Genomic DNA, 144,179 nt, shown 5'->3' with positions numbered 1-144,179 from the left:
TCATTTTTTCCACCATTCATCCTCAGGTAACTTTACTTTTAGCATTATTCTATAAATTCATCTGCCTCTGTGTATTTAGCAAAATTGGACTTGGTGACAAACAGATGTTTCACCTCATGTTCTAGGAAAAAACGATTTTCAAAAGTATCATACAATACTTTTCCAGTGGGCAGGGCTTTGATAACTGAAGTTCTTCCTTGTTCCTTGGCTAACTTCCTTAGTCTTTCAGTCTAGTCCAATGGGGTCATGAGTTTATCATGGATGACCATAGGAGCTGGAAGGCCTTTGTCCCTCAAAATTTGAAATTTGGCCATAAACCTGTCAATGGCCACCTACATGTTGTGGCACTTTTCATCTAAGTTGACCATGAGGTTTCTTTTGGAAAGAACCTTTTTGACTTCTAAGATGGCTTCAGTCCTATCCTCTATACCAAGCTCATTTAGATCATGTCTGTTCTTGTTGTTTAGGAAGTGGATGAGTCAATTGGCATCCTCAGGCATATCACCCAACTCTCCCTTTACTTTCTGGATAGCTCCAGTAGCTACCTTGACTAGTTCTGTTTGCTCAAAAATAACTTGAATTGATGGCCAAATATCATTGACAGAGTCAACAATATTGGCCCAGAGCATCTCTTTGGTCTACCCTAGTGGCTTCTGTAGTGTTAAATCTTTTTCTAGGACCTTGATCTTCTCACCCATCCTTAGGGATTTCTGTGTTTCTTCTCTTTGCTAAATTTGGGCGAGCTTATAGTCAATTTCTAAGCTTGCCATTTTCTCCTCTAGCCTTTTGAGCTCTGTTTCCTGGATTGACATCTCCTCCATGGATTTCACTAGATCTATTGTTTTCTCTGTTGAAGTACCTGCTATTGTAGATTTAGTGGTGATTGGCAGTGTTGTGGCAGGTGGAGCTATAGGTGCCAATGATGCTGCCAATGTTGAAGGAACTACAATAGAAACAGTGGGAATGGAAGTCCTAGAAGTGGTGGCCAAGTCACTTTGTTTGGACTGAATCAATGTGTCTAACTCCTTCTCTATTTCCTTTAGTTGGTCATTTAGCTTTAGGACCGAGTCCATGAGCTCTTCTTGTCCCTTTTGTGTCTCCAGGACTTCTAATGTTTGTGGGTGATGCAACTATGGAATCTTGAGCCGCTTTGAAAGCAACTATGTCATCATTCTTCTTCTTTATTAATTTCTCAGTGGCCTTTACATCTTTGGGATCATGTCCCAACTCAATGACTAAGTCCTCTAAGGACTTGATTTTGGTGTCTTTGGCCTGTGAAGAGGCCTTCTCCAATTGGAACTGTGCTGATATGTTATTTAGAGAGTTTTGCAATTGGTGGGAAGAGATGGCTTTCCCTGTCAAGGTGGAGTAAATCATCTCCCCTGTCTACTTGTGCAACTCAATCTAGTCAATAGGATGTATGTCCTTTGCCAGCACTTCGAAGTCTATCTTTTTGAAGTCTGCTGTTGTTCTTGGTTGCTGAGTAGTGGGCTTCATAAATGTCATCTACATTTTGCCTTCTTTCACATCATAGGCTAACATAAGCCTTGTCTAATTGGTAGGGGCCATCTTTAAGTACTGTGCATAAGTTTGGGCTTTTAGCCTCTCATTTCTAGCTTTTATGTCATTGTATCTTTCTCTGATGTATTGGTCTCTATCAGCTGACATCCTGAATGATGACACTTCAACACTTCATTGGCTTTCCAACATCTGAGTGTGTGATGTGGAAGGTTCTAGTGTGCCCCCAGAGGGAGTGGCATGCCTGCATGCTTCTCTTTCTGTGATGGTGTCTCCAACTATTTCTTCTGTGAATTCCTATTCAGAGACAGGATTTATTGTTATGAAACCAGCTCAAGAAAAGATAGAAAATATAGATCAACGCCTTAGAATTCAGCCTCTTCCAGGGGGCAACCTCCTTTACAATACATAAATGAACAATTCTTGGATGATACAAATGAAAAGACCTCCTTTCTATATATAGGAGTCTAAGGGGTCATAACATAATGAGAGCCGACATAACAATAATAATGTAAGGGCACAATAATAACAATAGCGGGCTTCTATGGGGAAAAATAGTAACAATATGGGCACTACATGGCTACATCAATATAATAAGTGGGTTGCACTAATAACAATAAGGGGTTACACTGGTAGTATAGGGGCCTAACATGCCCCTCTCCTTCAAAAAGTGTTGTCCTCAACGCTTGAGTAGTTCTTGATGCTTCTGTATAAAATTCTTGTCCTCCCATGTGGAATCTTCAGTGGGTAAGTTCTTCCACTTGATGAGATACTATGAAATTGATTGATTTCATAGCTGTCGTGTTCTTGTTTCTGCGACTGCTCCAGGTTCCAATATGATTTTTCCTTCCTTTTCAATTTTTGGCAATATTGTTTGAATTGGGATCTTTTGCAACTTTTGAATAAGTGGCCATAATTCTTCGTCCTTCTTCCATTCATCCCTTGCTTCGTTTATCCAATCTGGTTGGATAATAGAAATAGCACAAAGCAATGCTTCCACATCCTCATCCTTGAAGAGTCTTCCCATTCGGTAAGGTCGCCATTTTTTAAGTGCATGTAGTATTGCCAACATTTCCTTCTCATAAATAGCTTGCTTGAGATGTAGTAGTAAAAATACCCAATCACCTATGTCAAAACATTTTTCACTATGATGTTGATCTACCTGTTGCTTCATTTGATTTTGCACTCAAGTGGCGTTATCCTTTAAAAGTTGGAGAACTTTTTGTTGATGCTCGATGTGATCTTTCACTGCTTGAACCTTTTTCTTCTTGATATGTCCTTCTATCTCTAGAGTTTGAGGAGTGGCAATTTATTCCAATCCTTTACAAGATATGGTTGGATTCATTTCTTGATGCTCGATGTGATCTTTCACTTCTTGAACATTTTTCCTCTCGATATGTCCTTCTACCTTGATAGTTTGAGGAGTGGTAATTTCGACCAATGAATTACAAGATATGCTTGGATTCATTTCTTCTTTCTTGATGTGATCTTTCACTTTTTGCACCTTTTTCTTCTTGATATGTCCTTCTATCTTGAGAGTTTGAGGAGTGGTAATTCTTGCCAATGCTTTACAAGATATGGTCTGATTCATTTCTTCTTTCCCGAGTGTGGGGTCCTGGCGTATATCCTCTTCTTTTGTTAGGCCCCTACACTAGTAGTATAGGGGCCTAACATTTATCCTTTGCCTTTTGACCAAGATGGTCTCTACATAAGGCTGTGATGTTGCTTTGCCTGAAGTAGTGGCCTCTTCCCTATTTCTTTTGAGGTTTTTCTCCTCATTTAGGGGAGTTTGCAAAACTGGGGGAGTCCTCATGATGGGTTCTTGTATACCTGTTTGAGTTAGCTCCTCTGATATGTATGGCTGTTCTAACTCTTCTTGTACTTGGGATTCTTCTTCTACATGTGATTCACTTTGTGCCTGTGATTCTTCTTGGGCTTGAGATTCTCCTTGGGCATGAGATTCTCCTGGCACCTGTAGGAAGGAACCTTCATCAAGTTGTTTCTTTATATCAATTATATTATTTTCAACAACAACTTCAGTGCTATCCCTGTCCACTAAATTATTCTCCACCCATTCTAATTGATTTGCATATTTTTCTATTTCAGGGATTTGGTGGTGAATGTAGGGATCCATCTTGTTTTTCTATCTTCTGTTGCAGATGAAGTCCAAGGGATTATATCTCCACATGAAGCTCTATTTTAGATTAAGTCTCTGAAGGATTTGATCTACTTCCTTTCCAACTTCTAGGATATTACACACAAAGGGGCCTAGTTGATCTTTGATTCTGAGATCAGCCTCCTTTTTGGCTTTGACAAAATGTACCTCATCTGAATTGATTATTTGCCTATAGTACTCCAGAGAAAATAACCTCATTGGGAGGTATTTGGGCAGTTTATATGGGGTCAACTCACAGCCATAAATCCTAATTTCAGTGTGATTTTGGTACAAGTACCAATCTCCCACTTTGTGTTGTTTTAATGTTGTAGGATCCTCCTGATATTTGAACTAATTCATAGAGGAGGGCTGCTTATTAGCATTGTTACTATAGGATGTACAAAATGATCTATGAAGTCTGTGTACAGATATGGTGAGTCATACTTATGGATCAAAGGAGTCCAGAAAATCATTGACCTAGGGTGACCTTTAGTATTAAACTTTTGGAGATTAAAGTGGAACTTGTCATCTTGGTAATATAGGAAAATATGGTACAAAATTGAAGAATACTTGGATACTCTCTCATTGCTCATCCTAAGAAATTGGTCATGCATCCTATCAGTGATGAACTTAGAATAATCATAAGTGATAGCAGGAGGTTGTCCTGGAGTGAAAATGGACATGAAGGCTAGGATGATTTCATCTATATACTCACTAGTGGTGTAACCTAAGACACTGGAAATCATTGCTACAATGTCCTGACTAAATGGGGAAAATATGGTAGCCACATATGGAGGAGGATCTTTTGGGATATGCTTTTCCTCCTTAATGAAGATTTCAAACATCTCAGCAAGCTTTGCAGTGGTTAGATTGGGGAATCGGTCTAATAGGTCTCCAATAGAAATTGGGGTTAAGTTTTGCCATGGTTGTAGTTGCAGCATTTCATTGATTGACTTGGCAGTGATGGTGAAAAGTATGGTTTGGTCAGGGGACATCACTGCTCTTTGATTGGGAATGTAGTTTGCTTGGCAATAATGGACAATTTCTGGAAAGATGTGCACCTCAAGAAATTGATACTTGGGCAAATAAGACTCCCAAAGACCTATTTTATCAACATGGTTTAGGTATTGGTCTATGTATCAACAGTATAATTTGAGAGGGGATTCATGGACAGAGGTGTCCTTGATTTGGAAATATTTATCAACCAGGGGGAGGTAGTCTAGGTCTAGGTGAGGAGTGGAAATGGGTCTAACATCCATGGCAATTGTAGCTGCCATTCTCAGTTCTTGTGGATTTGAGAATGGGGGAGGTAAATTGTTAGTCTTTTAGGGCAAAGTTGATTCAATTCGAGGTAGGTTTAAGTTACTAGAGTTTCTCTTTAATTTTAATTAAGAAAACTTAGTGACTGTTTCACGAAACTAACAAGGTTTTCAATGGATTCTGGCTTAAATACCTAGAATTGAAGAAAACTAGGTCTGAACTGGGTGACTGACAATTGCTAACAGTAAAAAAAGCTTCAAGCAAGCTGGAAGGAAATCTGGGAGCTTTATGGCATCTTCAAGGTGCAATTGTACGTGGGTTGACAACTTTCGATGTTCGCAGGTGTGTGCATGAAAGTTTTCAGTTAAAAAATGATAAAAACAATAATTTGGGGCTTTTTTCGCTTTATGCATGAAACTCAATTTTCTAGGTATGGGTGAACAGTGGTCATCTGTCACGTAGCAGGGTGAACAATTGTTGTTTTGGTGTGTAGCGGGCTGGCGGTAAGTGGTTTTCTTTGCACAACTTTTGGGAACTTTGTGGAATTGGGGGGAGGCCGCTCGATTCCATTCATTGAGCGCCACATCACCTTGGGGGCCCAGTGGAAAACAACCCTTTTCGAGTGTGTAACATTTGGATTTTGTGCCCTTCCAAAATCAACATGGGCCGTCAGATGGGGAAGGGAGAGTTCGTGTGGCAGTCGGCGATGGAGTTGCACGGAAGGTAATGGGGGGGCCCGGTGGGCATTTAAGCATTGCCATTTTGGTTTAATGCGAGATTAAGGTTGGGGTTAAGGTATCAAGCAGGATTTAATTGGGTTTTTAACTAACTTAATCAAGGATCAATTAGTTAGTGGGCCTGGGGTAGAAAACCTTAGTTTATATAATTAAACTAGGGAGGGATTAATTAATATTGATGGAGTTAATATATATATACGGGAAACGTGTTTTATTTGGGATTTAATAAATAAATTAGTAACTTAGTCAAATGAGCGAAAGGGGCACGATACCCTAAGCATGTGATTTTCATGTTTTTACTACTTTTCCATAAAACATAGGATATAGTGTTTTTTGTTGGTTTTTTATATGAAAATGAGTTATGTGGGGGACCAAATACTTTTCCTAGGTAAAAGTGATTTAACCTTAGGAAAAGAGTATTTTTAGGGAACATGAATGATTTGAAGGGGGGAATGGGGATTCAGTACTTTTTGCCTATAAGTCATTGAGCCGAGGGTCTGGGCCCTCCAAAAGTCAAAGAAATTCTCTAAGCCTCTTTGATTTAGGGTTTTTAAGTACTTTGATCTTTATTGTGGGGAATTAGTTAAGTAAAAGGTGAAATGAATGAGAAATTAATTAATTGACTTTGATATTCATTTGCATGCTTGAGTGCCCATTCACATTTGGAACTTTTATGATGAAAAAAATGATGCACCTACTTTTGTCTAATCAATCATCAAAATTCTGCAACCTTTCTAATACTAACCCATCTACTCATCCTACCATTTTTACTTCTATTTATTAGCATGCATTTGAGCTAGCAAACCCTTATCAAACATAATAAACAATTAAATATAACCTTATTACATCCAAGGGCTCAGATTAAATAGTTGAGCTCCTTTTATTTACTCTACTTATCTAATTATCTGCCAAGATTAAATAGTTTGGCTAGATTTTATTCTCTATCTATAGACATGAAACTGAAACATGAAATAGCCAAGTTTAAACATTTTGACTATTAGGGATCGTGGCAAAGATTACAAGCTGCACACAATCATTTATTTTGACTCAAAGTAAATAGCAGTGGCATTTTGACTTGCTCACTTTCATGGTATTTTTCTTTTCTGGCGGTTCATATTTTTCATCCTTTTTGACCTTTTTGTTCTTTTTTTCCTTTGATTATTCTTTTAGGACATGCCCTCTTTAAATTTTTTAATTTTTTGAATATGGAAAACATTTGCAAAAAGAAAAGGTATGTACATATTACAGGGTTAATCTTATCCATTCAAAAATTATGACTCTTATTGGTATAGGAACCTAACAGTGGCTCCACTTTTGGATGGAATTTCCTGGTGAAATGTTAAGAACTTGTGGATCAATGACCTTTTGAATTGTTGTGATGTCACTTTGCAACTTTTCCCTTTCCACTTTTCTGCGTTATTACTATTTATGACAATAAAACTTTTGAAGCTTATGGATTTCTCTTCGGGCTTCAACTTCAAACATTACCATCCAATCCACTCTAGGAAAAATAGAATATGTACAAATGATTAGTGAAATCAGTAACTAGGTTCAATGTAGTGTTTAAGCATTCGACCATTAACTGGTCCTCCTTCTACTTTTGTGCCATCCATTTCTCTGAGGAAGAAAGCATTATTACCTCTGAAAGCATAGATGATATATGGGTCTTTCCATAGGAAATCAAATTTCCCATGTTTACCTTTATCCTCTCTTCTTGAATCTCATTCCAAAACTTTGTCCCCTAGGTAGAAATCTTCTGCCTTAGTCATTTTATCAAAATCCTTCTTCATCCTTTCCTGCACAACTTGATATCTAATGTACACTTCTTCCTTGGTCTGCTGTAAATGAATTGTTTGGTTGATTCTTCTTTGGATGTCATTTGGTTCAACCAGAAATTCTTGGAGTAGCTTCATCACTAGTTGATCCGAATTGGATCCATAGAAAGACTTTTGAGAACCATGACCGAATCAGGTCGAACAAATCTCCAAAGAAATCAAAAACAATATCAAAAAGACGTTGAACCAGTGGCCATGGAAGCTGACGTGGAACGATGAGGACCTTGGTCAAAGTGCATTGACCGAGGCCCATGGAGACCGTTCAGGAGGCAAAAGTAGCCCCTGGGAGCCCCGGATCATGAAACAGAGGTGGATTTTGATGCGTGATTAACGCCATCGCTGGGCGAACAAGGCTAAAATGGAGGAAGCCTGAGCACTCAGTCACATCGGGAGCCAGGAGGCCGTGGGCGGAAAAGGTAAAAGCGCTAAAGTACAAAGGTGGGACCCATGCTCTAGAAACTAGCGGTATTGATTGAGGCGCCCTTGAACCGCAAGAGGTTTTGGACGAGAGAAGAGAAATTCCATACATCAATCGACATGTGGCAAGCGGAGGTGAGAGAAAACTGTCGTTGATCACGTTATCGGTTGAGTAAGTCAACCATGTGAAATGTGCGTATGACGTCGGATCCGGAGGGCTCAGATCCGACGGCTGAGATCGCGCCCGACGAAGGAAGTGGAATCGACGAGGAATTAAGTCGCGTTCTAGAAGGGATTTGGAATCTGTTTGACCACCATGGTGGAGGAAAGATTCATCCATGGCGTAACTGAAGAAACGAACCGACGAAGCATGCTGGTGCCATTTAGAGGAGGACAAGTGGCCACTCCCTGAGTGTTCAGGATGACGCCGAATGTAGGGAACTCCAAGCGTAGCTGCAGACAGCGAATTGACATAGGCAGAAGAGGAACCAAACAGGCATAGGGATTGAATGGCTAAAGCCATGAACAGAGACAATCAAATGAGTCAGAGTTGATTTGGAGTCAGAAATTGAGAGGAGTCCAAGCAACCAAGAGAGACAATGAACAGTGAACCCTGAGAGGAGGACTGAACACAGAGAACAATAAAGCCAAGAAGAAGAGATAGAGGGCCGAGCTGACCACAGGTAGCATTGAGCACCAGAGAGCTTGAAGATTCAAGCCTTCCCATAGAGTAATATTTCCGGACTGAGCATCACATTTGGATCTTTCCACTATAGACCAAGGGTCACAAAGCTGGAAGGAAGAAGAAGAGTCTGTGTACTTTGAGTGGCTTGGGAAATCCAAGAACCATCCTGCCAAGTGAAAATATGCTTCAGGAGAACTCATATTGAGTCCCTGTATTGTAATTCCTATCCTCGGAAGACACAATAAAACAAGGCCACCACTGAATCTGGACTAGAGATGTAGCCCTGGAGAATAGGGTGAACTCCTTATTAAAAATTTTTGTGTCCTTGTGTTGCTTACTGTATTTCTCTGTTGTCTCTCCATTTTATTTGTTTTTGTATGGGAAATTTGATCGATCCGTTGTTCTAATAACACAGAACACACACTAGCACATGAGTTTGTAATACCTTAGTTTAATAAATCCTTAATTGATGGCACTCATAGGGTGAATATCAGATCAAGTAGTATCAGAGCTTAAGGTTGTAAGGTTAGACAAGCTTGTGTTGGTATAGCTATGAATGCTCACAAGATCAAAGCTCAAGTTAGGAGAAGGAGAGTTGTTGGAAAATAACCTTGAAATTGGAAGAGTCTATCCTCGAAATACCATGTCAGAAGAAGGATCTATGGAGCCAGACCCTCAATTCATAGAGAGTTTCCTAGCTATAAAGTCTATGGTTGAAGAAATGTACAAAGACTTTAGAAAGCAAAAGATGGAAGATGCATCAAGCTCTAAGCAAGAGAAAGAAGATGATGAGTCTCACTTCCATGACAACTCCAAAGGAAAGGGGAAAGAGGAAAAATTTCTCACACCTCCTAATAGACCTATACATAATAAGAAAGCATCTTTGATTAAGTTAGATGTTAAATTTGATTGCCTATCTATGATGGAGAGCTAAATGCTGAAAAATTGGACAATTGGATTAGACAAATTGATGTGTATTGTAGGGTACAGAACATAAACTCAGACAAGAGTAAGATTGAGCTAGCAAGCCTACACCTAGGAGGCACTGCCTTGGTTTGGTAGGAAGGTAGAACCCAAGCTGATATGGAAAGCCATGGTAAGACAATCTTTGTCTAGAGTGACTTCGTTTCTGCAATCAAAAATTAGTTCTATCCATTGGCCTACATGTAGCAGGCCATGATGAGTTGGCAAACTCTTCGGAATTTGAAGGGGATATACAAGGGTATACTCAAGAGTTTAGAAAGAGAGCATTGATGTTGGGTATTTCACTAGACTCACCAAAGACTCTTTTGAAGTACATTGTTGGTCTACACAACTACATGAGGCATACCATCCTCATGTTTAATCCCACTAGTATAGATGAGGTATATGTACAAGCTACTCATCTAGAGGCTATAGGAAAGAATGGAAATCCAAAAGTTGGGGGACCATCCCAATCCACTGTGAGCAAGAGCAAGGAGAAAAGAAAATATAAATGGAAGGCAAGGAAGGCTAAGAATGCACAGAAAGCCAAAGCTTCATGCACTCACTGTAAAAATAAGGGGCATGATAATGAGCATTGTTGGATTCTGCATCCAGAGCTGAGACCTATGAAATCTGAGGGAAAGAAGAAGAAGAGAGCTACAACTATTCAGAGAGGTTTGGGGTCAGACTCAGGAGATGAAACAACTATAGCAGCCATAGGTATAAGAGGTAAGAATTCTGAAGCATCTACTAGTAATTCTGCTCAATCTGTTATTGATGAAGAAAATGAGAGAAAAAGACATGAGATTTTCCATATTCGAGTTATTTCCAAAAATCGAAATATTGATACTTTGTTTGATAATTGCTCTCAAGTAAATTTGATTTCTGAAGGAATTGTAAAGAAATTGGGATTAGAAACTACACCTCACAAGAAATCATACCCATTAGAATGGTTGAATGATAAAGCACAACTACAAGTGACTAGACAGTTCAAACTCAAGTTTTCTTTTGGGTCATCATTTGTATATGAGGTTGAGTTAGACTTAATTCCTTTGGATATATGTGGAATTGTTTTAGGAAGTCCTTATGTGTATGATAGAAAGGCTATTTTCGATAGAGCTGAGAACAAGTATCTATTGGTTAAAGATGGAATCGAATAATTTGTAAGAGCTCATAAGCTCAAGAATAATTATACTCTCATAAATTGCGGACAGATGAAAAGAATGATTAATTCATGCAAACAATTCTTACTGATGGTTGTAAAGGAAAAGAAACCTAATAAAACCAATGTATTTGAGGGTTGTAATGATAAACAGTAGGCTGATATAGAAAAGGTTGTTTCAGAGTATGATGTCTTGTTTCAAGAACCTAAAGGTCTGCCACCCAAAAAGGGAATAGTACATGATATTATTTTGCAGCAAGATATTTCGTTTCCTAACTTTGGGATGTACAGGTTGTCTGCTTTAGAGAATGCTGAAATCAAGAAGCAGGTGCAGGAGTTGCTTGAGAAGGGCTTCATCAGGCCTAACACATCACCATGCAAGTCACCAATGATTTTGGTGAAGAAGAAAGATGGCTCGTGGAGAATGTGCATTGATTACCGAGCAATGAATAAGATAACAATAAAAAATCATTATCCCCTTCCTCGCATAGATGATCTCTTAGATCAATTGAAAGAAGTTGTTTATTTCACCAAGCTAGATTTGCATAGTGGATACCATCAGGTCAGAGTTGCAGAGCAAGATGCATGGAAGATTTCTTTCAAAACAAAGGAGGGATTGTATGAATGGCTGGTTATGCCTTTTGGCTTAACTAATGCTCCTGCTACTTTCATGAGATTAATGAATGATGTGCTCAAACCTTTTCTTGATGATTTTGTTATTATGTATCTAGACGACATTCTGATTTTTAGTAAAATGTGGGAAGAACATTTAAAGCATGTTAAGCAGACATTAGATGTTTTGAAAAGAGAAAAACTTTATGTTAAACTCTTAAAATGTTAATTTGGCAAAACATCTCTAAACTACTTGGGTCATATAGTAGGGGGAGGTGAATTGAAAATAGATCCCTCTAAAGTGGCAGTCATTGTGAACTAGCCTAAACCCAGGTCCGCTATAGAAGTGAGAAACTTCTTAGGAGTAGCAAAATATTGGAGGAAGTTCATCTCTAACTTCTCCTTGATTGCAGCTCCCCTACATGCTTTAGCAGGGTCAAATAAGGTGTTTCGGTGGGGAGGTAAATATCAGAAAGCTTTCGACACCTTGAAAGAAAAAATAAGTATAGCACCTGTACTAGCACTGCCAGATTTACAATGACCATTTGAGATCCAAACTGATGCCAGTGACTATGCCATGGGAGCAGTGTTGACACAGCACGGCAAACCCATATGTTATCATTCTGAGACTTTTAATCCTAAAGTAGTTAACTATCCTACATATGATAAAGAATTGTATGCATTAGTTTAGAGTGTGAAAAAGTGGAAACATTATTTAATGGGCAAAGAGACAGTAATACATACTGATCATCAACCACTTAAATATCTACACTCCCAAACAAAGTTGCAACAGTCAAGACACTACAGATGGATGGGTTTTCTACAATAGTTTCACTTTTTCATCAAATATAAAAAGGGCATACATAACAAGGTTGCAGACATGTTGTCTAGACCCATTATAAATGCATCTGCCATACTTAAGCATAATTCTGTACTACATGAAAGCTACATAGAACAATATGCTCAAGATATGGATTTTAAATATGTATATGCAACTTTGAGTCAAGGCAAAAGAGTAGAAGAATTGGACTATCATATAAGGGACCAACTCTTATACCATTGTGGGAAACTCTGCATTCCACAAACTGAGAGGATAAAGATAATTAGGGAAGCACACACTTCTCTGATATCAGGTCACTTTGGGGTAAGAAAAACAGTTGCACAACTGCAAATATTCTGCTATTTGCTGAAAATGAATGAGACAGTTTCTAGATATGTAAGAGGGTGTGCCATGTGTGCTAAAAGCAAGCCCAACAATAGAAAACTAGGCTTGTACAATCCATTTCCAGTTCCTTCTCACCCTTAGGAAAGTGTTTCCATGGATTTTGTTGGAGGACTGCCTAAATCTAGGAAAGGTCATGATTATCTATATGTTGTTGTGGATAGGTTCAACAAAATGTGTATTTTGATACCTTGTAGTAAACAGATCAAAGCTGAATAGACTGCAAAATTGTTCTTTGAACATGTATAGGTTCATTTTGGATTGCCCACTTCCATTGTATCCGATCGAGACACCCAATTTGTGGGAAGTTTTGGTCTAGTCTGTAGGAACTGATGGACACCAAATTAAAGAAAAGCATAGCCTTTCATCCATAAACAAATGGCCAGACAAAAGTAGCAAATAGGATTGTGATCTAGTTACTGAGAGGTTATTGCAGTAAACATCCAAGGCTCTGGGATGAACACTTGTGTTATGTGTAGCATGCTTACAATAGAGCCAAACACTCTTCTACACAGAGATCTCCTTTTGAGACCTACTTTGGTTTCACACCAAGGTCTCCTTTGGATTTTGTCTTTGGTAAAGCTACCATGGTTGATGGATGCAGTAATGTGGACAAGGCAACCAGTTTCATTGAACAGATCCAAGAGATCCATCAGGCAGTACAGGAACAGCTAGAAAAGAGCGAAGCCAAGTATAAGGCTAGGCATGATAAGCATTGGATGGAGCATAGTTTTCCAGTTGGAGACCAAGTCTGGCCGTATATCAGTAAGGACAGGATGCAAGGTGAAGGTAAAAATCTAAAGCCTATCAGGTATGGACCTTTTAGGATACTTGAGAAAATTGGTGAAATTTTTTTCTCCTTGATCTACCAGCTTACATGCACATCTACTCAGTCGTAAATGCATATTGTTTGAGATTGTTTGAACCTTCAATGGTTGAGGACCCTGAAGAGTAGAGTCAATTGCCTTCTATTGATGATCTTCTACCTAAATACCTCAATGAGTTCTAGGAAGACACCGTGTTGGATAGGAAGGTGAGGACAATGCGCAGGGGAGAAGTCGAGTACCTCAGGATTGGGCTCAAAGGTTCAAAGCCGAGCAGCATAAAGTGGATTGAGATTGGACAAGTGAAGAAATAGTATCCTCACTTAGTCGATGCTTGAAAACCAACTTTTGGTGGTCCAAAATCTTTTTCAGTAGGGAGGCCGTGATCCGAATTGGATCCATAGAAAGACTGTCGAGAACCATGACTGAATCAAGTCGAACAAATCTCCAAAGAAATCCAAAATAGTATCAAAAACACCCTGAACCAGTGGCCATGGTAGCTGATGTGGAATGACAAGGACCTCGGTCAAAGCGCATTGAACGAGGCCCATGGAGACCATGCAGGAGGCTAAAGTAACCCTTGGGAGCCCCAGATCAGGAAACGGAGGTGGATTTTGATGCGCGATTAGTGCCATCGCTAGGAAAATAGGGCTAAAATGGAGGAAGCCAGAGCACTCAGTCACATCGGGAGCCAGGAGACCATGGGCGGAAAAGGTAAAAGTGCTAAAGTACAAAGGTGGGACCCGCACTCTGGAAACTGGTGGCATTGATCGGGGTGCCCTTGAATGGTGAGAGGTTTTGGATGAGAGAGGAGCGATTCCATACATTGAATTACGCATTGCAAGCAAAGGTGAGAGAAAACCATTGTTGATCATGTGCTATCGATCAAGTAAGTCAACTGCGTGAAATGTGCATATGACGTCGGATCTGGAGGGCTCAGATCAGACGGCTGAGATCACACACGATGGAGGAAGCAGAATCAACAAGGAATTAAGCCACGTTCTAGAAGGGATTTGGAACCCATTTGACTACTATGGTGGATGAAAGATTCATCCACGGCGTAACTGAAGAAACGAACCGACGAAGCATGTTGGCGCCATCCAGAGGAGGACAAGTGGCCACTCCCTGAGCATTCAGGATGATGCTGAACACAAGGAACTCCAAGGGCAACTGTAGAAAGAGAATCGACAGGGCAGAAGAGGAACCAAACATGCATAGGGATTGAATGGCTAAAGCCATGAACAGAGATAGTCGAATGAGTCAGAGTTGATTTGGAGTCAGAAATTTAGAGGAGTCCAAGCGACCAAGAGAGAGAGTGAACAATGAACCGTGAGAGGAGCACTGAACATAGAGAATAGTAAAGCCAAGCAAAAGAGATAGAGGGCCGAGCTAACCACAAGCAGCGTTAAGCACTAGAGAGCTTGAAGATTCAAGCCTTCCCATAGAGGATTCTATCCGAACTGAGCATCACATTTGGATCTTTCCACTATAGACCAAGGGTCACAAAGCTGGTAGGAAGAAGAAGAGTCTGTGTACTTCGCGTGGCTTGGAAAATCCAAGAACCACCCCACCAAGCAAAAATATGCTTCAAGAGAACTCATATTTAGTCCCTGTATTGTAATTCCTATCCTCAAAAGACACAATAAAACAAGGCCACCACTGAAGCTGGACCGATGACGTAGCCCTGGAGAATAGGGTGAACTCCTTATTAAAATTGTTTATGTCCTTGTGTTGCTTACTATATTTCTCTACTGTCTCTCCATTTTATTGTCTTTGTATGGGCAATCTGATCGATCCATTGTTCCAATAACACAGAACACACACCAGCACATGAGTCTGTAATATCTTAGTTTAATAAATCTTTCACTGATGGCACTCATAGGGTGAATATCAGATCACTGGTGTTCCCAAGGAAGATGGGAAAACAACTTCCATTCCATAAACTAATTGATAAGGACTAGTACCAATGGACTTCTTTGTGGTTAGCCTGTCTACCCATAAGGCATTTACTAGCTTTTATCCTCCAATAATTTTTTGATGATATCTACCAGACTTTTGTTTGAGGACTTTGCTAGTCCATTTCCTTGGCGGTAATAAGTTATGGAATGGCCAAAAATTATGTCATACTTGTTATAGACATTTTTGTGCCTTACAGCTCTAAGCATGAAATGTCCATAAACCAAGGGCTCCTAAGTCCCTAAAAGTGTTGTTCTAACCCCTAAAGGAACAAGGTCAACAAATTACAGCTTCTCCCAGAAGTTCTCCACCAGAAACTGCTCAGAATAAGTCAAATCAGGATCATTTCAGCTGCTCCACTAGCTAAGTGCGTTGCATAGCACCTAAATCCACTAGCTAGGTGCGTTGCAACGCACCTAAATGCACTACCAGGGTGCGTTGAGCGGGAAATGACAAATGTCAGTGTCATTCCATGAGGTGGAGAGACAATGGAAGCTTCCAGAATCTTCTCCTATGACACTTGCCTCACTGAATTCGACCAAGGATGAGTAAGAGGCCTTTAGTGTCCAAGTGGAAGCAAGAACTGACAGAGAGGAGCCACTAATCAAATCATAAGCTGACTCATCCTCCTTGCATACATCTATACATGGATCCCTCATCCCAGAGATCCAGAGGCTGGAATTTTGCACATTGTAAGGAATTGCTGTTGGTTTTGAGACACATATCAGAGAATTGGGTGATCTATGCTTTTTTGGAGGTGAAGAGGGGCTTCTTTGCTGGGAGGTTGATGCTGGGTCAGGAATCATCGGTTGTAACTCCTCCTGGATCTTCTTGTATATCAATAAAAACTATTTGAGTTTCTTCTCCATGCTTTTGTATCATTGATGCTTGTTACATTTGTATGGTTAACTTAAATATGATCCTAAGTTATTTATGAATATAAATCCATGTCTTTGTATAGTTTTCTTCTTCTGTGATCTTACAGGTACTTGGTGAAGCTGGGCAAGTAAGGGATCAGGTAGCTGGAAGCTGTCAAAGAGGAGAGAGATTGGATCAAAGGACTAGCGCAAGACACAGGTTGGTTCTTTCTATTCCTCTTTATTTATAGTTCATAAAGGAGATACAAAAGTAGTTTTCTCTGTTTGATTCTAAGGCAGCTGTCACACCTTAGTGGGATAGAGCAGTTCTAAATAGACACTTTTCTCGGTAACAAAATGGCGACTCCACTGGGGATCGAGTCTAATTAGTTTGTTTGTGTATCTCTTGTTGTTTATTTCATAAACTTATAAGTAGCAATCAAACTGCATTTGCCATAACAAATGCAAAGTAGACATCTGCTGCTTCGGTCCATTCACTGGATCTGTTTATGATTTGAATAGCTGATTCATAGACTATCTGATTGCCCTTGTGATAGCTCTTAGACCCTCCTTAGATCTACCCCTGATTGTGCATTACTGATTGCTTTTACTCGGCCAAAAACCAAAGATTAAACTGCAAACTGTAACCCAGAACCCGGATAGAATTCTCGTTTCTGCCCCAGCGTAGGCACTGCGAAGAGGTTCTGCATTTCAACGCACTTCCCGAAAGGGAAACCTGCGCTGCAATGCATTTTCTCTGTGTAACAGGTGCGCTGATCAGCCTAGCCCTGTGCAGCTGAGGTTCTTTGCTTCATTCTTTCCAGTTTTGTCTCTGATTTTTGCAGCCTGTGATCAGTATATGACTGTTTCAAACCCCTTTTCCTTACTGATATTCCGCCTCATTTGTACAAAAGAACTGTAGATGTTTTTGTGTGTTTGTTGAGTCGTTTACAGTTTTCCATTGCAAAAGTATAATAGTCGTACTATCATCCTTTGATTTAGATCTGTCGCAAGTGTCGATTTCGATCATAAGAGAAAGTTTTATTGCTGTTGATGGTCGATTATGCTTTTACTATTGCCTTTGGTTTGAATTTGTGATTTTCTAGTGTCAAAACGAGTATTTATTTCAAAATCATAAAGTGTCGTAATCATCTCTACCTTTTGATTTCGAAAAAAAGCTTGTTTGTGTTTGTCGCTTGAAAGCAAATTCAAATTTGTACATCAACTTTATTTTTAGCATCAATACTAAGAAAGTGAAAAACAAACACATGCATGTGCATTTGCATATAGACAGTCTGTTTGGCTTGATTTAGGAAAGTGCATTTACAGTGTGCTCTTTGCTCTTTGAGAAAAGATTGTGTCTTTCTTTTCCCCTAGTAGCTAGGATTTTCATTGCTGAAAAGAGATAAAAGTTTGTTTATCATCTTTAGATTGCATTTTAGGAATTACATCTACATCTTGTGGTGAACCCAAAAGGCAAACTTCATAAGAAAGATCAACTTAAAATAAATTTAATGAATCTAACAATGCTTTGGAACTTAACGAACAACATTTAGAGGTCTAGGCTAGAGACGTATTCCGGCGTCGTAAAGTCTGGTAACTGTTGTCCTCACTGATGGTTGGGTGATTCCTCCACTTTGAGACGATAAGTGCCAGTATGAACTTGTGCTCCCACGTACCGTCGAGTATATATTGGGAGACCCCTATAGGCTTAAATCCTTTATCCATAGGAAGCCGTGTCGGCCGCCCTACTGATCGCAATGCACTGAACACAGCATTTGGGAAGATTGACTGCCGTACCTTAAAAAGTATTCCGCAGTTTTGCGATTGGTTTGGTACTCCCTCTACCTAGACCTCCAGAGCAGTCCCTTTCATTCCTTTTCAGACTCTTTAATGGAAAAGGTCCATCTGAGCACTTGTCACTTCAGGCTCATTAAAAATCGAAGGAGACTAGAGTCATCTTTTGTTTTTTCTCGACTCTTAAAAACTGAAAAAACAAGTTGTGTCAAAGCGTGTTAAAATTTATTTTAAACGGAATATTCATCCCCCTTTCCTACGTTGATCTTGGGTTGAGAAAATGGAGTCTACCAACCAAGGAGTTCCCCTTGGTGGAAATCCTAGTCCCTTCTCCTCTTGGGGAGATGTTGGTGCACCCCATATGGCCACATTGTCGCTTCCAGGGCTGACAATTGGTTTGCCGGTATGGCTCTTCTCAACCTCTGTCGTTCAAAACACCACTATTCCTGAACAATCGAATCAGCAATTAGACGAGTCTAGAGTTGCCCACCAACCTTCTACTTCCTCTAATTCTTCCTCTCCTCCTTCCTCTTCGCTTGATGGGGCTGGTAAAGCCAAAAGTCAAGTTCCTAAGGAGAAGAAGGAAAAGAAGAAGAAAGAGAAAAAGAAGAAGGAGCCAAAGGCGAGTGGGGGAAAACGAGTGTCGTCTAACGAAAATCCACACACTGCACCGACCAGGCCTAAATCGCCATGTGTCATTTGCAAAGGAGACCACTTTCACAAAGATTGTCCTTGCATCCCTCGGATACTAAGGGACTGGTCTCCTCGCTTGCACAACCCGGTGTCGTCAACCTCTGATAATCATGTTGAAAGCACACCGTCAACTAGTGAAAGTGAAGCCCCAGGACAAAAAGGGAAATGTAGATTTCCTTGTAAACTGTGCGAAGGCGATCATGCCGTCCACCGTTGTCCCTTCTTAGACGAAGCTAAAAGAGTTTTGGATGATCATCCGGTTTCACCGTTACGACTTCCTCCTTGATATAAAAAACTCTTGCCGAGTCCGTCATTAGTTGAAAATCCGGCTAGCCCACTTAGGTGGTCGGCTGAAGCACCTGTCATTGAAGATAAACCATCTGGATCCATACCAGACAAAAGTCAAAAGGTCGAGGCGACAGTTGACCCGGTCTTGCCTTCAGAGGTTTCATCTTCAGATGATACAGTCACTGAAGAGAACAAGGATGACACCATCCAAATTCTCTTCATAAACACAGACTCCGACGAACATGGGGGCAATTTACCCATTCCTTTACCGCAGGAAGGAAGTTCGTCGGAGCCATACCCAGCCGTCTATTCGGTCCCACCTCCAAGCAACCTAGTTGTCTCCTTCAACTGGAATCAACTAGGTAGACCCCGTTTACCAGCAAGCATACCATTCCGAATTATCGTTCAAATATATAGAATGGTTATGGCTGGTACCATCATAGATGAGGGGGCTTCTGTGAGTATCCTTTCCTCAACTGCTTGGAAAGTGCTTGGTTCGCCATCGCTTTTTCCTGAGATGAGAAATCTGACAGGCTTTGATAAAGGAACCAGTCGACCTTTAGGGATCCTTCCCGATGTTCCAATAACATTGAGAAGGAAAACAGTTCGCATGAATGTAATGGTAGTTCAAGGACCCTTGGATTATAACCTACTCCTTGGACGAGACTATATTTATTGCATGGGAGCAATTGTCTCCTCACTCTTTAGAGTAATGTGTTTTCCGCACGAAGGAAGAGTGGTCAAGCTCGTAGACCAACTTTCACTTCCCGGATCACGCATAGCAAATAGTCATATACCATCCCTAAATGGTCTTTTCACGCAAGAAATGTCTCGATCTCCAGTCCGTCCTCCCGATGAGCGCGAGTAATTCGGGGGGATATGACTGAAACCCAGGGGGCATGCATCCTGGTCTGCTTCGGCAGGAAAACTTCGGGTATAGGGTAGGTTTTCACGAGAGAATATGACTAGTTTGTACCCCGTCCGTGTTTGGAAGAGGGGTTATTCTAGAACAAGATTCTTTTGTCAAAGTTATGTGAGTTGGCGGGCATCGTCGCTCACCTTTGTTTGTTTCGATATACATCGCCGAAGAAGTGTTTTTTTGCAGTGTGAATAGAACAATCTTTGGGTAACCTGTAAGAGGTAGGCCTCTCTCGGTAAAACAAATGTTTTGGCGGAAGAAAGTAGAGGTAACATTGAAACTCTGTTTTATACCTGGGGGCATGCAAACCTTTTGGAGTGTAAGCAAAGAGCGATTATTTATCTGTTTTTTGGATTAGTCGTTTCCTAACTTGCATGAAGAAAGGATGTGGGGCAAAACTCTAAAAATTGCCGTTTTATATGAGACATTCTTATCATATGACTAGATTAATTGAGCAGTGTTACCGCGAGGTTCAAGCTCGTTAAAAAATAAACCCGGACCGAGCAAATGTTTCCACCCGCGTTTAAGCTCATTAAAAAATGAACTATTTCCTGGTAAATAACCACCGTGAATGTAGTAATTCAGCCATTAAAGCCTTGGTTGTGTTTGCACCGTCACCTCCACTTTTTCATTGGCCGATCATTCACCTCCATTTGATTGTTTACCCATTTTGAGGAACAGCTGCGAAGAGTGATTTCACTAGCCATCCTTGTGACACTGCCGTGATTGGAAAATTCCAAACCTTACCTGGAATCAGCTGCTACCCATTTTATCACTCGTTCCTCAAAAGACGAGTCTTCTTTAAGCTCTTTTCAAATGACTCGTAAAATATGAAAATATTGCTGAGCCATTGGCCTCTCCAGCTCGTTAAAGGGACAGGAAGTGCTATCCCTCCTCTAGATTTTAATCTTTTTGGACCTGAGGGATTATTACACAAAAAGATCGAGCGCTTGTTTTGTTCGGCTTGTTAAAGCTATCGAAAATTCATCCCTTCTGTATTGTTTTATACTTTTTCAGACTTAAGGGATTAGATGACGGAAAAGGAATTTTGGAGTTACCTTTACGTACCTTTTCAGACTCTCTAAAAATGAAAAGGACCGAGTTATCTTTGTCGTTAAACTCGTTAAAAAGATTAATAGCGACAAACTTGTCTTTAGACGAGAACGAGTTTCACTATCGCTAGGCTCGTTAGAACATAGCAATGGGTTTTCCCGAAGGGCAAATTATAGAACAAGCATATGTTATCCTCCTCAAGCTTGATAAAAATAAAGAGGTACTGGTCAGCAATGACTGGGGAAAAATTGGGAAGAAAACTCAAAGAATCTTTATTGGTAGCAAGTCGCTCTTGAACATGACACTTCCACTCCGTGCCCAAGTCAGGTTGGGTTGTTTCATTCACCGGTCACATCGCCATGGTCACATCATACCATCCACATTTGGGGTTAATGCTACCAATCCATCACATCAAGTGTCGCCGATATGTTCAAGAGAAGTCATCCAAAAAGGCCACCTGTGTCCCACCCACTACCATACATTATACTCCATTCTTTCATGACCGCCACCCTGAACCATATATCATTAGATCGTTTTCACCTCCATCAAAATCATTTACTCCGTTCCATGTCATTGATGTGGGATTCATTAAGGCCCTCCTATGATGGATCACTTCTTGTCGACATCAGCTCATTATCCAAGAAGTTGGTCTAGGGACACCCCATTCAGTACTTTGAAGCTTACATGCCTCAATGGCAAGTTTCTCACTTCCGGCGACAGGTTTACATCAATGACCTTCGACCGAAATATTTTGTGTGGTGTTCGACGCCAAGTCCTTTATTCACACCACGTGAATTGTACTGCAGTACCTTGAGGATCATTATCATTATCGGTGATTCCTCTCGCACTTGTTAACAGTTTACATCATTGACTGGTAATCAAGCAATGTCTTTCCATGTTCGACTTCAAAACATTTCTCACATGGATTGACTTGTACTTCAAGTGAAGATCGGATGAGATTGAAGACCCCGGATCTAGTTTCATCCATCTGGGTTGCGATATATATTTAGGGAAATAAAGACATTAAAATGTACAGCATTGCAGCACAGATAATCATCCTACCAAAAGGATGATGGCTCTATCAGAATCATCAGTCTACCATCAGACGATTGTCTGTCCTATGTACATGAAAATGAATTTATAAAGCTGAGCATGGGAATGCCCGCCTCAGCTAGATCATGAAAACAGTATGAAGATAATGTATTTTATTGTATCTTATTACAGGTCACCTCCCAGCATTGAAAGAACTTCGGATCCTCATAATAAAGCATTTCACCCGATAAACGACCTCATACTTTAGGGGGCAACTGTTATAGACATTTTTGTGCCTTACAGCTCTAAGCATGAAATGTCCATAAACCAAGGGCTCCTAAGTCCCTAAAAGTGTTGTTTTAACCCCTAAAGGAACAAGGTCAACAAATTACAGCTTCTCCCAGAAGTTCTCCACCAAAAACTGCTCAGAATAAGTCAAATCAGGATCATTTCAGCTACTCCACTAGCTAAGTGCGTTGCATAGCACCTAAATCCACTAGCTAGGTGCGTTGCAACGCACCTAAATGCACTACCAAGGTGCGTTGAGCGGGAAATGACAAATGGCAGTGTCATTCCGCGAGGTGGAGAGACAATGGAAGCTTCCAGAATCTTCTCCTATGACACTTGCCTCACTGAATTCGACCAAGGATGAGTAAGAGGCCTTCAGTCTCCAAGTGGAAGCAAGAACTGACAGAGAGGAGCCACTAATCAAATCATAAGCTGACTCATCCTCCTTGCATACATCTATATATGGATCCCTCATCCCAGAGATCCAGAGGCTGGAATTTTGCACATTGTAAGGAATTGCTATTGGTTTTGAGACACATATCAGAGAATTGGGTGATCTATGCTTTGTTGGAGGTGAAGAGGGGCTTCTTTGCTAGGAGGTTGATGCTAGGTCAGGAATCATCGGTTGTAACTCCTCCTGGATCTTCTTGTATATCAATAAAAACTATTTGAGTTTCTTCTCCATGCTTTTGTATCATTGATGCTTGTTACATTTGTATGGTTAACTTAAATCTGATCCTAAGTTATTTATGAATATAAATCCATGTCTTTGTATAGTTTTCTTCTTCTGTGATCTTACAGGTACTTGGTGAAGCTGGGCAAGTAAGGGAGCAGGTAGCTGGAAGCTGTCAAAGAGGAGAGAGATTGGATCAAAGGACTAGCGCAAGACACAGGTTGGTTCTTTCTATTCCTCTTTATTTATAGTTCATAAAGGAGATACAAAAGTAGTTTTCTCTGTTTGTTTCTAAGGCAGCTGTCACACCTTAGTGGGATAGAGCAGTTCTAAATAGAAACTTTTCCCGGTAACAATACTTATTACAAAAATGAATCATTCTCCTAGATTTGAAGGTTGTTGCATTATCATTGATGATCTTGGTTGGGCACCAAAATCTAGATAGGATGTTGGATTCAAGGAAGGTTATTATAATAGTGTTAGTGGCTTGCCTTGATGGTATGTCTTCTATCCATTTGGTAAAATAATTTGTAGCAGTGAGGTTCCATTTGTGTTTGGTAGAGGAAGGTGGGTGTGTTAGATCCTAGATTTGCCTCAGGCTGAAAAGACAAGGTTCTAGGTCCACATCAAACCACGCTCGGCCTCGTAGCTAGCCCTACAAGGACAGGAGAGGGCTCTCTCCAGGTCAATCTCAGCAAAAGATAATCAATGGGGCTTGAGATGACTGATTTAACAACTGATCTTAGGCTAGGTATGAAGTGTAAAGTTTTGATTGGAGTTTTTGGGGGATTTGTTGGAAAAAAGGGACAGGCAAATTTTGGGTCCAGGGATGAGGCCAAATTTTTGCAGAGTTCAGGTAGGGGAAAGATAGGCAGTAGTTTTTATGCTTTGGATTGAATGAATGGGTGGATCAGACTAGTGAGGAGCCAAGGAGGGAAAGAAGGTCTCAAGATTCCTCCTCAAACAGATGAAAACATGAATAAATAAACAAAATATCAAGGCAGAGCATAGCAGTCCAATGAATTCTACCTTAATCACTCATTTGTTTAATTGCAGAAGACAAGAGAAGGGAAAATGATACACATAAACATCAGTGAACTTACAAATACATAGAGAAACACACCATCAAAACATAGAGCCACATGGATCCCAACAAGTGATGCAAAACCCTGGTCTTTTCCTTGCCAAAATTGCAGAAATGAAATGTACAATAGAGTGCCAAGCAATCCCAAGTGTCCAACCCTGAAAATGACTGAGAAATTACATGATATAGACAAGCCTAACTCTTTTACATGCCTCTAGGGGTCGACCTCATCATTCTAGGAGCTGTTTGAACCAATTCTAAACAAGGAACTAAAATCTAGGTAGTCAAACAACTTACCCTATATGCTAGGAAACTGATTCATTCACTTAATTTTCACTTTTTAGTGAATGAATCCTCTAGAACAAGTAAACATGTGCCAATATTACATCATGGTTATCAAATTACATCATGAAAGATCAAGAGTAACATCAAAAAGCAAAACTAGTCAAAACTAGGCAAATTTCTGAGCTGAACAGTGAAAAATAGGCAAAAATCCTCTATGCGCTGCGCCTGATTCTCTATGCATCGCGCCACTTTGGAGCTGAATTTGAGGCACTTCTCGAAGTCACAATTGAGCCCAAGATATCTTGTTGGAAATCCCTACCTGTCTATTTTCCAACCCAAGTGGAATTTCTAAATTTGGATGTCATTTGCCCCTCCAAAACATCAATCTCCCAAGACTGCTTCCTGTGTACCAAAATAGGGGCAGTGAGGTCATTTTTTGAGTGTTTTTGGCCTCTTGAGGACTCAAAACCTGCCCAAATTTCTTGGCCATGCACCAGCAACCATAATTTATCATCAAAAATCTAGAAATGCAAAGTTTTTTTAATTTGGAGCCCTCTAGCAAAAGCGAGCGCCACGTGGCGCGGAGCATAGGGAAGCAAAACCTGTTTTTTAGTGCAAAAATTTTCAAAATGCCAAAAATTGCTCCAAATTTCTTGAAATTTGGGCTGGACATTGTCTATCAAGTGTCATGCTGGGCTGAAGAGGCTTCGGCCAATATACGAAGACGATCATGCTCCTTTTGCCTCTTTTGCTTCATTATTGCCTTCTTTAATTTTTCCTTTAGATTCCTTATTCGTGCCTTGCAAACCTTATTCCACGCCATGTAGTGGAAAGCCATGTGTCTCAGCAATGGTTTGTCTCTGTTAGCCTTGTCCAGTAGTCCCTCTAAGTGGATGTTGACTCTTTCAAGCCAAGACTCCTGATCATCATTAATCTCTTCCTCCAATGAAGAGAGTTCAATCCTCCTCCTTTAAGCAGCTTGACTATTCTCCCTGATGTTTTGTAATTCCATAATTGTCTGCTAATCTTCAAGCTGCTTATTCCTTTGCTCCAAGTATTTAATATTCCACTTAGCCCTCTCCAAGTCAAGGCATAAGGCTTTGATCTCTATCTGTTGCTCCTGGATGATATCACTAAGTTTGGCACTTTCCGGGCTCATATCTGTATCATCATCATGAATGAGAATGAAGTCAGTCTCTCGTTCACCTGAAGGCCCCTCATCCTGCATTGACCTCTTAACTTTGTCTTGTACCTATGGTGCTAATGTCAGAAGTGAGGCCCCTTCCACACTGTGTGGAGATAACACTCGCTTCGCTGCTGCAAACAAATGTCCAGTGCCCCTCTGATATCTTATGAATACCAGCACACTAACAGTCTCAAGGTGCTCATACTGATGAGAAGGTCCACCTGTCTCATGCCCAACCTCTGAAAGCCCCTATGAAGCTCTGAAGAAATCACGGGAGATGAAATCATCCCAAGTGATGCCCTGTAATCCAAGCCGATGAACCACCAAAATCTTGATGAGAGAAAAATGATAAACATTGTTAAGTTGCTGCTGAGGGGTTTTGTGCTGCACAAGGGTGGTCATCCTCTCTATGTTCTGGAATATGAAATAAGGAATGTTCATCATCCGTACCCAGGTGAAATGCATGAGCAACCTGATGTGATAAACATATAAATGAGAGAACCGTCCCTCACAGCTGAAATACTTCATGATTAATTTCATTAGTGGAGCATATTCATCTTTAAGATATCTTAATGGAAACACTCTCTTGAGCTGCCTCAAGAAATTGGTTTTAATATATGGCTCATAATGCTGTCGGTCAATCTTCTTCCTCTTGTTCCATGGTTCTTCAATGTTTGGTATGCCGGTTGCCAGTGAAATGGTTTCTGCTGTAAGTGTGAAGGTGACACCAGCCAAAGTAACCTCATCTCCATGTAAATGCAGCACAAATAGACGAGCCAACTCATGATGAAATTGAACATTAGCCACCTTCTCACAAAACTCATAACATGACTGATGCTGAAAACAGAAGATGGCTAGAGGGTAGGCCTGTAATTCAGTGAGGGTGATTGGTTCTTCTCTGATATGTCTGCCGCCTCTATGAGGCCTCCGAGGTGCATGTTCCTCCATGGGTGAATCACTTTGGGTTTCCACTTCATAGTCAGATGAATGCTCAGATGCCATGACTGTTGTACCAAATTCCTTGGAGAAATAGATGCTGGTGTATGAAAATTGTGTTGGGCTACTCTTTAGTAATGTGCCTAACCTCTGCCACCAAGGGGAAAATAGTGAAACAGGGACTGTTAGGAGAGAAGAAAATAGTGAGGGATTAGGGGTTATTGGGATAATTTTTTTAGGGAAATATGGGAGAGGGTTTGGGATTTTAAGTATGGGAGGTTTAGGGTTTTATATTTAGAAATTTGGGAAAGGGAATGTGGGATAGGGGTTTAGTGATTTTAGGGGATAGGGAACAATGAAATCAGGAGAAAATGGAACAAGGGAGAAAAGAAAATGATGGAAAATGAAAAAAATTGGTGGAAAATAGTTGTCAAACCCTAGGCAGCAACTTTTATTTGAGCAATTTAAGATGATAGGGTTTGATCATTTGTTTAGACACTCAACACATCAACCATCATAGCATAACTACCAAACTTTGATGAACAGGAGAATTGGGGCTCAACCTACTTGAAACAAAGGAAATTTGTACGTTTTTGGAATTTTGGAGGCCGTTCTGGAACTTTTCGGGCCGCTCAGCTATATGTGCTGCGCAACTTACCCAATGCGCCGCTCCTTCCCAATGCGTCACGCCCGTTCAAAAATGCACTAGGCGATTTCTCCCAGTGCGCCGTGCCTTTTGCCTAGTGTGCCGCGCCGGCAAGTTGCAGCGATTTTTTGCCCAATTTCTCACTCGTTCACCAAAATGACTTTGAGTTGCCTCCTCTTTGTTCTTGGCATGCAAATGAATTTTCAAAACTTGGAGACATGCTTTATACATTGGCTTTTCAAATTAATTTTGTCAAAAACCCATTTTTGTAATGTTTTGCAGATGACCTTTATTTCAACCTCTGTTTTGGACTTTTTCACTGCTTTTTCACTTTGTAATGAGCGAAATGACCTGAGCTTGGCTTGTTTTTGCAAGTTAGGGAGCTTCTTAGGCTAAGGAAAAGAACCAGGGTGCAGGTGAAGAAATTTACAATGAAGAGAACAAAATTTACATGATTTTGTACAAATAAAGCTGAATACTTTGTTTTTTCCTCAAAACAGAGTTTTGAGGAAAAACACATTTCGAACAATTTTTAACAAAATTTATTGGCGATAGAACATCCTCATGGCCTGCTGGTGATTATCAGACACTCTGAAGCATTTATTGACAAAACCATAATGAAACCCTAGACCTACTTGACACTAAAATCCTAAAGGCAACTTTTGCAACTTTGATGAAAAGACTATCAAAAGAAGAGCCAACAGGTAGATAACATGAGGGGAATGAGTGACAAGGCCCTTCCGTTAGATTATGGCATGCTCCTAGTGGAATGCAGATGATCGATCTGAATGAGACACCTAAAAATGAAATGCAATAAGAGAATTGATCTCTGACAGAGGGATGACCAGACCGACTCTAACATTGCCTCCAATGGGGATGGTAGCTCCTTGGAGGTGCCAAGAACTGCAGATCTTTGGGAAAGCAGACAGTGCCTTCGTCCATTGAGCTATGGAGTCATTATTTCAGCAAACAACATAAGACTTTGACTCATTTATTGACTGAAACCTAACTTAAACTGACTCAATTGTGAAACTGAAATGACTGAAAAACTGACTCGACAAACTGAACTCAAAATTGAAATCTTTCTTTAAAATCATAGCCTTCAGTTCGAGCCCCAGACTGAAACAAAGAACACAGCACACACTTGCAATGATACTGAAACAAAATGTATTTATAGTGACGATGTAAACAACAGAGATAACTTAGAAATGATTCCACTTGAGTAGCTGACCATTGACCGGCCCTCCTAGACAATCTTCCCCATTCATCTCCTTCAGAAGAAAGGCATTCTGACCCTGATATGCAGCAATTTTGAAGGGACCTTTCTAGAGATTCTCGAACTTATCACACTTAACCTTTTCCTCATTCCTTTCATCCCACTTCAGCACCACATCATCCAACGTAAATTTGTCCACCTTTGCTTTTCTGTCATAAATCTTCTTAATTCTCTCCTGCAACTTGAATGTGTTTTGCAAAACTTCTTCTCGTGTCTGCTGCAAATGGATCATTTGAATTAGTCTTCTCTGCATTGGATCATCTTCACTACCAGCCTCCTGAAGAAGTTTGACTACCGAAGCTGCGAGAGAGGTAGGAAACACTATATCAACTCCATAAACTAACTCAAAGGGGGACATACCAATGGATTTCTTCTTACTCACTCAATCTGCCCAAAGTGCATGGACCAGCTTCTTATGCCAACTCTTCTTGTTTATTTCTAGCAACTTTTTAATGATGTTAACCAAAGATTTGTTAGAAGACTCTGCCAATCCATTGCCTTGTGGATGATAAGCGGTTGAGTGCCCTAAAGTAATGTGATATTTATTACAAAACTCAACCATCCTTTTTGATTTGAAAGCTACTGCGTTATCAATGATTAGCTTATTCGGGCAACCAAAATGGAACAAAATATTATTCTCAAGGAATGAAATTATTACCGCATCCGTAGCTTGCCTAGTGGGAATTGCTTTGATACACTTTTGAAATAATCTATCGCCGTGAGGATCCATCTATGCTGACCTGAAGAAGCAGGATGAATTTCACCAATAAAATTCAACCCCCACTGCTGAAAAGGAGCACTCACCTCAATGGGCTTAAGCCGCAAAGGCTGTAATTTCTGCTTTCCTTCAAAAAACTGACAGTTATGATAGCTCTTGACAACCTTTCATACATCAGCAAACAATGTCGGCCAATAGTATCTGGCTCTCAGAATTTTATTTTTCATTTTTTCCAAAAAAGGTGACTGCCACAATCTCCTTTATGGAAATCTTCCATGACCTACTTCGCTTCTTCTTCACCAAACAATTCAACAAATTCCACCGAGATCTTTCCAATAAAGTACAGAATTCAAAATACAAAACTTAGCAGCCTTTAACTTAAGAGTTTTGGCTTTGTTTCTAGCCATACCAGGTGGCAAGGACAAATGTTGAAGCACATATATAATATCTGAATACCATGGAGAAGGAACAAATATTTCAGCTACTTGAATTGACAGACCTTCCTCATTTTCATCGGACATAGCAGCAATCAGATTTATGTCTAAGACGTGCAGATTTGATTCAGCCAGTAACTTTGCCAATCCTTATCCTTTAACAAGCTTTGTGGGCTTTATCTCCACATCATACTCCAGCAAAGCTGCAATCCACTTGCCTCGTCTTCCTTCTAGATTTGTTTGTACCAAAATAACTTTGACAGCAACATTAGGAACATAAGCCAAAATATGGGAATGCAGAATATATACACGAAAATATTTCAATGCTTTTACAAGTGCCAGGGCTTGCTTCTCAATAATGTTGTACTTCAAGGTTGCATCTCTTATAGTCCGGCTGAAGAAAGCAATGGGTCTTTCATGCTCATCTTTTTCTACATTAATACAGCTGCCATAGTATGCTCCAAAGCAAACGAAAACAATATAAAATTCTGAGTGTAATCTGGGCTGATTAGGATAGGAGCTGAAGAAAGAGCCAATTTTACTAGATTGAAAGATTTTATAGCCTCTTCGGTCCATTTCACTTGGTTGTCCTTCTTGAGCATGCTTGTAATCTCTCTTAGGTGTTTAGCAAGATTAGGTACAAAGCAGCATAAAAAATTCATCTTACCATTAAAAGATTGAATCTCCTTCTTGTTCCGGGGAAGGTCAATTTGTTGAATCGCTTCTACACATGCTGGATCAATACGAATGCCATCTTTTGATATGATGTGTCCAAGTAGTTTACCTTCATCCATGGCGAACAAGCTCTTCTTCAGATTTAGCGACACACCATATTTTCTACACTTTTGAAAGACAGTTTTCAAATGATACATATGTTCTTCATCTGAATTAGAAAACATCGTCAAATCATCAAGGTACAAAACCAAAAAGACATCCTTCTCATTTGCGAAAGCCATATCCATTTCTCACTGAAATGTGGCACCTGCGTTCTTCAAACCGAAAGGCATTTTAGCGTAATGAAAAGTCCCCCACGGAGTGGTGAACGCTGTTTTCTCTCGGTCATCTTCATGGACCAAAATTGGGTTATATCCAGAATAACCATCGAGTAGTGACATATGAGATGCTCCAACTACTCGCTGAAGTATGTGATCCATTTTTGGCAGCGGATAATTATCCTTCAATGAAACTTTATTGAGATTCCTAAAATCAATGCACAAACGAATCTCACCTGTCTTCTTTTGTATGGGAACCAAATTAGATATCCAATCAGAAAATCTGATGGGAACGATGATTCCTAATTATTAGAACCTGTTTACCTCCTTCTCAATTGATGGCAGCAATTTTGGATTAAGCCTTCTTAACTTCTATCTGAAAGGTTTTTTATTAGGCTTAATAGGAATTGTGTGCTGAATTATATTGGTATCATATGTCTTCAAGTCGGAATAGTCCCAAGCAAGCACATCAGCAAAGGATGACAACAAACTGATATATTTGGCCTTAACCTTTTGTGGCAATGTTTTGGACAGCTTTACCATCTTTTGATGTTCATTTGTTCCAATATTCACCTCTTCAACTCCCTTCTCTGTTGGCTGCAATGTTGGTTTGCGGGCTACATCATCATGATCAAAGAGTTCTTCTAAAGGTATCACGCCTTTAGGAATAAAATTATCCTTGAGCTGCAACACTTCCATTTGATTGATCTGCACATCATCTTTACCATCATCATGTTCTACATCAATTGAGGTATCTTTGAACTTGCCTTTGTTTTGCAGAAAATCATCAATTTCCTCATCATCTTGGAAAACCTGCCAATATCTCTAATTGTCCGGGACAGTCAGACGATGTTTCACATGGATTTCAAATTTATTACTTGATTTCATAGGAATCTTCAAGTTACTCACTACCTTAGCTAGTGCATCTGCAATACTATTTTGAATACGAGGCACACACGTCAAGGTATAATCTGAAAACAGCTTCAAGATGTCTAGAACAACATTCTGGTATGCCTGCATCCAAGGATGCTTTTCTTGACATTCACCTTTAACTCACTTAATCACCAATTTGGAGTCGCCATATATGGAAATCTTCTTAGCATTCAGCTTTCTTAGGATTTTTAGGCCAGCAATCAAAGCTTCATACTTAGCCTCATTGTTTGAGCAATCAAAAGCAAGCTTGTAAGAACATACCTACACATTACTAGGCACTTTGTTCGGAGCAGAAAAAGGACTGTGTACCCAAATACCAATTCCAGCACCATCATTTCCCACTGCTCCATCGAAATCCATGGTCCACAGACCATCTTCCTCTTCTTCTAAGTGCTGAAACTCTGTTTGCTGTATTTTTTCTGCTTGTTGTCCATTATCTTTTCCTGATCGTTGAATGGTATTGTCCTGTTCTTGACTTTCTTTCTTCAAAACTTCTCTGAAATTCTCTGCTATTTCTGAAATATCATCTGTTGCAACTAACTGACTATCAATCTCATTGAAGCTATCTGAATACAAAACAAAAGACTCTAAATCTGTATGTACATAATTAATCGGATGATTAATTGGTTTCTCCTTGCTTGTAATCATGTATTTCATTTTTTGCTCCTGATAAAGTTTTCTCATTTGGCCAAACACAGGAATCAATGCATAGGAGAAATCAAGTTGCATTGTTCCTTTAATCTTTGCTCCCCAATATCTGGAAAGAAGCATGCCAAATCTAGGAGGTATATCCGCCACCACCACATCCATCAAAACATTTTTAGCCGAAATCTGATCCAAACTTACCACTAAGTCTTTAATGAGCCCAATACATCTCACCTTGCTAGAATCAAATGAATAAAGATCATGGTATTTCCTAGTGATGTCCAAACCCAACTTCTCCATGATAGCCTTCGGTATAAGATTTTGGGAGGTGCCAGAATCAAACATAGCATTATGCAACACAAACTCATGCACTCTCAAACTGATATAAAAAGGAGGCACATCACTGTCTGGAGACTCACCATTTAATGCTGGTCCAAAAATCAGTTCAGGTTGATCATCTTCCACACTCACCATATCAGACATTGGATCAAAATTCAAAATTTTAGAGACCTGACCTCTATAACTGTTGTTCCTCATCAATTCAGTCAAAGGAATGGATACCTTCAATTTAGAAATTTCATTTTCTAAACTAAAAGCAGAAGTCTTTTCTACCTCTTTGGCTGGAACATCCTTCCTTTCAGCTTTATCTTTTGATACAATTGGCTGATTTACTATTTCATTTGCTGGTGGAGACTTACTAGGAGTAGGATTAGCAATTTCTTTTCCTTTATTTGGTACAATAGGTGGCTCATTCTTAGATTCTAGAACTTCCTTTCTCTTCTGAATTAGATTGATGGGGACATTTCTGTTTCTAAGTGAATACTGACGCTGCTGGGTAGACAAAGCATGCATATAACCTCTCTGATACTCATCCGACTCCTCTTCAAGAGCTGTGTCATTTGCCAAGATATAATCTGCATCCTTCTGTACAGCTAAACTTTCTGCATACTCATCATCTTTCGTGATAAAGGTGGGCATATCATCAGGAGTGAAGAAGTGATTTTCTTCCCCTATTACATTGCTTCATCATCAAATTCAGGACCAACAAAATTCTGCTGAAGAGGTGTCTTTACTTGCTGTCGTTGTGATGTCATTTCTTGTGCTCGCTGGTCATGCTGTTTGATCCTGAATTGAGGTTGCCGCTGGACATGGAAATTAGGAGTATGAATCTGCGGTTTAGGCTTATCAAGTGTTAACCTTTCAATCTTCTTCTCTACCTTACGGAGCACTTGATCTGACGTAGAAGCTTCTTCCTTTATTGAGACTCTCTTCTCAGCTTTCAATCTAGCTCTCTTGTCATTCAAATTTGCCTCAAAACTAATGGCAATTTTCTGCATTTTTTCTAAGGTAGCTAGATATCTCTCTCTTAATTGATAAGCCATGTCCGGATCAAAACCATCCGGGAACTTAAGTGAAGCTGACTTTCTAGATGGCCTTAAATCATCAAGAATTTCATTATAAACCGCATTGAATTTAATACAATAGTCTTGCACGGACTCACCAACATTCTGCTTGATCTTGGTATATTCAGAAGTGATTTGAAGAGGATCTTTCTTTACTTCCCAGCGATCCAAGAACTATCTTTGAAGCTCTTCTAATGTGGGAATACTTCTAGCTGTCAAAGCTCTGAACCATTTTCTTACCTCACCTGCGAAAGTCTGCACGAATAATATCATGGTCACGTTTTCTGCATCAATCTCATGAAGCTCGAAGAAATCTGTCATTTTGTCCACATGTTGCTGAGCCATGGGACCATGAGGAGTGCCATCAAAAAAAGGAATTTTACTCTAATAATCTGCGGGCATGTCACCCAAAACTTGAGGCAACGCGAGAGGTGCAAACCGAGTAGCCATTGCTCTTGGTGGATTTGCAATCGGTCTTGGTGAAGTTGGGGGAGTGGGTGTAGCTGATGGGTGAGGTGTTTGAGGAGGTGTATGCGGAGGTGAAGAAATTTTGGGTGTTTTAGGAGTAGAAGGAGTAGACGGAGGAGATATGACTGCAGATTTTTGATCAGAAATAGTAAGATGTGGGGGAAGGGTGGGAATGAAGTGAGGTTCGATGGGAATTCTTGAACTAGACGCAACTGCGGATGACCCAAGGGTTGCAAAAGCAATCTCTAAGAAATCAGCAATATTAGAAGCCATAATTGAAGTCTGGAGCTATTTCAAAATGTAATCATCAATGGATTTATTAGCCCTTTTAGTTTCAAGATTTCGAACAAACTCAGGATTTAAGGCAATGGAAGCGACAACACTTTCAGATTTGGTTTCAAATAGAGACAACTCAAACTGCTCATAAAACTCTTGATCCTCAAGATACTCAAAATTGATAGGACACAACTGAGCTTTGAACATGGGAATGATAGAACTTCCTTGGTGAACAATTCTTGGAATCAGATTGGTGTTTTCGTAGACAGGAGGGGGATCAGGTTCTAGATTTGCTCTGGTATGTCTTATGGAAGCCAGTGTGTTATTATTTCAAGAAATAAAAGGGACATAAACAACTTGTTCAGCCTTTCAAATTCTAAACTTATCATCCAAAAGCTTAGAATTCTCAGATGTACTGAGGTGATTTACAAGTCAAGTGTCACGATTACAAGCTAGACCGGAGATTGACTGAAGCAGTGTTTATCTACTTGCGCTAATGCAAAGCAAAAGCGTTTCGAAGACTACCTGGCATAACTTCAGGCTCCCTCTGTAGCTTATAAACCAAATGACATCAACAAGAAAACCATTTTCTTCCCCAGTATGGTTGCCACTATGTTAGAGCCTAGATTTGCCTCAGGCTGAAAAGACAAGGTTCTAGGTCCACATCAAACCACGCTCAGCCTTGTAGCTAGCCCTACGAGGACAGGAGAGGGCTCTCTCTAGGTAAATCTCAGCGAAAGATAATCGATGGGGCTTGAGATGAATGATTTAACAACTGATCTTAGGCTAGGTATGAAGTGTAAAGTTTTGATTTGAGTTTTTGGGGGTTTTGTTGGAAAAAAGGGACAAGCAAATTTTGGGTCTGGGAATGAGGCCATATTTTTGCAGAGTTCAGGTAGGGGCAAGATAGGTAGTAGTTTTGATGCTTTGGATTGAATGAATGGGTGGATCAGACTGGTGAGGAGCCAAGGAGGGCAAGAAGGTCTCAAGAGTCCTCCTCAAACAGATGAAAACATGAAGAATTAAACAAAATATCAAAGTAGAGCATAGCAATCCAATGAATTCTAACTTAATCACTCATTTGTTTAATTGTAGAAGACAAGAGAAGGGAAAATGATACACATAAACATCAGCGAACTTACAAATACATAGAGAAACACACCATCAAAACATAGAGCCACATGGATCCCAACAAGTGTTGCAAAACCCTGGTCTTTCCTTTGCCAAAATTGTAGAAATGAAATGTACAATAGAGTGCCAAGCAATCCCAAGTGTCCAACCCTAAAAATCACTGAGAAATTACATGATATAGACAAGCCTAACTCCTTTCCATGCCTCTAGGGGTCGAGATCATCATTCTAGGAGCTGTTTGAACCAATTCTAAACAAGGAACTAAAATCTAGGTAGTCAAACAACTTACCCCTATATGTTAGGAAACTGATTCATTCATTTAATTTTCACTTTTTAGTGAATGAATCCTCTAGAACAAGTAAAAATGTGCCAATATTACATCATGGTTATCAAATTACATTATGAAAGATCAAGAGTAACATCAAAAAGCAAAACTTATCAAAACTAGGCGAATTTCTGAGCTGAACAGTGAAAAATAGGCAAAAATCCTCTATGCGCCGCGCCTGATTCTCTATGCATCGTGCCACTTTGGAGTTGAATTTGAGGCACTTCCCAGAGTCCAAATTGAGCCCAAGATAGCTCGTTGGAAACCCATGCCTATATAATTTCCAACCTAAGTAGAATTTTTGAATTTAGATGTCATTTACCCCTCCAACACTTCAATCTCCCAAGACTACTTCCTGTGTGTCAAAATAGGGGCAGTGAGGTCATTTTTTGAGTGTTTTTGGCCTCTTGAGGACTCAAAACTTGCCCAAATTTCTTGGAAATGCACCAGTAACCATAATTTATCACGAAAAATCCAAAAATTCAAAGCTTTTTGGATTTGGAGCCCTCTAGCAAAAGCGAGCACCACGTGGCGTGGCGCATAGGGAAGCAAAACCTGTTTTTTAGTGCAAAAAATTTCAAAATGCCAAAAATTGCTCCAAATTTCTTGAAATTTGCACTGGACCTTCTCTATCAAGTGTCATGTTGGGCTAAAGAGGCTTCAAACAATATCCGAAGATGAACATGCTCTTTTTGCCTCTTTTGCTTCCTTATTGCCTTCTTTAATTTTTCCTTTAGATTCCTTATTCGTGCCTTGCAAACCTTATTCCGCGCCATGTAGTTGAAAGCCATGTCTCTCAGAAATGCTTTGTCTCTATTGGCCTTATCCAACAGTCCCTCTAAGTGGATGTTGACTCTTTCAAGCCAAGACTCCCGATCATCATTAATCTCTTGCTCCAATGAAGAGAGTTCAATCCTCCTCCTTTGAGCAGCTTGACGATTCTCCCTGATGTTTTGTAATTCCATAATCGCCTGCTGATCTTCAAGCTGCTTATTCCTTTGCTCCAAGTATTTAATATTCCACTTAGCCCTCTCCAAGTCGAGGGATAAGGCTTTGATCTCTGTCTGCTGCTCCTGGATGATATCTCTAAGTTTGGCACTTTCTGGGCCCATATCTGTATCATCATCATGAATGAGAATGAAGTCGGTCTCTCGTTCACCTGAAGGACCCTCATCCTACACTGGCCTCTTGCCTTTGTGCTATACCTGTGGTGCTGATGTCAGAAGTGAGGTCCCTTCCACACCGGGTGGAGATAACACTCGCTTCGCTGCTGCAAACAAATGTCTAGTGCCCCTCTGATATGTGATGAATACCGGCCCACTAACGGTCTCATGGTGCTCATACTGATGAGAAGGCCAACCTGTCTCATGCCCAACCTCTGAAAGCCCCTTTGAAGCTCTAAAGAAATCACGGGAGATGAAATAATCCCAAGTGATGCCTTGTAATCCAAGCTGATGAACCACCAAAATGTTGATGAGAGAAAAATGATAAACACTGTTAAGTTGCTGCTGAGGGGTTTTGTGCTACACAAGGGTGGTCATCCTCTCTATATTTCGGCACATGAAATAAGGAATGTTCATCATCCATACCCGGGTGAAATGCATGAGCAACCTGATGTGATAAGCATATAAACGAGAGAACCATCCCTCACAACTGAAATACTTCATGATTAATTTCATTAGTGGAGCATATTCATCTTTAAGATATCTGAATGGAAACACTCTCTTGAGCTGCCTCAAGAAATTGGTTTTAATATATGGCTCATAATGCTGCCGATCAATCTTCTTCCTCTTGTTCCATGGTTCTCCAATGTTTGGTATGCCAGTTTCCAGTGAAATGGTTTCTGCTGTAAGTGTGAAGGTGACACCAGCCAAAGTAACCTGATCTCCATGTAAATGCAGCACAAATAGACGAGCCAACTCATGATGAAATTGAACATTAGCCACCTTCTCACAAAACTCATAACATGACTGATGCTGAAAACAGAAGATGGCTAGAGGGCAGGCCTATAATTCAGTGAGGGTGATTGGTTCTTCTCTGATATGTTTTCCGCCTCTATGAGGCCTCCGAGATGCATGCTCCTTCATGGGTGACTCACTTTGGGTTTCCACTTCATAGTCAAATGAATGCTCAGATGCCATGACTGCTGTACAAAGTGCCTTGGAGAAATAGATGCTGGTGTATGAAAACTATGTTGGGTTGCTCTTTAGTAATGTGCCTAACCTCTACCACCAAGGGGAAAAGAGTGAAGCAGGGACTGTTAGGGGAGAAGAAAATAGTGAGGGATTAGGGGTTATTGGGATAAATATTTTAGGGAAATATGGGAGAGGATTTGGGACTTTAAGTATGGGAGGTTTAGGGTTTATATTTAGAAATTTGGGAAAGGGAATGTGGGATAGGGGTTTAGTGATTTTAGGGGATAGGGAACAATGAAATCAGGAGAAACTGGAATAAGGGAGAAAAGAAAATGATGGAAAAAGAATAAACTTGGTGGCAAATAGTTGTCAAACCCTAGGCAGCAACTTTTATTTGAGGAATTTAATATGATAGGGTTTGATCATTTGTTTAGACACTCAACACATCAACCATCATAACATAACTACCAAACTTTGATGAACAGGAGAATTGGAGCTCAACCTACTTGAAACAAAGGAAATTTGTACATTTTTGGCGTTTTGGAGGCCGTTCTAGAACTTTTCGGGTCGCTCAGCTATATGCACCGCACAGCTTGCCCAATGCACCACACCTTCCTAGTGCACCGTGCATGTTCAAAAATGCACTACGCGATTTCTCCCATTGCATCACGCCTCCCCGGTGCGCCGCGCCTTCTGCGCAGTGCGCCGCACCGGCAAGTTGCAACGATTTTCTGCCCAATTTCTCACTCATTCTCCAAAATGACTTTAAGTTGCCTCCTCTTTGTTCTTGGCATGCAAATGAATTTTCAAAACTCGGAGACATGCTTTATACATTGGCTTTTCGAATTAATTTTGTCAAAAACCCATTTTTGTAATGTTTTGCAGATGACCTTTATTTCAACCTCTGTTTTGGACTTTTTCACTACTTTTTCACTTTGTAATGAGTGAAATGACCTGAGCTTGGCTTGTTTTTGCAAGTTAGGGAGCTTCTTAGGCTAAGGAAAAGAACTAGGGTGCAGGTGAAGAAATTTACAATGAAGAGAACAAAATTTACATGATTTTGTACAAATAAAGCTGAATACTTTGTTTTTTCCTCAAAACAGATTTTTGAGGAAAAACACATTTCGAACACTTTTTAACAAAATTTATTGGCGATAGAACATCCTCATGGCCTGCTGGTGATTATCGGACACTCTGAAGCATTTATTGACAAAACCCTAATGAAACCCTAGACCTACTTGACACTAAAACCCTAAAGACAACTTTTGCAACTTTGATGAAGAGACTATTAAATGAAGAGCCAGCAGGCAGATAACATGAGGGGAATGAGTGAAAAGGCCCTTCCGTTAGATTATGGCATGCTCCTAGTGGAATGCAGATGATGAGCTAAATGAGACACCTAAAAATGAAATGCAATAAGAGAACCGATCTCTGACAGAGGGATGACCAGACCGACTCTAATGTTGGCTCCAATGGGGATGGTAGCTCCTTGGAAGTGCCAAGAACTGCAGATATTTGGGAAAGTAGACAGTGCCTTCATCCATTGAGCTATGGAGTCATTATTTCAACAAACAACATAAGACTTTGACTCATTTATTGAATGAAACCTGACTTAAACTGACTCAATTGTGAAACTAAAATGACTGAAAAACTTACTCAACAAACTGAACTCAAAACTGAAATCTTTCTTCAGAATTATAGCCTTCACTTTGGGCCCCAGATTGAAGAAAAGATCACAGCACACTCTTGCAATGATACTGAAATAAAATGGTATTTACAGTGATCATGTAAACAGTAGAAATATCTTTGAAATGATACCGCTTGAGCAGCTGACCATTGACCGGCCCTCCTGGACAATCTTCCCCGTTCATCTCCTTCAGAAGAAAGGCATTTTGACCCCGATATGCAGCAATTTTGAAGGGACCTTTCTAGAGATTCTCGAACTTACCATGCTTACCCTTTTCCTCATTCCTTGCATCCCACTTCAGCACCACGTCATCCAACTGAAATTTGTCCGCCTTTGCTTTTCTGTCATAAATCTTCTTAATTCTCTCCTGCAACTTGAACGTGTTTTGAAAAACTTCTTCTCGTGTTTGCTGCAAATGGATTATTTGATTTAGTCTTCTCTGCATTTGATCATCTTCACTACCAACCTCCTAAAGAAGTTTGACTACCGGAGCTGCGAGAGAGGTAGGAAACACTGTATCAACTCCATAAACTAACTCAAAGGGGGACATACCAATGGATTTCTTCTTACTCACTCGATCTGCCCAAAGTGCATGGACCAACTTCTTATGCCAACTCTTCTTGCTTATTTCCAGCAACTTTTTAATGATGTTAACTAAAGATTTGTTAGAAGACTCCACCAATCCATTGCCTTGTGGATGATAAGCGGTTGAGTGCCCTAAAGTGACGTGATATTTATTACAAAACTCAACCATCCTTTTTGATTTGAAAGTTGTTGCGTTATCAGTGATTAGCTTATTCGGGCAACCAAAACAAGACAAAATATTATTCTCAAGGAATGAAATTATTACCGCATCCGTAGCTTGCCTAGTGGGAATTGCTTCGACCCACTTCGTGAAATAATCTGTCCCCATGACAATCCATCTATGTTGACCTAAAGAAGCAGGATGAATTTCACCAATGAAATCCAACCCCCACTACTGAAAAGGAGCACTCACCTCAATGGGCTTAAGCGGAAAAGGTTGTAATTTTTGTTTTCCTTCAAAAATCTGATAGTTATGACAGCTCTTGACAGCCTTACATACATCAGCAAACAATGTCAGCCAATAGTATCCGGCTCTTAGAATTTTATTTGTCGTTGTTTTCCAAAAAAGGTGATCGCCATAATCTCCTTTATTGAAATATTCCATGACCTGCTTCGCTTCTTCTTCCACCAAACAATTCAACAAAACGCCACCGGGATCTTTCCAATAAAGTGCAGAATTCAAAATACAAAACTTAGTAGCCTTTAACTTAAGAGTTCTGGCTTTGTTTCTAGCCATACCAGGTGGCGAGGACAAATGCTGAAGCACATATATAATATCTAAATACCACGGAAAAAGAACAAAGATTTCAGCTACTTGAATTGATGGACCTTCCTCATTTTCATCGTACATAGCAGCAATCAGATTTATGTCTAAGATGTGCAGATTTGATTCAGCCATTAACTTTGCCAATCCCTGTCCTTTAACAAGCTTTGTGGGCTTTATCTCCACATCATACTCCAGCAAATCTGCAATCCACTTGCCTCGTCTTCCTTCTGGATCTGTTTGTACCAAAATATCTTTGACAGCAGTGTTAGGAACATAAGCCAAAATATGGGAATCCAAAATATATATGCAAAAATCTTTCAATGCTTTTACAAGTGCCAGGGCTTACTTCTCAATAATGTTGTACTTCAAGGCTGCACCTCTTATAGTTCAGCTGAAGAAAGCAATGGGTCTTTCATTCTCATCTTTTTTCTGCATAAATACAGCTACCATAGTATGCTCTGAAGAAAACAAAAACAATATAAAATCCTGAGTGTAATCTGGGCTGATTAGGACCGGAGCTGAAGAAAGAGCCAATTTTACTAGATTGAAAGATTTTATAGCCTCTTTGGTCCATTTCACTTGGGTGTCCTTCTTGAGCATGTTTGTAATCTCTCTTATGTGTTCAGCAAGATTAGGTATAAAGCGGCGTAAAAAATTCATCTTACCATTAAAAGATTGAATCTCCTTCTTGTTCTGGCATAGGTCAATTTTCTGAATCGCTTCTATGCATGCTGGATCAATACGAATGCCATCTTTTGATACGATGTGTCCAAGTAGTTTACCTTCATCCATGGCGAACAAGCTCTTCTTTGGATTCAGCGACACACCATATTTTCTGCACTTTTGAAAGACAGTTTTCAAATGATACATATGTTCTTCATCTGAATTAGAAAACACCGTCAAATCATCAAGGTACACCACCAAAAAGACATCCTTCTCATTTGCAAAAGCCATATCCATTGCCCGCTGAAATGTGGCACCTGCGTTTATCAAACCGAAAGGCATTTTTGCGTAATGAAAAGTCCCCCATGGAGTGGTGAACGTTGTTTTGTCTCGGTCATCTTCATGGACCGAAATTTGGTTATATCCATAATAACCATCGAGTAGTGACATTCGAGATGCTCCAACTACTCGTTGAAGCATGTGATCCATTTTTGGCAGCGGATAATTATCCTTCAATGAAACTTTATTGAGATTCCTAAAATCAATGCACAAACGAATCTCACCTGTCTTCTTTCGTATGGGCACCAAATTAGATATCCAATCAGAAAATCTGATGGGAACAATGATTCCTGATTTGTACAACCTATTTACCTCCTTCTCAATTGATGGCAACAATTTTGGATTAAGCCTTCTTAACTTCTATCTGAAAGGTTTCTGATTAGGCTTAATGGGAATTGTGTGCTGAATTATATTGGTATCATATGCCTTCAAGTTGGAATAATACCAAGCAAACACATCAGCAAAGGATGACAACAAACTGATATATTTGGCCTTAACCTTTTGTGGCAATGTTTTGGACAACTTTACCATCTTCGGATGTTCAGTTGTTCCAATATTCACCTCTTCAACTCCCTTCTCTGTTGTCTGCAATGTTGGTTTGCGGGCTACATCATCATGATCAAAGAGTTCTTCTAAAGGTATCACGCCTTTAGGAATAGCATTATCCTTGAGCTGCAACACTTCCATTTGATTGATCTGCACATCATCTTTACCATCATCATGTTCTACATCAATTGAGGTATCTTTGAACTTACCTTTGTTTTGCAGAAAATCATCAATTTCCTCATCATCTTGGAAAACCTGCCAATATATCTGATTGTCTGGGATAGTCAAATGATGTTTCACATGGATTTCAAATTTATTACTTGAGTTCATAGGAATCTTCAAATTACTCACTGCCTTAGCAAGTGCATCTGCAATACTATTTTGAATACGAGGCACACACGTCAAGCTATAATCTGAAAACAGCTTCAAGATGTCTAGAACAGCATTCCAGTATGCCCGCATCCGAGGATGCTTTGCTTGATATTCGCCTTTAACTTGATTAATCACCAATTCAAAGTCACCATATGTAGCAATCTTATTAGCATTAAACTTTCTTAAGATTTTTATGCCAGCAATCAAAGCTTCGTACTCAGCCTCATTGTTTGAGCAATCAAAAGCAAGCTTGTAAGAACATACACACACATTACTAGGCACTTTGTTCGGAGTAGAAAAAGGACTGCGTACCCAAATACCAATTCCAGCACCATCATTTCCCACTGATCCATCGAAATCCATGGTCCACAGACCATCTTCCTCTTCTTCTAGTGCTGAAACTCTGTTTGCTATATTTTTTCTGCTTGTTGTCCATTATCTTTTCCTGATCGTTGAATGGTAATGTCCTGTTCTTGACTTTCTTTCTTCAAAACATCTCTGAAATTCTCTACTATTTCTAGAATATCATCTGCTGCAACTAACTGACTATCAATCTCATTGAAACTATCTGAATACAAAACAAAAGACTCTAAATCTATATGTACATAATTAATCGGATGATTAATTGGTTTCTCCTTGCTTGTAATCATGTATTTCATTTTTTTCTCCCGATAAAGTTTTCTCATTTGCCCAAACACAGGAATCGTTGAATAGGAGAAATCAAGTTGCATTGTTCCTTTAATCTTTGCTCCCCAAAATCTTGAAAGAAGCATGCCAAATCTAGGAGGTATATCCGCCACCACCACATCCATCAAAACATTTTTAGCCAGAATCTGATCCAAACTGACCACTAAGTCTTTAATGAGCCCAATACATCTCACCCTGCTAGAATCAAATGAATAAAGATCATGGTATTGACTAGTGATGTCCAAACCCAACTTCTCCATGATAGCCTTCAGCATAAGATTGTGGGAGGCGCCGGAATCAAACATAGCATTATGCAACACAAACTCAAGGACTCTCAAAATGGTATAAAAAGGAGGCACATCACTATATGGAGACTCACCATTTAATGTTGGTCCAAAAATCATTTCAGGTTGATCATCTTCCACACTCACCATATCAGACATTGGATCAAAATTCAAAATTTTAGAGACCTGACCTCTATAACTACTGTTTCTCATCGGTTCAGTCAAAGTAATGAATACCTTCAATTTAGAAATTTAATTTTCTAAACTAAAAGCAAAAGTATTTTCTACCTCTTTGGCTGGAACATCCTTCCTTTCAGGTTTATCTTTTGATACAATTGGCTAATTTACTCTTTCATTTGCTAGTGGAGACTTACTAGGAGTAGGATCAGCAATTTCTTTTCCTTTATTTGGTACAATAGGTGGCTCATTCTTAGATGCTGGAACTTCCTTTCTCTTTTGAATTGGATTGATGGGGACATTTCTGTTTCTAAGTGAAACTGACGCTGCTGGGTAGACAAAGCATGCATATAACCTCTCTGATACTCATCCAACTCCTCTTCAAGAGCTATATCATTTGCCAAGATATAATCTACATCCTTCTGTAAAGCTAAACTTTCTGGATACTCATCATCTTCCGTGATAAAGGTGGGCATATCATCAGGAGTGAAGAAGTGATTTTCTTCCCCTATTACATTGTCTTCATCATCAGATTCGGGACCAACAAAATTCTGCTGAAGAGGTGTCTTTACTTGCTGCTTTTGTGATGCCGTCTCTTGTGCTCGCTGCTGACACTGTTTGATCCTAAATTGAGTTTGTCGCTAGCCATGGAAATTAGGATTCCAAATCTATGGTTCATGCTTATCAAGTGTTAACCTTTCAATCATCTTCTCTACCTTGTGGAGCACTTGATCTGATGCAGAAGCTTCTTCCTTTATTGAGACTCTCTTCTCAGCTTTCAATCTAGCTCTCTTGTCATTCAAATTTGCCTCAACACTAACGACAATTTTCTGCATTTCTTCTAAGGTAGCTAGATCTCTCTCTCTTAATTGATAAGCCATGTCCGGATCAAAACCATCCAGTAACTTAAGTAAAGCTGACTTTCTAGATGGCCTTAAATCATCAGGAATTGCATTATAAACCGCATTGAATCTAATACAATAGTCTTGCATGGACTCACCAGCATTCCGCTTGATCTTGGTATATTTAGAAGTTATTTGAAGAGGATCTTTCTTTACTTCCCAATGATCCAAGAACTATCTTTGAAGCTCTTCTAATGTGGGAATACTTCTAGTTGTCAAAGCTCTGAACCATTTTCTTACCTCACATGCGAAAGTCTGCACAAATAATCTCATGGTCACGTTTTCTGCATCAATGTCATGAAGCTCAAAGAAATCTGTCATTTTGTCCACATGTTGCTGCGCCGTGGTACCATGAGGAGTGCCATCAAAAAAAGAAATTTTACTCTGATAATCTTCGGGGATGTCACCCAAAACTTGAGGCAGCGTGAGAGGTGCAAACCGAGCAGCCATTTCTCTTGGTGGATTTGCAATCGGTCTTGGTGAAGTTGGGGGAGTGGGTGCAGCTGATGGGTGAGGTGTTTGAGGAGGTGTATGCGGAGGTGAAGCAATTTTGGGTATTTTAGAAGTATAAGGAGTAGACGGAGGTGATATGACTGCAGATTTTTGATAAAAAATAGTAGGATGTGGGGGAAGGGTGGGAATGAAGGGAGGTTCGGTGGGAATTCTTGAACTAGACTGAATTGCAGATGACCCAGGGGTTGCAGAAGCAGTCTCTAAGAAATCAGCAATATTAGAAGCCATAATTGAAGTCTGGAGTTGTTTCAAAATGTAATCATCAATGGATTTATTAGCCCTTTCATTTTCAATATTTCGAACAAACTCGGGATTTAAGGCAGTGGAAGCGACAACACTTTCAGATTTGGTTTCAAACAGAGACAACTCAAACTGCTCAACAAACTCTTGATCCTCAAGATACTCAAAATTAAAAGGACACAACTAAGCTTTGAACACGGGAATGATAGAACTTCCTTGGCGAACAATTCTTGGAATCATATTGGGATTTTCATAGAAAGGGGGGGGATCAGGATCCGGATTTGGTCTGGTATGTCTTCTAGAAGCTAGTGTGTTATTATTTCAAGAAATCAAAGGGACATAAACAACTTGTTCAGCCTTTCAAATTCTAAACTTATCATCCAAAAGCTTAGAATTCTCAGATGTACTGGGGTGATTTACAAGTCAAGTGTCATGATTACAAGCTAGACTGGAGATTGACTGAAGCAGTGTTTATCTACTTGTGCTAATGCAAAGCAAAAGCGTTTCGAGGGCTACCTGGCATAACTTCAAGCTTCGTCTATATCTTATAAACCAAATGACATCAATAAGCAAACCATTTTCTTCCCCAGTACGGTTGCCACTATGTTAGAGCCTAGGTTTGCCTCAGGCTTAAAAGACAAGGTTCTAGGTCCACATCAAACCATGCTTAGCCTTGTAGCTAGCCCTACGAGGAAAGGAGAGGGCTCTCTCCCGGTCAATCTCAGCGAAAGATAATCGATGGGGCTTGAGATGACTGATTTAACAACTGATATTAGGCTAGGTATGAAGTGCAAAGTTTTGATTTGCGTTTTTGGTGGTTTTGTTGGAAAAAAGGGACAGGCAAATTTTGGGTCCGGGGATGAGGCCAGATTTTTGCAGAGTTCAAGTAGGGGCAAGATAGGCAGTAGTTTTGATGCTTTGGATTGAATGAATGGGTCGATTAGATTGGTGAGGAGCCAAGGAGGGCAAGAAGGTCTCAAGAGTCCTCCTCAAACAGATGAAAACATGAAGAATTAAACAAAATATCAAGGCAGAGCATAGTAGTCCAATGAATTCTACCTTAATCACTCATTTGTTTAATTGTAGAAGACAAGAGAAGGGAAAATGATATAAATAAACATCAGTGAACTTAAAAATACATAGAGAAACACACCATCAAAACATAGAGCCACATGGATCCCAACAAGTGCTGCAAAACCCTGGTCTTTCCTTTGCCAAAATTGCAGAAATGAAATGTACAATAGAGTGCCAAGCAATCCCAAGTGTCCAACCCTGAAAATGACTGAGAAATTACATGATATAGACAAGCCTAACTCCTTTCCATGCCTCTAGGGGTTGAGCTCATCATTCTAGGAGTTGTTTGAACCAATTCTAAACAAGGAACTAAAATCTAGGTAGTCAAACAACTTACCCCTATATGCTAGGAAACTGATTCATTCATTTAATTTTCACTTTTTAGTGAATGAATCCTCTAGAACAAGTAAAAATGTGCCAATATTACATCATGGTTATCAAATTACATCATGAAAGATCAAGAGTAACATCAAAAAGAAAAACTGGTGAAAACTAGGCGAATTTCTGAGCTGAACAGTGAAAAATAAGCAAAAATCCTCTATGCTTCGCGCCTGATTCTCTATGCATCGCGCCACTTTGCAGCTGAATTTGAGGCACTACTCGGAGTCCAAATTGAGCTCAAGATAGCCTGTTGGAAATCACTACCCATCTACTTTCTAACCCAAGTGGAATTTCTGAATTTGGATGTAATTTGCCCCTCCATAACTTCAATATCCCGAGACTACTTCCTGTGTGTCAAAATAGGGGCAGTGAGATCATTTTTTGAGTGTTTTTGGCCTCTTGAGGACTCAAAACCTGCCAAAATTTCTTGGCCATGCACCAGCAACCATAATTTATCATGAAAAATCCAGAAATGCAATTTTTTTTTTGATTTGGAGCCCTCTAGCAAAAGCGAGCGCCACGTGGCACGGCGCATAGGGAAGCAAAACCTGTTTTTTAGTGCAAAAAATTTCAAAATGCAAAAAATTGGTCCAAATTTCTTGAAATTTGGGCTGTGTCAACCGGATGAGTCATTCTTGCTGACACGACTGACCTCCCTAGTATCTAATGATGTCTAGCGACAAACAGACCAATCAACTTCTATCTTTCTCTAAATATGCAGTTTATAAATAAAGGAAAACAAGTGTTTTAGGCCTACCTTGGGTCGAATGCAAGTTTGTGGAAGCCTCGCTCCATTGATCCAAATGAGCTCCCTTGTAGAGAATCTGCAAACAAAACAAGCACACAAATTACATAGCACCTGAAAATCCAATATAATAAAGCATACTTATCATGATGATCAAGGAATTCATGAAACAAATCACATAAGGAAATTTTTTGAGAAAAATTAATCTGATTGTATTAACTTAAATCAAGAAGAACTTTACAACCTTATGCCTTGATGCTGTACAAGCTCCTCCCAGGGTCCATCAAGAAGTTTCCTCTACTTTGACAAGTTTCACTCTCTTCCCAATGAAGCCAAAAGGTATGTGATCTCTCCTCTCAAGCTTAACTAGGAAGTCTCAATTCCAACAACATTTACCCTAAAAAAAGTTCTGCTTTTAACCTCCCTAGCAACCAGCCCAATGCCTTAATTTATAGTGCAATGGAGGGAAGTTGCTAGGTCCTCCTGTTAGCACTCGAATCTGCCTCAGGCTGAAGGAAGGCGAGGTTCAAGGCAACATCAAACCAAGCTCAGCCTCGTAGCTAGCCCTACGAGGACAGGAGAGGGATCTCTCGAAGTCTATCTCGATAAAATGATCAATAGAGTCTGAGATTACTTAAAATGGGAAATGATTTTAGGCTAGTAAATGAATTTGAATGAGGGATATTTGATTTAATGACTAAGTTGTTGGGCTATATGGGAGAAGGACAGCATGAGTAGAGATTTAACCAAAGGCACATGATATTTCATAAGGTGAGATAAGCATGAGATTTGAGCAATCGAATTGAAATTAAATGGGGTGAAAAGACTGTTTAAGAAGGCTGAAAAGGGCATTAATGTATGAATCCTTTCCAGGCAGAAGAAAACACATAAAGACTGAACACTTCCTCAAGGTAGAGCAATGACTGAATTCTACCTTTCTCACTTAAAACTATTTAGCTGGAAACGATCATGAATGAACAACAAATCATCACAGGATACATATGAAACAGAAAGGAAAAAAAAAACACATGCCAAAACTCATACCACAAGAATCTTATAAATCAGAGCTGCACCATTTAATTATTTCTCTGTCAAAATTGTACAGTGATAGTGATGGGTTTCCTCTTCCCACACTTTTTCTTAGAACTCATAACCCTTTACACATAACTTTCATACAATAAATAGACTCAGGAATGGGACAACAGATCGATTTGAGAATAGGGGCCATTTCACCTAAAATCATGAGAATAGGAAAGATCTGCTCTAGAAAGGAGCAGCGTTACATTTGTTTGTTGATGGCCAATTAAAAGACAGAATCTGGAGTGCAAACCCTTATAATTGCAACTACAGTTTAAAATATACCATCAGTTCCTATCTTTCTGCTGCGGTGACTATTCACCTTACGCTGGCCCTTTGAATCAAAAACTAATTTTCAATAAATGGTTTTCCACTAAAATTTTGCCTTTAATGAACGCACCCAGCTGCAATTTGCTAAGCTCAACACGTGTCTCCATTTTGCAGAAATTACTTTTATCACTGATCTGAGAGAGCTGGTCTAATGAAAGCATAACAATGACCACCCAGCACACCTCCACTGTGAACCAAAACACTATGAAGAGTATATAAATCGCGCACACTTCTATCAGCATCTGGAGAGAGATATTTTCCATTGTCTCTGTCTGAGTCAAGTGAAGTAGAAATTCATTTCGATCATTTATCTTGACCATTGTGTCTCGCATGAAATCATATTCAACGCTTCACTGAAGTTGTGGTATGGGGAAAACCGAGGAAAAGAACACCTTTTCTTGCCCTATGAAGTCCATATTGCTCTACACGATATTTGTTATCACCATCAAGTTTTTTCAACTTCAACATACTTATCAAATGAAGCATAGACATCTCAGCAGCCTTTAACATCAAGCTGTAGATCATATAATGATTCCTTCCTTGTAGATTTATAATCCACATTTATGCACTCGATGTAGTTCAAATGATGTCTTTCAAATAGATGCTTTATTGTATCCTCACCAGCTATGCCCTTCATTTATCTTCTAACTTCTCGCAAAGTACTTGGTTTAGCTCCTGTAAATCCTCTGTTGTAGCGTTCTCCACTTCCATGCTACAGAGAGGCGTAGAGAAATCTATATCATGCTTCTTTAGAAAAGCTCAAAGCCCACGAGTGGATCTTGTGAGATATGCAACACATGTATTCTCCAATTTCGCATTTAAACTACCTCCCACAAACATGACTATAAACTGTTGAGTGCAAAAATAAACTATATCGCATGTCTTTTTCCTAAACATGTAATATATGGAATGAAATGAATCTTCCCAGGCTGATTGTCATTTTAACAGGAACTCATTCTCTGCAACATAGTATTATTCAACATCCGGCACCAGTTTAAGTGAAGAGGAAGAAATTAGGCACATATTAACTTTCAAGCTCAAATCTGAAGGTACTCTATCTCCAGCCATTGGCAAATCATGTCCAAAACTGTTAGCATGCAAGGATGATCCTAAATTTCCCAATAAACCTTTAGAGTCATGAGGTTGAGCGACAATAGTTGAGGCCTTATTATTTTCCAATCCCTTAGATGCCTTTGTCATATCAACAGTCGTTCTTGAAGACCAAGCAGGAGAACTCGAAGAGTGCTCAGCAACATTACGAAAGTTGTTATATTCTTTGACACTCAACCTTTAATTCAATGTTCTTGTTTGCATATGCACTATTTATGGAGATATCTGGATTACCGGATGAAGCGTGATTTCCGTTCGTTCTCCAAATAAATTTTGATGAAAGCTTCACATCAGACGGTGTGGGACATCGGTTGGTCTCTTTTATCTATTTCTTTGCCACGGTAGATGTCTTTGTGGCGTTTCGGGCTTTGACTTATCACCTTCCCCGTTTGAATCAAAACCAAATTTTTATAATCAGCATCCAGATGTCTAGTTTTGCAAGCATATCTCCCAACGTGTCCTAAGAGAATTTCATAGCTACTATATGCTCTATATTATTTCCATTTTTTCTGCTGTGGAAATGCTGTAGCTTCTCCAAATTCCTCTGGAAATTCAACACATCTGTCATTGTCCGACAGCTGTAGTCTTCTCAAATTAGGAAATTTTTTTTCAGTCCTTTATAAACATTGGCCATGGAGTCATCATATTGTAACTCCAGGTCCATGAGGTTCTGAAGTCCAAATATCCATTTGGGTACCATGCATTTAGTCAGACTGACCATTTCAAGGCTCCATGACTTCCAAGCAGAAGGATTCTTCCAAACCTAGGTGCAGTACTATTACTGGTGGCATTGAGGAATACTGTAAGCTTCTGGGTCTCCCAATGTGAAACTGTAAATGATGTGGGTGCAATAGAAATAGAAACACCAAATGGTGCATTCCAAAGAGCCTTGTAACTCTCATTTATTTCTATATTCAAAAAGCTCCTCTCAATGGTACGAGAATTGATCAAACTAGCTACTATGATTGAAGGAACGTTGAGGTCAGAACTAATTCCAACGTTTGAACTACATACAACACTGGTGTAATTGAGAACAAGTGGTGCAGATCCATTTATGGTAATTGAGTCTGGGATCCAAGGCAGCAATTGGATTCACAAATCCACTTCCCATGTCAAAAGGTGTGGCTGGAATTGCATCGGCATCTGGATTGTTGTAGGCATGCTATGCCATAATTGGTAACCCTTGATTGTCATTGAGTGATGCAATGGTGGATAGTACAGAAGCAATGGTTGCTGGGTTAAATTTGTGGTATTTTTATTTCACTAGAGCTGCCACTCCCGCTATATGAGGTGCTGCCATGCTTGTTCCCGATAACATTCCAAAATTCTCGCCTTCAAATTCAGCTGAATCTGTGCCAACAGAGTTTCAAGTAGCCCAGATGAGATTACCAGGAGCTATTATATTTGGTTTCAGTATATCTGCTGCATCTAAAAGATTGTCCTACAGATTGGGCCCCCTTGAAGAATAATACACGACTTTGGGTGCTTTCTCGCTGTAATATGCTTTCAATCCTCCAAGGACTCTAGCAACTCCTCCAAACTTAATAATGTTGTTAGATTCATCTCTAGTTATGGAGTCACTGTAGTATTTCAGAAAATTCTTAGAATCATTTGAAGAGGAAATGATCAATCCTGGCATCGTCAAAGGGACTCGATTGAACGGAAACCCAACCACAAAAGGGTCTGTGTAGAAGATGATGTCCACTGCACTCAAATTGTTAGCAGTCATAACTGCTTGTCTCACAGAAGACAGACCAAGGACAAACCTTATTGTGTAGCTACGATCAAGATGTTTCCTTCAACTAGATGTTGTTCCAGCTCACTGGGATCTTGGCATTCATTGGCATACATATCATCAGTTCCATTCTTCTGGGCATGAGTTGCAACAACTAGACTGTACATATCATCATCATCTGTTCCAGGAGCAAGTCCAACTCCTGAGATTGTGAGATTGTTGCCAAGAACTATAGAATTATTATAACTATGATCATCGGCAGTAGCTCCCGCTGTGAATATCCATGGGCTGAAGGACCAAATACTCTTTGGAGAAGGTCCAGCGTTTCCTGCAGCTTGAACGACAAATATTCCAACTTTCACAGCGGACAACAAAGCCATGTCTATTGGGTTAAAGAAAGTCACAATCCCAGAAGGTGGCCTATTAGGTATGATTGACAGAGACAGTATATCAACCCCATCTTGAGCTGCCTGGAATAAACATGTGCAAAAACTCGCCAATTCATACTGTTGTCTGTCAAGAAGACGTCTACTGATCTATAGCTGCCACAATATCTGCATTCTAATTTTGGCTTTCGGTCCTTTCACCATTTAAACTCCAATGTTTTCACTTCTAAACACATCATACATGAATAAAATCACTAAACAGGCCCTATCGACTTATTTGGAGAAGAATTGAGCTGAAACAAATTGAATTTTTGATGAATCGATGATGAATTCTGGCCTTAGGGCTATGTATGCACTTCCAGTGCACCGCGCTTGGTGAGTGGGTCGTGCCAATGTTAATTTTACACTGCGGAGGAGCACCGCATGCATCACGCCACCCATGTGTGCCGCACCTTCTTCCTATGCGCCGCGCAGCTCCGTTTCAACACAATTTCGACCTCCAACATTGAATTTGCTTTCTCCATGTTTTCCCTTCAGTTCTCTGATGTTATTTGGCGTGCAAATGAGATGTTAGAACATAGAAATGTCTCTTATGATAGGGATTTGACTTTCGATTTGTGCACACCAACTGAACTTCGACACTTTTCAATTTTAATACAAACTCTGTTCTGCAAGTTTTCCTTTTCGATTTTATGAAATTGAAGGATAGCCTCTTGGTTGATTCGTGCAGGGACGATGACCTTTGGACTTCGTCAAAGGATCAGTAGAGGCTAGGTGAATTTGATTCTGATATAGGACTGAAAAGATTGAGTCTAAGACCTCCTTCAAAGGGATAAATCCCTCCTTCAAAGGGATAAGCTCCTCTCATCAAGGGATTAGCTCCTTCACTTTTGGGATGCATGAACCACCTATGAGCAAACCATCCACATCAAGATTCCTTCTAGAATCATCTAGAATTAACCCAAAGTGAGTTTTTCAGAATAAACTTGCGCCTTTTTGACTTTCACAGGGGTCCGCACCCACTCCTTTAGAGACAGAGCGGGTAGGTCCGCAAGTAACATGTACAGGGCGTGCGGGACCACAGGCAACAATGAGAGAAAGTGCGGAACCAGAGCTTTATTGATTTTTAAGGTCTTTCTCTCATTTTCAAAGCTTGACATGAAGAGCTGAGGTTTGAGGTTTGCTTAGGAGGACAGTATGAATGATGATAGACCCATACTGACTGCAAATAGTCATGGTGACAATATTTTGTGTAACAGATTCCCCCCTAAAGTATGAAGTCTGTAGTAGATGAGGATTTCATTTATCATATAAGAAGAGTGAATTACTTTATCATTTCGAGGATCATCTTGTGGAGAGCCCGGTTGGAACCTGTAAAAAAATTCAATGCAAAATATATATATGAGATCATATCATCGTTGAGGTAGGCATTCCCATACTCAGATCAAAACTGACTAGAAAACTAACTACTGCTCTGATATAGGAATGATCTTGTAATACATCACAAGTATAGACACATGTAGACACAGTATGGATGCAACCATCTGTTTATGAATAGTCCACTGTATAATGAATACAAAATTCCTCGCAGCCTGGATGGTGGAAACTAGATCCAGGGTCTTGATTTCTACTTCCTGAAATAGTACGATTCTATCCATGTGAATGAATGTGTCGAAGTCGAACATGGTAGAAACCACTTGATTACCAGTCAATGATGTAAACTGTTAACAAGTGTGAGAGAAACCACCAGTAATGTCAATGGCTCTCAAAGTACTCAGTACAATCCATGAGATATGAATAGATGTGCTGATGTCGAACATGTCACAGAAACCTTTGATCGAAAGTCAATGATGCAACCTATCGTCAAAGGCGAGAAACCTGCCACTGAGGCATGCAGATCCCAAGGTACTGTCGATTTCTAGATCATCTTTCTAGATAATGAGCTGAAGTCGATAGAAAGTGATCCGTCGTAGGTAAGCCCACAACACGAAATCATAGATCAAGTTTGAAGAAATTTAGTTACAATGACTGACTCAGGGATGGTCAAAATGGATGACAGATATTTTGCAGATGAATGGCTTATTTGCACTAACCTCTTGAACACATAACGACACAACAGATGGTTTGGTGACAATTGACCCAAAGTTAATACCCAGGAACCGATTGAAGACTTTCAATATGGTTTGATCAACTGTTAGGCAAAGGATTTCCCAACCCAGGTGAATAAAAGTGTCGTGTTCAAGAGTGGTTAAAAGGTATGACAAACAGGCTCATCTTTCTCTCTTTTCCCCCACCATTTCTGGCAAGTACCTCTTTATTTTTGACAAGCTTGAGGAGGATAACATTTGCTTGATTATAAGCTCATCCTTCGGATGAGTCCAACTTAGTTTAAATTCGAACCCTAAGAAGGAGTGGTCTGTTCCTGTTTGTAATTGAACAGGTCCTTTACTGTTAAATTTTAACGAGTCCAGTATAGGAGAAACTCAGCGTTTTTCAATTTTAGAGAGTCTGAAAAGACTTAAGAAGACTCCATGGTTGTCATTTTTCGTAAATTTGTGTCTCCCAAGCCCGAAAAAGTATAAAATAATACTTGAGAGAACTGCTTGATCATTATGACCAAGGAGTACTTTTCATAATTAGTGCCTCTGATCCGAAAAAGTAAAAAAGCGATCAATGACACGTCATTTTATAACCAATATCGAATTTGAAGCGACAAAAATCTGGCAATCTTTTCATGTTTTTACGATCAAAAAAGGGTTGTAAGTGGACCGTCTTTTTAGTTCCATTTTAACGAGTTTAAAAAGAAAAACTCGGCGATCTTTTCATGTTTTAGGAGTCAGAAAAGAGCTTAAAGGTCACTCTAATGTTTTTTGTCGAAAATGACCAATTTTGCCTAAAAAATCTGTTATCCTGCACAAAAACTCAAACATTACTCATACCTGTTTAAAATAGATAAAAATGCTTCAAAAGTTACCTCTTTAAAGTGAAACATAAACAAATTAAAAATTCATTTATTCAAAAAACTTATAAAAGGGCTTTTGTAAATTCATTTTTATCGTTTGACTTCAGAGTGAGAAAAGAGAGCTTTTGGTCAGAAACTTCCCATGAAGATTGCGAAAAATCCATCCGTTGGAATCGAACGCCGTCTCCTCCAGGTAATCTACATCATCCTACTCTTTAATTTCATCCGTTTCAAATTTGTTTTTAGGCTTTGATTTCATTTTTTAAGGGATTTTTAGGTTAGAAACCTGCGCGCGGGGGTCCGCAGGCATAGCACAGGTAACCTGCAGACCACGACTTTTTCGTAAAAGGAAAAAGTCAGGGGTCCGCAGGCATAGCACAGGTAACCTGCGGACCACGACTTTTTCGTAAAATGAAAAAGTCAGGGGTCCATACCTGTCGTGAAGGCAAAGTGCGGACCCACGCATTGTCTCTAATAGAGAGGGTGCGGTCCCTGCAGCAAGGGTTTTTAAACCTTAATTTCTCAAATTTCACCCAAAAATTTTGCTTTTAGATATTCTAATTTGCCTTTTTATTGAATGTAGGGTATACATCATGCTTTATTGGCGAGAATGGGAGCACGAGGATGTATATCTCACCACGATAAATCATCAACCTTTGATTGATGCATTGAAGGCATGCAGCTTATACAAATTCTGGGCCATACCTGGCATGAGGGCCAGGTGGAGCATACAGGACCAGTGCTTCTTTATTGGTGGTCACCAGCTCGAAATGGAGCCGGAAGACATTTACTTCTTGACTTGTTTGCCTAAGAGAGGTGAACACTTGACTCTATTCGGGACTAGGCAAAGTCGCCAGTCTGTCGATAGCCTTAGAATAGAGTTTTGGAATGACCAGACTAGAGACAAAGGGATAGATATCAAAACCATAACCTTTCCTGAGCTCAAATTGATTGCGTTTACTATTACCAGGCTCTGTGGAAGCGCAGCACTACATATAGCCACTAGATCCCAAATGCGAATGGCAATAAACTGCTTTCGAGGCACCATCTTCAACTGGTGCAATGTTGTGTTGGCTAATATAAAAGGCCAACTGACTAGAGCAAAGAATGGACAACTGAAGACCTTTGGATATGGTGCTTTAGTCGTGAGCTTTGGTCTGGAGAGGGTCCCAATGTTGGTCCCACAACATCTCACTGTCGGAGCTGGACTTCCTCAAGAGCCCAAACTGATGTGCTGGGTTGCAGTTATGGCCCATCATCCTGAGGGGACAGAGGTTGTTTGATTCACTCCTCAGTATTTTCATTGGTTGGAGAACCAAATTTTTGCTATTCAGGACTTTCCTTACACTGGGGTAGATTATCGTGGTGACCTAGACATGGCTCTTCCACCAGGAGAGTAATGGGATGACTCAGGTAAAATCATTTTCAACATTTTCTAATTTAATTTTTTTTTTGTTTTTTATCTCATCCCAAAATTGATAGTAAAAGTTTTAAATGCAGATGTAGGTCCACGGCGACCAGCCACTCTCCGACCCTATGAGAGGAAACAACCAGCTGCAGCAGCACCAGCCCCACAAGACGAATCCACAGAGACTTTGGCCGAATTGGAGAGTCATCTAGAGCGTTTGACAGTAGACATTCCGGAGACCAGCATAGATGACATTCCTCTTAGGTTACAGCGCTATGTGATTGGGGTCCCAGGACCTTTCAGGAGGTTCCTTTGTAAGGTGGCCCATACAGTGGTTTCTTATCGTGATCATCACCAATGATAGGATGATCGCCTATTGTAGACACATATGACATTTTTTTCTTTTTGTACTATCATTTTTGTCGATCATAAGGTGTTTTTCAACCTATGATCGAAGACGATGTATATTTGACACACTTCTATGCTATACTATATCACTATTACCGGCTAATCTTGTAAAACATGTTATGGAATGTTTTTAAATTTACTTGTATGATTATTGCAAATGTCTACTTAACATTCGAGAAGCAATTGCATCTGCTAATGTATTTAAATATCTTGGAATATGCTGATATTCAATATAGTCAAATTCACGTTCCAAGAGACGAACTCTCAAAAATAGTCTCAATAACACTAGATTTCTAATGGGATATACTCTATTAAGCTGTAATACAACGAGTTCAGAATCTAACCTCACTATCAAACTCCGAATCCCAAATGAAATAGATTCAGATAATAACTCAATCACTGCACTATACTCGGCAATGTTGTTCGTTGTTTGACCGAGGCTTACCCCACGCATAGGTACCAACTCATTAGATGGCGAATAGATAACCCAAGCTACGGAAGAAATGTTCCATGTATTACGACAAGCACCATCAGCAAAACCAATGTATGTTTGGAGAGGCGTCGACATCTACAATATCAAGAGTAAAACCAAGATAAGCAGGAATAATGACAAAAAACACTCTCTAAGCTAAGCACACTTTTTTAAACTAAAACACACCAGCTAGAAAGAAAACTAACCTAACTAAAAATCTCCACACCCAGATTTAAGCATAATACCTCTTCAGGTAAAGACCATTTTTGGGTTTACCTAAAGAGACCCCGTCAAAGTCTACCAATTCATAGGCCCCTTTTGCTAGCTTTCGCTTAACAACATAAGGACCATGCCAAATGGGTACAAATTTCCCAGCGCCTAATTTATTATTTGCTTGATTGTACAATAAGACTAGGTCTCCTTCCGAAAAATTTCGAGGGGTAACATTTCGATCATACTGAGCTTTAATATGTTTGGCACGAGTTTCGATCGCTAATGCAGCATCACGTCGATTCTCATCTATCTGAGCCAGTTATAACAAATTTTTTTCCTCCTCGGAAGTGGCTGGAAGTAATTCGATAGCCATTTGCAATGACGAGATTTCGCATTCAATAAGTAACACAGCTTCCAGACTATAAACTAGTTGGAAAGGAGTGAACCCGATTGACATTTTTACTGAGGTTTGATATGCCCAAAGCACTGAAAATAGCATGTTATGCCAATTCGACCTATGAATCCCAATGATTCAACGGATCATGATGACTAGAACTTTGTTGATGGCTTCAACCAGACCGTTAGCCTGTGGATAATATGGAGTTGAACTGTCATGATGCAAGCCAAGTTGGTCTGTAAGTTTAGTCATCATAATGTTTCGAAAATGACGCCCATGATCAGTAATCGCTTGTGGAATACCAAACCTAGCAATTATATGATTGAACACGAAAATCGCAGCAGTTTTGCCATCTGCCTCAAATGTAGGCATCACCTCGGCCCACTTGGTAAAATAATCTACCGCAAGGATGATATACGCATGCCCCCCGACCGAGTGAGGGTTACATGTAATAAAATCGATACCCCATTTCACAAAAGGACCAACGACAATTATAGGGTGGATAGGAGCAGGTGGAGCGCACATCTTTCGATAAAAAATTTGGCAGTTGTGGCATTTTCGGACTGCGTTAATACAATCTTTAAACAAAGACGACCAGAAATAGCCAGCGCGCAATATTTTTTGGGTTGTGGCAAACCCAGACATATGACCGCCACACGCTCCATAGTGACAGTCATTTAGAACCCTTTCAGCTTCCTCATGAGTTAAACAACGTTGAAAAACAGAGTCTGCGCCACAACGATAAACTGTATCTCCAATAATTTTGAATTGTTGGGACTGGAATCGTATTTTTCGACGTTTTGACCTTGAAATTTCTGGCCGAAAGGATTGGGTCTGGAGATAAAATATGATATCCCCATACCATGGATCTAAAGTGCTAATTAGAAACAAGGATTCGTTCACAATGGGCTCCTCTGCCACAGTTTCCGTGTCAGCATGCGGGAAATCACACATCAACTCCGTAAAAACTAAAGATTTCTTCGACTTAGATTTTTCAAATTCCAAGTCGAACTCCTGCAGGATTACAATCCATTTGGAGTACTTGCCCCTAGCAATTGTTTGGTCAAAATATAGATCATAGGGTTGCAACCAGAAATTACTGTAGTTTTTCATAGTAAAATGTAATGACGAAAACGTTGGACAGCTTGAACAGTTTCCAATGCCAATTTCTCCACATGTGAGTATTTTAGCTCAGTGGGATTTAAAGTTTGACTAAGGTAATATATTATATGTTCAGTACCAAATTCATCTTCCTGGCCTAACACCATTCCGATGGTGGAATGGGAGGTGGCGAGATACAAGAAGTAGTCCTGGTTGTAGTTGGGAGGATGCAGTAACGGTGCATGGGTCAACGCGTGTTTTAGTGCATCAAAAGATTTGTCAGCTATCTCATCCCAAAAGAATGGAGTATTCTGTTTCAACAACCAGGTAAAACCCTTTGTGATCTCAGCATAGTTAGGAATGAATCGACGTAAAAAGTTTGCTTTCCCTTGCAAACTTTGGAGTTGGTGAAGACTTGAAGGAGGAGGAAATTTGACAATAGCTTCAACCTTCGAGGGATCGACACGGATGCTGGCTTTCGAAACAACAAACCCCAGTAACCGACCCGTTTCTATATAGAAAACACACTTGTGTGGATTCAACCTAATTCGATAATGCCTACACCTCATAAAGATTGCTCGTAAGTGGATGAGATGATCAGCTCGATGTAATGAATGAGCAGGTAAATCATCGAGATAGGGTTGCACAATGTGCTTGATGTCATGAAATGCATAAGACATGGCTCTTTGAAAAGTTGCCCCGGTGTTCTTGAGCCCAAAAGGTAATTTTCAATAAGTAAATGTCCCCCATGGACAAATGAAAGTCGTTTTTGGTTGATCAGCAGGTAGAATATTTATTTGATTGTATCCGGAAAAACCATCCATGAAGGAGAATATTTCACTGCCGGCACAATCATCAATGATTTGATCGATATAGGGAGTTGGGTAACCGATGTTTGCTCCATGTACATTGGGATCTTCCCTCCACCGTCACCTTAGGAAAGAATCCTATAGAATATGGTCACTATGGTTACCAACAGAAACAAATATACTTGGGGGAACAGTCTACGATCCGATACGCACGCAAGGGCAGAGTAACAAGCTCAATCCCCTTAAAGGTTCCTTGACATAATCCAAGGTTTACCAACAAGTGACCCCAGGCTCCTTGACAATGGTTAATCCGAGGTTTACTATTTTTAATACATGAATATCTTCTATTGTTCCCAATGAGGAAGGATTGATTCCCACACTGGTTCAGATATGATCTCGTGCTTCTCCTTTAAGAGGAGCTTTCCCAGAGCATAGATGTAACAATTGGATTTTATCTCCTACCGCAAGATACAATGACTTGTTTTTTTTGGCTATCTTGGAGAGTTAATTACTCCCTACTCCAAGATACTAGCCTAAGCTATGTTGGTGATATAGAGCCCTAGAAATAAAAAGATTACTAGATAGATTTTACTTTAAGCGTTATTTTTATTGGTTTTTCGTTAAGTCAAAAGGTGCGGAGATGAAACTTATGGTATGAAGACTCGACTCCAAATCACTAAAAAATGCACTTAAGATGATAAGCAATCTTTTCCATTCAATGAATTTCTAGCTAGGAAAGAGTTGAGAATGCAAATGCTTGTAAAAACAAATATTTTCTTAACAAACAAATCAAAAGAAGAGCTTTTTGTCTTTTCCAATACACTTAAAAACGAGACAACTAGTTATGCTCATGAAAATTTCCCTTTTCTTTCAAACACTCAAATACTACAAAAACAAACTTTTTCAAAAGAGATTTTTTATTATTTTTTATAAAACACTCAAAACTATGGAAAAATATAATCTTGAGATCTATAAATTCTAAAAACTATTTGAAGTAAAAGCTTACAACATTTCTTTTCAAGGATGTTTTACTTAGCTATATGCAAACTAAGAATTAATTTGTCCAGAATCACAAATCAGTCAAAAAACAACCAATTTTTGTTTTCTTTTCTAAAAATGAAATCCAAAACTTTTAATCACAAGTCCTTTCGAAGTTTCGCAAAGAGAAAAAACAAGATGGATTCCTCAACAAAGACAGATTTTGCAAACGGTCAGACTCATAAGAAGGCCAGTAAAAACCAAGGTGATCTAAGGCCTCTAAGGCTTCTAAGCTCTGAGCTACTACAAGATTGAAATGAAAATCAAGCCCGGAAACCAAAACTTCTAGGAATTTCACCTAAAACCCTAATGCCAATGGAATTAACCTAAGAAAAGTTCCTGACAAGTCACGTGCAGATCTGGGCAGAGGATAAAACACCTAAACAAATCCTAAGCTGACTAAAAGAGAAAATATTAAGTTTTTCAAAATTTGACAGTGTCCGCAGGCCCGCAGTTCACACAGGTGTAGGACCGCTCTGTGTGTAAAGAAAAAGTGCGGATAGGTCCGCACTATGTTACAAGCAGAGGGTGCGGTCCTCTCCCAAAAGTATGAAAAACAAAAAATAATTCAAGATCTACTAAACCTACCCAATTCCACACACAACAAACCAAAAATAGAAACAAAAACATAGTTTCTCAAGTCAAAGTAAAAGCAAATCAAAAAATAAAGTCCCCAGCGAAGTCGCCATTTTGTCAACCGGATGAGTCGTTCTTGCGGACAAGACCGACCTCCCTAGTATGTAATGATATCTAGCGACAAACAGACCAATCAACTTCTATCTTTCTCTAAATATGCAGTTTATAAATAAAGGCAAACAAGTGTTTTAGGCCTACCTTGGGTCCAATGCAAGTTTGTGGAAGCCTCGCTCTGTTGATCCAAATGAGCTCCCTTGTAGAGAATCTTCAAACACAAACAAGCACACAAATTAAATAGCACCTGAAAAGCCAATATAATAAAGCATACTTATCATGATGATCAAGGAATTCATGAAACAAATCACATAAGACAATTTGTTGAGAAAAATGAATTTGATTGTATGAACTTAAATCAAGAATAACTTTACAACCTTATGCCTTGATGCTATATAAGCTCCTCCCAGGGTCCATCAAGAAGTCTCCTCTACTTTGACAAGTTTCACTCTCTTCCCAATGAAGCCAAAAGGTATGTGATCTCTCCTCTCAAGCTTAACTAGGAATTCTCAATTCCAAGAGCATTTACCCTCAAAAATGTTCAGCTTTTAACCTCCCTAGCAACTAGCCCAATGCCTTAATTATAGTGCAATGGAGGGAAGTTACTAGGTCCTCCTTCAAAGGGATAAAGCCCTCCTTCAAAGGGATAAGCTCCTCTCATCAAGGGATTAGCTTCTTCACTTTTGGGATGCATGAACCACCTAGGAGCGAACCATCCATGTCAAGATTCCTTCTAGAATCATCTTGAATTAACCCAAAGTGAGTTTTTAATAATAAAATTGCACCTTTTTGACTTTCACAGGGGTCTGCACCCACTCCTTTAGAGACAGAGCGGGCAGGTCCACAGGTAACATGTACAGGGGGGTGCGGGACCGCAGGCAATAGTGAGAGAAAGTGTGGAACTAGAGTTTTTTTTATTTTTAAGGTCTTTCTCTCATTTTCAAAGCTTGACGTGAAGAGCTGAGGTTTGAGACTTGCTTAGCAGGACAATATGAATGATGATAGACCCATACTGACTGCAAATAGTAATGGTGACAATATTTTTTGTAACAGGCTGGACCTTCTCTATCAAGTTTCATGCTGGGCTAAAGAGGCTTCAGCGAATATCTGAAGACGATCATGCTCCTTTCGCCTCTTTTGCTTCCTTATTGCCTTCTTTAATTTTTCCTTTAGATTCCTTATTCGTGCCTTGCAAACCTTATTCCATGCCATGTAGTGGAAAGCCATGTGTCTCAGCAATGCTTTGTCTCTGTTGGCCTTGTCCAGTAGTCCCTCTAAGTGGATGTTGACTCTTTCGAGCCAAGACTCCCGATCATCATTAATCTCTTGCTCCAATGAAGAGAGTTCAATCCTCCTCCTTTGAGCAGCTTGATGATTCTCCCTGATGTTTTGTAATTCCATAATCACCTGCTGATCTTCAAGATGCTTATTCCTTTGCTCCAAGTATTTAATATTCCACTTAGCCCTCTCCAAGTCGAGGGATAAGGCTTTGATCTCTGTCTACTGCTCCTGGATGATATCTCTAAGTTTGGCACTTTCTGGGCCCATATCTGTATCATCATCATGAATGAGAATGAAGTCAGTCTCTCGTTCACCTGAAGGCCCCTCATCCTGCATTGGCCTCTTGCCTTTTTCCTGTATCTGCGGCGCTGATGTCGGAAGCGAGACCCCTTCCACACCCGGTGGAGAGAGCACTCGCTTCGCTGCTACAAACAAATGTCTAGTGCCCCTCTGATATGTGATGAATAGGGCACACTAACAGTCTCATGGCGCTCATACTGATGAGAAGGTCCACCTGTCTCATGCCCAACCTCTGAAAGCCCCTGTGAAGATCTGAAGAAATCACGGGAGATGAAATCATCCCAAGTGATGCCCTGTAATCCAAGCTGATGAACCACCAAAATCTTGATGAGAGCAAAATGATAAACATTGTTAAGTTGCTGCTGAGGGGTTTTGTGCTGCACAAGTGTGGTCATCCTCTCTATGTTTCGGCATATGAAATAAGGAATGTTAATCATCCATACTGGGTGGAATGCATGAGCAACTTGATGTGATAAGCATATAAACGAGAGAACCGTCCCTCACAGCTGAAATACTTCATGATTAATTTCATTAGTGGAGCATATTCATCTTTAAGATATCTGAATGGAAACACTCTCTTGAGCTGCCTCAAGAAATCGGTTTTAATATATGGCTCATAATGCTGCCGGTCAATCTTCTTCCTCTTGTTCCATGGTTCTCCAATGTTTGGCATGCCGGTTGCCAGTGAAATGGTTTCTGCTGTAAGTGTGAAGGTGACACCAGCCAAAGTAACCTAATCTCTATGTAAATGCAACACAAATAGACGAGCCAACTCATGATGAAATTGAACATTAGCCACCTTCTCACAAAACTCATAACATGACTGATGCTGAAAACAGAAGATGGCTAGAGGGTAGGCCTATAATTCAGTGAGGGTGATTGGTTCTTCTCTGATATGTTTGCCACCTCTATGAGGCCTCCGGGATGCATGTTCCTCCATGGGTGAATCACTTTGGGTTTCCACTTCATAGTCAGATGAATGCTCAGATGCCATGACTGTTGTACAAAATGCCTTGGAGAAATAGATGCTGGTGTATGAAAATTGTGTTGGGTTGCTCTTTAGTAATGTGCCTAACCTCTGCCACCAAGGGGAAAAGAGTGAAACAGGGACTGTTAGGAGAAAGGAAAATAGTGAGGGATTAGGGGTTATTGGGATAAATTTTTTAGGGAAATATGGGAGAGGGTTTGGGATTTTAAGTATGGGAGGTTTAGGGTTTTATATTTCGAAATTTGGGAAAGGGAATGTGGGATAGCGGTTTAGTGATTTTAGGGGATAGGGAACAATGAAATCAAGAGAAAACGGAATAAGGGAGAAAAGAAAATGATGGCAAAAGAATAAACTTGGTGGCAAATAGTTGTCAAACCCTAGGTAGTAACTTTTATTTGAGGAATTTAAGATGATATGGTTTGATCATTTGTTTAGACACTCAACACATCAACCATCATAGCATAACTACTAAACTTTGATGAACAGGAGAATTGGAGCTCAACCTACTTGAAACAAAGGAAATTTGTACGTTTTTGGCTTTTTGGTGGCCGTTCTGGAACTTTTCGGGCCACTCAGTTGTATGTGCCGTGCAGTTTTCCCAATGTGCCATGCCTTCCCAGTGTGCCGCGCCCGTTCAAAAATGAACTGCGCAATTGCTCCCAGTGTGCCGCGCCTCCCCAATGCACCGCACCTTCTGCCCAGTGCGCCGCGCTGACAAGTTGCAGCGATTTTTTGCCCAATTTCTCACTCGTTCTCCAAAATGACTTTGAGTTGCCTCCTCTTTGTTCTTGGCATGCAAATGAATTTTAAAAACTTAGAGACATTCTTTATACATTGGCTTTTCAAATTAATTTTTTCAAAAACCCATTTTTGTAATGTTTTGCAGATGACCTTTATTTCACCCTCTGTTTTGGACTTCTTCACTGCATTTTCACTTTGTAATGAGCAAAATGACCCGAGCTTGGCTTGTTTTTACAGGTTAGGGAGCTTCTTAGGCTAAGGAAAAGAACCAGGGTGCAGGTGAAGAAATTTACAATGAAGAGAACAAAATTTACATGATTTTGTACAAATAAAGCTAAATACTTTGTTTTTTCCTCAAAACTCTGTTTTGAGGAAAAACACATTTCGAACATTTCCTCATGGCCTGCTGGTGATTATCGAACACTCTGAAGCATTTATTGACAAAACCCTAATGAAACCCTAGACCTACTTGACACTGAAACCCTAAAGACAACTTTTGTAACTTTGATGAAAAGACTTATGGCATGCTCCTAGTGGAACGCAGATGATCGAGCTGAATGAGACACCTAAAAATGAAATGCAATAAGAGAACTGATCTCTCACGGAGGGATGACTAGACCGACTCTAACAGGGTGGATTTCACCAATGAAGTTAAGACCCCATTTTTGAAAAGGTGCTTCGATAGACATTGGTTTTAGGGGCAGGGGTAAAAGCCTTTTCTTTCCTTCAAAATCTAACATTTATGACATGAGGTTAAAAATTTCTTTACATCAGAAAACAAAGTGGGCCAATAGAAACCAGCTCTAAGAATCTTGTCAACTATGGTTTCCCAGTAAAGATGTCCTCCACAGTCACCTGCATGAAACTATTGTAACAATTTGTTAGATTCTTATTTCAATAAACAGTTAAGAAAGATACCTTCGTGATTCTTCCAAAACAAAGCAATGTTGATTATGAAAAATTTTAAAGAATTTATTTTTAAAAATTTTCTTTTGGTCTTGGATAATTCAGGAGGGGCTTGTAGATTTTGTAAAACATATATGATGTTAGCATACCATGGTGATTCAATAAAGGCATGGCTGATTGGTGGAGTCGCCATCTCCTCTCCATTATCCATTTCTGCAATAAAATTTATATCTAAGGCCTGACAGTTCGATTCAGCCACGAGCTTGGATAAACTTTGGCATTTGATTAACTTTGTTAGCTTTATTTCTAGGTCATATTCTAATATAATATCAATCCATTCCCCTCTCTTTCCATCTAGACCATCCTGATTTAGGATATCCTTGACTATTGAATTGGGGACATAGGCTATTACATGAGAACATAAAATGTAAACTCTAAAATCTTTGATAGCTTTGACCAAAGCAAAGGCTTGCTTTTCCATTATATTGTACTTTAAAGGGGCATCCCTCAGGGCTTTGCTAAAAAAGGCAATAGGTTGTTCATAACCCTGATCATTCTTCTGCAATAGGATTGTAGCAATTGTATGTTTTGAGGCAAAGGAAAATATAATGAAATCCCTATCAAACTTTGGACTGACCAAAACTGGTGTTTTGTTAAGGCTAGCTTAATATCTTCAAAGGATCTCTTAGCCTCAATGGTCCATTTTATGGTCAAATCTTTCTTCAGCATGTTATTCAATGATATAATTAATTCTACTAAGTTGGAAATAAATCTCCTAAGAAAGTTGATTTTTCATAAAAAGGCTTTTAATTCTCTGATGCTCCTAGGATGTTGTATTTGTAAGATGGCCTCAATTCTCACAGGATCTATTCAGATACCATCTTTTGAGATTATATGGCCTAGTAACTTTCCCTCTTCTAACCCAAATAAATATATCTTGGGATTCAAAGAAATTCCATACTTCCTGCATTTAATGAAGACCTATCTTAGATGATCCAAGTGTTGTTTATCAAATTTTGAGAATACAGTGATTTCATCTAACTATATTACTAGGAAGTCATGAATTTACTTAGAAAAAGCTATGTCCATGGCTCTTTGGAAAGTAGCCCTTGCATTCTTTTCCAAAAGGCATTTTTAGATATATGAATGTGCCCCAAGGAATAGTGAACGTTGTTTTAGCCTGGTCATCTAGGTGAACTAAAATTTGATTGTAACCAAAAAACTCATCCAATAATGAGATTTTGGTGGACCCTACTACCCTTTGTAAGATGTGATTCATTTTAGGAAGGGGGTAATTGTCTTTGAGTGAAGCTTTATTGAGATTCCTGAGATCAACACACGGTCTGATATCACCAGTTTTCTTCCTTGTTGGCACCAAATTTGAAACCCAATCAGAGAATCTAATTGGTACTATTATCTTGGCCTCATACATCCTTCGAATATCCTTTTCAATAGAAGGAAATAGGAGGGGATTGATCCTCCTGAGCTTCTATCTAAAAGGTTTCTAGTTTTCTTTTATGGGGATGGTTGTATTATGTTGGTGTCATAGGACTTGAGGTCCTCATAACTCCAAGCAAAGACATCTGGGAATTCCTTTAGTAATTCAAGGTATTTCACTTTTTCAGTAGGAGGTAAGGACTTCAAAAGTTTTATCAATTTTGGATTTTCCTTAGTGCCTATATTACGCTCCTCTATATCAGATTTTAAGGGTTCCAATTTTGGTTTCCTAGGGACATCATTTGAATCAAACAAGTCTTCCAAAGGAGTTAACCCTTTGGGAAAAAAGTTGTCTTTGAGATTAATGATTTCAAAATCTTGGTCAATTATCTCTTTGATTTCAACTTGATTTAGGTTTTGTACATATGGTTTTGTAAATTTAGTGGGATGGAATCTATCTATCTGTCTCTTCTTCTTCTATTTTGTTAATTTCTATTTTATCTTTAAAATCAAGATCTAATGTTATGTCAGTATCTATATGACTATTGACAAATTCCTCCTCTAAGGTTAAAAAATTGTTTATTTGTTGGTCATTAGTGAATACTTGCCATTTTTTCATGTTATCTAGGATAACAGGTTTGTGCCTAACCTCAGTAGTGTACTCATGGTTAGGTTGAAATGGTAACTTACAGGTGTTGGCAAACATTTCCAAACTATGAGCCTGCATATTATGTTTCCTTGGCATGACTGCACACTTAGTTTCTAGAAAAGTGTTCAATATTTCTACAACTATTCCTCTTTAAAAACTTAACCTAGGATCTATGGTCATATATATGGCATTAATTTGTATTATAACCAACTCAAAATCTCCCATAATAGAAACTTTTATAACTCCTAACTTTCTAACTAATTTAAGACCTAAAACAAGTGCTTCATACTCAGCCATGTTGTTAGTGCATTTGAAATTCAGTCTGTAAGCATGGTCCTCTAAGTGATCATTCTCCAAATTGTAAATTCACACTCCTGCTCCTGCTCCTAATTTATTCACCGACCCATCAAATTGAACATGCCATAGTATTTCATGTTCATAATTCTTACTGTCTAGGGGGACAAAATTTTCATTGATTAAGGTGTCTTGATAATCCTTTTTATCTGAAAGCTCTCTAGTTTGGATAGTTTCATTTTGAGCTGTAACTGCAATTTCTTTTGGTTTTGAAATAATGTTATTTGAAGTGAATTCTTGTGTTTGTTCAGCATTGTACAGAATAAAAGAATCAATGTCAGAATGCATGGAATAGATAGGAATGTTTTGAGGCCTATCCTTGCTACTCACTACATATTTCATTAGGGTATCTCTGTACAATTTTTTAGGGCGTCCAAATACTGAAATTGTGGCATATGACATGTCAAGTTGCAAAGATCCTTGGAGTTTAGCCCCCCATGATCTAGACAATAGCATGCCATATTTAGGTGGTATATCAACAACAACTATGTCCATGAGAATGGTCTTAGCAGAATATTGTACTAAGGAAACACAAAGGTCTTTAATTAACCCTAGACACTTTACTTGACTTGAGTCAAATGAAAATAGGTCCTTGTGAGGCCTAATGTCGAAGTGTAATTTTTCCATAACATATTTAAGCATTAAATTGTGTGAAGCCCCAGAATCTAGCATTGCATTGTGTAATATTTTATCATGAATGTTAAGGCTAATATAGAAGGGTGGTATCCCTCCTTCTAATGGTTTCCCATTAACATCAAGACTGAATATAATCTCAGGATGATCATCAAACAATTTGACAGAGTCTTCATTCTCAACGAAATTTAAGGTTTTTCTTATTTGAGATTTATAGGTTTCATTTTTAATCAGCTCTATTAAGGGAACTGAGATTTTCAGTTTAGCCACCTTTGCTCCTAAATTGAAAGGCAAAGGGACTTTCTCTGTTTGAGGGCTTAGAATTTTCATGGTAGGAGTTTGAGTAGATTGATCTTCTTTTTCTGCACTTGAAGTATCTTTCTGTGGATTTTCTAATATGGTGTTTGGAGATTTCTCCACTATCTCCTGGGTTTGAAGTGGAGGGTTGATCATTAGGGGGTTAGTCATGGGTTATATCTACAATGGTTGGACCAAAAGGGTTCTGATTTGGTCTAGGGAGGGTTTGGAGAGTTTTAGTAACTCGAGCTGTTTTGATTTTCTTAGGTTGATTTGGTACTGCTTTCTTGTTTTGGTCAGGGGTATCAATTTTCTTTTTACTCTTCAAGTTATACTATTTATGCACTTCGAAGATAGAAGAATCATACCCTTGCTTATAATTGAATGATTCTCCAGATTGGGACTGCAATTGCTGAAGCATATGTAATTCATGATCATCTTGAGTCAAGAAGACAGTTTCCTCTTCATCTAATCCCATTAAGTTAATTTGTGTGTCTTGTTCGAGGTCTTCTGAATGGGATGTTTCAACATAGTTTTCTTGAAAAGGAGGCCTAATATTCTGATCAGGTCCATTTTTTCCAATATTTTGATTTTGATTCTTTCTCAAGTTTGGATTTCTCACTAGAGGTGCTTGTTGATTATCCCATTGAGGCTTCCTTTCAATGTTATCTATCCTATCCATCAATTTTTCCATTCCTTTGGTTAGGACATCTATTTTAAGGTCAGAGGGTGAGACTTCATCTTTCACAAGTCCTCTCCTTTCATTCCTAACCCTGGCTCTCTTTGCTAGCAAGTTAGCTTCTACACTAACTACTACACTCTGCATGTCTTCTAAAGTTGGAGGATTTCTCTCTCTAAATTGGAATGCCATATCAGTATCAAACCCATCAAGAAACTTTATCAGAGCTAAGTGAGGTGGGGGTCTAAGATTGACTGGTATTGCATTGTATATATTTGTTAAATCTGGTACAGTAATCCATACTATTTCATTTGGTCCTCTTCTGATGCTCTCATACTCTGAAAGAAACTGTAGAGGGTTCTTTTTCTTTTCCCATCTATTTAGAAATTGTTGATAAAATACTTCTAAACTATCTATACTATTAGCAGGTAAAGCTCTAAACCATTTTCTCACATCACCAGCTAGAGTCTGAGCAAAAAGCCTCATTTGAACATCTCCAATATCAATTTCATGTAATTCAAAGAAATCTATCATTTTGTTTGTATGTTGTGTTGTATAAGTTCCCATGCCATCGAATTGGACAATTTTGTTCTGGTAATCTTGTGGCATGGCACCACGTGGAGCAGGTAACATAAGAGGAGCATATCTATTTGCCATGGCTCTAAGTTGGATAGGACTAAGAAGTGGGGTTGGGGTACCAAGAGATGATACAGTAGTTGATGGAGAACTAGGAGGAATAGGTGATTGTGTAATGATAGGTTGGTAGGGAAGTGAAGGTATAAATGGGGGTGAGGAATGAAATTCGGAGGTGGAGGGGAATAATGGTGAACTGAGGGTAATTGACATTGGTTCAAAAAGCTCAATGATCTTAGCAATAGTAAGGGATGACTGAGGGGAATTTAGAATATATTGATCAATTGATAGGTTTGCCTTTTGGACTTCAAGATCTGAAATAAACTCTGGATCTAGAACATGTCATCCAGTGTACTTTCAGACCTAGTTCTAAATAGGGAAAGGTCAAATGACTCATCAAAGGGGAGGTCTTCTAAAAACAACCAGTCATCAAGGAATGAATCTGCTTTGATTGAAGGTGTTGGAATGACTGAACTTTCATGTCTTCTGGATCTTCTTGAAATCAGGTTGGGATTATCAAATACTAGGGCAGGGTTTGGATCAGGATTGGCCCTAGTATAGTGAGTTCTCCTTGAATCCAGAGTTTCGAAATTTTCTAATTACTTTCTTTTTGTAAAATTTTGTAAATAACTTCTAATAACCCCTTCAAGAGGCTTAAAATAAAGATTTTAAATTTTCTCAAAGCTTTATTAACACTAAGGATTTGAGTCCCCAGTATGGTCGCCACTATGTTATCACTTAGAAGTTTTCTGTAGAAGTTATCAAAAGAAGGAATAATCCAAGGTAACCAAAAACCAATCTTCAAACTTAGGTTCTAGCCAACCTTGTCCAGAGACGGCTCTCTCTTTATAACTTAACTTTGTTTGCATGGGATTTTAGGCTAGTTATTAGTGTTTATAAGGTTTTGATTTTGGTTGGGTGGTGGAATTCTAGGAATAGATGGATAGAGCTAATTTCTTGAAGCTATTGGGCTATGGAGTCAACAGAAGGATAGCATAACTGGATCATATCATTAAAGGGAATGTTCATAGGGCAGGATAGCAAAGAAAAAGGTAAATCTTCAAGGGCTGATGGATGGAATGATTCTAATGAGGGTGAAGGGCACTTAAGAATCCTTAGACAAGGATCAGAACGAGGAACAGAGGGTGATCATCAACAAAGGGCAATCAAGAATCCTTTGCTACAAAGAACAAAAGGGAAACTACAAAAGCTAAGAAGCAGCTAAGAATTCCTTAGCTACGATAGTTTAGCAAAAAACATTAAGAATTTAAACAATCAAGACAGAATGCATTTAAGCAAGTTCTGAAATATCATTCCTAGTTTAACATTCAGATTTCATAGAAACACATGATTATTAAGAAACATAAGGAAAAACAATAATACACATGAGAGAATACTTATTTGATTTTCGCTTTACACAAGAATCCTGAAAATTATATGAGCTTTATTCCATGATCCGGCAAGCCAATCCAATTTTTTGATACAATAGGACTTTGATTTTAGAGAAAAGTCTATAGAAATGTCTTTGAATCCACCCTAAATACTTTAAAATATGAAGTATTTATACAAAAAATATTTACAAAATATCTCATAACAATATGAGATTTAATCTAGGGAATCGAAATATCTTCAAGCATGAAGGTAGGGACAGATGGAAAACTACATCATATTATCCCTTTTATTGTGGTAGTGCTGGATGTTGCAGTTGATTTTGAGCCCTTTAAGCTAGATGATATTAGTACGTTTGAATCATATTTATTTTTAAACTTTCACTGATACTTTTGACCTGCTACTCTTTGATCCTGTTGATTTGTCTTTACCTGTTTCATATGGCTACCTTCAGATTTACTATGGTAACTTATAGTAAATCTGTCATCTTTTCCCACCATTCATCCTTAGGTAAATTTACTTTTAGCATTCTTCTGTAAATTTCATTTTCCTCTGTGTATTTATCAAAATTGGGTTTGGTGACAAACGGATGTTTCACCTCATGTTCTAGGAAAAATAGATTTTCAAAAGTATCAAACAATACTTTTCCAATTGGTAGGGCTTTGATACCTAAAGTGCTTTCTTGTTCCTTGGCGAACTTCCTTAGTCAATCGGTGTATTCCAATTGGGTCATGAGTTTATCATGGATGACCATAGGACTGGGAAGGCCTTTGTCTGTCAAAATTTGAAATTTGGCCATGAACATGTCAATGGCCACCTGCATGTTGTGGCATTTTTCTTCTAAGTTGACTGCGAGGTTTCTTTTGGAAAGAACCTTTTTGACTTCCAAGATGGCTTCAGTCCTATCCTCTATACCGAAATCATTTAGCTCATGTCTGTTCTTGTTGTTCAGGAAGTGGATGAGTCGATTGGCATCCTCAGGCATATCACCCAACTCTCCCTTTACTTTCTAGATAGCTCCAGTAGCTACCTTGACTAGGTTTGTTTTCTCAAATATAACTTGAATTGATGGCCAAATATCATTGACAGAGTCAATGATATTGGCCCATAACATCTCTTTGGTCTACCCTAGTGGCTTCTGCAGTGTTAAATCTTTTTCTAGGACCTTGATCTTCTCACCCATCCTTAGGGCTTTTTGTGTTTCTTCTCTTTGCTGAATTTGGGCAAGTTTACAGTTAGTTTCTAAGATTGCCACTTTCTCCTTTAGCCTTTTGAGCTCTATTGCCTGGATTGAAATATCCTCCATGGCTTTCACTACCTTTGTTGTATTCTCTATTGAAGTACCTGCTGCTATAGATTCAGTGGTGATTGGTAGTGCTGTGGCAGGTGGAGCTGTAGGTGCCAATGATGCTACCAATGTTGAAGGAACTACAGTAGAAATAGTGGGAATGGCAATCCTAGAAGTGGTGGCCAAGTCACTTTGATTGGACTGAATCAATGTGTCTAACTCCTTCTCTGTTTCTTTCAGTTGGTCATTTAACTTTAGGACCAAGTCCATGAGCTCTTCTTGTCCCTTTTGTGTCTCTTCGACTTCTGCTGTTTGTGGATGATGCAACTGTGGAATCTTGAGCTTCTTCTTCAAAGTAGTTATGTCATCATTCTTCTTCTCTATTAATTTCCCAGTGGCCTTTACATCTTTGGGATCATGTCCCAACTCAATGATTAAGTCCTCTAAGGACTTGATTCTGGTGTCTTTGGCCTGTGAAGAGGCCTTCTCCAATTGGAACTATGCTGACATGTTATTCAGGGAGTTTTGCAATTGGTGGGCAAAGATGGCTTTCCCTGTCAAGGTGGAGTAAATCATCTCCCCTTTATGCTTGTGCAGCTCAATCTGGTCAATAGGATGTATGTCCTTTGCCAGCACTTCAAAGTCTATCTTTTTGAAGTCTGCTGCTGTTTTTGGTTGCTGAGTAGTGGGCTTTATAAATGTCATCTGCATTTTACCTTCTTTCACATCATAGGCTGACATAAGCCTTGTCTGATTGGTAGGGGCCATCTTTAAGTACTGTGCATAAGTTTGAGATTTTAGCCTCTCATTTCTGGCTTTTATGTCCTTGTATCTTTCTCTAATGTCTTGGTCTTTGTCAGCTGGCATCCTGAATGAGGACACTTCAACACTCTGCTACCTTTCCAACATCTAAGTGTGTGACGTGGAAGGTTATGGTGTGCCCCCAGAGGGAGTGGCATACCTACTTGCTTCTCTTTCTATGCTGGTGGCCCCAACTATTTCTTTTGTGAATTCCTGTTTAAAGACAAGATTTATCATTTGCCCCTTGACCAGGCTAATCTCTGCATAGGCTTGTGATGTTGCTTTTCCTAAAGTAGTGGCCTCTTCCCTATTTCTTTTGAGTTTTTTCTCCTCATTTAGAGGAGTTTGCAAGACTGGGGTTGTACTCATGATGGGCCTTGGTATACCTGTTTGAGTTAGCTCCTCTGATATGTCTGGTTGTTCTGACTCTTCTTCTACTGTGATTCACTTTGTGCCTATGATTCTTCTTGGGCTTGAGATTCTCCTCGCTTGAGATTCTCCTGGAACCTGCAAGAAAGAACCTTCATTAAGCTATTTCTCTAGATCAATTAAAGTATTTTCAATAGCAACTTCAGTACTATCCCTGTCCACTAAAGTATTCTCCATCCATTCCAATTGATTTGCTTATTTTTCTATTTCAGGGATTTGGTGGTGAATGTAGGGAGCCATCTTGTTTTTATGTCTTCTGTTGTAGATGAAGTCCAAGGGATCATATCTCCACATGAATCTCTGTTTTAGATTAAGTCTCTGAAGGATTTGATCTGCTTCCTTTCCAACTTCTTGGCTATTACACACAAAGGTGCCTAGTTGATCTTTGATTATGAGTTGGGCCTTCTTTTTGGCTTTGACAAAATGTACCTCATCTGAATTGATTATCTGCCTGTAGTACTCTAGATAAAATAACCTTATTGGGAGGTATCGGGGCAGTTTATATGGGGCCAACTCACAGCCATAAATCCTAATTTTAGTGTGATTTTGGTACAAGTACCAATCTCCCACTTTGTGTTGTTTTGAAAGCTGCAGGATCCTCATTATATCTGAAATGATTCTTGGAGGAGGGCTGCCTATCAGCATTGTTACTGTAGGAGGTACAAAAGATCTATGAAGTCTATGTATGGATATGGTGAATCATACTTATGGATCAAAGGAGTCCAGAAAATCACTGAACTAGGGTGACCTTTAGTATCAAGCTTTTGGAGAGTAAAGGGGAACTTGTCAGCTTGGTAATATAGGAAACGGTGGTACAAAACTGAGGAATACTTGAATACTCCCTCATTACTCATCCTAAGAAATTGGTCATGCATCATATCAGCTATGAATTTTTCATAATCATAAGTGACAGCAGGAGGTTGTCCTGGATTGAAAATGGACTTGAAGGTCAAGATGATTTCATCTATATACTCACTAGTGGTGTAACCTAAGACACCAGAAATCATTGCTACAATGTCCTAACCAAATGGGGAAAATATGGTAGCCACATATGGAGGAGGATATTTTGGGATATGATTTTCCTCCCTAATGAAGGTTTGGAACATCTCAGCAAGCTTTGCAGTGGTTAGCTTGGAGAATCGGTCTAATAGGTCTCCAATAGAAATTGGGGTTAAGTTTTGCCCTAGTTGTAGTTGCAGCATTTCATTGATTGACTCAACAATGATGGTGAAAAGTATGGTTTGGTCAGTGGACATCACTACTCTTTGATTGGGAATGTAGTTTTCATGGAAATAATGGACAATTTATGGAAAGATGTGCACCTCAGAAAATTGATACTTGGGCAAATTAGTCACCCAAAGACCTATTTTATCAGCATGGTTTAGGTATTGATCTATGTATCAACAATATAATTTGAGAGGGGATTCATAGACAAAGGTGTCCTTGATTTGGAAATATTTATCAGTCAGGGGAAGATAGTCTAGTTCCTGGTGAGGAGTGGAAATGGGTTTGACATCCATGGTAATTGGGGATGTCATTCTCAGTTCTTGTGGATTTGAGAATGGGGGAGGTAAATTGTCAGTCTTTAAGGGCAAAGGTGATTCAATTCCAGGTAGGTTTAAGTTACTAGAGTTTCTCTTTAATTTCAATTAAGAAAACTTAGTGACTGTTTCAGGAAACTGACAAGGTTTTCAATGGATTCTAGCTTAAATACCTGGAATTGAGGAAAATTGGGTCTGAACCGGGTGACTAGAAATTGCTAGCGGTCGAAAAAGCTTCAAGCAAGTTGGAAGGAAATCTGGGAGCTTTATGGCATCTTCAAGGTGCAATTGTACTTGGGTCAACAGCTTTCAACATTCATAGGTGCGTGAATGGAAGTTTTCAGTTAAAAAATGAGAAAAACAATAATTTGGGGCTTTTTTGGCTTTATGCGCAAATGTAAATTTGGCGAGTATGGGTGAAAAATGGTCGTTTGTCACATAGCGGGGTGAATAGTGGTTGTTTTGGCATGTAGCAGGCTGGCAGTAAGTGGTTTTCTTCGCACAGTTTTTGGGCGCTTGGCGGTATTGGGGGAGGCCGCCTGATTCTATTCATTGAGTGCCACGTCACCTCGGGGACCCAGTAGAAAACAACCTTTTTCAGGCAGGTGACATTCAGATTTCGGGCCCTTCCAAAATCAACATAGGCCATCAGATGGGGAAGGGAGAGATCATGTGGTGGTTGGCGATGGAGTTGTATGGAAGGTAATGGGGGGGCTTGATAGGTGTTTAAGCATGGCAGTTTTGGTTTAATGTGAGATTAAGGCACGGGTTAAGGTATTGGGCAGGATTTAATTGGGTTTTTAACTAACTTAATCGAGGGTCGATTAGTTAGTGGGCCTGGGGTAGAAAACCTTTGTTTATATAATTAAAATAGGGTGGGATTAATTAGTATTGCGGGAGTTAATATATATATGGGAAACGTGTTTTATTTGGGATTTAATAAATAAATTAGTAACTTAGTCAAATGAGCAGAAGGGACACCATACCCTAAGCATATGATTTTCATGTTTTTAACACTTTTCCATAAAACGTAGGATATAATGTTTTTTGTGGGTTTTTGACATGAAAATGAGTTATGTGGGGGAACAAATACTTTTCCTATGTAAAAGTGATTTAACCTTAGGAAAAGAGTATTTTTAGGGAAAATGAATGATTTGAACGGGGGGAATAAATGCTTATGAGGGGATTCGGTACTTATTTCCTATAAGTCATTGAGCCAAGGGTCTGGTCCCTCCAAAAGTTAGAGAAATGCTCTGAGCCTCTTTGACTTAGGGTTTTTAAGTACTTTGATCTTTATTGTGGGGAATTAGTTAAGTAAAAGGTGAAATGAATGAGGGAAATCAATTAATTGACTTTGATATCCATCTGCATGCTTGAGTGCCCATTCACATTTGGAACTTTTATGATTAAACAAATGATGCATTTGCTTTTGTCTAATCAATCATCGAAATTCTGCAACCTTTCTACTACTTACCCATCTACTCATTCTACCATTTTTACTTCTCATTATTAGGGTGCATTTGATCTAGCAAACCCTTATCAAACATTTTTCTTTTTCTTTAAAATAGTAAACAACTAAATCTAACCTCATTACATCCAAGGGCTCAGATTAAACAATTGAGCTCCTTTTATTTACTCTACCTATCTAATTATCTACCAAGATTAAACAGTTTGGCTAGATTTTATTCTCTATCTATAGACTTGAAATTGAAACATGAAATAGCCAAGTTTAAACATTTTGACTATCATGTATTGTGGCAAAGATTACAAGCTGCACACAATCATTTATTTTGCATCAAAGTAAATAGTAGTGGCATTTTGACTTGCTCACTTTCATGGTCTTTTCCTTTTCTTGGGGTTCATATTTTTCATCTTTTTTTACCTTTTTTTCATTTTTGTCCTTTGATTATTCTTTTATGGCATACCCTCTTTACATTTTTTAATTTTTTGAATATGGAAAACATTTTCGAAAAGAAAAGGTATGTACATATTACAGGTTTAATCTCAGCCATTCAAAAATTATGACTCCTATTTGTATAGGAACCTAACAAATGATACATAGTACATAGACTTACCCAGTGATGGAACCTTCACAGGTCCAAACACATCATTATGCACAAGCTCTAATATCTATTTTGCCCTCTTACCACCAGAGGGGAAGCTCACCTGATTCTACTTCCCATATACACAATTTTCACAAAAATCAAAATCCAGAGAGCTATTACTCATACCTTCTACCATACCTTTACCATGAAGTATACGAAGGCCCTTCTCTCCATTATGTCCAAGCCTTTGATGCCACTGCATGGTCATTTCTCTAGAGACCACTATATTTTTTTCTCCATTTTCAGGAACCATCTAACTATTGCACCCATCAATAACAGTTCTACCTTGCAACTTGTACAGAGTTCCAATCCCAACTCCCTGCATCAATACCAATGCTCCCCAAACCATATTGTAGCTATGCTTCTCGAACACTATTTTTACACCTACATCATCCATCTTGCTTACATAAATCAGATTTCTGGCCAATGCAGGAATATGCAGAACACTCGGAAGTGTTCTAACCCTTCCACCTTGCAAATTCAACTTTACTTTTCTGCGACCAATGATTCCAACCTTCTTGTCATTCCCCAAGAAGACATCACCACCATCATATTTCTCATACTTGAAGAACCACTCTCTATGGGGAGTGAAGTGAAAGGATGCACCTGCGTCAATCAACCATGCCTCATGATCTACATGTGTACTTGAAGAAGCCAAGTACACATCTCCACCTTCATCTAAGGTGGTTTTCGCCTCTACAGAAGGAGCATCATCGGATCCCTTTCCTTTGTCAAGAGCTTTAGATTTACAGTTCCTTTTGTAGTACCCTTCCTTTCCGCATTTCCAACAAACCACCTTTACATGTTTTCCTGGAGATTTAGTTCTCCCTCTAGATTTAGATCTCCCACTCAATGAATTATTTTTATTTCTGTTATGGGACCATCCTCGTACAGACAAGGCATCACCATTCTAGCTCTCCATATTTTTCCATCTCATCTCCTCCGTGAGTAAAGATGAGACTATTTCATCAAACTACAAAGCAATTGCATTGCTACCTATTGCAATAACCAGACTATCCCATGAATCTGGTAGAGAACACAACAAACTGATGCACTTATCTTCATCTAAAATTTTAATATCAACAGATAATAACTAACTTACCACAGTATTAAATGAGTTCAGATGTTCTGCAGTCTCCATCTTTCATCCTCAGGTTATACAACTTTTTCTGTAGGAACAGTTTATTCACCAGAGACTTAGATTGGTACAAAGTACCTAACTTGTCCCACAAAGCCTTCGCCATAGCTTCCCCTGATACATTCAGCAATACTGAATCTGAGACACACAATTGTATTATGCTCTTAGTCTTTCGATGCAACTTCTTCCATTCTTCATTGGACACTCCTGTTGGTTTAGTACTTGGATCTACCACGACCCACTGATCTTTATCCACCAACAATACTCCATCCTAAGTTTCCATAATTCAAAACTTTTACCATTAAATTTCTCGATCTCTATCTTTCCACTGCTCACCATCTTTTTTCACCACCAGAATCAATCCCACAGATCTCCCACTGAACAGGGTCTACCACAGGCCTGAGGAAAACCCCTCAGCAACAAAGGCATCCCCTTGAAGCCAAAACCTTTTTGATACCAAATGTAGGTTTTAACCTCATACAAAAATCACCTACATACGAATTCTAAAACACAGAAAAGAAACAATGCGAGAGCATAACACATAAAACACATATACACAGAGATTTTCCCGTGGATTCAAAAACAGGGACTACTGACTTGAGTTTTCATTATGCTCCTTTCAATGTTACAATACATATCTATACACGACGAAGCATCCAATACCATGGACCGAAAACCATCATGTCCAATACCATGGACAGAAAACCATTGTGTCCAAAACTATGTGCAAAAAATCATGCACAAAACCATAGGTAGGTCCACCCAACCTAATATAGGGTCCAAACAAAAAAATTTCCAGGGTGCCACCCCAGACCCCATAGAGTGGGGTTACCTGCACCCCTCAAACCCCTATGACTCCCCCCGCTATGCAATCAGCGCAACGAAGGGGGGGCTCAGCCCCCCTTCTAACCCCCCAGTTAACTACATGGGCTAGTCATGGAAAGAATATAACACAACCCAACATAACTCCCTTTTGTCATGACTAAGACAAATAAGTTGTGGGATGAAAAGGAGTAGTTGGAGAAGTAGGGTATAGATTTAGGAGATTGAATTCAAAAAATGTGGCCCACAATTGTTGAATTTTTTCCGGCACCTCCAGATTATTTTTCTGTGTGTTCCCTTATTGAATGTGGCAACTATGTTGAGACTGTTTGTATGAACCTCATTGCAGTGAACCAAAAGTTATGAAGACTTGTCACCCAACTTCGCTAAGCATTACTACATCCTTATACTAAATATCAGGCTTAGATTAGCAATGAAATTGCTTAGGCTTCATAAGTATGAGAATCTCTCAAGTAGTTCGTGGACGATTCCCAAGAATTTTTTTGTCGAGTTTCATATTAGAGTGGAGTGCTCGTAAAGAAGAATTAGATGTTGTACCAACTTCGAGACTCTATGAAGAAGCTCTTTGATAAATATATGAAGGCTCTTGATTTGGATTAGTAGAAAAATATCCACAAACAATCAGATTCCTTAAATGCACAAATCTACTAGCCAGAAGAAGCATCTCATGCTATAAAGAGAGTCTTATGGGACATTCAACCTATTGCACAGAACCATTTTGTCACACTACATACTTTGCATTATATGGATGATGTATGGTTACAAGAAGTTCTTCAGTCTCAACCTATTGAGAGTATTGAACAATTTTTTGGTAAGGTCATTGTTGTTTTAAGTACTTGGAAAGTAGTTGTCAATAATTATACTACTTCCAGAGATGTTATGTTGTACGATGTACCAGAGTTGGGTCCTTCATTTGTAGGAAAACAAAATACATAGAGATGAAGCAAATGGTGAATATATAAAACCACAGATAGAACCAGATGAATCAACAAAAAATTGACTCGAGGGTGATTCAATAGATTATGGTTGGGGCCTATTGGGTCCTTCAGGTTTTGAAGGAAATTTTAGAAAATATGGCTGGAAAATAGTTGTAGAGAAGGAATGGCTAAACTTGTCGGAAGAAACCACCGAAACTAGGAAGCAATAGAAAACAAAAATTAAGTTATATTGGGACTTGTAGAAGATGTGAAAGAAGGAAGCGCATGGCATATTTTGAAAGAATCAAAGATGATAAGGATAAAATCACTAGAACTTGTCAAAGTGGACCTGATCAAGATAGGGATCAAGGAATATACAAGTTTATTAGATTGGACCAGATCAAGTGAGAGCGATCTATAAAAGGGAAAAAGAAGAATGAATTATGAGTTGTTGAAGGCTGAAAGGTTGAAGAACTGAAGGTGCAGAGGTTAGAAAGTTGATGGTTTTAGGATAGAGAGTCTTGGTGGTTTAGTGTTGAGTTTCCTTTCTGAATCTTGTTATGCTTATGTGTTGTAATGTGGTCCAAAGTTGAAGAGATCTTGCAAGCATGAATGTGCTTCTGATGTAATGTTTCTGGTTAATATAAGAAGAATCTGTTGTAGGGAATATTTTGTATTGTGATGGTTAAATAATGGTTAAGTGTGTCCCCTCTAAATTTTAATTTTCATTGCATAGCTCTTTTACTTTTTCAATTATGAATATTTGATTTGCATGTTGGTTTTGTTGCACTGATTAATAATTTCGAAGTGAATGTATTGCATAATGATTAATATTTATTCACCATTATGCTAGATCCCTTATATCTCTTTCTGTCTTGGTATGCCTCGGGTGAGATGCTCCTTTCCTCAAGGGAGTGAAAATGTTAGCGTTATGCTCGACTATGGTGGTCTCTTTGCTAGCAACCTAAGGTTGAACCCTAGGACTTTGAAATTTAAATTTTACACCAACACAACCCAATAAGAATTTAGAGTAAGGGTTTTGACTTCATCAACCCTCAATTAGTGCTAAGGTTTTGGACCTTTTAGCATCTTCTTGAAAGTCTACACATGGTTAGCCTCACATATGTGAGTAATATAGGCTAACATGACATCCACCCATACCCTAGTGGTAAACAAAGTAAGTCAAATTGTGGGAGGTGTAACTTATATAAGAGATTTAACTGAGGTGATTTTTGTACCATTAGAAAGGTCCTGGATTATAAAACAACTTCCATGGGTGCAGCCGAAATAACAAATTTTTATCCAAAAAATTACCATTTTATGCCTCAAAATGGATTTTGATGGTTTTGAACCCCAATTTTCCAATTAGTACCTAGTACTAAAATTGGCATTACACGCCAATTCTTCCAATTCTTCCAATTTTTCTACCTAGAAAGTAACAAACATATATTAAAAATTGTATGATGATCCAATATATATCAGTTGTAGATGGAATTACAACTTGTAACTTACCAAGAGTAGGCTAAGGGAGAGAAGTATGTGAGCCTAAAAAGTGTGAGCTAAGGAAGGCAAGGTTGTAAGCATAAGAAGAGAGATGGAAGGTTGAAGAGGATCATATAGGATGGCTTAATATGGACCCATACCCATTATCCATATATTTTTCTACACATTTTGTGCTCAAGGGACAAGATGTGACTCTACTAAGTTGATATTAAAGGTAGATAGTTGGTTGGACTCCTCCTACACACTTGAGAGAGCACTAGTCAGAAGAATATTCTAGAGGAACTGCTAAGTAGAGAAGGAAAATATTTTTTTTGTTGTTTTCTAGGTAATGGAGGGGGTACCATGTTTAGGTTGGTTGCAGTGCTTCCTAGAGAGTTCTAAGGAAAATAGTTTGGCTGATCTTGACAAAAATTGAGTTGGGTGGGTGACGTGATTGTGTTGGACCAATTATCTTTGCCGTAGTGTTCTCACATTCTAGTTTGGATGTGTCATCAATAGAGGATTGCTATAGTTGGATGGAAAATTTCTTACCAATAATTTCCTTGAACCAAGTTACTCGAAATATAAGTTTTCCCTTTCTGTTTTTAATTCTTGTTTATAATTATATTGCTAAGCTATGATTTGATTATGAAGAAATTGGTATGGAATTTAAGGATGTTTGATGTGTTGCATGTTTATGTAAATTTCAATATTTACATCCATGCCTTTATAGGAATTGATTTTCCTTAAAGTTTATTGGCTTAATTCATGTTATGCATTTGAAACGGTGGGCTGCATTGTAATTTAATGTATGAATGTTCTCAACATTTGTAGGTTATATACCTATGCACCTCGAATTGCTTTAGTAAATTTATGTTATTCCCTTTAGCACTATGTGATGTATTGGAAGCTAGATGGTGTGCATTATATCCACTCATTTAACTATTTCTGCATATTGCCATGATGGTAATCCAGACACGAGTATGAATTAGAGCCTTAGGCTTCAAAACCTTATGAGTTTGAATGCCATTCCGAGCTTATAACATTTTTGTTTGAGTATAGGGCCTTTGAAATTGTTCAAAGTATTTCTTCAATTGGGATGGAAATACCTTTTCAATGTAAATTTGAAGTACTAACTTCGAATAAGGCCAATGGCCTTTTCCTCATCATTCCAAAGTATCATGGTATCTCTCAATGAGGCTAGATGGCCTGTTAAGGCATTTCCAAATATTGTCTTTTGGAATGCACTTGATGGCCTATTAGAGCCTTTGAAATCCGTCTTTTTCAAATATCCAAGTTGTGTATCAAATAATTTTGAAAGTAGTCTTTTTGAATCACCTAATGGCCTATTGAGGCATTCCAAAACTTGTTTTTTGAAATTAGTATATGACCTATTAGAGAAGCTTAAATTTTCTAAATTTCATATTGAGACATTTTGGAAGTTGTCCTTTTGAAACACCTTAATGGCTTATTGAGGCATTTTAGAAATAGTATTTTCAAATTTTCACAATGGTCTATTGGGGCATTTTGAAACTTGTCTTTTCATAATCACTTGATGGCATATTGGGGAAATTCAAAAATTAGTGTTTAAATTTGATTAGATGGCCTATAAAACATAATATTTAAATGTGCTTGATGACATGAATGTTTGGGCATTTAAATGGTTGTATTCTTAAATTATGTTCTAGGAATTATGTTTAAATGAGAGGGATGAAGGTTTGTCCACTTGTATTGAAATGTAGTAAAGTAAGGTCACTTGAAGGGTGAAATAGGATAATGAACCCCAAAAGGAGTTAATCCTATAAGATAGGAAAGAAAAAATGGATATACATTCTCCTTGAATGTTGATGGAGTGAAATAAGTATATTACAAAAATATGAATGTATCATTAAATTTTCTAATATTTTTGTAAATCTTTCATTTCCCTATTCTAATAACTTTGAATTTTAAATTGAATATTTATGATATTGTCATGATATCATATACTAAATTTTGTTTTTTTTTTTTAATTCAAAATATATTTTGTACTGCCAAGAGAATGATAAATGCACAATATATATTGTACAACAAAGAGAATGAGATGATAGAAAGCAATATTGTTATTCCAAATTCGTACCTTCTTTCATATTATTTTAAAGTCATAAGATTCATGTGAGAATAAGATGAAGATTTTTTACAACGTCCAATGATTTGCATAAACTAGTTTCCATTATAAAAAGTGCAAAGATACCAATACATTTGTTGAATTTCCTTTTTCTTTGTTTGGGAAAAAATATGTCACCATACAATTTCTCAAAAATGAATATACAAATGATAGACATGTTATAAAGACATGTAGTATGATGAGAAAAATAAGACAATATTGAGGAAAAAACAAATTATATAAATACGATTGATTTGACTTTGGTGTTTGGAGATATGCCTATTCCTTGGAATCCATGTGTAAACCAATGCTTTGATTTAAGCAGTATGCATGGACAAGAATTTAGAACCATATTTTATATAAATAGTAAAGACAAGACAATGAGATAAGCAATAGGTATTTGTGTAGTCATTTTCAAATCTCTATCTTATCTATTATCTATTTTAAATTTGATAGAGATTAACAAAAAGTTATTTTAATAAATAATAAATAAATAAATCATATCTCGTCCCATTCCAACTATTAAGATAAAAGGCCCATCACTATTATAGTTCGGGGCTATCACTGATCGAAGAGAGCTTCCCTTTTAAAGCCCTCTAAATTGTGAGCTTTCATTTTCACATCATCAATACTTTACATAATTTATAATTAAGCTGAGATTTCTCTTGGATTTATAATTAAGTTGAGATTTCACTTTCATACACGTCAATACTTTACATAATGCACAATTAGGTTGAATATAACCACCGTATTTGTGAACATAAATATGGTTACACTATATAATAATACACTAGATAACACTTCATCTTCATAGGCACATTAAGCAGATATTATTACATTTATTACATTTTTTCATTAAATTCTATACAATAATTCACAACATGATATGGTAGAACATATAGATATAATTCAAGACCTTGCCCACTTCAACTATTTAAAATATGTTCGTAAGTCTCCTTTTTGCTCAAACTCCTCTCCATCGGCTTATGTTGGTTTAAAATATTTTAATATTTATTTTTCTTAATAGATGTAAGCATTTATATATAAATAGATAAAGAATATGTGACTCGTTGTTTTGTTTTGACTTATCAAAGAGAAATAGTGCAGAAGGGACATTGTAAGTGTTTAATTTGAGTTGCAATTGGTAATGGAATGATAGGTATGTCAAGTAAATATGGCTAAGGATGTATGATGAGTTCATACAATTTGGTAGTTTGGGTGACTGACTCATTGTGATTTGTGAGATGGTTAGGATAGTGTACTAAATCATAGGTTAGGAGGACTAAGGATGCTTGTTTAGTAAGAGTGGACATCTGATGGGGCACTACTTGGAAATCGTTGACGGAAGATGACTCGAATTTCTAATGTGATTGATTATATATGTTAGCCATAACAAGTCAATTAAGTTGATTCATACATTGAAGAAGCATGAATTTTTGGTGAACTAGATGCACGATTCGAGGAATGTCATGTGTGTTATGGCATCATTTGACACAATCATGTCTAGAATAGTCAAATGACCATTTTAGAGAATGTTTAAAAGTCATTTTTTGCGCTTTTTGACATTCCCATGCTCTTTTCCTTCATAGAAGAAGTATGTACATGCCCTTCCCCGTCATAAAAGCTGCGCATAGCTTGAAAAGGGGGAAAAATGGTTGAAAATAATGCATTCTTGAAGCATGCCCTAAGGGTTTCTGTCCCCACCAATTGGTAATACCACATGCCCTAGAATGAGGTGGTGATCCTATGTGCGTTACTAGTTCAATGTGCATAGGAGGTGTTGGTTTCAGTATTTGTACACTTGTAACTACCTAAAACTCATGACAACTACCTCAACCAACTCATAAGACTATATATGTTTAATGTTCGAGGAGAGGCTAACTAGCAATAACTCGCATAGCTATGACATTGGTACCTTCACGTTGGAGCAATTATAAGTGATTGTTATTATGAGTTTTTATTACCTTCTTGCCCTATAAAACCCTTTTGTTATGGGTTATATCTTTTTTTCATTGGATTCAAGGCCTAAAACTCCCTAGTTCTTTTACTCAATCACTTTGTTGTAGGATAGTCAAATTCCAAAAGTTTCCTTAAGTGGCCCAAGATAGGAGGAATGCAAGTGACGATTATGAAAGGCGTTGATAGAAATATATCAAGCATATTTGTATTTTTTAATTAGCATTAATAAAAAGAATATTTCTATTCTCTTCCTCCCCCCTCCCCCCACCCCCATACGTATTTATTTGCAATTATCTTATTTAACCGTTGACTACAGTTGGCATGTGGATGTGTAACTAGATTGCATGATTAGCTAGTTAAGGTTAGTTACTTTCATATTTTCTTCATTACAACCGATCACATTGAGAAATATTATTGTCCCTTTGCATGTAGAAAGTAACTGAAATTTGCTACTACTAATGAATTCAAACTGAAAACAAGAGATTACAAATTTCCTCTACAATTCTGGGGAATGGAAATCCAAATTTATAAACACATGCAATGACGTGCGACCATCAAAACCATAAGAAGACAATGATTTACATGGAAACCAAACTGGGAAAATCCCTTTCGTTGATCTTCATTAATCAGATGAGAATGAAAAACTATAACAATATCTTGCTTCAACTCTAAAGCACACCCTTCACTTTAAACCTATTCTCCTACTGATTGTCTTTCTCTATCCAAAACTTAGCCAATTCAAGCCTCCAACTTGATCCTATTTCCTTATGCAATTCCCAAGAAATTGATCACTTACTTAATAGCTAAGCCTATACACTCAACTAGTATACAATTGATGATTACAATGTGCCTTTTCCTCCACTCTAGCCAGGCAATTCAAATTCCATGCATGTCTGAGCTATTTTTAGCTAATTGACTAGTTTATCTAAGAGATCACTGAGTTGAAAACAATTCTAGTACTCAACTGACCTTCAACTGACTTAATTAATTACTTGAGCTCAGTTAACTAAGTTCAACTGAAAATAATTGAACTAGATTGCTAATTTTTGGCAATCACTACATGCACAACTCTACTTCAATCCTATAAGTCAAATTTACTGACTTAACTAGTAGACAAGGCCATGTCACTCTAGTTAACTACAATCTAAGTCATCATACTGATGTGGAAAATTTAATTACTCAATTTCACTAAGGAACAAGTAAAATTGAGCCTTTCTTGCTACAATTTTTAACACTCCCTCTTAGCAAGAAAGGGATTTTGCACCACCCCTATCTTGCACCTTTGGAATTTGAGTTTACCTCTTGACAATGACTTTGTCAAGATATCTGCATCTGAATGCTCAATTGGAATGTACTGTAGCATCATGATTCTCCTTTTCGCATAATCCCACAAGTGATGGTACCTAATATCAATGTGCTTGGACCTGTCATGAAAACTGGATTCTCAGAAAGTTTGATACAACTATCATTATCACAATAAATCACTATCATATCCATCTCCTAACTGAAAATACCCACATGTATTTTCCTCATCCATATGCACTCACATGTTACTTGAATTGTATCCATGTATTCAACCTCTAATAAGCTAAGTGCCATAGACCTTTGCTTCCTATTATACTAGGAAATAGTTGTAGACCCAACACTAAGGATAGCACCTGCAATAATTTTCCTGTATGATGGACTTCCTTCACAATCTACATTAGTGAAGCCTTGGAGCTTCACTCTCTCCGTTCTCTTGTACCATAACCCATACTTGGTTATGCCTTTGAGGTATCTTAACACATGCTTTGTTGCCTTCCAACACAGCTTGGTAGGCTTCATCATGGATTTACTCAACCAATTAACTACATAGCATATGCCAGGCCTTGTGTTCACCAGATACATCAAGGATCCCACAAGTTGTCTATAGATGGTAGCATCTACTACCTATCTTGAAGGACCATGCTCCTTCCTCTAGTTTGTATATAGAGGTGTATCCACAGCCTTACAATTATCCATGTGAAATCTATGAAGTATTTTAGAGGAATACTTCTCTTGACTCACAAACAACTAACCATCACCCTACCATACTTCTAGACCAAGGAAGTAATGCATCAAGCCCATGTCTTTCATCTCGAATTCTCTTACAAGGTACTCCTTGCAAGAGTGGATCAACTGCTCATACCCTATAAGTATCAAGTCATCAACATACAATACCAAGATAAAAACCTTACCATCAACCATAATGTGATAAATATTGGCATCTGCTTCACTTTTGTTGAAGCCCAATCCATTGAGATATGTGTCAATCCAAGTGTACCATCCTTGGGGTGCCTTCTTGAGACCATACAAGGCTTTGTTGAGTTCACACACATGTGTCTCCCTATCATATGTCTCAAATCCCTATGGCTACTCTATGTAAATTTATTCCTCAACAACACCATTGAGGAGGGAGGTTTTCACATCCATCTGGTGCATCTTCCACCCCATTTATGAATTTAATGCTAGAATGGTTCTGATTAAGGAATATATAATTCCACAGGGGAAAACGTTTCCTCACAGTAAACTCCCTCTACCTATGAGAAACCTTTTGCCACAAATTTTTCCTTGTACTTATTTATGCTCCCATCAGCTTCATGATTCACTTTGTAGATCCATTTGGAACCAAACACTGACTTTTTCTCTAGTCTCAGCACCACCTACCATACATTGTTCAGCATAATGAAGTCGTACTCTTCCACCATGGCATCAACGCACACTGGTTGAGAAATTTCTTATTTAAATGACAAAGGCTCAAACTCAATGAGTTCTGTCATGAGAACCATATATCTTTTGTATCTATATAGTGACCTCCTCTGCATACGCAAAGATGTAGGATCTCCCACATTCTCCCTAGTATCTTTATCCAATATGTCATCTTCTCTGGCTCTCTTCCCTCCTCTTTGGAAGATTCTAGTTAAGTGGGTACCGCTACTTGTCCTCTTGTCTACTCCTCCACTTGTGGTTGATCCATAACATCCTGAAGCTCTGCATGAGGCTCCTCCTTAGGAATTAGAATCTCCTCCTCCATTGGGATACGCAGCTCTCTCTAGAGAGAATCTCATAGTACTCTCCTCATCAAATTTGACATCTCTCCTCACCATTGTCACCTTGAGTGAGGGAAAGCACACACTATAGTTATGTGGAGGCTCCCTATATCCTACAAAGACCCCCATATTAGTTGTAGGGTCCAATTTCTTCATGTTATCCTTAGACACATGACAATACATAGTAGCTCTAAAAATTAAAAAATGGGATACAATTTACTTCCTCCTAGAGAAAGATTCTTTGAGTGCGATCATGCCAAGTATTGTGTGAGGGATATTGTTATAGGTATTAACTCACAGGTGTTTGGTGATGTACAAACCCTTAAGGATCTTCCCAGGATCCTTGGTAGATAGTTAGATTAGTTGCAACTATCACAAAGATGCATGCATATCTATGCTTAACAAATGAATATCGAAGCAAGGAATTATTACCTCAAGTCTTAGTGTCGTGTTGTTGGAGAGTGCAATGTAGCTAGGCGGAAGAACCCTCAGCCAAATCCAGATCAAAACCTGCACATAGGAAAGACAAGCGTAATATCGCAGCATAAAACCTGGATAAACAATGCATGAACATATAAAGATATCTAGTTGCATATATCTAAGCCACTCAAGCTAACAATGTTCCATAAACATATAAACAAGTTATACTACCAACATCTCGGAGTGGACAACACAATTGCAGTTCTATATTGATGTATAAAGAGTGATTACAACCATTGGTTGTATCAGCCTTGCCTTACCCCTCTAGCTCCTCTCTCTCTCCCCCTTCTTAACCTTTTCTGATGCCTTAGTTTGAGACTATGCTCGACAGTCAAATAGGAAATACTTTCAAATGGTTCGGCCCCTTTCACAATGGCCCTAGCCTTGTATCTATAGCATGTGACGATAGGGTTTCCAAGTCCTTCATGAGTTCCATTAGGCAAAAGCTAGAGTTCTCCAACATCTCAATTCTGCACATTTGTTTCCTTGCTACTTAGTGCAATGAAAGCTTCCACCTCAATTTTGTAGAGATTTGTCACTCTAACTCCAATATGTTTCACTTTCTCGATAGCTACATGTCTCAGAAAGGTTTTCCCCTTACTGAAAACAACACCATAACCTCTATCCTCCAATACAGCTATAGAGATCAAATTCTTCTTCAACCCAGGTACATACATAACATTTTTCACATGAAGATGGGAGCCTAACTCCATTCTAAAGGTTACAGTTCCAGTTCCTTTGGTATTGTACCTCCCATCATCCCCAAGTTCTATGTGCATTTGATGATCCTCCTCCTCTAGGCTACTGAAGAATTATTTTCATCCTGTCATATGGAACGAGGCACCAAAATCTAAGTACCACACACTACCCATTATAGTGATCACCATGCATGCAATTAGGGTGAAGTCTAATGAAATTTTTGAGGAAAGTGCTTCATCTCCTACTCCTTTTGAAGGCTTCTTGTTCGAATACTTGTGCAGACACTTTGTTTCATAGTGCCCATATTCATGGTCATGAATTTTTTTTACCTTTCTTAGGTCCTTATTCTTGCCATTATTCTAGCTAGACTCTAACTTTCTTTAGGCCTTCTTTCCCTTAGATTTATTTCCCTTCCCAACCAAGGAAAAATTTTCTTCCTTCTTAGCTCTGGATATTACTCCATTTCTAGTGTTCCTTCAAATTTCTTCTTGCACCAAATTAGACCAAAGTGTCTCCCAATTTATCAATTTGTCCCCTCCATTTATAGATTTCTGGTAATTTTTCTAGGATTTAGGAAGACCTAGGAGAGTTAGGGTCACTAGCTCCAAGGATGGTATATTTTCTCCAACTCCTCCATGCTCATCTTTACACTGAGTGAACCTAGAGAGGTAATGTGGAATGGTATCATTTTTCTGCAATCAGATGTTTCTAATTCCCTCCCCCCCCATACCAATTTCCTACCATCACTATTATTTTCAAATATCTTAGTGAGGGCATTCCACATATTAAATGGAGTTTCTTTTCCATGTAAATTTGAGACTATCTGGCCCCTCACACTCTCCAAGATGATCCTCTTAGATTTTTTGGTATCCTTCTTCCACTTGGCTAATTGTTGTGCATCTAATACTGGTGGTTTTTCAATGTTAGTTTTGGTGTACTCCATCACTCCATTTCCATAGAGAACAAATTCAATCATGTCCTTCCAAGCTACGAAATTTGAGGTTCCCTCTAGGGCATACTCCAAACTCAATTTATTGAAAGAAATTTTCCCACATGGAAGAAAACTTGTTTCACTGAATCAACAAATCAAAATTTTTGAAGGAGAAGATCTATTAACTAGTTTTGTATTGTGATTTCAAACTCTGATACTATGTAGAAATTAACAAAAATTTTCTACTACTAATGAATTCAAACTGAAAACAAGAGATTACAAACTTTCTCTACAATTTTGTAGAATGGAAATCATAATTTAGAAACACATGCAACCATCAAAACCATAATAACACAATGATTTACAGGGGAACCCAACAAGGAAAAACCCCTCTGTTGCTCTTCATTAGTCAGATGAGAATGATAAACTATTGCAATTCCTTGCTTCAACTCTAAAGCATGCCCTGCATTGTAAACATGTTTTCATGTTGACTATCTTTCTCTGGCCAACACTTAGCCAATTCAAACCTTCAACTCCCTCCTATTTCCTTACACAATTCAGGAGAAAATGAGCTCCTAAATAATAGGGGAATTTCCTATTTCCTTGCATAATTCAAAGGAATTGATCAATTTCTTAATAGCCAAGCCTTTACACTCAGCTAGTATACAATTGATAATTGCAATGTGCCTTTTCCTCCATTCCAGTTAGGAAATTCGAATGCCATGCATGTTTGGGATACTTTTAGTTGATTGACTAGTTTGACTGAGTGATCACTGAGTTAACAACAATTCTACTACTCAAACCTTCAACTGACTCAATTAATTACTTGAGCTCAGTTAACTGAGTTCAACTGAAAATAATTGAACTATATTGCTAACTTTTAGCAATCACTACAAACACAAGTCTAATTCAAATTTACTAACCTAACTAGTAGACAAGGTCATGTCACTCTAGCTAACAGCAATCTAGGTCATCGTGTTGATGTGGAAAATCGAATTACTAAATTTAACTAAGGCACAAGTCAAATTGAGCCTTTATTGCTACAATTTCTAACATTGTGTGCATGTTTTAAGGCTTGGAATTGTTGGTTACAAACATAACAAGATCAATATATGAGTGCCATATCAAGAGAACAAGGCATGCAATTTCTCTAATAGAAAGTTAGCTATATCAAGTAATTGAAGTTCGACTCTGGAAAAATATATTTCATGCTTTAAAAACATCTATATGGTAGTTTAAACCTAGATATTAGTATGTTTTTGTTCATAGTATAACTGACAACACCACTAAGGAGAAATCCTTGAGTTATGCTCATTATGGTTTCCTTCATTGTTTGTTGGATTCATTAAGGGTTCTTTGGTATTTTTTGTTCTGTATAGATTGTTTGCATTTCTATGGGTCAATTTTAGGGATTTTTTTATAGTTTTTGTGAAGTTTTCTGCTATAATCAAAACCTACACGCACTTTTCCTTCTCAAAATAAATGTAAAAATGCATGTTGTCTTCATAATAATTGTGTGTACACACTTGTTTCCTTCATAGAAGGATCATATACCTCTTGGAGAATTGAATGTCACACTTTCTACCTATTTTTCCTCCTTTATTGATTGGATTTTGTTAGTCTAAAGGGTTAGGATCTATAGTAAATAGGGTATATCATTGTTTTGTATTTGATAAAGTACATATAAGGTTAATTTGTAAAAACAAAAGTAACAAAAAACATCTTTTGTTTCCCTCTTTTCTTTCTTTTAAATTTTCAGGATCCCTTTAGTTTATTATATTTTTCCTTAAAGTTGTTTGATTGGTAGGATTTAATTTTTAGTATTTTCAAAAAAGGAAAATGTACAAATAGTGTATGTGTTACATAGTATTTTTTTTATTATTTAAATAATTGGTCATGTTTAATGCTTGATCGATACCTAGTTTCATAGAATAGTAAGAGTAAATTGATTTTTTTCAATATTGTTATGTTTCTAGTTTTCTTAAGTGTGTATAAAAATTATTAGTTGCATCTCCATCTCTTTATGTAATCAAAATCCCCATAAAATGAACATTAATAATAAAATTTTATAGACTTTTTCTTCCTAGAAACCAAAATAGTATAGCAATTAGAGACTTGGTGTAGGAATGGACAGTGAAATCTCCAAGTTTGCATAACATGAATAGGAATTGATTAAAGAGAGAAAATTCCATTAATATCGAATTCTACTTGCTAAGAAATCACCTCTAACATAGGTGTCAAGCATTAGATCTAGTTGGTTCAACTAGTTAGAATATCCCCTGACACTTGGATTAGTGGATAATGTGTGTAAGCGGGTTTTGGTTGAAGTGGAAATTTCTTAGAATGATAGCAATTATTCTAGAGCTTCAAGTATAGGACATAATCCTACCTTCCCTACCTATATGAAAAATATTGATTGATGTCAGATGTTTATTCTCCCTAGTTATCAATTTTCAAGCATTATCCTTAGTTTTATTTACTAAGGGAATGTACCTAGATGAATAGAAGCAAAAAGTTCTTGGGGTACCTAAGATAGATGCATAATCTCCATTGCACCTCCATTGGAGGGATCCCATCCTTGTGAGGGTACTTTCACCATGGGTGATTACTGTGTGAAGTTTACTTTAATTGTCTCCCTCACCTTCGAGTGGAGTTACCTTCGCTCCCATCATCACTCTTGTTAGCGTTACTGGGAATCCTCTCTCTAATTCACATGGTGATCTTTCCTTCTCCTTTTTTATGTGTAAGTTCCTTTTTTAATTCCCCAATTTTGTACATGTAATTAATATTGTAATTATAGATAGCTAGCATGGATGTTGTATCAAAATTTATATGACATAAATATTCTTTTAATTATACATATAATGTTGAAACTTAAGGAGAATATAGCCTATACAGATCTAGATGCCTAGGAGAGAATATTCATTGATGGAAATCTATGAGGGGGTTGGGAAATTTCCTACCCTTATTGAATTTAATTTTTTCTTTATCTTCCTAATTTGGTAGTTAAAATGTCAACTACCACCGATTGTGAGAAATGGAAAGTATGGCACCAGGGTAATTAAGGTACTGGCTACATACAACTCTAGAGTCTTCCAAGAATTGACCATGCAACCTAAGGAGAACCTATTAGAAACCATGACAATACTGAGAGGGGGAAAGTGAATCAATATTGTGACCAAATTGTACAACTATTTGCAATTTAGACTTTTCAATCTATTTAGCAACAATTCATGTAAGGAGAATCATCAATCAATATATGAAACACATATTAGAATACACATAGGAAACACATAAAGACACTGAACATTTTACCAATATTATTCTTAATTCCTTTTGTAAAGGAAATCTTCAACTTTCTATTACAATATGTTTTATGGCACCATCCGAAAGGAAGCAAACACTCCTTGATTTATCAGCACTAACTGAAAGGAGCACAAACCGCTGATTTATCAGCACCCACTAAAAGGAGCACCTACACCAGATTTGTTTACTAGCACCCACTCCATTTTGCTATACATCTAATCAGCTTACAATAAGCACCCACTCCTTGATTTTACAAGAACCCACTTGTTGAACCTACAAACCACTATTACATACATTTTTGAACTAGAACCATATATTCTTGGTTCATAAAAATATTGTTTCTCTCTTCTACAACTAACATGTTGTCATACACACACTCTATCAACACATATTTCTCATACTCAATACCTTCTATACATAGATAAATGTTTTATTCAACTCACTAAATCACCTACATCATTTCATAAACACCTATGATCATCAATGCATTCTCTGCAATCTTACATACCCTTTAGATACAACCCATAATCTTATCTCTAATTCAATTGATAATATTATTGATATAATTATTCTTATAAAGAATATGAGTTGATAATTTTAGAATTAGAACTTTAGTTAACTTCAGCTCCTAATTTTCATTTAACTAATGGTTTGATCTTATTTTATTATATTTTTCCACTTCTTTAAACTCATCTTTATGTGTACAATTTGTCTTCAATATTTTTTCTATTTTTATCGTATGAAGAACTAAGTTTAACTGTTGGTTTTGACATTTCTATATAGGTGCAGGCTTTTAGCAAAATTTTTAACTACAACTTTAACTCTAGTTGACTGCCAAAGATGGAGGAAACCACCAAATTTGGCACATACTACCAAATACATCATAGCTACCTTTTCATATTAAGAGTTAGTACTAGGGGCCATTAATCAAGACCATAGACTAGTTCAGTGGACCCCATGTGACTTAAATAGTAGCGCATGCTTAAAGAATTAAGGTTGTAGATTGTTTTAGCTGTTTACGCCTTAAGCCATAACTTTGATGTATTATGGGCTCATCACCACAAATCAATATTTTTTATTTGTTTTATAAATCCTATGCCCTTTATCACATGTCAAAAGTGTTGTTTAACTAGCACAAACAAACATATCATTTGCACGTGGCATAAATCATATGGCTCAACTCCCCCCTGTTGTCGCCTAACATGCACACCTAGATTAACGTGTGAAAGTCCCCATTCCCGGAAGGTGTGGCCTTTAAGGCTCAACATTCAGAGAAGGGCTTGTCACCTCTTCCTAACTCTCTCCATTAAGACTCTCTCCTAGCTAAGTCAAGGGGGTTGGTCCCTAAAAATAATACTAACGGAAAACTTGTTAAGGATAACAAGGCCTAGGAGATAATAGGAAAGGAAATCACAATTCAATATAACTTGAATATAAAGATTAATTAGCAAGTATGAGTGTTAATGGGAATGTGAATATTAATAATATAGATTCAATGAAATCAACAAGATATCTAGTAAGATGAATATAAAATACCAATGCCTTTAGATAATGCTCAAAGATAAATTATGATACCCGCAAATGAAAAATGATTTGTGAATATACAAGAATAGCAAAGTGTTAAGAAATGGCAATAAGAGAGTCTAGTTTAATTTTTCCTTGAATTAAACTGGAAATTAAATTCGAATTCTATTCTCATAGCAACTTAAAATAGTTAAATTAAGTTTATTAAACTTACTTAACTTAGGAATTTCGAGTTGGAATCTTTTGGAAGTCATGTGTATGTTCCCCATAATTTGTAGGAGTCCAGTATGAGTTAATTGTGATTTGTAAAACAGAAGACTCAGTTTCATGAGTCAGTTCAGTTAAATTAGTTCTCAAACTGATTGAGAGAACTATTAGTGAGTTAACTATCAGTGGTGTCACTAATGAACTCTGTGAGTGCTACTCTAGTTAACTGAATATTTACTCATCGGGAACTCATGCATGTTGAATTAGAGAAAGACCCGGTTAAGACTAGAGTGCAGGGACAGTGTGCTATTTTTTTTAGAATTTTCTGAGTTGCACTGACAGTGCATGCATTCAGGAACTGACCCTTGAGGGATTACGTAGTTTTTAGAGGCTTTATTTCCCTTTAAATACAAGTTATCCTCCATAGGAATTAGACATTAGAATAGAGACTTGGAGAGATTGTGAAGAGGATAAGATTTGGCCTTGAGCTTGCTTATGAGTTGGAGATTGAAATTGATGAGTGTTGGGATTGTTCTTGAGAGAACAAGCATTATAATTTCATCTTGATTTTTCGTATTGATACAAAACAAATAGTACGGTTTTGAGTTGTGGATTTCCTCGACTATCTACTATGTTATGTGCCTTTGATTCTCTTCCTCTATTTATTATTGTTTTCTCGATGTTTATGGGCTTCTACTGTAAAGAGTGGAATTAGATTCTTGTCTCTTGCTTTATCAAATTGCATTAGCTTGTGAATCTACATGATGTTCTACATGGTATCAAAGCAAGATTGTTTTTTGGGCAGAGAGTTTTCAGAGCATATATGAAAATTTCTATGCAAAATTTTCAGAAACAGATAGATGATCTGGATGCCTTGGGAAAATATACCCAAATTCAAAAAAAAAAATCGGTCGAATCAGAGTTCGGATGAGGGAGATATCACTGATTTAAAATCAGCTCTCTAGAGGAGATTTCGAAGTTTTGAGTTTGTGGGTTACAAGTGAAAGTTGAATTTGCAATACATGCTTGAGGATCAGCAGATGGCGTTACATGGGTTGAGGCTTCAGTATGCCTTGCAAGTAATCTCAAATTTCATAGCCTGGAAGGACAAGATGGAGGTTACGCTAGAGGACAATGGCTTGAAGTAATTTGTTGAACAAGAAATTCCTAAGCCAGCAGCTATTGATGCACAGAACTTGGCCGAGTGGAAGAAGTGTGTGGTGAAGGCAAGGTGGATAATCCTTGAGGGATTTCTATATCATATTGACTTGAGTCTCCATCGAAAGGAAACCTTGTAGGTTATGTTGAAAACATTGACGAACTTGTATTAGAATAGCAGTGATGAAAGGAAGTTAGCACTGAAGGATTAAGTTTGTAAAATCACGATGGAGAAAGGTGAGATGATTCCAAAGTACTTGACCAAATTCACTCAATGTCAGGATGAACTTGGAAGTGTTGGAATAATGGTTGTTGAGGAGGATATGGTGAACCTTGCTCTTCTTGGACTCCCAAAGAGTTTTCATAGTTATCAGGACTCTGTCAATGGTCGGGAGAAGCTACCAGATTAGGACCGACTATGGTTAGATTTGATGCAGGATGAGATCAGGAGGAACACTAGGGATGGATCTTCATCAAACACTGATGATGAAGAGAACTGTGCCTTAGTGATTAAGGTGAGGAAGGGGAGAGGTAAAATTTCTAATTCCAAATCATATTCTTATCATAGAGGTAAGAATAAGGACATGATGAAAGTTAAATTCTTTCATTGTCACAAGATGGGACACTTTGCTACAAATTGTACATTGAAGAAGTCTAAGGAGAATTCCTCAGGAGGAGTGGTGGGTGAGGCTTTGGCCTCACAATTCGAATTGGACTTTTCCCTCATTGCATGCATGGTGTCTTCAATGATTGGAAGTGTGTGATACTTAGACAATGGAGCTTCTTTCCACATGACTAGTGACAAAGAGTTATTCAATGAACTGGAGGAGAAAGATCTCAAGATGCATATAGAGATGGATGATGATGATAAGTATAGTGTTACTGGTGTGGGCACTATTACTTTTCAGAGGGAGAATGCGACTCCACTCAACTTGAATAATGTTATGCATGTACACAGACTGACGAAGAACTTGGTATCCGTTGCCATGCTTGAGGATAGAAGCTATGATGTGATCTTTTTGAAAGGAAAGGCGTTCCTTCGACACATATCCATGGGTCAAGTAAAGAAGATAGGGATTCGATTTTAGAATCTCCATAAGATAGAAGTAGAGGATTGTATTGTTGTGAGTTAAAAAGCATAAAAGATGTTGAGCTGAGACATCGGAGAGTTGTGGTACAGGAAATTGGACCACTTGCATCATGGGGCTTTGAATATATTGCAACGAATATCTACCGGCCTTCCCAAAGGTACACTTGAGCAAGTTGATACATGCAAGGGTTCTAGTTTGGTAAAATACACTAAGTCTTCCTTTGGAGACAAAGATAGTCGAGCAGAGTCTATTATGGAGAGAGTCCATTCATATGTGTGTGGACCATTCTCGATGGCATCCACGACCAAGCATAGGTATTATGTTATATTTATTGATGACTATTCTCGTAAATGTTGGGTATTTTTTATGCAGAAAAAGGATCAAACTTTCACAAAGTTTTTCGAGTTCAAAGCATTGGTAGAGAGAGAGTCTGGAAAGAAGGTTAAAGATCTATAGAGTGATAATTGTGGTGAGTATGTATCCAATGAGTTTAAGGACTTCTATCCAGTGGAAGGGATTAAACGAGAGTTGACTTCATCCCATAACCCTCAACAGAATGAGGTTGCCGAGAGGAAGAATAGGAGCATCGTAGGGGCAACAAGGGCGATGTTGCATGATCAGGGCCTACCACTACACTTGTGGGCTGAGGCATGTAACACAACAGTTTATGTTCAGAACCGTAGCCCACATTGGATACTTGAGATGAAGACACCAGAGGAGGCTTATTCTAGTAAGAGGCCAGATGTTGGTCACTTAAGGATTTTTGGGTCATCGGTTTATTGCCCTATGACCAAAGATGCATGGAATAAGCTTGAGCCAACAATAGAGTTTGGGATCTATGTGGCGTACACTAATACACCACGAAACTATCAGGTGTACATGCTAACCAGTTGGATGACAGTGTTTCACAGGGATATCTGGTTTGATGAGGAGAAGGCCATGCAAGTATCCCTTGAGAGGGAGACTAAGCTACATGCGGATGAGGAACTTTTAGCTCCTAAGGTTCAGGAGCCTCAGATTGATGTGGAGCAACCACATGCAGAGGTTTCGAGAGTGGAGACATCCACTCAGGCAAAGTCTTCCAGAGAGGGAAGAATGCGCACTAGAGAGGCAGACAAATTGTTGGATGATGCACGGGAGAATGTGGGAGCACTCTCTTTTCAACACAAACAGAAGAGGTCACCAGAGAGGTACACTGGATACAAGGCACTATGGGTGCATGTGTTGTGACAGATCCATCTTCCTTTTAGGAAGTAGTGCAACAGCCGATTTGGGTTGATGCCATAGTGGAGGAGTATGACTCCATAGTTCGAAATAGTGTTTGGGATGTGGTCTTGAGACCCGAGGATAATTCAGTTGTGAGCTCCCATTGGCTTTACAAGGTAAAGAAAGCTACAGATGGTAGTGTGGAGAAGCATAAGGCCATATTTGTGGCCCATGGTGTTTCACAGGTAGAGGGGATTGACTATGATGAGACCTTTGTTCTTGTTGCAAGGAACTCATCAATCAGATCTATTTTGGCACTATCAACATAGATGGGTTGGAATATCCATCAGATGGATGTGAATATTGCCTTCCTCAATGGCATGATTGAGGAAAAGATGTACATAGAGGATCCCGAAGGTTTTGAAACCTTGGACCGTGAGTCGCATGTGTTTTGACTCAAGATAGTGTTGTATGGGTTGAAGCAAGAACTACATGCTTGGTACACCATGATAGATAGCTACTTCACTGGGTTGGGCTTCACGAAGAGTGAAGTAGATGCAAACCTGTATCACATAGTGGTGGAAGGTAAGATGTTGATAATTTTACTTTATGTAGATGATCTCATACTAACAGGGGATGAGAAGCTCGTCAAATATTGCAAGGAGGACCTTGCAAGAGAGTTTGAGATGAATGACATGGGGCTCATGCATTACTTTCTTGGCATGTAGGTATGGTAGGGAGATGGGGAGTTGTTTGTATCTCAAGGAAAGTATGCCAACGAGATACTAAGGAGATTCCCCATGGAGAGTACTAAACCCATGGAGACTCCTCTAACTGGTCACTGGAGGAAGGATGATGCTACTTCAGGGGAAGTAGTGGAAGCTATTGTTTATAGGCATCTTGTGGGTTCACTCATGTACTTGGTGAACACACGATATGATATGTGCTATGCAGTTAAACAACATAGTCAAGCGATGTTTAGGCCTACCAAGTTGTATTGGAAGGTGGAAAAGCAAGTATTGAGATACCTCAAAGGCAATACTTAGTTTGGGTTATGGTACAAATGGATAGAGGGAGTGAAGCTTCAAGGCTTCACTGATGCAGATTGGGTCGGGAGTCCATCCGGCAGGAAGAGCACATCAGGAGGGATCTTTAGTATTGGGTCAGCGACAATTTCTTGGTACAATAAGAAACAGAGATCGATTGCACTCAGTTTGGTAAAGGTAGAGTACATTGTTTCAAGTTAGGAAACATGTGAGGCTATCTGGATGAGGAAGATCCTGGTTGGTTTGTTTGGTCAGCAGATGGATCCGATAGTGATTTATTGTGATAATCAAAGTTGTACTAAAATCTCTTAAAATCCAATTTTTCATGATCAGTCCAAGCATATTGAAATCTGATATCATCATCTCAAAGATTGTGTATTGAGGTGGATCATGTTGTCAAATTACATTCCCATGGAGGAGCAAGATGTTGACATCTTGACAAAGGCATTGTCAAGATGTAAATTCGAGTTTCACAGAGATAGGATTGGGGTAGTTGATAATCCCTTTCTTGTTGAGAGGGAGTGTTGAGAAATGGCAACAAGAGAATCCAGTTTAATTTTTCCTTGAATTAAACTAGAAATTAAATTCGAATTCTATTCTCATAACAACTTAAAATAGTTAAATTAAGTTTATTAAACTTACTTAACTTAGGAATTTCGAGTTGGAAGTCTTTGGGAAGTCATGCGTATGTTATCCATACTTTGTAGGAGTCCAATATGAGTTAATTGTGAGTTGTAAAATAGAAGACTCAGTTTCATGAGTCAATTCAATTAAATTAGTTCTCAAACTGATTGAGAGAACTAATAGTGAGTTAACTGTCAGTGGTGTCACTAATGAACTCTGCCAATGCTACTCTAGTTAATTGAATATTTACTCATCAGAAACTCATACATGTTGAATCAGAGAAAGACCCAATTGAGACTAGAGTGCAGGGATAGTGTGCTATTTCTTTTAGATTTTTCTGAGTTGCACTGATAATGTATGCATTCAGGAACTGACCCTTGAGGGATTGCACTGTTTTTAGAGCCTTTATTTCTCTTTAAATACAATTTATCCTCCATAGGAATTACACATCGGAATAGAGGTTTGGAGAGCTTGTGAAGAGGCTAATATTTGGCCTTGAGCTTGCTTATGAGTTGTATATTTAATTTTCTAAGTGATGGGATTGTTCTTGAGAGAACAAGCATTGTAATTTCATCTTGATTTTCGAGATTAATACAAGCAAATAGTGGGGTTTTGAGCTGTGGATTTCCTCGGATATTTATTGTGTTAGTTTCCTTTGATTCTCTTCCTCTATTGATTTTTGTTTGCTCAATGTTTATGGGCTTTCGTGGTAAATAGTAGAAGTAGATTCTTGTCTCTTGCTTTAGCAAATTGCATTAGCTTGTCAATCTACAGGATTTTCTACACGAAGCTACAAGACAAGCATTAGTTTAACAAAAATGCAAGAAATTATATGCAATTTAGAGATATGAGCAACAAGATAAAAATTAATCTTGTAATAGAAGAAAGATTGTACTTGAAAATAGATGTTCAAGTAAGATATGACATTAAGAGACAATTATCATGAGCACATGAAAACAAAATAAGCAAGTATAAGAATATATAATGTTTGGAAGTGAATGATAAGCCCAAAATATAAATTGTACAATAACCAATTGTATGAAAAGTGTTAGGTGAGTGTGTGAAGAAGAGTGTTCTTGGTAAGTTTTATTATATGCCTAGTCTATGGTTTGACTTCCTCTCAACTCCTTCAACTTGGTAAGGACTAGCAGGTAGTTGCAAGAAGGACTATGTGAGAAGGCTAATGCGTCATTAACCATACCCCCTTAGGAATTAAATCCAACCCATTTTCCTTTGTTCCTACAAGGGCTCGAACATAAGAAAATTGTGAGGTCACATGTTTTAACCTTTGATCCAAGCTCAAATTTAGGAAAATGAATGAAAGTTAGGGAAGATTATCCTAAATTTATATCAACCAAGCTTGTGCTTGGAGGTAAATTTTAGAAAATACAAACTAGATCTAAAATGAAATTAGATATGTAGTGAATTGCTTCAAGTGAGATACAATTAGAGTGAAATGATTCAAAAATGAAAGATATTAAAATTTATCAATAACGAATACCTTTACCTTATATGATAAAATTAAAAATTGGCACTTTGAGGACAAATTATGATATCAATATGACATTAATTTTGTGCTAATAATCAATGAAGCAAGCAAAAATCTCCCAATGAACCAAAGCGAATTATATCAGTTACAAATGAGAGAAACTTCAATAGAAATTCTAATTAGATCTAATATAAAATTGAAAATTACTCAATGAAAATAGGAGCAAGTTAGATCAAAAGATGACAAGTGATTGAAATTAGTTTAGATCTATCAATGCTAATGCAACTATGACAATGAAATAACCATGAATCTAATCTAACCAATGCAAAATGAACAAGTTAGTGACTACATATAGAGACTATGCTAGCAAAGAAAAAAAGAGTTAATGATTGGTTATCTAAGAGGCTCTCCTACCAAATGATCTAATATTCACCCTATCAGTGACATCAGTTAAAGATTTATTAATCTAAGGTATTACAGACTCATGTGCTGGTGTGTGTTTTGTGTTATTGAAACAATGGATCGATCAAATTACCAATACACAGACAATAAAATGGAAAGACAACAGAGAAATACAGTAAGCAACACAAAGACACAAACAATTTTAATAATGAGTTCACCATATTCTCTAGGGCTACATCTTCGGTCCAGATTTCAGTGGTGGCTTTGTTTTATTGTGCCTTTGGGCAGAGAATTTACAATACAAGGACTCAATGTGAGTTCACCTGAAGCAGGTTTTTGCTTGGCAGGGTAGTCCTTAGATTCCCCAAGCCACTGGAGTACATAGACTCTTCTTCTTCCTACCAGCTCTGTGACCTTCTGGTCTACAATGGAAAGAGCCAAATGTGATGCTCAGTCCAGACAGATTCCTCTATGGGATGGCTTGAATCCTCAAGCTCTCTGGTGCTTAATGCTTCTGTTGATCAGCTTGGCCCTCTGTCTCTTCTGCTTTGCTTTATTGTTCTTTGTGTTCAGTCCTCCTCTCGGGCTTCACTATTCACTGTCTCTCTTAGTCACTTGGAATCTACTCAACTCTAACTCCAATTCTAACTGATTCGACTATCTATGTTCATGGCTTTAGCCATTTGATGCCTATGCCTGTTCGGTTCCTCTTCCGCCTGTGCTGATTCACCTTCTGCAGCTATGCTTGGAGTTCCCTGCATTCAGCATCATAATGAACGCTCAGGGAGTGGCCACTTTTCCTCCTCTAAATGGTGCCAGCATGCTTCGTCGGTTTGTTTCTTCAGTTATGCCATGGATGCGTTCTTCCTCCACCGTGGCGGTCAAACGGATTCCAAACCCCTTTAGAACACAGCTGAATTCCTTATCAATTCTGGTTCCTTCCATTGGGAGCGATCTCAGCTGTCCAATCTAGGCCCTCCAGATCTGATGTCATACGCATGTTTTGTGTGGTTGACTTGCTCAACCGGTAGCGTGTGATCAACGGTGGTTTTCTCTCACCTCCACCTACCACACGTTGATTAGTGTAAGGAATTGCTCTGCTCCTATCCAAAACCTCTTATCGTTCAAGGGCGCCCCGATCAAAATCATGGGTTTCCAGAGTGTGGGTCCCACCATTGGAGTTTAGCGCTTTTTCCTTTTTCCTCCCGCGGTCCTCCAGTTCCCCGACACAACTGGGTGCTCGAGCTTTCCCATCAGGGCCCTGTTCACCTAACGATGCACGATTAGTGATAAGTGCTAATCGCATATCAAAAACCTCTTCCTTTTCCCATTCCGGGGCTCCCAGGGGCTACTTTGGCCTCCTGTGCAGTCTCCATGGGCCTCGGTCAGTGTGCTTTGATTGAGGACCTCGTTGTTCCATGTTGGCTGCCATTGCCACTAGTTCAGGATGTTTTTTATCACTGTTTTGGATTTCTTTAGAGATTTGTTCGACCTGATTCAGTCATGGTTCTTTGATAGTCTTCTATGGATCCAATTCGAATCACGACCTTCCAACTGAAAAAGCTTTTGGACCACCAAAAGTTGGTTTTCAAGCATCGACTAAGTGAGGATACTGTTTTCTCACCTGTCCAATCTCAATCCACTTTACGCTGCTCGGCTTTGAACCTTTGAGCCCAATTTTGAGGTACTCGACATCTCCTTTGTGCGCTATCCTCACCTTCCTATCCAGCATTGTGTCATCCTGCAACTCGTTAAGATATTCAGGTAGCAGGTCATCAATAGAAGGCAATTGACTTTGCTCTTCAAGGTCCTCAATCATCGAAGGTTCAAACAAACTCAAGCAATTTTCATTTACGACTGAGTAGATGTGCATGTAAGCTGGTAAATCAAGGCAAAAATCATTTTCACCAATCTTCTCAAGTATCCTAAAAGGTCCATACCTGATAGGCTTTAGCTTTTTACCTTCACCTTACATCTGGTCTTTGCTGATATTAGACTTGGTCTCCAACTTGAAAACTATGCTCCATCTGATGCTCATCATGCCTGGCCTTATAATTGGCCTGGCTCTTTTCTAGCTATTCCTGTACTGCCTGGTGGATCTCCTAGATCTATTCAATGAACCTAGTTGCCTTGTGCACATCACTGTGTCTATCAACCCTGGTATCTTTACCAAAGAAAAAATCCAAAGGAGACCTTGGTATGAAACCAAAACAGGTCTCAAAAGGAGAACTCTGTGTAGAAGAGTGTTTGGCTCTGTTGTAAGCATGCTGCACATAACACAAGTGTTCATCCAAAAGTTTAGGATGTTTACTTCAATATCCTCTCAGTAACTGGATCACTGTCCTATTTACTTCTTCTATCTAGCCATCTGTTTGTGGATGAAAAGTTGTGCTTTTATTTAACTTGGTGTCCATCAGTTCCCACAGACTAGACCAAAACTTCCCCAAAAATAGGGTGTCTCGATCAGATACAATGGAAGTGGGTAATCCAAAATGAACCCATACATGTTCAAAGAATAATTTTGTAGTCTGTTCAACTGTGATCTGTTTACTACAAGGTATCAAAATACACATTTTGTTGAACCTATCCACAACAACATATAGATAATCATGACCTTTCCTAGATTTAGGTAGTCCTCCAACAAAATCCATGGAAACACTTTCCCAAGGGTGAGAAGGAATTGGCAATGGAGTGTACAAGCCTAGTTTTCTATTGCTGGACTTGCTTTTAGCACACATGGCACACCCTCTTACATATCTAGAAACTGTCTCATTCATTTTCAACCAATAGCAGAATCTTTGCAGCTGTGCAATTGTTTTACTTACCCCAAAGTGACCTAATATCAGAGAAGTGTGTCCTTCCCTAATTATCTTTACTCTCTCAGTTTTTGGAATGCAGAGTTTCCCACAATGGTATAAGAGTCAGTCCTTTACATGATAGTCCAATTCTTCTACTTTTTCACCTTGACTCAAAGTTGCATATACATCTTTAAAATCCATATCCTAAGCATATTGTTCAATGTAGCTTTCATGTAGCACTGAATTATGCTTAAGTATGGTGGATGAATTTATAATGGGTCTAGATAACATATCTACAACCTTGTTATGTATGCCCTTTTTATATCTGATGACTAAGTGAAACTGTTATAGAAAACCCATCCACCTATAATGTCTTGATTGTTGCAACTTAGTTTGGGAGTGTAGATATTGAAGTGGTTGATGATCAGTATGTATTACTGTCTCTTTGCCCATTAAATAATGTTTCCACTTTTTCACACTCTAAACTAATGCATACAATTCTTTATCATATGTGGGATAGTTAACTACTGTAGGATTAAAAGTCTCATAATGATAACATATGGGTTTACCGTGTTGTGTCAACACTGCTCCCATGGCATAGTCACTGGCATCAGTTTGGATCTCAAATGGTCTTTGTAAATCATGGAGTGCTAGTATAGGTGTTGTACTAATTTTTTCTTTCAAGGTGTCGAAGGCTTTCTGATGTTTGCCTCCCCACTGAAACACCTTATTCAATCCTGTTAAAGCATGTAAGGAAGCTGCAATTGAGGAGAAGTTAGAAATGAACTTCCTCCAATATTGTGCTGCTCCTAAGAAGCTTCTCACTTCTGTAGCATACCAGGGTTTAGGCCAGTTCAAAATGACTGTCACCGTAGAGGGATCTATTTTCAATTCACCTCCCCCTACTATATGACCCAAGTAGTTTAGAGATGTTTTTCCAAATTCACATTTTGAGAGTTTAACATAAAGTTTTTCTCTTTTCAAAACATCTAATGTCTACTTAACATGCTTTAAATGTTCTTGCCACATTTTACTAAAAATCAGAATGTCATCCAGATACACAATAACAAAATCATCAAGAAAAGGTCTGAGTACATCATTCATTAATCTCATTAAAGTAGCAGGAGCATTAGTTAAGCCAAAAGGCATAACCAGCCATTCATACAATCCCTGCTTTGTTTTGAAAGTAGTCTTCCATTCATCTTCTCTGCAACTCTGACCTGATGGTATCCACTGTGCAAATCCATCTTGGTGAAATAAACAACTTCTTTCAATTGATCTAAAAGATCATCTATGTGAGGAAGGGGATAATGATTCTTGATTGTTATCTTATTCAGTGCTCGATAGTCAATGCACATTCTCCAAGAGCCATCTTTCTTTCTCACCAAATGATTGGTGACCCACATGGTGATGTGCTAGGCCTGATGAAGCCCTTCTCGAGCACTGCACCTGCTTCTTGATTTCAGCATTCTCTAAAGCAGACAACCTGTACATCCCAATGTTAGGCAATGGAACATCTTGCTGCAAAATAATATCATGTACTATTCCCTTTTTGGATGGCAGACCTTTAGGTTCTTGAAACAAGACATCATACTTTGAAACAACCTTTTCTATATCAGCTTGTTGTTCATCATTACAACCCTCAAATACATTGGTTTTATCATGTTTCTTTTCCCTTACAACCATCAGTAAGAATTGTTTGCATGAATTAATCATTCTTTTCATCTCTCCTGAGTTTATGAGAGTATAATTATTCTTGAGCTTATGAGCTCTTACAAAGTATTTGATTCCATCTTTAACCAGTAGATACTTGTTATTAGTTCTATAGAAAATAGCCTTTCTATCATACAAGTAAGGAATTCCTAAAACAATTCCACATATATCCAAAGGAATTATGTCTAACTCAACCTCATCTACAAATGCTGACCCAAAAGAAAACTTGAGTTTACACTGTCTAGTCACTTGTAGTTGTGCTTTATCATTCAACCATCCTAATGGGTATGGTTTCTTGTGAGGTGTAGTTGCTAATCCCAATTTATTTACAATTTCTTCAGAAATCAAATTTACTTGAGAGCCACTATCAAACAAACTATCAATCTTTTGATTTTTCAAAATAACTCAAATATGGAAAAGCTCATGTCTTTTCTCTCATTTTCTTCATCAATAACAGATTGAGCAGAATTACTAGTAGATGCTTCAAAATTCTTACCTCTTATACCTATGGCTGCTATAATTGTTTCATCTCCCGAGTCTGACCCCAAATCTCACTGAATAGCTACAGTTGTCTTCTTCTTCTTGCCCTCGGACTTCTTAGGTCTCAGCTCTAGATGCAAAATCCAACAATGCTCATCATCATGCCCCTCCTTTTTACAGTGAGTGCATGAAGCTTTAGCTTTCTGTGCAGTGTTAGCCTTCCTTGCTTTCCATTTCTGTTTTCTTTTCTCCTTGCTCTTGCTTACAGTGGGTTGGGATGGTCCCCCAACTTTTGGATTGCCATTCTTTCCTCTAGCCTCTAGATGAGTAGCTTGTACAGATACCTCATCTATACTAGTGGGATTAAACATGAGGATGGTATGCCTCGTGTAGCTGTGTAGACCACCAATGTACTTCAAAAGAGTCTCTGGTGAGTCTAGTGAGATACCCAACGTCAATTCTCTCTTTTTGAACTCTTGAGTATACCCTTGCACACTTTGCCCCTTCAACTGCCGAAGAGTTTGCCAACTCATCATGGCTTGTTGCATGTAGGCCAATGGATAGAACTACTTTTTGATTGCAGAAACAAAGTCACTCCAGACAGAGATGGTCTTACCGTGTCTTTTCATATCAACTTGGGTTCTACCTTCCCACCAAACCAAGGCATTTTCTCCTAGGCGTAGGCTTGCCAGCTGAATCTTACTCTTATCTAAGTTTATGTTCTGTACCCTGCAATACACATCAATTTGTCTAATCCAGTTGTCCAATTTTTCAGCATTTAGCTCTCCATCATATATAGGAAAATCAAATTTAACATCTAACTTAATAAAAGATTCTTTCTTATTATGCACAGGGCTATTAGGAGGTGTGAGAAAGTTTTCCTCTTTCCCCTTTCCTTTGGAGTTTTCCTGGAAGTGAGACTCATCTTCTTCTTTCTCTTGCTTAGAGCCTGATGCATCTTCCACCTTTTGCTTTCTAAAGTCTCTGTACATTTCTTCAACCATAGACTTTATAGCTAGGAAACTCTCTATGAATTGAGGGTCTGGCCCTACAGAACCTTCTTATGACATTGTCTTTCAAGAATAGACTCTCCCAATTTCAGGATTAGTTTCCACCAACTCTCCTTCTCCTAATTTGAGCTTTGATCTTGTGAGAATTCACAGCTAAACCAACACAAGCTTGTCTAACCTTACAGCCTAGAGCTCTGATACCACTTGATCTGATATTCACCCTATGAGTGACATTAGTTAAAGATTTATTAATCTAAGGTATTACAGACTCATGTGCTGGTGTGTGTTCTGTGTGATTGAAACAATGGATCGATCAGATTGCTAATACACAAACAATAAAATGGAAAGACAACAGAGAAATACAGTAAGCAACACAAAGACACAAATAGTTTTAATAAGGAGTTCACCCTATTCTCTAGGGCTACATCTCTAGTCCAGCTTTCAGTGGTGGCCTTGTTTTATTGTGCCTTTGGGCAGAGAATTTAAAATACAGGGACTCAATGTGAGTTCACTTGAAGCAGGTTTTTGCTTGGGAGGGTGGTTCTTGGATTCCCCAAGCCACTGGAGTACACAAACTCTTCTTCTTCCTAACAGCTCTGTGACCTTCTGGTCTATAGTGCAAAGAGCCAAATGTGATGCTCAATCCAGACAGATTCCTCTATGGGATGGCTTGAGTCCTCAAGCTCTCTGGTGCTCGATGATGCTGCTGATCAACTCTGCCCTTTGTCTCTTCTACTTTGCTTTATTGTTCTCTGTGTTCAGTCCTCCTCTCTGGGTTCACTGTTCACTGTCTCTCTTGGTTGCTTGGACTCTACTCAACTCTAACTCCAATTCTAACTGATTCAACTATCTCTGTTCATGGCTTTAGCCATTCGATCCCTATGCATGTTATGTTCCTCTTCCACCTGTGCCAATTCACCTTTTGTAGCTACGCTTAGAGTTCCCTATGTTCGATGTCATCATGAATGCTCAGGGAGTGGCCACTTCTCCTCCTCTAAATGGTGCCAGCATGCTTCATCGGTTCGTTTCTTGAGTTACGTCGTGCATGCATTTTTCCTCCACTGTGGTGGTCAAAAGGATTCCAAACCCCTTTAGAACACAGCTAAATTCCCTGTTGATTCTGCTTCTTTCCATCAGGCGCGATCTCAGCCATCCAATCTGGGCCCTCTAGATCCGACCTCATACGCACGTTTCATGCGGTTGACTTGCTCGACTGATAGAGCGCGATCAACAGTGTTTTTCGCTCACCTCCGCCTACCACACGTCGATCAGTGTATGGAATCACTCTGCTCTTGTCCAAAACCTCTTACCGTTCAAGGGCACCCCGATCAAAACCACTGGTTTCCAAAGCGCGGGTCCCGCCATTGGATTTTAGTGCTTTTTCCTTTTTCCACCCGCGGTCCTCTGGTTTTCCCACGCGACTGAGTGCTTGGGCTTTCCCATCAGGGCCCTGTTTGCCTATAATCTCGCATCAAAAACCTCTTCCTTCTCCCATTCCGGGGCTCCTAGGGGCTACTTTGGCCTCCCGCACGGTCTCCATGGGCCTCGGTCATCGCGCTTTGACCGAGGTCCTCGTTGTTCCATGTTGGCTACCATTGCAACTGGTTGAAGGTGTTTTTGGTCGATGTTTTGGATTTCTTTAGAGATTTGTTCAACCTGATTCAGTCATGGTTCTTTGACAGTCTTCTATGGATCCAATTCGGATCACCAAATGAGGAGATATGGATACCAAGGGGAAGAAACCATATGCTCCCTCCAAAAAGATCCTTTATTATATTACAAATTTGAAAACCCTCTTGGAGAGAAGATAGAAGAATAGATCTTAGAGGAATTTTTACAAGAATGAATATACAATGAGATAATACCCCTTCCTTAAAGACTAAAAAGTTATGAAAATTATTTACAATTTTTTTAATGAAACTACAAGGAAATTCCTCCAAGAAAATTTCTCAAATCCTCCAAAACAATTTCGCTTGAAATGATAGACATCTAAGAAGGAATAATTTTGCACAAGAATCAAGGAGAAGCCTCTGTTTTTCTTGTGACTTAGAGAGATAGGCCTCAAAATGAAAACAACTTTAAAAAATGATCTTACTTCAGAATGAATATAACCTCTAAAAACTTTTGATATTGAATTTTCCTAAGGATTAATTGATGGATCTCTTTAAAAAATCAAATTTGAAACCCTTTAAACCCTAGCCATCTAGGATATGTTTAGGAGATAGGAGAGGGTTGGATCAGCAAGAAAGTGTTTAGCTTCAGAAAATTAGTTTGTCTCTTGATCGTCAAGCTTCAACCTGCAAGAAAAAAATTTAAGAAAATTATCCAAGCCAAACCCTTACTCCTTTATTCAATTCTGCGAGAAAATATAAAATAAAACAAGATATATACAAGATCAATGCAAAAAATAAATATATGTACAAAATGGGTTAGAAATATATACAAAATTTACAAATCAATAAGCCCAAAGAGTGTGATGATGACTCTGCTCTTAGGTAGAAAAAATACAATATTTAAAATATTTAAATATGACAAATAAAGTGCTTAAATATATAGATTTGAATAATTAATGATAAATTTTTCAAGTTATGGAAAGTAAACTCTCTTTAAGGTTATCTTATGGTAAGCCTTTGAGATATATCAATGTGGGTTCTTCCACTTCTATGCCTTGAGAGTTGGTTGGTTCAGTCAAAAACTTCCCCAAACGTCCAATATTTGATTCAAAAAATATAATCCTTTACACACTTTTTAAAGATAATGTTAGATCTAGAAGGAATTAGATAGAACAATAAAAAATAAGAGTAGGGGTTCAACCAAAAACCTGATAGCGCTTCTAGATCTAGAGTGTTTCTCTAATCCAAATATCAATGAAAGATAATTGTACAACAATATATCCAAAATATGGGAAATGGAAATAAAAATTTAATTATTTATGAGTAGAGCATTAAGAAAAATAAAATTAGAAAATTATTACCATAGATGCAAATGAAAAACACCACATAGCTTTAACCCCAAAGTCTTTCTTTGTTAATTGCTCAGAATGTTTTTATGTAGAAAGCAGAGCTTCTACCCAAGAGCTCGATTACAATTGATGTTGATGTTATAATGAGGAGATTATAGCCTCCTTAAATAGAAAATTTTTTAGAGATAGACCCCTCTCCAAGTGAAAATGGCCAGATACAAGTGCTAATGGCTAGATCTCCTCCAAAAAAATTTAATCCCTTGATGAGCCATTACAGATCTCTAGGAAGGAATTTATTATCCTTGAGGGAGGAGCTATATTAACCAAAATTTTATCCAAGAGTTGTTGGTACCACTAAAATATTTTTCTTCATTTTTCTCGTCGAGAATCTCTCATTCAAAATAACAATATTGGACCTTTCCTTTAAAAAAATCATTTTTCTAGGTCATTGGCTTCTTTTTTGGACCATCGACTTTTTCCTTGGGCCAATTCTTCTTGTTAAATGGAATTCCCATAGAATTTTGATGTGAATTTAATATTTAGTACTTCCACATTATTTTTTTTTATCATTTTCACTTGGAGAGAATTTTTATTTTTCTCTCATTTTATTTTTTGGGTAATTTTTGGTTAATTATTTGCCATTTGTTTGCCAAGAATTATAAAAATGGTTTTTCGAGGGGTGAAGACATCTTTCTCCAACTTCAAATTGTTTCTAGATAGAAATTTGATGTGTAGAGGTATAATTTTGATTACTCAAACCCAATACAACTTATATTATACTACACTTATTACATTTTACATCAAATAATTATTAAAAAATCCTGACGAGTGGGAATTTTTAATTAAAATACGACACCTAGACTCAACCAAACTCTTTGAAATTTTAGAGGTGATATAGTATGATAATATACATCAACTATAAACACTAGGAATCTCCTAAGACTCTACCATCATGTTGCACTCTAGATTTTGAGTACATTTGGTAGAAAAACTTAATTGATTATAAGTGTTGAAAAACACAAATAATGAGCTAATGAAAAAGAACATCCTAGAGTGAACTCACTTGCAAGTATAGTCCTAGGATACCTAGACCTTTTACATGACTCATTTTCATCATACTAGAATAATTTTTATATATGCCTAGAGGGTTGCGGAATTTGTACAATTGGTTGATGAAAAGAAGAAGATGAAATTTGATGAAGTTTGGATTTCCGGCAATGATCTGACAATGCTGGAATGTTCTGACATGTGCTCTAATCATGGAATCACTGAAAAAATTCAACTGCAATTTGAATGGTCAACCACCTTAATATATTCCCAAAGCACTAAACAACCATAGGCCCAACCATTTTTGATAACACATATAACCATTACAAAAATGTGAACCTAACACTTTTACCCATGTATTGATGGATTATCAAATGATATAAATGTTTTTTTCTCTCCCTCTGTCTATATCGGTCTCAAATTATTTCCATCGCATACCTTCAACTACTCGTCATTGAGGAAAGACATGAAACTTCATATTTGTTGATGGAGAAGTTTCCATCTCTAGACCATTTCCACTACTTACCACTTCCAAAAACACTGAGGTGAGGTGACATCACCCCTATGTCACTCGCTACCACATGTTTCTTGTTGAGTGGTCCATGTGTCATCCAAATATTTCCAACTTGACCACCTAAAAATTCTAAATTTGCATGCCACATATGACTTCCACATGTCCTATTCCTTCCACTTAATGCCACATGTCATCTTCTCCTTGATCCATATGTCTTTCAATGATTGGTCCATGTTATCTCTATCAACCAACATAATTTTGTCATGTCATATCTCTTGATGACATCATGCTAACATAAAATTGGGTTCCTAGACTATTGATTTCATCATGCCACTATGTCTCCACATCATCACTGCCATCCAATCCACATGTGCCATTTGTCTTCTTGACATTGGTCCATGCTATGATGTATCCACATCATTTGGATGTAAGAGGGCTCTAAGAACCTAATCTTTTTCGCATATTTCATTTATAAAAATTTCAAGGCCAAGCTCCACGACTTTATGTTAAATGGTAGTTGACATGAGAATTGTCATCTTGGTCTTGGGACCTATGGACCCTTACATAACTCATCGAGGGGAAAAGGGTCGAGACATGAATATTCCATAGAAACTAACATGGAAAGTATCATCTCTCGAGACCTTGGGCCCTCAGGACCTCAAGGCCTTTGACACAATGCACCATTTGAAAAATAGTGGAGATAACAATGTTGACAACAATTAAAGGGAACTATTCCCATCTCTCGGGACCTCGAGACCTTAGGTTTTTGGCATAATTCACAGAAAATAAAAGACCAAGGAAAAATATGTGTCCCCTTGTGGGACATGTAACAACCTCTATACACATCATAACCCATATTAAGGGTGTAAGAAGGCATTACTATCATTGAAATAATTTTCAAAGTCTTGTTATGTAAATGGGGTCTTAAAATTTTGCGATTTTTCAAACTCCTTGAAACTAAAGATTAGCATTACCGTCACATATTTCTCAATGAGACATTTCTAGCAATATTAAATTTATCAAAAGTTGATTCCCAGAGAAAAAGAAACAACCATTTAAAGCTGCACCATTAAACTCTTTCCATGTTAGCATTGTGCTTCCATGTGGCACCTAGATCGATCCCATGTGGTATCTCGCCATCCTTTAGAGGAGGTTCAAATCATCTTTCATGTCGACATGTCCATCACCTTGACCATGTAGCATTGGGACATCACCAATTCATGGCCCCTACTAATCTGCCCCTTTGCCTTGTAATTCAACCTTTTTTCCATTATAATGTAAAATTGTCATGGCCACTCCATTTGCCTAGAAAAATTCACAAACTCATAAACATTAATTCTAGGGAAAGATGAGGAATTTTCCATTGATTTGTGAGTGGGATTACCCATCTCTAGGATGTCACCCCCTCCCCCTTGGTCTATTGCACCTACCACCTTCCAATTTCCAAGAAGAGACAAACTCATTCACAGTAGTTGATAGAAGGGATTTTCCATCTTGGCCCCATCATACTCAAAAAATTTCTTATCATGCTCTATCATCATCCTATTGAGGTACCAAGGACCAAGACACTAATAATACCATTTGAGTGTTGTGGATATTCTTGTTTCCCTTGGTCATCATTCCCAACCCTTATTACTTGTGCACACTATCACCAGCCTAAGATCTGAGAGTTCAAGATGACATCATCTTGAGACAATAAACTTTAATATCACCTTCCTAGAATATGTTTATCACCTCAACCATTAGTCTTGCCCATTATTCCTCAATGAAAATTTCTAACCCTCTCGATGCCCAAAGATGACATTAGCATGAAATGACATCATGGTAACATCATCTTGTATATGTGGAATTCTCCAAGGCTACCACGTGTCACTCATTTTTTTCCCATTCCACCTTTTGATATGGAAAATTACGGTTGCCACAGAACACTCCATTGTGGCACCATATCAACCCATGGCCACATGATATTCCCACCTGGATTAGGTCCCATTGGTCTCGACCCTTAGTGCAATTTCATACTTTCCTTATAAAATATTTCAACCCTTTTAAATGGTTTTCCACTGTTCACTATGTATCAGTGTCATCCGCAACCCTGAGGCCTAAGACACGAACTCCTAGCAGAAATTTCCAAGGAAATATTTGTCTCATCCCTCATTTTTTGGCACCATGCTTGTGCACTCCTTTAGGGCTTTCCGAGGTCCCGAGAGGGAAATTCTACTATCCGTTTCTAGAGAGATCTTTGAATCCCAGCTTATCCACCTTGGTGCCACCATCCATATATATATATATATATATATATATATATATATATATATATATATATATATATATATATATATATATATATATACATAGATATATATATATATATATATATATATATACATAGATATATATATATATATATATATATATATATATATATATATATAGTCTAATGAAGAGAATTCAATACTTGGCTAATTTTGCACTCTCTTGGCTTCTCATATATGTTTGCATATACATGGGCGCATTTGGTACTTAGTCGTTTTACTGACTATCCCTCTTAAGCCTGAATATCTATCTATCTATCTATATATATATATATGTGTGTATATATATATATATATATATATATATATATACATATATTCTTTATACCAATAATTTCATAGTATAGGGCCTATTATTACAATTCATTTCAGTGGATGAATTTAATCAACCAACATAGATTTATCCACATATTATGCTCCGGATATTATATTGCATTTTAGATCATAAATAAACATAGGAATTAGGAAAATATCCACTCCTTAGCAACACATAGAAAGCATCATTTCTCATTGTTTCTAGATAATAACATTCCTTACTTTCAGCATATACATTTTAACAACACTGTGAGAATTCATACAATAAGTACATACACAAGGATTTAGATAAGCACTTATCTTGTAATGCAAAATATAACAACTGAGATTGGGACTTGAAATCTCCACTCAACCATAGATTAGATTGCACTACAATCATTTTTATAGCTAATGACCCCTGAGCCAAATTTCATTAGAGAAATTTTTAGGTCTAAAAAGGGCTTAAAGAAAGATGTACAGCCAAAATAAAATTTATAAGAATCGATAGGATTTAATATGATGACGTCAACCATGGGGGATGATTCACCATTTTTGGAGTAAAAAAGTAAAAATATTAAAAACAAAAAAAAGAATCCTACTTTTTGAACTTGTATTTTCAACTTATCTCCCTACAATTTTACTCAAATTTCAAGTAGGAGCACTCCCCAAGGAGTGCTCATGTTGCATACTTTTGATGGACCTTATTACATAAAATATGATAAATACATGAAAATCGTGATTGCAATCACATGTTTTCATGTATTTCTCCTATTTCGTGTAGTAGGGTCCATCAAAAGTATCCAACATGGGTACTCCTTGGATGAGGAATTAAGTTAAGCATACAACAAGTGTTCCTAATCAAAGTTGGGAATAATACTAAGAGGGGGGTTGAATCAGTATTTACATTTCAATAACTTTTCATTTCATAACCATATTTATATGCTACTTCAGTGAAGTGAAGTCGTGTGTGCTTGAAACTTTTATTAAGGCAACCAATGTATATCCAATGAACTTATGATTCAATTAATTCATCATGTGTTGATATTTAATCAAGGAATCAGTACGTTATTAAACAGTAACTCTTTATAGTAATAATAGGATAAACCATCACACATAAGAAACACACATGAACACCAATATTTAAGGTGGAAACCCTATGCGGGAGAAAAACCACCTGTTTCTGTCGTCCTTGTCTTCTTTTAATGTAAAAAAAAAGTTTGTTTACAATCTTGTATTGGTGCAAACTCATACAAGTACGCAGGCACTCACTAGCGGAAGGCTACAACCTTCTCTTGTTCTCCAAATTCTACTAGAAGGGAGCTACAACACCCTTGCTCTTGTACTAGTCGATATGTTTACGAGTACGTAGACGCCAGACTACAGAATGCTATGACCTTCTCTCTTCCTCTAGGGACCACTTTTCATAATTTTTCAGACTAGATACTCCTGGTACACAACAACACAATATGAAGGCCATGTTTCATCAAATTTTCACACTGGACCCATCAATAAAATTGAATCTCAAACTCAATAATAACTGCATCAACCAATAATCAGTTAATCTGAACAGTCAGATCACTGTGACTAGAACATTCTGCTGAACCCATAAACCTGCATCATCATCCAGAACCAACTGCAACCTCAAAAATCATATGTCAGAATGTATATGCTACTTCAGTGAAGAAAACTTGTGTGTATATGCTACTTCCTTTTACCAAACCCATGTATACCTCCAAAATTACTGAATCATAAAAACCTCTGAATCAAAATTGTACCAACCAGTAACATTCTAATATCTACTATCAAATTATAGGGACCTAAACAAACAGTAGCAAATATCACCCTTCTCACTTAACCAATCAATCAATCAGACTCAATCTCCTTATGAATTCAGTTCTATTTTCATATCTAACAAGACATCGTTGACAGACAACATTAAAACAACAGCATTGATCAAATATATCAATCAATTTTGAACAACATGATTTTCTTTTGCATATGCGACTTGATAGTGTCGAAGCAGTGTGTATACACACCTTCGCCAAGGCAAACTAGTGTATAGATCTTTAAATAACAACTTATAACTTTGCTTCTATTCCAGACTTCAGACATACCTAGATCATAGCATTTAAAGAATGAAACATGCATAAGCAATCATATCTAGCCCAACCAATATCATATCATACAATGATAATTCATTTCAGGTCTCATGATCCTCATCCAACATTGTATCCAAGGTGCAAAAAATATTTCAAATCATATCATAATCATAGCCCCTACAACATAAAATATACTTCAGATAGAAGTATTCTTGAGAAACCCTTTCACTTGCACTCTTGGCATTTTAATCTTCTCCTCCTTATATAGTTTTAGCTTTCTCAATACCTCGGACCAAAACAACACTTAGATCTTGTGCTATTATTGGACGAGATCAAATAATTGTTACTCCACTCAATATTGTGGGCTAATACCATGGTATTGAACCTTGGAATTAATTTACTTTATTTTTCCTTTATTTTCTATCCCATACATGTTTTTCCTTCTGTAAAAGTGTGTGCATACGTATACACACTTTTTGTTCTGGGAAACCGAGTGTATATGCTACTTGCACAAGGTCATCTGTGTATACAACTTAAGTTGACTTAAAACATCCTTTTCCTTCAACTTCTTAATTATGATCTGTAGTCCATTGTTCCAACTTCCTGTTCTTTTGTACCATTGCCCTATTACCTATGAAATCTGTAGTGATTTGTGAGTGATTTTCCATCAAGGAAAACACCTGTACCATAATGCCAACAAGCTCCCCCTTTGGACTTGATGGAAACCATATTAGTGTTGATTACTTCAAGTTGTAGAACCTGTTAGAGATACCAAGAAACACCAAAATACTCTCCCCTTTTGACATCAAGGGGAACGGGCGGACCAAGATATTCTCCCCTTTTGAGATACACTACATTGTCCATGCTCCCCCTGAGTACATGTGGAGTCTGCAGAGATAATTTTCAAAAAAATTAACATGACTCTATAACTCAACTAAGTGAGTATGACCTCCCTATCACCAATGACTCATACATATATCAATCACCCAATGAAGTGGGGATATACCAAATGTTCAGACATGACTGAAAAATTGCAATTATTACATCATCCTTCCCATGCAGAGTGGGGTTACAAATTACATCATATCTCCACAAGGACTCATTAATAGACTATGATAGAAAAAGACATATAATTACACCATAGGTCTTTTTACAACAAATGACATGAATATATGAGACCATAGCTGGATTCAGTAACCATGATGCCAACAATGCATAATTTTTTTGAAGGCTAATTCTCCCCCTGAACCTATGATACCTGTGCATTGTCAAGAAATCATTCATCAAAGCATTTTCATCAGAAAAATAAACAAAAATGGACAAAGCATATCAACAGACTATAACCATTGATAATAGATTGAACACCCATGTCAGAAACTGATTTTGAATCTGACCCACTGTTTTTCTATGAGCAAAACACATACGCTCCTGCAGCCATAGAAACTTGTGTATATACGTGACTCTGCTCCATGAAACCCATGTACAGAAAACATTCCTCTCAAAACTAGATTTAACAGAAGGATGATGTAAAAACTACTCCCATCTTTTTCCTGAGATATTCAAATGTTTCTCTAGGAAGGGGTTTGGTAAATATATCAGCAACATGTTCTTTGGAGGGAACATACTCCAATTCAACCTTTTGTTCAAACACTTGTTCTCGTGGAAAATGGTACTTAATGGGTATGTGCTTGGTCTTGGAGTGCATGACGGGATTTTTAGAAATACTAATGGCACTTGTACTATCACATAGAATGGAGATAGGTGGAGCACATGTGATTTGAATATCTTGCAATGTTTGCATCATCCAAAGTAGTTGTGTGCAGCAAGATGTAGCACCCACATATTCTGCTTCAGTTGTAGATAAAGCAATCGAACTTTGTTTCTTACTAGACCAAGACACTAACCATGATCCCATATAGAATGCACCTCCTAGTGATTTTTCGATCATCAAGATTTCCTGCCCAATCCGCATCTATATAAGCATGAAGAGTGAGATATGTATCTTTAGGATACCATAGACCAAAGTCTTGAGTTCCTTGGAGATATTTTAATATTCTTTTTACAGCCTGAAGATGTGATTCCTTTGGATTTTCTAGGAACGTTCCAACAATTCCTACTGCATGCATGATATCTGGTCTTGTACCTGTTAGATAAAGTAGACTTCCAATAATAGATCTGTATGTTGGTTTATTCATTGTAGTTGATTCAAGTGGAGAAAAATTATTATAAGAGGTTTTCTTGATCCTTGTCATGGTCCTTTGTTTTCTTGCTTCTCTAGTCATGATAGTCTTGTAAGCAACACATTGAGAAACTTTATGACCAAAGTTATGGCATGAAAAACATTGTCCATTAAAGAAGTTTTTGTGATCATAAAAGCTTTTGGTGATTTTCACCTTTTGATTGATGATTCTATTGAAGTTCAACCTTGGAATAAAATGAGCATGATTTAATTGGGGAGTACCTTTAGGCTTTTGCTGAGGAATGATGGATTGTTCACTGGTTTATGTTGCATCAAGATAGCTTATGGTGTTGACTAAAGGCTTTTCTGGTTGGGATGTTTCTCCAGTGTATCTAATACCAATATTTATAAGTGGAGAACATTGGACCTTGATGATTTCATCTAAAGTTTATGATCCTTTAGCAAATCTAAGATTAAGAGATTTTGTCTTCTCAAGTTCTTTTCTTAGACCCACTACTTCACATTCTAATTTTTCATTGTGCTTTTCTTTTTCAGTGAGTTGATGTGTCAAAGTGTCTATGACCATATTCTTTTCTTCCAAATAGATTTTAAGTTTAGTGATTTCTTCAAGAAAATATTCCTCTTCTAAGGCATCGATAAAATTATCATTGTCATAAGCCACGAGTAGTTTAAATTCTTGTTCAAATTCATCTTCATCACTATTATTCAAGCCATCATTATCTTCATGAGCATAATAACTTCTTCTATTGAAAATTGTTTTCTATTACCCTTTGTAGACTCCTTTCCCTTTTCATGTTTATCTTTATGAGGAAATTTAGCATCATAATGACCAACTCTACCACAAGAAAAACATTTGAATGGAAGCTTAACTCTGAAACTTCGAGAACCCTGTTGAAGCTTCTTTACAAATTTTACCTCATCTTCTTCTAAAATATATCCTGATTCCTTGAGATCTTCCTTTTATTTTCCCTTTGTTGAATCTTTTAAAGCAGCTTCTCTAATATATGATGGACCTCCTTTCCTCATTACAAAGGAAGTTAAAATTTGATGAAGTTGAACAACATTAATAGATTGAAGATCCTGCTTTTCTTCTATGGCAGATACTTTTTACTCAAATTTAGAACACAAAGATCTCAAAATTTTCTCTACTAAAGTAGCCTCCTATATTTCTTCATACAATTTACAATCTCATCTACTCGTAAAAGGTAACTAGAAATACTTTATCACTATGAATCTTGAGAGTTGCATACTGAATTCTGAAAATTTGGAGCTTAGCACATTTTACCTGGGAGTCTCCTTCGTAGCTCTTAATGATTTTGTCCCATATCTATTTGGTTGTCTTGAGTTGCATGACTTTGACGAATTATGATTCTGATAGACTTCCCAATAAAGTATTGACGATTTGGAATTGGCTTTGTATAACTTATTTCCTGCTGTATTTGTGGGTATTTCTGTTAGAAATTGGTATCATCCTTCCACAATTTCCCAAACATCAGCTCCAAGTTACTGAAGATAAGCTATGGTTCTTATCTTCCAATATGCTAAGTTGTTACATTTAAGATTCGCGGTCTGATAGATCCCATGTCTTCATGTTTTTTCATCTTGAGAGATCTCCCTTCAAGAGATCGAGCTTCTTTTGAAGGACTTGCTCTGATACCAATTGTTGGGAATAATACTAAGAGGGGGTGTGGGGGTGAATCAATATTTACAATTCAATAACCTTTCATTTCATAACTAGATTTATATATGGTACTTCAATGAAGTGAACTCAAGTGTGCATGCAACTGTTATTAAAGCAATGAACGTATATCCAGTGAACTTATGATTTAGTTAATTCATCATGTGTTGATATTTAATTAGTGCATCAGTACTTTATTAAATAGTAACTATGTGAAGTAATAACAAAATAAACCATCACACATAAGAAACACACATGAACACCAAGATTTAAGGTGGAAACCCAATATGGGAGAAAAACCACCTGCTGCTTCGACTCTATCTTCTTTTAATATAAAGAAAATATGTTTACAATTTTGTACTGGTGCAGACTCATACTAGTAAGCAGGCACCCACCTGCAAAAGGCTACAACCTTTTCTCATTCTCCAGCTTCTACTAGAAGGGAGCTACAACCCCCGAGCTCTTGTATTAGCCAATATGTTTACAAGTACGTAGGCGCCAGCCTATAGAAGGCTACGACCTTCTCTCTTCCTCTAGGGACCACTTTTCATAATTTTTCAGATTGGATACTCCTAGTACACAACAACACAATATGAAGGCCATGTTTCATCAAATTTTCACATTGTACCCATCAGTAACATTGAAGCTCAAACTCAATAATAATTGCATCAACCAAAAATTAGTCAATCTGAACAGTCAGATCACTTTCACCAGAACACTATGCTGAACCTAGAAACCTGTATCATCATCCAGAACCAACTGCAAACTCAAAAATCATATGTCAGACTGTATATGCTACTTTAGTGAAGCCAACCTATGTGTATATGCTACTTTCTTTAACCAAACCTATGTATACCTCCAAAACTACTGAATCATAAAAACCTCTGAATCAAAACTGTACCAACCAGTAACATTCTAAGATCTATTATAAAATTACAGAGATCTAAACAGACAGCAGCAAAGATCACCCTTCTCTCTTAACCAATCAATCAATCAGACTCAATCTCATTATGCATTCAATTTTGTTTTCAAATCTATGAAGACATCATTGATAGACAGCAGTAAAATAACATCACTGATCAGATAGATTAGTCTTTTCTGAACAACAAGCTTTTCTTTTGCATACGCTACTTGATAGTTCCGAAACAGCATGTATATGCGCTTTCACCAAGGTGAACGAGTGTATAGATCTGCAAATAATAACTTATAACTTCGTTGCTTATATTCCAAACTTCAGACATACCTAGATCATAGCATTTAAAAAATAAAACATGCGTAAGCAATCAGATCTAGCCCAACCAATATGAGATCATACAATCATAAGTCATTTCAGGTCTCATGATCCTCATCCAACATTGTATCCAAGGTGCACAAAATATTTCAGATCATATCAAATCATAGCCCCTGCAACATAAAATATACTTCAGATAGAAGTATTCCTGAGAAAACCTTTCACTTTCACTCTTGGACTTTTGATCTTCTCCTCCTTATATAGTTTTAGCTTTCTCAATACCTCGGACCAAAAAAACACTTAGAGCCTATGCTATTCTTGGATGGGATCAAATAGTTTTTACTCTACTCAACATTGTGGGCTAATACCATGGTATTGACCCTTGGTATTCTTTTACTTTATTTTTCCTTGATTTTCTATTGCATACATGTTTTTCCTTCTGTAAAAGTGTTTGCATACATATACGCACTATTTGTTCTGTGAAACCACATGTATACACTTCTTGGACAAGGTTAATCTGTGTACACAACTTAAATTGACTTAAAACTTCCTTTTTCTTCAACTTCTTGATTTTGATATATAGTCCTTTGTTCAAACTTCTTGTTCTTTTGTACCATTGCCCTGTTACCTCTGAAATATGTACTGACGTATGAGTGAGTTTCCATCAAGGACAACACCTATACCATAATGCCAACATGTTGTGTACTTTTGATGGACCTTACTACATAAAATATGATAAATACATAAAAAATGTGGTTCCAATCACATGTTTTCATGTATTTCTCTTTTTTCATGGATTAAGGTCCATCAAAAGTATCCAACATGGGTACTCCTTGGATGACGAATCAAGTTAAGCATACAACAAGTGCTCCTACTCGAAATTTGAGTAAAACCTTTGGGAGATAAGTTCAAAATACAAGTTTAAAAAACCGTTTTCCCTTTTTTCCCTCTAAAATTTGATGATGTAATGTACTCTTATTTTATTATTTCCACTATTAATTTGTAATATTCCTTAGGAGGCCCATTTTATACCTCAAAAATTTTCTAATGCGGAGCTTGAGGAAGGGCTCTTGAAGGAACTGCTCACATAGTCAATATCAATGAGAGTCCAAAGATTCACCCATGTCCACCCAACAATCAAATACTCATGGGAATCATAAGGTCAGTTGTCTCCACTCCCCAACTATACTTTGATGCTCTAGTGCCTTCTCCCTAGAATAAGAAATGCTAAGGAGACCAAAACCCCACAAACTAGCAGTTTAATTTTCCTTTACTTGAGATGATGTTCTCGTCATTTTAGGCACTACAATAGGCTTGTCCCAACCTATTTTTTTTCCCATGTTACTTGATTTATTGTTATTCCTTTGTGTGCACTCCCTTGACACTTGTTTTATGTTCATGTGTTTATCTAACTTATCTATCTTATCCTCTATAGAGTGCTCTTGGCCTAAGCTTATGGTTATTTTCTTTGTTCCTTTTGTTGTGTGCACCCTTTCTAGTGTTACACCAGTTTTTCCTTCATGTTATTTGTTTGTTCATTCTCCTCTAAAGCCCATGGTCCAACCAATGGTAAAAATTCATTTCCCCTAACTCTTAGAAGCTTTCCCTTATGTTTCTAGGAAATCCCTCTTGCATTTCTCTAGGGAATTTCTCCCCCCTTATTTGTGTTGAGTTTCTCTATTCTTTCCTTCTTCATTCTCTGTTTTCTCTCTAGTCTAGCCATGTCGTCGAGAGTTGATTTGGGAAATATCCTCCTATCACCTTCAATCATGATGTTTTAATTATTTTTTGGTGGGGTACGGTCATGACCCTTCTCCTCCAATTTCAATGCTCCTGGCCTATGGTTATGTTGGTCCCCACAACTCAACCAACTCTACCATAATTTAATCATTTTGATTGGCATTTACATTGCAATTATACTAGTTGACTTATGTTGTCATTATGAACAAATCTCCAATTTTCCTGACTAACCTGCTCCCCAATTTCTAAAATATGTACCCATGTCTCATCTTGTTCATATTTTAATTATAACAATGTTTCAAATGTTTACAAGAGGGGGATTTTCCCAAAGGGACTATTACAAACTCCACCCCCTTTGGAGTAACACCATATTCAGTGTTCTAATATTGAACACAAATACAAAAAAATACTTAATCATGAGCATAAATCATTGTGAGATTTATAAATGTAGCTCAGTTTTTAATTACATCTTTACATACACAATTTCTTACAAAACAACACAATGAGTATAAAAATTAGTTAAATTAACCACTTTCAGTTCTTCTTTATGCTTCGTGGCATGCCTTGTCCAACTTCACATCTTTCCTTCCAGAATTCTTCTTGTGTCAATGTCTAGCGTTGTTCTCTAACACTCAATTCTCCATCATTGAATTATCTTTGGTTAATTGACATCTAACACACACCTAATGTACCCTTGATCCCAATCCATCATGCCCATGACTATTTTGAAAACTAATTCCTATTTCAACATCCCCTTCTATGATTCCCATTCCCTTGGGTGATTGAACTCATCTTTTGTGCAATTGTTCACCTTCCAAGTTAGGAACCCCATTCCTTTGGCAACATTTGCTCACATCGCAAGAGTTTCATAACTAAGGAATTTACCTTCCTTAACACAATTCATATATGCCATGGCATTCTTCATGGAAATCAACGGTTAATATTGGGTTCTCATGTCACCACAATGGCCCTATTTGCTATTATGCACTTTTCCATCTTCTAGCTGCTACTGTTTAAATTTTTTTCTAACTTCATTCACCCCAAACAAGGTAGTCTAATGTCCTTCCTACATCACAATGTACAATTATTCATGAGACTCATCATAAGGAAATTGCAATAAATTAAATCATACCTCATTAGAAGATTTATTCATGACATGAACCCTGCAATTTTATTTTACTTCTATTACAACAAAACCCAATTATTCCATAATCCAAATCATCATAATTCATGGAAATAATGTAGAAATCATTAAATAAAATGTAACAATTGATACTTATCCCTGGTTCTTACTTCTTTGATCCACACATACCAAGTGATTTTCCAAGACCAACTACCACTCAACAATGTTCACAGTGCTCCATGCAACCTTCAACTCACATGCACTAAGATGGTTTCCAAACCCAAAAACATCCTATGTTGGACATGCTTGATGAAATATTTAGTTCTCTACTCACACACACTAGATTGATTTCAAAACCTAGCAAGCATCTATTGGTGGAGGTGATCGCATGTTCTTTAGTCTTATACTCACACACAATGGATTTATTTCCAAACCTAGCAAGCATCCAGTGGTGGAGGTGCTCCACGCGATCTTCAATCTTTGACTCCCATGCACTAGATCAATTTCCAAAGCCAACAAGCACCCAATGGTGTATATGCTTCAAATAATCCCATTCAATTTACCAAAAATATGGGCGCTACCAATCCCAGTAGTATTCTATCGATAAGAATATTATCATAGGCCTAGGCAACCTTCATTCATGGGTGGCATACCTATCCCAATAACATCATAGGCTCGGGTAGCCCCCAATCCAAAGTGGCATACCCCTGTCCCAAAATCATCACAGACCCAAGCAGTCTCATACCTTCCTATCTCAATACCATAAAAAGTATATACACATTATACAACATAAACACATATACACATTATACAACATACACACATTACACAACATATTCACTTCCATAACTTCTCCCACACTCAAACAACCCCCAATACCCCGTTGTCTACCTATCCCAATATTAGCCCAAACAACCCCCAATCTTGGTCATCTACCTCTATGGATTGTGAATTATATCCTATGTTACTTTACCACACTTTTCCACATGCACCCATAGCCAAAATATCGGATTTATGGTCTCTTTAACTTGTCCACACTCGTCCCAACATACCATAGATCACCTTGCTCTTTATTTGTTGAAATAACCTTCAAAATTCCCTGTTCACAACCATAACATAATATGAGTATTATAATCTCATGATAATAAAATAATATATTAGCAAGGCTTCCTCTTGCTCAATTAATTTCTAATACACTTGGGAATCTCATTTGACAGCCCTATTATGTTATGCAAATATTTTCATTTGTATGTGCATCAAATTCATGAGTATAATCAATCATTCTTCCAAAAGAATGATCCCTGAAAACAACATGTCAATTACAATGGTTGTTTGTGCATTCAGTTATTTGTTCATCAACATGTTCATGCACATACCACACATATTCAAATATGCTAATAATGTCAAAGTTAAGGGAAGTCCTTGAACCTATACAAAACACACATATAAGTGAAATAGTAGTTTCCAACATGGCTAAAGGAATTATTTTATCCAAATTCCTCCCTTTTATTATTTCAAATTGTTGTTCTTACCAACATTCCAGTTGTTTCTTTCTGATATTGTTATTCACATAGTCAATTTCTAGCCAACTTGTAATCCCTTATTAATGCATGTTGTCCCACTTAGGAGAAAATCTCCAACATATTCAAATGAAGGCCATTATCCAACCCATCTGCCCCAATCTAGCCTTTCTAATTTTTATGCCTCTTTATTCACATGTAGGGCCTCATCCAGGTCACAATTTTGTTGGATCCCCCAGAGATTTGTTGAATTTTGTAGCTATGGTCGGTCTTCATAATTTATAATTTATCCCTTGAAATTTATAAGTTAAGTGTAAGATATGTTCTTCATGTCATTTTTATTGATTAGCCCTTGAAAGAATTATTATAACACATGTTCTTCATATCATATTTTAAAGAGAAAATTTCAAAATTTTAATTTTGAATCTTCGGCTCCAAACTAGTCAAGTTGTCCTCCCTCTAGTCAAGTTAACCCTAGTGAACACTCACCCCATTCAGATAGGGATATTAGTATATGTAGATCATTAAACCTCCTCCTCAAGGCACCATTCAATTACCCATAAGACAAGTAATATTTTGAGCATTCAAGTGAAGGAGAAGAAGGACCAAGAATTACAAATTCATATCTAGTATATGTCTCTCTATTTCTTGACCTCACTCATGTGAATTTATGGGAAAATTTTGGGTAGGAGTGCAAATTTATGGGAAACATATTCTAAGAAGGTTGAAATTCTGGGCATATTTTTTTGGGTAGCAGGGACGTATTTCTGGGCATATTCTGGGAGGCCAAAATTTGGCCTAGGAAGACTAGAGAGGGATGAAAGGTAGAAGTTTGACTTGACTTGAATTCACTATAGGGATGCTTGACCAAGTTTTACCATAACATTGTTGGTCAATTTGACCTCATAGTTGACTAGCTACATTAGATCTATCTCTTATGAACTTTGTGAAGTCAACTGGTTCAAAAATCCCTTTCCTAAGCCTGATTATTTTGAAGAAGGGAATATTTACAATATTTCCCCCACCATAAAGATCAACATTTCAGATAAACCAAGGGTTGAAGAAAAAATTGCCTTGGGGGCACATTGCACCCCAAAAGAAATTGAAGCTTACACCAAGCTCTTTAAGGAATTCCGTGATGTTTTCACCTAGTCCTACTCTGAAATTCCTAGAATTGATCTCATCACTGTCTAACATCATATCAACTCTTCACCCAATGCCATACAAGTTTGTTAAAATCAACGACCTTTTCACCCTTCCAAGTGTGATGCCACGAAGCTGAAATTGATAAGCTCAAGAAGGCAGTCTTCATTTATTACATCGAATACACCACATGGGTGTCTAATCTAGTTCATGTTCTTAAAAACAAGGCACCATTCATGTCTACACCGACTTTCATGATCTAAACAAAGCTTGTCCCAAAGACAACTTTCCCACACCTTTCATTGACCAGGTCATTGATGAGTGTGTGGGGCATGAGATTCTTTCCTTCATGGATGGATTCTCTAGGTACAATCAGATTCGTATCTGTGATGTCGATCAGTTAAAAACTACCTTCACTAGTCCATGGGGAACCTTTGCATACAAGGTCATGCCATTCATCTTAAAGAATGTTGGGGCCACTTTTCAGTAGGCCATGTCCTATTGCTTTCATGACTTGACCCACATTATCCTTGCGTATCTCGATGACCTCACTGCTCATTCTAGACTCTGGTCACAACACCTCCATGATTTACGCATTGTATTCTTACGATGTCGCAAGTATAACATTCACCTTAATCCTCTAAAGTGTTTCTTTTTCATCTCTATTGGACATCTATTAGGCTTCATCCTGTCCAAAGATGGTATTACTCTTGATCCTCTAAAATTTCAATCCATCCTTGAACTCCACCCTTGTTACATAGTGTTTTATCACACCTCTTACACTTCCCCATGACATACCTCAAAGTGCCTGAAACATGACCATTATGTAGTGTACTCATTCATATATGTAGCTCATACCCTTCCTAAGACATTGATTGGACAATTCCTTGAGCTTCCCTTGGAGAAAATAGCTCTAAAACCCTAATTTTAGGATCATCTCTCTTATGAGACCAAAAACAATGATGATCACCTATTGCACTGTACTTGACCCATGATGGCATCACTCTGTTCGCTTGTATACCCATGATGATCCCAAAAAGGAAATTTTCCCAAAGAGGATGAGAAGCTTCGTGATCTAGAAGCTTCAAAAGCGGCGAGCTGGAGGTTGTTTAGCATAGATGAGGTTGAATTCTCCCAACTTGACCTCTTGATCTTATCCCTATGACCTACCTCCTTGAGATGAGGACCTATTCCTATCTTTGGAGAGATCTTAACTCCCTTTCCCAACCTATATATTCATCCTCTACCATTCCCAAATGGTTGGTCTATGCCTATTTGCACCCTTATGCTAAGATTATGCTTATATGCTACTCATTTGGCTTGCATAAGGAGTGCTTGGAGAGCTTACATGGACTTAGATATTCATTCAAGGAGAGATTATCAACATCAAGGCTTGGTTGTATTATTCCCTCTATTTTCTACTAATATACAATTGCTGGTTCTTTTTCCTAAATGTGTATGCTCATGTATCATTTAGCTTAACATTCCTTGATTAGTTAAGTAGGTTGCTTTTGAATATGCTATTTGTATTTGCATGCCTTGTTTTGTTTTGATCTCTTGTGAAGGTGCATAAACACTGAGAGCAGCAGGAACGAGACTATCACACAAGTGATTCAAGATCTTCAACAAAGGATATCGAAATAGTGTCAGAATGAGATTTGTCATCTTCTTCGTTTCTCTTTTCAATAGTAACTTAGGAAAGTGTCAAGTAGATTGTCACTTCGGTTGCTAGACCCACTCATTGGGGTGGAAGGATCATCTATATCTGTAGAGAGGATTTACCTAGACAACAAAATGGTGACTCCACATGGGAGCCTATGATCCTTTCCATTCAATCCTTCACCTTGTTTTTGTGATGAGTTTAACCAACCAAACATTCTCAGAGTTGTTTTCTTGTCTTTAACTATTTTCACTTTCTAGTAATTGCTTGAAGGTTCTTAATTTGTGTTTCTCTTGAAAAAAATTTGTTTTTTCTTTATCTTTCTCAACCATCATGGTTTTTTCCCTAATATTCGCATTGACAACACAGATATGTTGATTACATTAGTGATGATCACTACTTTTCTCTTAACAGCTGCGATGATATCAGACATTAAAGATAATTAGGGGTTGTCTTCTTATTTTCAGCATTTTACCTTCTGTCAGTGGCTTACCAGTGTGATTTTGGTGTCCTTGTCTTGCTTGACATGTTTGTCTGATTACAATTTCCTCTTGATCTGGTTTAAGTGTGTTTGGATCTTGATTTTCCTTCTAGGGTTTCTACGACTTCTAAGTCATCCTTCATTCACTCATTGGTCTTCTCTTCAGAGATAAATTACCCTTGTTCAAAGATCCTTTTTGTGTTTGGACGTATTTTGCAAACCACTTTTGGTTCTTGGGTATTAAGTCGTTTTCATTAGTGTCGAATTGAGTAGATTCTTTGAAAGTCACTTTAGTTCCATTTGGCAAGAAATAGATTACAAAATTGTTTGTTTCAATTGAACAGAAAGGAAGTATTTGCTTTGAATTTTGTGTTTCGAAAAGCGAAAGTGGAAGTGTTTATATTTTAAGTAGTTTTCGAAGCATTTGTTGCATTCAAAATCATTAATGTGAAAGATATTTTCATGATTATTGAGTTGTTTGCATTCTCTTTTTCACTTTTGCACTAGATTACATTGATTGCATTAAAGTGAAAAAGAAATCATCATTATATCTTAAGGTAGATCGCTTTAAGATTTTATTTTGGCATTACATTTTCTTATGATATGAAAGATTAGATTTCATGTTTTGTATTTAGCATTGGAAAATTGTCATTGATGTATTGTTTCTTGTTTGATCCATGATTTAAGTGTTTCTCTTCCCTAAATAGGTAGCCTTTGTCGAATGAAAGGATTTCAATTTCATCATTTAGCTACATTTTAGGAATAGGTGACATTGTTAAGGCCTTGAAATCAAAACATAATTTCAATATTAACATTAAAATATATTAATTAATCTAAGGAGCATTTGAAACAATAACGCCCATATTTAGTGGTCTAGGCTAGAGACATGTTTCGGCGTCTATAAAACTCAGTAGTTATCGTTTGCTCTTGAATTAGACAGTGCTAGCATGGACTTATGCTCCCCATACCATCGAGTATATAAAGGGAGACCCTCATAGGTTGCAAACCTTTATCCATAGGAAGTCGAGTCTACCACCCTGTAAATGTGATATGTCGAACACAACATTCGGGGATATTTCCTGCACGTACATCAAGTCCTTGGTAAAATTATTTTCTAAGGTGTATATTGCAGTTCATGGTTACTTGGTACTCCTTTTTCCATAGAGTTACCTGATTGGCCATTTTGATCTTTTCTGACTCCTTAAATCTGAAAATATCATCAGGCACTTGTCCTTTCAAGCTCGCTAAACCAATAAAAGTGTCTAGAGTCACCTTTTTGTTCTTTTCTCGACTCTTAAAAGATTAAAAGGGAAAGTTTTTGTTCTAAAAATAACTTCCCACGATAAACATGTCGAACCTAATCAGTTGCTTCTTGTACTAGTATTAAGTAATTCCCTGTTAATTTCAAGATTGTTAATAAGCCCTTACGGAATTATCTTTCCTTCTTTGCTCTTGAGAGAAGGTCATCATGGTTGAACCATTGAGTTCATCTCGTAGTTCCCCTTCTTTTTTTGATACTGAAGGGTCCTCCCAAGGATTTCATCTGGAGCTTCCTTGGTCACTTGAAGATCAAGTTTTTGAACTTGGGATTATTCCAAGTATCCAACCCCTGTCTTGTCATCCACCTCCATCGGGTTCCTAGTCACCTCAAGAATATGATTCTAAGACCCTTGACAATCCTATACAGACCCCTGAGAGCTCGTAGGGACTTGTTATTCATCCGTCAAATCCGTTCTTTAATTCTGTTGTGATATCTCCTCAGTGTCCTTATGATCAGCCTGATATTCCTTTGGAGTTATCTCCTCGCACATCTCAGATTCCTTGACACTAGTTATTTCCATCTATGCAATCAGAGGGTGTAATCCCAACCTCTTCACTGGGTCATTTGGAGTTTTTCGCTACTCATACTCCTCAGGTCGATGATGAAAAAGGGTATGAATTTCCTCTAGAAGGCTTTCCTTTTATAGGAAGAGTCCCATCTCACACACTTCTTGAAACTAGTGGGCATATGTTTCCACCTGGTTATAAAACCCTAGCCCAGTTAGTTTTAGGAACTCCTAGTTCTTCGTCTTTGAATAAAAATCCCATCTAGTCTACAAATTCCATGCCTACTTCTAGTAGTTTGTCTTTTAGGTTTCCAAGAGTTTCATCATTATGTAGATCTTCCGGATACATCGCATTAGGTTTCTTTCTGATCGACGTTTTGAACCAGCAACAGTGGTTCATCTTCAGGATGTGAAATATTATAGAAAGATTGTTCTCATTTTTCTAAATAAATAAAGATGAGATGCTTAGCTGACTCTGCATCTCTTTAAGAATGTGAGGTCAATCCTCTTCTTCGTTAAGAGCAATCTGTGTCGTTCAAATCTATGAACTTCTTTCATTATCTCCCTTCCATATTGGGTGATTATTTTGTCTTTGAGGTTTCTACGAGTTTCATCATTATGTAGATCTTCCGGATACATCGCATTAGGCTTCTTTCTAATCGATGTTTTGAACTAGAAATTTTGGTTCATCTTCAGGATGTGAAATATTTTAGAAAGATTGTTCTCATTTTTCTAAATAAATATAGATGAGATGCTTAGCCGACTCTGCATCTCTTCAAGAATGTGAGGTCAGTCTTCTTCTTCGTTAAGAGAAATTGGTGTCGTTCAAATCTGTGAACTTCTTTCATTATCTCCCTTCCGTATTGTGTGATTATTTTTTCTTTGAGGTTTTCGCGAGTTTCATCATTATGTAGATCTTCTGGATACATCGCATTAGGTTTCTTTCTGATCGACGTTTTGAACTAGCAACGGAGGTTCATCTTTAGGATGTGAAATACTATAGAAAGACTGTTCTCATTTTTATAAATAAATAGAGATGAGATGCTTAGCCGACTCTACATCTCTTCAAGAATGTGAGGTCAGTCTTCTTCTTCATTAAGAGAAATCTGTGTCGTTCAAATCTGCGAACTTCTTTCATTCTTCTTCTTTCATACTTCTAGTATGTTCATTCCAAACGTGACCTCTCAAACTTTTATACAAATTGTTGTCATGTTAGTTCCCGTTCAACCTACGATTGCATCACAACCTGTATCATCATTTCAATGGACCCTTCTGGTACAATCGACTGTTTCAGGTCAGGTTTCAGTTAGTTCTTCTACCCCTCCATCAAGTGGATAGAATGTGCCACCGCTTGGGGGAAAAATCCAAATATTCCTCTTGTGTTAGGTGAAGCCAATATGAGTGGATTACAAAATCACATGGTTGGATTTAATCAACCTTATTCTGGTGGTATTCCTAACCCTGTTGGTCCATCTGGGTCAGGTAACATTGAGTATCAACAACCTTATATGGCTCAAATTCTAATCCAATAGGCTTATGTCCCATATGGTTTGCAAGCCTCGATCAGTCCTTCTTACATTCCTCAAGTAAGAGCTTATGTCCAACCTATTCATTTTGTTATTCCTGGTGGATATGGTCAGATTCTATTCGGAAATTACCAATACCCACAAGGTAAATCCCAAGGAACTATCCAACAACCCTTGCAGTAGTAAGCACAACCATTGCAGTAGCAAGGTAAAACGTTGCAGTAGCAAGGGAAACTATTATAGTAGGAGGGGCAACCTTTGTAGCAGTCTCAGCAACCTTTGCAGCAACAAACTCAGTTTTTTCAGCAGCCTACTCAACCTTTGTATCCGTAAGACCAACCTTTGCAGCAGCAAGGTCAACCTCTGCAGCAAGCTCAGTCTTTGGAGGCACAAGGTCAACCCCTGTAGCAGCAAGGCCAATCTCTTCAGGTCCAGGGTCAATAGGTCCAACATTATTACAATCAGTATGCCGCATATAATGCTTATCAACTAACTATGGTAGGTCAATATCAAACCTACCCTAGACAAAATCCACCTTATGGTCAAGGTAACCCTCAGTGGGGGAAAAATCAAATCCTGTATGGACAAAATCCTCCATTGTGGGGGCAGAATCCTTACCAACAAGGTTGGAACCCACAATTTGGGTCTCCTCAAAGGTCCTACATGCCATTCAATCCATAATTTCCTTTATTGGCTACGTTGGAGTTTCCTGATGTATCGAGGCTCACAAATGATCCTATTTTTCATTCACCTTACTGGCCTCCAATTCCAACTAAAATTCCAAGCAATTGCCCTAAATTCGAAGGAAAGTCTAAAGAGGACCCGCAAGCCCATGTGATGACATATCACTTATGGTGCTCTTCAAATTCATATGTTGACGATTCTATCTGTCTTCGCCTCTTTCAGAGAACCTTAATAGGTGCTACTACAAAATGGTATATCGAGTTGCCTCGAGCTACCTATGTTGACTTTAACTCTTTAGTTATAGACTTCCTCACCCACATACAATTTCCGGTTGAATATGAAACTGGAACTCATTTTCTCACATCCCCGAAGCAAGATACTGTGACCCACAACTCTCATCATATCCATGAACGGTGATGTCGGCATCACGTCATCAAATTCGAGATTGTTGATGAGTTGTTGACTGAATGTTTCACATGATCATTCGTTAAAAAGATTTCTAAGGATATATCTATGGGTGGTTGTGTTACTCAAGAACAAGCTATTTCATGTGTTGAGTATCTAGACTTAGTCTATTCACAATTTGGCACGTTGTATGAGATGTTTCCTGATGCTCCAAGACCTTCTTTGGATCTGGATGCATCAAAGTCTCTTGATGTACCACCTGTTGATGGTGTAATTGGTTCAGTGTCTCATACTTCCACTAAGGCTTCTTCGAAGTAGGAATCTGTTTCAAAAACTTGTTCTAATAATCCTTCAAAAAATTCGTCAAATCAAGGTAAAACCTCTGAGGTACATGTTGTTCAATCTACCGCAACAAATAAAGCCTCAGAAGGTAGGAAAAAGGGTAAACATGAAGCCAAAATTGATACCCCAAAATAGGATCCACCCAAATCATTTGTTGATGATGCTTCCAAGTGCAAGTTGAAATATCCTTTCCTCATTTGTGAGGAAGATCATTACATTAAGGATTTCCCCTGACATTTTAAAGTTAATCGCTTATTGAAAGAGACTCTGACTATTTTGAAATAACCTTTTCCATCTCAACAGACATAGTCGGTAGACTAACCACAATCCTCTGCCTCCTCTGGTTCCCATGTTTTCATGATGCAAGGTTCATCGCCTATTTCGATTGCTAATCAAACTAAGGACTATCAAAATATGCAAAAGAAGATGATGGAGAAATAAGTCATTGATCTCCCTTCTACTTCCACTCTATCCAATTCTGGTCTAATCCATATTGAGTGTCTTAATAGTGAGTCTGTAATCCAACCACCTCCCAAGGGTGTACTTCGGAAATCATATTATAGTATGAATGTTGGAGCTGCATAGAATTATAATATTGTTGAGGATTTAGCTCAAGTACCTGCGGTGATGTCTACTTTGGAAGCTCTCCAAACATGTCCAACATGGGGGAAATCATTATTTTCTACTATAGGCATTATTGATCCTGCTAATTCGAGTTTAATTACCTTTCATCTTGAAAACCACGTTCCTCATCTTCCTCATCATATTTTTTTTTTTATTCAAGTTCTCATTAAAGGAAAGACAATTCATCAGACAGTTATTAATGAAGGTGCTTCCATCTGCATCATGTATGTTTCGTGTTGGAAGGCTATCAGCTCTCCTCCTCTTACTCAGTCCCCGAACACTTTGGATGCCTTTGATGGCAGAGGCTACCATCCATATGTTATTCTCACAAACTTGTCGATCACATTGGAAGGAAATATCATTGAACTAGAAGTGAAAGTCGTAGATGAAAATCTCATTTACAACCTTCTTCTTGGGCGAAGTTTGACCCACGCTATGTCTTGTGTGGTTTCTTCTTTATTCTAGGTGCTTCATTTTCCTGACGAAGGAAAAATTATCACCGTCAATCAACTGCCTTTTTTATCTTCCAGTACGTCAAACTACAATGTCCCATATGTGGTAAATACTGAGATTCCTTATGAGAGTGTGGGGGAAGGTCTTTTCAAAGACTCTTCTTTAATGGGTACTTTTACTCTCCCACCTCTGAATGTCACTTTGATTAATATGATCTCAATTTCTACGGATCCTTGGATTATTCCTACCCCGGATCAAATTGATTTATTTGGTGATTCTATGTCGTTAAGTCCGTTAGAGCAAGACTATCAAGAAATTGTCTTGGCTTCAATGGCTGCTTCAGAAAGTCATGATTTTTTTAGTATGAACCTGGATACTTATGTGTCATCTCCTTGGCTTGTTTCTTTGGATTCTCTGAATCCTTTGAACAAGACATTCCCCACCGATGAGAGTATCATTGAGGTTATGTCTTTGGGTGAAACTCTTTGGAATGGTCTCCATCGCCATTCTTCATTTCTTCCCAACCTCGGTGAGATGTCATCATGTCTTGAATCATTTGTTTCTCATTTCCCAACACGTAAACTTCAAACACCTATATTGGTGCACGAAGTCCTGTCTGAGGGTAATATGTGAAACATTATTGTAACCATGCCTCTTGATATTTCCATTAAACCTAGAATTGTCGAGAACATTCATATTGGGGTGTCATGTTCTCCTGATGAGATCAGGGACTACACTCAAATTTTCAAAGAATTTCGAGATGTCTTTGCGTGGTCATACAGGGAAATGCCTGGTATTGATCTATCAATAGTGGTGCATGAAATACCTACCTATCCTGGAGCAAATCCTGTTCGTCAACAGCTTCATCCTGTGCATCCTTGAAAGGTTGCCGCTATTAAATTAGAAGTGGAAAAGCTTTTAAAAGTTGGTTTTATCTATCCTATCCCACTGACATATTGGGTGTCTAACATTGTCCCTATTACCAAAAAGCAGGGCACGATTCGTGGCTGTATTGATTACTGTGACATTAATTGCACTTGTCCAAAAGATAATTATCCCACTTCTTTTATCGATCAGATCATTGACGAGTGTGCTGGGAGTGAGATTTTCTTGTTTATGTATAGTTTTTGTGGCTACAACCAGATCAAAATCTCCCCTACTGATCAACATAAGACGTCCTTTATCTTTCTGTGGGGCACTTTTTCCTATAGGAAGCTTCCTTTCAGTTTAAAAAATACTTGCGCTACCTTCCGGAGAACAATGTCATATTCATTTCATGATATTCGTCACATTGTTCAACCTTATATTGACAACTTACCAACCCATTTTGCTAAGCGTCATGACCATCCAGACCACTTAAGATTCATCTTTCTACCATATCGACTTTATAACATTTGTATCAATTCAACAAGTTCATTTTTTGTGTTGAAACTGGTCAAATCTTGGGTTTTGTGGTGTTCTGCGAAGGTATCTGAATTGATCCTTTAGAATTTGAGGCTATTGTCAACTTACCCCCCTTGTACCTCATTGCTGTAATTACAAATCCTGCGAGGAAAGGTTAATTTTCTTCGTCGATTCGTTCTTAACTACCCTGAGCTCACCAAGGGTTTTACTCGCTTGTTTAAGAAGGGGATCCCTTCCATTTTGGATGAATGTACCTAGAAATCCTTTGATGCTTTGAAATACATGCTTATCAATGCTCCTTTACTGCATCCCCCTGATTATCACTGTGATTATTTCCTATACTTGGTTGAACTGGTACTACCATTGTTATGGTGTTAGTTCAGGATGATGATTGTGGTAATGAACATGTGGTTTATTATCTAAGACAAAATCTCCTTGACACTAAGTCTCGATATGCCCATGTCGAGAAGCTCACCTTGGAAGCAGTCCATGTTGTCCAAGGATTTCATCATTATATCCTTTTACGAAAAACCACGGTGATTTTTGATTGCAACCCCATGACCTATATATTAATTCGTCAATTAATGGTGGGAAAATACTCCAAATGGATTGTTATCCTGCAGGAGTTTGATTTGGAGTTTACTGCCACCAAATCAAAAAAATCACTTATTTTTGCTGAGTTGATATTTGCCCTTCCATCTGCAACCACTTCTACTTATTTTACTAAGAAGATTCCTGATGAAACTCTGTTTCTTATCAGTACTCTTGACCCATGGTATGGAGATATTATCGTTTATCTTCAAACCAAAACCTTTCAATATAAGTTTTCTTGATCTCATCAATGTTGCATTCAACATCAGTCCCAAACCTATTAGATTATTAGTGATACATTATACTGAGTCAGTGTGGACTCTATTCTTCATAGATGTCTAACACTTGAAGAGTTTGAACGGGCTTTGAATGACTGCCACTCTAGCACCTGTGGTGGTCATATGTCTGGCTACGCCACTTCTCAGAAAATCCTCTGCGCCAATTATTTCTGGCCTTCCATCTTTAAGGATTGTATTATGGTTGTTCAGAAATTGCATGAATGCTAGATTTTTAATGCAACAAGTGTGCCGCGACAACACCCTTATAGCTAGTAGTTGCCATTGGCCCATTTGCTAAATGGGGCATATACTTCATGACATGTAACCCTCGCTCGGCCAAGGGGGATGGCTATATTATCATCATCGTCGACTATTTCATTAAATGGGCCAAGGTGATTCCCACATACAATGTTGTCGGTATCACTACAACCATGTCATAGCATGTTTTTTTTGTTCCTCAAGCCATTGTAATTGATCATGGATCAAATTTTCGTCAGTACATGATGGCATATTTGAATGCTTATTTGGGCCTTTGTCATGATAGCTCAACTCCTTATTATCCACTGGCTAATGGTCAAGTAGAAGAAATTAATAAAGTTTTGATTACTATGCTTCAACGTCAATTGTCACCAAGCCATGTGTCGTGTCGTTATGTGTTCAAGAGGTCACTGCAAATAAACCATTCATCTGCAAAATACCTGTCATCCATCTCGACCATCCCTGAGTCAGTCCTTACAGCTACATTTCTTCAACTTGATCTATGATTTCGTGTTGTGGGCTTGTCTACGACGGGCCGCTTTCTATCGACATCAGTAAATTATCTAGAAAGATGACATAGAAATCATCAGTACCTTGAGATCTGCATGCATCAATGGCAGATTTCTCGCCTTTGACGACAGTTTACATCATTGACTTTCGATCGAAGGATTCCGTGACATGTTTGACATCAACACATTCATTCACATCTCATGGATTGTACTGAGTACTTTGAGAACCATTGACATCACTGGTGGTCTCTCTCACACTTGTTAACAGTTTACATCATTGACTGGTAATCAAGTGGTTTCTACCATGTTCGACATCAAATCATTTATTCGCATGGATAGAATCGTACTATTTCGGGAAGTAGAAATGAAGACCTTGGATCTAGTTTCCACCATCCAGGCTGCGAGGAGTTTTGTATTCATTGTATAGTAGACTAATTATAAACAGATGGCTGCATCCATACTGTGTCTACATGAGTCTATGATTATGATGTACTGCGAAATCATTCCTGTATCAGAGCAGTAGTTAGTTTGCTAGTTAAAGTTTTTGATCTGAGTATGGGAATGCCTACCTCAGCGATGATATGATCTCATACATGTATTTTGTGTTGAATACTTGCAGGTTCCAACCGGGCCCTCCACAAGACAATCCTTGAAATGATAAAGTACTTCACCCTTCCTAGATGATATGAAACCCTAATCTACTACAGGCTTCGCACTTTAGGGGGCAATCTATTACACTAAAATTTGTCACCATGACTATCTACAGTTAGTATGGCTCTATCAACTGTCATACTATCCTCCTTGGCAAGTCTCATACCTCTGCTCCTCATGTCAAACTCCAAGAAAGAGAGAAAGTCCTTAAAAAGTCAATTAACTCTGGTTACGCAGTTTCTCTTGGCCTCACCTGCGTGTACGCACCCCAAGTTCACAATACCTGCGTACTTGTACGCTCTGTCTGTAAAGGGGTGGGTGCGTACTCCTGTAAAGGTCAAAAGGCGCAAGTTTTACTTCAAAAAAGTTACTTGTGGTCGAATCTAGAGCATTCTAGAAGATGGTTTGACGTGTATTGAGCGCCTCCAGATGGTTCATGCATCCCTATGTAAGAGGAACTTATCCCATGAAGAGGGGAGCTATCCCATTGAAAGAGGGGCTTATCCCATTCATGGTGGACCTGATTAACTTCCTCCTAAACACTATAAATACAGGCATTGGACCAGAGGGAGAGGAGGTTGAAAGCTGAACATTCCTAAGGGTAGATGCTGCTGAAATTAGGACTCCCTTATAGAGCTTGAGAGGAGAGATTCCTATCCTTTCTTAGCTTCATTTGGAAGTGGGTGAGCTGATCAAAGTAAAGGAGAACTCTTGCTGGACCCTGGGAGGGACCTGCACAACACCAAGGCACTGATTGTAATGGTTTCTTTTGTTTCCACTTAATACAATTAAGCTCATTTTTCTCAACAAGTTGTTATACATAATTTGTTTCATATACTCGGTCTTTATGATGAATATGTTTTATTTTATGAGTTATTCAGGTGCTATGTAATCGTTTACTTGTTAGTGAATGTAGGTTTCGAAGAGAAGGAGGAGCTCATCCGGATCGGAGAGGCTGGACTGCTACAAACAGCGTGGGATTAAAGGTATGTTTTAAACACCTGACTACTTGTATTCTAAATGCATATTTAGGGAAAGATAGTGTTTAATTGTCTTGTTTGTCACTAGAAAGCCTTAGCTTCTAGGGAGGTCGGTTTTGTCCGCAAAATTGACTCTTTCCACATGACAAAATGGCGACTCCACTGGGAACTCCATGATTTGAATGATTTTTCCTTTGTGTGAAACTTTGATTTGAGACAAGTCGTTTTCTTTCTGGTTGTTGGTTGTTTGACTGTGAATTTGGGTGGGATAGCTTAGGGTTAAGTTAGATTTTAGTTTTTCTTGGTTTTGCTAGCAGTACGCACCCTCTGCATTAAGCACAGTGCGTACCTGTACGCACTGCAGCTTTGTACACAGAGCATACACGCACCTGTGCAAACAGGTTGCCTGCGTACCCTGTCAAAATTGAGAAAATTTCAATTTTTTCCTTTTTGCCTCTTAGATTTTGTTTATAATTTGTTTTTGCTACCCAAATCCACCGGTTACCTGCCAGAAGTCTTCATCGAAACTTGTTTCAGCAGTGTCAAGAGTTTTAGTGAAATTCATAGAGGTTCTAGCCCTAGGGTTTGATTTTTACATTGGTCTTATAGTGACTTTGGCTTTAGAAGTTGTAAAGCCTTGGATATCCCTTGGCTTTTAGTCTTCTTAGGAGTCGAACCTTTCATAGAATCCACCTTTGTGAGAAACCTACCTTTGTGTTGTCTCTTTGCGGAACTTCGAAAAAGTTTGTTGATTAAACATTGAATTTCATTCTTAAGAAAAAGAACAAAAGATTTTGATTTTTGTTTTTGACTAGTTAATGATTCTGCATGAACTAGTCCTTGGTTAAATCATGACTGAGTAAAACATCCTGGAATCATACTTGGTAGGCTTTGGCCTTGTTAGATTTGCTTATTAGGTGAATTTCTCTTTGATTTGCTTTTTAGTAAAATTGATTTGATTGTCTTAGTTTTTTAAAATTTGATTTTGTTAAGTAGGAAAATCCAAAAAATCTCTTTTGAAGAAAAGTTTGTTTTAGGAGCATTTGAGTCTTTGAAAAGAAAAGGAATTTTCGTGAAGTAATTAGTGGTCATGTGTTGTATGCTTTGGAAAAGATAAAGAGATTGTTTCTTTGATTGTCTTTGCCAAGAAAGTTGTTTATATCAATTTTGCATTCTCCAACTCTCTTAGCTAGGGAATTCATTGAAAAAACAAAAAGAAATAGTTTAAATCATCTTAGGTGCATCTTTTTAGTGGATTTGAGTCGAGTCTACACACCATCAGTTTCATCTCCACTACCTTTTGTCCTAAAGAAAAGCCATAAAAATTAACGCTTAAAGTAAAATCAACTTAGTAACTTTTTATTTATTAGGGCTCTGAAACACCAATATAGATCAGGCTAGTGTCTTGGAGTAGGAGAGGAATTAACTCTCCAAGACAGTAAAACCAAACAAGTAGCTTATCTTGTGGTAGGATAAATCCAACTATTTCATTTGTACTCTGGGAAAGCTCCTCTTAAAGGAGAAGCACGAGACCGTGTCCGAACCAGTGAGGGGATCAATCCT

General features: G+C 38.1%; 1 pseudogene; it reads right to left on the bottom strand.

The window, feature by feature from the left end:
* Window positions 1–51,005: 51,005 nt before the first annotated feature.
* LOC149178920 (subtilisin-like protease SBT2.3 pseudogene) lies at window positions 51,006–135,912 on the bottom strand (annotated as a pseudogene).
* Window positions 135,913–144,179: the final 8,267 nt, after the last annotated feature.

This window comes from Pinus tabuliformis, chromosome 4_1, assembly GCF_031772625.1.
Source record: "Pinus tabuliformis cultivar Carrire ecotype Pingquan chromosome 4_1, CPIR1, whole genome shotgun sequence".
Taxonomy (NCBI): Eukaryota; Viridiplantae; Streptophyta; class Pinopsida; order Pinales; family Pinaceae; genus Pinus; species Pinus tabuliformis.
The sequence above is the reverse complement of the archived record's forward strand: the minus strand, read 5'-3'. Positions and strand labels throughout refer to the sequence as shown.